The sequence below is a fragment of the Vanacampus margaritifer genome, chromosome 20 (genome assembly GCF_051991255.1).
Source record: "Vanacampus margaritifer isolate UIUO_Vmar chromosome 20, RoL_Vmar_1.0, whole genome shotgun sequence".
NCBI classification, from domain to species: domain Eukaryota; kingdom Metazoa; phylum Chordata; class Actinopteri; order Syngnathiformes; family Syngnathidae; genus Vanacampus; species Vanacampus margaritifer.
The window spans coordinates 7078756-7222934 of record NC_135451.1 but is presented as its reverse complement, the minus strand read 5'-3'; the positions used below and the strand labels follow the sequence as shown (position 1 = coordinate 7222934).

General features: G+C 37.9%; 2 protein-coding genes and 2 long non-coding RNA genes across 7 annotated transcripts in view; 2 read left to right on the top strand and 2 right to left on the bottom strand.

The window, feature by feature from the left end:
• Positions 1-7290, bottom strand: part of LOC144040248 (cyclic nucleotide-gated channel beta-3-like) — a 9826-nt gene extending 2536 nt beyond the window's left edge. Inside the window, exons 1-12 of one of the 2 annotated variants that reach the window (XM_077554296.1) lie at positions 7081-7290; positions 6532-6574; positions 6211-6286; positions 4389-4543; positions 3987-4298; positions 3247-3455; positions 3122-3172; positions 2956-3042; positions 2350-2414; positions 2144-2266; positions 494-635; positions 1-238 (exon numbers count right to left, since the gene is read on the bottom strand). The exon at positions 1-238 is cut by the window's left edge and continues 125 nt beyond it. In XM_077554296.1, the coding sequence (XP_077410422.1) occupies positions 1-238; positions 494-635; positions 2144-2266; positions 2350-2414; positions 2956-3042; positions 3122-3172; positions 3247-3455; positions 3987-4298; positions 4389-4543; positions 6211-6286; positions 6532-6574; positions 7081-7197 (1618 nt within the window). In that variant the 5' untranslated portion in view covers positions 7198-7290. The remainder of the gene's footprint in view (positions 239-493; positions 636-2143; positions 2267-2349; positions 2415-2955; positions 3043-3121; positions 3173-3246; positions 3456-3986; positions 4299-4388; positions 4544-6210; positions 6287-6531; positions 6575-7080) is intronic. The other variant, XM_077554297.1, reaches the window with a different exon arrangement.
• Positions 3597-22274, top strand: LOC144040250 (uncharacterized). Its single transcript, XR_013289679.1, has 3 exons — positions 3597-3739; positions 7092-7272; positions 22187-22274. It is a non-coding gene; the product is annotated as an uncharacterized LOC144040250 (long non-coding RNA).
• Positions 22275-28909: 6635 nt separating this feature from the next.
• Positions 28910-33521, top strand: LOC144040251 (uncharacterized). Of its 2 annotated transcripts, none has more exons than XR_013289681.1 (3): positions 28910-29087; positions 31495-31803; positions 33378-33521. It is a non-coding gene; the product is annotated as an uncharacterized LOC144040251 (long non-coding RNA). The 2 variants fall into 2 exon arrangements; XR_013289680.1 differs by having other exon boundaries at positions 28910-29170.
• A 40783-nt stretch (positions 33522-74304) lies between these two features.
• mmp16a (matrix metallopeptidase 16a (membrane-inserted)) lies at positions 74305-140245 on the bottom strand. 2 transcript variants are annotated; one of them, XM_077554589.1, is made up of 11 exons: positions 139743-140244; positions 123230-123378; positions 121037-121051; positions 119761-119883; positions 111929-112233; positions 98158-98319; positions 93733-93950; positions 87920-88058; positions 83489-83639; positions 82364-82479; positions 74305-76188 (listed from the first exon to the last, which is right to left on the bottom strand). In XM_077554589.1, the coding sequence occupies exons 1-11, from the start codon at positions 139950-139952 to the stop codon at positions 75851-75853; spliced, it is 1926 nt and encodes a 641-aa protein (XP_077410715.1). In that variant the 5' UTR covers positions 139953-140244; the 3' UTR covers positions 74305-75850. The 2 variants fall into 2 exon arrangements, with proteins under 2 accessions (XP_077410715.1, XP_077410716.1); XM_077554590.1 differs by lacking the exon at positions 121037-121051 and having other exon boundaries at positions 139743-140245.
• Positions 140246-144179: the final 3934 nt, after the last annotated feature.

Genomic DNA, 144179 nt, shown 5'->3' with positions numbered 1-144179 from the left:
GCAATATTTGTTTTTTTCTTTGTCTTTTTTTTACATTTGTGAAAAAAAGATTCAATCCTACAAATGAATGGCACTTACCCAGCATGCCCTGAGCATCCCATGTGTACGTATACCAGGTGCGGACTCTGTTCTGGACCAATGAGGGGATGCGATTGCTGACCATGTAGGACACGGTGCTGTCCATGGACGAGCGAAAGTAAGTCTGACCTGCTGTGGCTGCACCGATGACATCTCTCATCTGAAGCAATGACAATAATTAGTGAGAAAAAAAACTAAAATGTTGTCATTTATCAAGCATTTTAAATTGGCAGTCAAGATGCCACAGGGAACCACTGAACAACATTTGAGTTGACGGGAGCTAACCGAGTGTCACTCATAAATGGTTTGTCTTGTCTATCACTACTCTATTAAGGCGATGGCAGGCACATTTGGAGAAGTTCATTCCTACTGGGTAACTGTTCATGCTACAGGGAAAACTTGTTTCTATTTTTACCTGTCCAATCAAACTGGAGAACACAAAGACGCCCGTGAAAAAGTTCGTCATCTGAAACGCTATCTCAAAGACGGTGTGGGGTTCATTAAGACCCCCGATGTTGATCAGACTGCGGACAGCGTAGTAGTAACAACGCAGGTACCTGTAGACAAGGTGAGGGTGGTAAAGGACCTGCCAGTCAAAAAGTGGACTATAATGGGCTGTTATTCCAATGAATGAATGCACGTGCAAATGGCTGTTTTTTCCCCCCATTTCTTGTTGGTATCTTGCTGCCAATTATGAAACATTCCTATCAGGGTTATTAAAGTTTTGCAATTTTCATTTTAGTTAGTTTTTGTTTTGTTTTGAGTTATTGAACATATGTCTATAATAATGTATATTATTTTAATGACTATTTTAATTAGATATATATATATGTGTGTGTGTGTGTGTGTTCATTATTATTTTTTATTTAAATAATATAATATAATAATAAGATGATAATGATTATTTAACTCATTCACTGCCATTGACGGCTATAAATGTAAAAAATTCATGTGAACTATTTCTATTAGTTTAACATTTTTTCCACTTTTGTTAACAAGAGTATGAAAACCTATAATTTTTCTATTGTACATTTAGAACAGATATCAAATTTGTGATTAATCGTGAGTTAACAAGTGAAGTCATGCGATTAATTACAATTTAAAAAAAATTAATCGCCTCTTCCCCCTAATTTTTAACAATCTTTTAAAAATGTTTTTTAAATGAATTTATGGCAGTAAATGAGTTAAATTTAGTTAGATTTAATCAGTTTTAAGGGTGGTTCTGTTAGTTTTTATTAGTTTTAGTTTAAAAAAAATGGTTAGATTTAGTTTTAGTTAGTTTCAGTATTGGCTTTCGTTTTTTATGTATGTATTTTTTTTTTGTTTTAATGTGTATTTTTTGTGCACAATATTTAATAAACACCATGGTAAAATGAAAACATCACATTAGTGTGACGTACTTTCAAACATCTTTATTTCAGTTAATATTGAAATAATTATATTTAAAATCGCATTTAAAATCATCCCCAAAGGCTCATGTATTAAATTAATTACAGTACCAAAGACTAAAACGAAGGACATTTTTGCTATAATTATAGTTAATTTTAGTTAAGCAGTTAAAAAGCACGTTTGTTTTTATTTTATTTTGTTAACGAAATTGCTTTTGGAATTTTTGTTTTTTCGTTAGTTTTCCTTAATTAAAATAACCTTGATTCCATTTGGCCAGGGTGCTTTATGGGGACGACAACAAAACATAACTTTTCTGACACGTCTCAATAGTATAAAGACCAAAAGTTTCAAAGATTCCAATAAATACTACCTGGCCAAGAACGATGGACATAAACAATGCCCCAAAAAGGTAATTAGTCATCTGAAACATCATTCCAAACATGGAGTCAGGAAAAGGCAACTCAGCGATCATCAGCAAGGATTTCTCCGCATAGAAGAAGCAGGCCAGGTAACTGCAGCCATGGCAGCAAACAAAAGATAAAATACGTTTTTACATTTTTATTTTGTACAGATTCTCTGTTACATTGGAAAGAGATTTATTTCACCCGCAAATTAAAATGTCCTCCTTTGCCCTCGAATAGACTGAAAAAAGAAGCAAACAGAAGCTCGTACTTACGCACTCCCCAGACCAGAATAGACCCACTTGGTTTGACCGATGCCCTGGTAGTCCGAAGCAACATAGTACAAGCAGGCGTTGATGTGGAGCATGAAGAGGAGATAGCCGATGGTGCGAATAACTCTAGCAGCACAATAAAGAAGGTCAGTTTTTTCTTTACATCCGGCTACCATTCAATCCAAGATGGAGTTTGTCGTCCGACTTACCTCCAGATGTACGCCTTTGCCATGATGCTTTCCAGGCGGTCGCTGAACTCGAAAAATGTATCTACCTTGGACAGCAAAAAAGTATGAAAAATTTCAATGGGTACTGTTGAGATTCTTCTGCCTAGATTTAGTCATAACTGTTTTAATTTACTTATTTCCTCAGTGGAACTTTTATCTATGGATGTGTCTTTGTAAGTGCTGTCGCAATTTCTGCTCATGTCATCTTGTCGAAAGGACCTCGTCTGTTTCCACATCAATGGGCCAGTGTCTGGGGTTGAACTCAATGTGTATTGGATGATATGCTGTAAAAGTGTAAAAAGTCTTATCTACTCCCGGCTGTCGTCATGTGTATTGAACTCAGGGCTGGGGGCTGTTTTCTGAGGGTTTTTCAAGATAGTATAAGAATGCTGTGAGTCCGCTGTAACTACACACTTGCGAGAGGAACTGCAGCCATTTGTCTGTAAACTTGCTTGTGTCCAGAATATTCTGTAAAATAAATCCTTCGAAGGACCTGTTCACCGATCTCCAGTCTGTATTCAGAAAATCAACATTTTCTCGACCCGAACAACAACGAACACGCGGAAGACAAAGCTAGTCTAACAGTACCTTCAGCAAGCGGTTGGCTCTGAAAATGGATTTGAAACCAAACTGCAAGTAGAGTAAGTCGAAGGGTAAGACCGCCAATATGTCCACCTATGGAGATCATTGAGAAGACAAATCAGGTCAGCTTTATGTGTCCACTCATAAAATAACATACAATATCATACCATACCGTAAATCTCTCTGATTCTCTGTAATTCTTCTTTGCCATATTTCTGTCTTTCTGGGAGAAAATAAAATCATACTTTTCATTTTTACCACGCATGTCTTTCCTCAAGTGGCAAACTGACGACTTACGATGATGTCTCCCGCTTTGACAAACTGTTTGCGGGACTGGAAGATGATGTGGTCTGCGAGGTAGATGAAGTCAGCCAGCAGGTCGGCGGCGAACCAGTAAGGGATGGCCCAGTCGGTGTGGTAGGGGAAGCAGAGACGGGCGGTCACCAACCAGGTGTTGTAGTTGAAGGCGAAAGTCACCAAACTCAACCAGGCAATGTAGCGACGATCTGAATCAAAGGAAAGCGACTGAATAGTAACAGATAGGCTTAGTTTTTGTTTTAACCCTGGAGAACCCACGGGGTCAAATTTGGCCCCTATAAATTCTGCTACTCAAATAACAAAGACCTTTTTTTTTTAGTGCCACTTCTGATCCCTGCATGGGGCCATCTAGTGGATGAATATTGCACTTACATGAGCCAGAGTGGTGGTGACAAGATGGCTGGCAACATGCTGTTTTTTTGAGCAGGAAATCAATCCAAACAAAACCATCTTCTCAGCAAACCATCAGATGGTAAAATTGTGTTTTTTTCGTTAATCTATTTCATATCATGTTGCAGAATGCCTAGGAGTCTGTTTTATTTCTATATTTTGATACATTAGCAACTCTGAGCTAGTTAAAAAAAAAGGGTTAAAATTGAAAAAAACATATATTTTGGTGTTCAGTGAACTTATAGCAGTCAGTTAATGTATAATTCATAATTTTCCAAAGAAGAAAAGGGTTCTTGGGTTCTCCAGGGTTAAACTTGAGCTGTGTTCACCTGTGAAAGGATCAATAGTGTGACCTAGCACGGAGTCCATACTGTCCTCGATGGGCTTTAAAACGAGATCAATAGAAGTCCACATTTTCTCCTTCAAGACAGCCTCAAAGCTTTGTTTTTCTTTCTCCTCTTTTGCTTCCAATTTCTTTTTCTCGTCTTCCTCCTTTTTCTTCTGCTCATTCTCTTTCTTTTTCTTCTCCTGCTCTTCCTTCTTCTTCTTGTCAGCCTCCTCCTTTTTTAGCCGCTCTTCCTCTGCTTGCCTTTTCCTCTCCTCCGCAACTTTAGCAAAGTGGTCTTTGTGCAACAGTGGGGCTGAAAGCACGAAAACGTCAAACCCTTCATTTACATATTTGCTCATCTTCGTCTGACTATCCAGGTTACGAGACGGCTGTTTCTACTCACTGACAGGGGGGGTGATCTCTGGCGATGAAGCATATTGATCAGTCACTTTCTCCTTGTAGATATCAAGTCGCTCTCTCATACGCTTCGCGATGGAGCGAAGTTGCTCATCTGAATACTGGTTGATGATGACTGGTGGGGGCGGGGCTTCCTCGTTTCTGAATAAATAAAATACAATTTCCCTTTCACATATTATATACTTAATATAGTTAAACAACAACAACGGTATATACACGTTTCTTTTCATTGGAAGACGTTGAAAATGATAAGATGAGCCTATGGTGCCCCCAAGTGGAATAAAATGGGACTACAATTGAATTCACACAAAACGAATGAATCCAAGTGCTGTAGAAAATGTTGATGTTTACATTTGATGAAATTTTGACTAAAACAACCAAAAAGCAAGACTTAAATACGGACTCAGAACTTCGCCCTTGGAAACAAGAAAACCTTTAAACTCACCAGTGTATATACAAATATGACCTTTTGATAAATTATGCTTTATCATAAACAGTGCATAAAAATAAGACTTTATTTGTATCGATTTTTGTATTCACTCATTTTAAAACAATATAATGTTTGAATAATTTTATTATCAACATTCAAAGTTCCACAAGTAGATTGTTGATCAGGTACGTTGTAATTATGTAACAGCAATGACATAATTTGGTTTATTCCGACCATGCAAATGATATACACCACATACTGTACATGAACAAGCAAAAAGAATGTCCGGTCAAAACATTGAAAGAAAACCGCAATTTCACCTACAACTTAATTAATATTAATAAGTTATTTATCTGCCTCTCCGTTTAATATTACTAAGAATAATAAAACAAAAAATATTGTTAGCGTCTGCAAATAAAATACATTTGAACACATTTGATACCATACATAAATCATTGATATACTGTAAAGAATAAATCATTTGGGGCCCATCACTTACCCCTGCGGGACCCCACATGATGAGCACAAATCACCAAACTGTCTTCTTCTGTCCGTCAAATAATTCTTCATTAGTACCCTTTCCATACCATATTGCTCCAGTTTCATAAGTATAGTATTTATAATGGTTTATTATATCAAGTGATTTTTTATTAATCTATAATTTTTGGCTCGACTGAGTAATGTTTACAAAAAAAAATTCCTTTCACATATGAGTACTCAAAATTGTACACTATATAAAAATAGGCAACAGGCAATAAATGAATGATTCCGACCACAGCCAGAGAGTTCATTTCAAATAAGATGTACGACATGTATGCTGTCTGTATACTTGTTACTCCAAAACTGGTATCCGATCTATGCCATCTAATTAAAATTGAGCAACGTTGGTCCACTCGTGTATTGGAGTGTTTAAAAGTGCAAGGATCAGCTGTGTGTGGCTTTACCTGTCACCCACTAGTTTATGTTGCTGGGTTCGAAGCGGCCATGGTGAGCTTCTTAAATCACAAAAGCTGAAAAGCTTTTAATCTACTTTAGGTTCATCCCCTCGTTAATATGCGCGCTGCATCAAGATCTCACATTCTCTCTCCCTGTCATCTTGCCCGGGAATCTGATTAATTAACTACACTCTGAGTGATTAATTTGATACTGTTTTTTTTAAATTCTTCTTCCATACAGCAGGAGGGTGTTTTGGTATACTGGTTTCAAATGGTGAGACGAAAATACAGAACTACAAACTATCCAACAAATCCTTACTTGTCATTTCTTGTTTAATCCTACATAATATTCTAATGCTGAACTAAAATATTGGAGAAGAACTCATGCTGAAATTGGATGATGTTGATTACAGTAAAACTCAAAGGCAGATTGTATTTCTTACCCCTCTGGTCCAATTGGATTTGGATTGTCTGATATTGGGGTTGGTGTAGGTGCTGGAGCCGGCGCTGGTTCTGGAGCTAGAATTAAATATTTAATTGATTTAAATATTAACCAGCAAGCTAAGTCACTGCTATTTATAGAAATATGAGTAATTGATAACTACGCATGACCTTATCTTCTAAGTACACGTACAGTATCATGGAAGTATATTTTTAAATTAAAATTAGATTGTGTTAAAACATATACAATTGCATACAATATAAAGAACATAATGCCAATCAAACAGGAAGATTCCTCTTGCGAACACATCACTTTAGCTTACCCTGAGGTTTGTTTTCATTTTCCTTTTCGGGAGATTTGTTGTCCTACAAGACAAAGTCGGATGGTATATTAGATGAGGCTGATCTGTATTTCTACCAAATTTGTGTGGCAACATTATTAAATGACAGATTATTAGAATGACCTTTCAGAAAAAAAAGATAAAAAAGAATGACCTTTCAGAAATAATGACGTGTAGTACGGTAAACTATTGATGGACAAAAGAAGCTACATGAAGCTTCATGAAGCACTTGTGATATTTTTTGTCTCCTCTAGATGGCACTCTTGGTATAAGGATGTACGAGAAATTTCACCAATTCCCATTGCACTGGCCTTCGAATCTAAACCAAAGAGCACCATCTATAGTAGTAAAATATTATCGCAAGTGCTTCATCATTTTCTCATCCTTTGTTATTAACTAATACTGTAATACCATACTCTTATCACAACTGAGGGTAAACATTAGGATAGAGTTCTTGTATTGTATTTAATTTGATGCGCAATTCAAAACAAATGTCAGTTTAGACTTTTTTATTTATTTATTTATTTATACCTTGTTTGCAGCTACAGCTGGAGGAGGAGCAGGAGTTGGTGCTGGGTCTCCTCCGCTAGTCCCAGGAGATGCCGTTGGCTGCGGGCCACCAATAATGCTCTTAAATTTACCAAACATATCAAGACACCAAAAGGAGCCTCTGACTTTCCGTCTGGAAGTGACCCTGAATGGAATGTGTTGATTTCCAAAAAGGTGAAAAATCTCTCCTATGCTGCTTTCTTCTTTTCCTCTCTGAACGAGTTTCTTGCTGTGCTGTCGCTGCTTTTAGCGTCACTAATACTCTTGAATAGTCACCACCACAAGTGACATCTAAGCCCCTCACCATCTCATGCAAGAACCCAAGAGGATTACGGCGGCTGGCCACTAAAGCTCACATAGGCCACTCACAAAAGAATATGCACATGATTTTGCAGTTAACCCCTTGATTTCATGATATACTCTCCTTAAGCTGAATATTTATGGATTTTTGTTTTGCGCTGATTGTGATGCAGTCGCGACGACTTGATCCAAGGGCTTCGTGTGATGTACCTCACGGACCATTAAGTTGTCGCAGGTGTAGTAGTAGGTTGAGGAGTGAGACTTTTTCCAAACCGCTCCGTCTTCCCGCTCTCCATTGATGCAAGGAGATACTGTAGGTCATTAGAACCTCCCTCCTCTTGTTTGATTTAATTAGTCAAGCTTATAGGGCTGTGAAAGTGCTTGATGCATCTTTGAGAGTTGGAATCTATTGATTTACTAATCATGAGCTGAGAAAGCAATAGAAAATTCATTGCTGAATTGTGCTAGTTTGTAGAGGAATTTTAAAAATGATTCCGTTTATAACAGGTTGATGTATTTCGCTTTGCCACCACAAGGGGGCAGAAAAAGCCTTCATAACTCTTCTTCCCTCTTTTCCTGTACCGTCTTTACAACAAATAATCGAACAATTACGCCTACACTTAGCCAGATGTTGAGATTTATTCTCTGCTTCCGGCAAGTGAAAATAAAAAATGTGCTCGTTTGATTTATGCACATTTAAAAGACATCAAAATCTGGTGCCATGACACAACTTGTTCCAAGAGACTAAAATCATTTCCAGTCTCTGATGTGACTGAAGTTGTTACAGCTGCAGATGTGGTGAAGGTGCTATTTAAATAAAGATGAGTTGAGGTGAATTATGTCAAAGGCCTGGGTAGTAACCTGTACCCCCCCCGCCCCCCCACCATTTTCAGACTGATATAGTATGAGTGCTTAACTTTTTATAACGGTACATAATTATAATTTTTTAATTTTAATTTTGTTTTTAAACAATGAAATAATTGAAATAAAGACCTATATAGCCCAATATAGTATTTTTTCTTAAATTGTATTAAATTAATAGCAATTTTCTGTTACCTCTTTTTCCATTTGTTCATAAAATACCAGGAATGTTAGATACCACTTTTTCAGACCGATACCAATACACAAGTACTCAACTCAAGTACTGACACCACAAGTACTTTTGATACATAAAATAAAGAAAACAAACAAACAAGAAAAGACAGAAATAAATAAATAAATAAATGTATTAATATTCCAACACAGCAATTTCCCCCTTAAAATTGTATGAACATTTTATTTTATTAAAATAAATATAATAAATATAAAAAAATTATTCATGGCAATTTTGTGTTCTTCTCATTTCTAGTTCCTGATCGTAAAATGGCGACAAAAGTACTGATACCTTAAAATAAGGCAGGTATCAGCTCGATAACGATACTGTACCAGGTATGGGTACTCACCCATCCCTATAGTGACTTTGTAATGACTTAGCTACAGAACCATGTTCACAGTACCTCACACAAGCTGTTTATTGCTTCAATGGAACTTTAAGGGAAAAGTCAATCAGCACTGCAACGCTTTAGAACAATAGAAAATTGACATTCCTTTTATGTAATATCTTTCGTTACAATTATCTGTCATTGTTTTTGTTTGGGCAGTTTTATGTATCAAAAGTACTAGTGGTATTGGTACTTGGTATTATTGACTACTACTGAAAAAAGTGGTATTGAACATTCCTAGTAATTTCCGTTTTTTTCCATCCATGCCGCTATTTGTATGGCCTGTGATGCTGGTGTGTGCGTGTCTTGTGTGCCTCATGCTGTCTATTTGTGTGAGCCGCATGGAGCTGAGGTGTATCATGTGGATTCATGCTAGGCCGGCTGCTGTATGAACATTAGGCAAATCGGAATGAGTCCTGCCTATTAAAGCTGACAGTCGCATGCTTGCTCCTGTCACAACACTGGCTGCCGGAGCACGCTCACTTAGCTCAGGTCAGCTTGCTGATAGCATTCAACACTTTTTACTAATTTAGCATATTCAAGATAGCAAACATGTAAGCTCTCTTGAGGCAAAAAAAAAAAAAAGTTAGAGTAAGAAAGGGAAAGAAAGAAGTAATATATGAATGAATGAAGTCAAGCATAGAAAGAAAGCGATGACATTTGACACGGTTATCATTTCTCACCAATGTGAACAACGCAATTTCGTCTTGGCCTTTTTCATGTGGCACCAATCAGACGTCACACGTTCAAGCCTGCCAGCCAGCATTAAGCTGCAGATCACCTCATTACGGCACTTTCCATCTGACAAGGATCAAACCCTTGTTGAAAAATATTACGGGCTGGGTCAATATAGTTCCGGAATTAGCTGCACTGGCACAGGCTGCTGTGACGAGATGGAAGTTTAATGATCTTGACTCCGAAGTGGCTATTGCAGCTGAATAGTATGAGACAGACCCGGGTTTTGGCTGTCATTGCTTGGCCTGTCTGTGTCGCTGGGAATTTGGTGCGCTAAGTAGTCGACTGTTGTGATAGTACGTCGTGTGATTTCTTTAGTTAACCTAACCCTAACCCTAACCCTAAAAAAAAAGAAAAAGAAAAGTTGTTGGATGAATATGTGCCATATGAATTGATGTTCCACATGGTTCAATTCTGGGGCTTCTGCTGTTTTCATTGTTCAAGCCCTCGAGCAAAAAAAAGAAAAGAAAAGTGGTTGGATGAATATGTGGCATATGAATTGGTGTTCCACATGGTTTAATTCTGGGGCTTCTGCTGTTTTCATTGTATCTGCTGCAGTGGTTGTTTTAAAGTGCTCTAGGGTTGAGTTGAGTGATGGAGTCAATGTTCTAACTGCCAAGTTGAGCAATTCTAGTCCAGCAGAACTGCCTACCTAGCAAACGTAAAGGAACACTTCCTTAAGTCAATAAATGTACATCAGACAAAGAAAATCTGAGAATACATTTCAAACTCAAATGTGTGTACTTGCCATCAGTCGTCTGTATGCGAACAAGAGGAGGAGGGTGAAGGTCAATGGAAGGTGTGCCCTTCATCTCGTCTTGTGCCGCCCTCAACAGATGGATGCATTGATCATATCTTCCCTGCGTTCTGGCCTCAGGCTGCTTTCACTTCCTCTGAATGAGAACTCGAGGAGTTTCCGTCTTCGTAGCAATCTCTCATGCTGCTGTGTGCATGTCTTTTATTTGTATAGAATATAGAGCACTCTTTAATTATGTCTGTATCATGTGTATGAAGGCGCACAGTAATGGTTTTGTTAAATGTCATAGCAACTCACTTGTCCTAACATTGGTAAACAAATCTACTCAAAGTTTTCGATGGAACAAACAAAAAGGAGCGAAAAAGTATCCTATGGCCACCGAGCAGATTCTCATAAGAATTCAGCAAGAAGTTATTCAAAGAGTAAACAACGGTGAACTTTAATTAGTCGAAGGCAGTTTGGATAAAGATTTTTCATTTATTTTTTATTTAAGATATTCATAAAACTCATCTAATTAATTCATGCGTTTCAAGGAATCATGGTTTACAAAAGCTCAAACCGTGGCTAATGTGCCATTTCAATTCAAAATATACCACTTGAAGTTTTCCAAATTTGACCTCAAAATGTTCCGGTTCACAAAAATAACCTTGGCAAGATAATATTTGAGTTGTCTGCAAAAAGATAATTTGACTAAATACTTCAGACAGCAAACTGTCTTCATTTTTGTTTGGTTGTTAGCCTTGATGATTTATTGCTTAATTTTAAAGTGGAAGTCAACCTTAAACATTTCTTGACCATTACATGATATATGTGACTTCACTTGTCTAAACATGACATTCTGATTAATATTAAATTTTTGAATATGAGTTATGCAGCAAAATCCAGCCGTTTTTATCCATCTCGGGGGCGGCCATTTTGACGCTTCACTTGTTTTCTGAAGCTGACCTGTTATTGGTTGTTACCTGAGACCTGAGCAACTGTGATGTCATTTTCACTTGACAGCAAATGGCAAAATGGCCGCCTTCTGATATTGATAAATGCTGCTGGATTTTGCTGCTTAACTCATATTATACTAACGCAATTTTAACCAAAATACCATATTTAGACATTTTTGGGGGGTTGACTTCCTCTTTAAAAAAAAAGGGAAAAAAAAGCATTTGTTCTTCCCTTTATATTTAAATTTATGAAAACCCAGATTGAACAGAAAATACATGCATTCAGCTATTTGAATGACAAAATAATTTATAATTTTTTGATTGAAAATGAAATTAGATTAAAAAAGAAAATTCATGTAAAGCTTCTTCACATGCAGGGGAAGTATCTGCAGGGGGAGGCACCGCCTCACTTGCCTACTCTGACCACACGTCCCTGCTTCAGTCAACTATAAACTGTATACATTCAAATCACTCAATTACAGAACATCTATCGCATTCATTTTTAATTAACCCTAGTACTGCTATATATAAATTCACATCCATCCATCCATTTTGCCTTGGGGCAATTTCATTAATTACATGACACTGTAAAAGTCATGTAAGTAAAAATACATGTTGCATTTTCTTTGTCAAGTAAGCAAAGAAAAAGAACATAAACACCCTGGAGCCTTTGCTGATTAAATACCGCAAGCCAAGTGGATGTGTTAAAGTTTAAAGCTGCCTCATGGTGAATCATGAATAGTATTTAACGCGCACCAGGCGTTGAAATGACCACTGTGACCTTATTTACCGTCCAAGTACAATGCAGTCTTTTCCACGTACATCTACCAGGTTTTCACTTTCAGAACGGCAGGGAGCAATTGACGTGCTCGCGCACACACAAGCGCACTTCCTGCGCCTTGTTTCCGTGGAAAGCACTGACTACACGCCAAACAGGAATTGCATACTTTGTCCCGCTCCCTATCATCCTGCTGGGACGCGACACCTGCCCTTCCACTTATAGAGCATGTTGGATCTGAGGAAGGAGGCATGGGTGTCCAATTTGATATAAAAAACAAAAACAAAAAAACGCACAGACTAAAGGAGTGAAAACATACGGAACTGTATTGCATTCACTTGAAAAAAAAAAGTCCTGTTTTTCTGACAAATTTTTTGGGGGAGCGTTGTTTTTTTCCCCCTGTTTTTAAAAATATTTTTTTCCCCTGTTTTTTAAATAATTATTTTCCTCTGTTTTTCTGAATCATTTTTTCTCCTGTTTTTCCTGAATATTTTTTTTCAGCCTGTTTTTCTGAGAAAAAAATTTGGACAGAAAAAAAAATCAGTAAAACTGAAAAAAAATATTCAGAAAAACAGAAAAAAAAATAATACTCAAAAAAACAAAGCAACCCCAAAAAATTAGTCAGAAAAACAGGAGTTTTTTTTTTCCCCAAGTGAATGCAATACGCTTCCGTACTTCCGTAAAAACACAATGTATAAATGTGAATGATTTCCTATGGATCTAGGCCAATTGTGATGGGATTGGATTTTTTTTTGGGGGGGGGGGATCCTGAAAGCTGGGAAAAAGTATCTATTCGCAAAGTTGTCTGCAATGTTTAGGACCTGACCAGACATATTTCCAGGAATTGTTGTATTCCGCACACTTTGCCAATAAAGAAAGTCAAGCTATTCTAAAAAAAAAAAAAATGAATATATTTCCACAGACATCATTGTAGCTACGACAGTGAGCACAATATGGAGTAACTTTGTCCCATCTGATGCAGTCTAGATCAAATCCTTCCCAGCAAAAAGATGAGAAGCTGTGGGGGAGTTCTGCATTGACTCCGCAATATTTGTGAGCTACACTCAGAGAATCGTCTCGCTAGCTCACAATAAAAGAACGGCACCTGTGTGCTCTCATACGCCTACTTCAGTGTGGCTGAGAGCCAGCCAGGGGAGGCTGCACAATATGGAGGCCAAATCCTGTCTGCTTCACCTTATTCTTTATCTGCGGTTTTATGCGATCAGCAAAAAAAAAAACATAAAATACATTAGCCTGACTATGGAAAATCAGAATGCTATCACAAGTGTCTGAAAACATATTGGAGACGTGAAGAGAGAGAACAGTCACCAGTAGGCTCCTCTGTTATTGTATGTGCTATTTCTGCTTTTAACCCTGGAGAACCCACAGGGTCAAATTTGGCCCTTATAAATTCTGCTACTCAAATAACAAATACCCTTTTTTTTTTTTTTACAAATTTAACTTCAAAAGTCCAGAGTGACACTTCTGACCCCTGCATGGGGCCATCTAGTGGATGAATATTGCACTTACATGAGCCAGAGTGGTGGTGACAAGATGGCTAAAATGAAACAAATAAAACAAAAAAATTATATTGTTCAATGTAGCTGTGTATTTGATTGATTATTTTCTTAAATTCTAAATAGTTTACTGACAGTTTTTGTTATTCTGATTTTTCGAAATGATACCCCTAAATCCCAAAGGGTCAAATTTCGTTCGCCCTAATCCTAAATTAGGGAATAAATTGAAAAAAACATTGAAAAAACATATATTTTGGTGTTCAGTGAACTTATAGCAGTCATTTAATGTATAATTCCTAATTTTCCAAAGAAGAAAAGGGTTCTTGGGTTCTCCAGGGTTAAATTGTTTTCTCATACCCATTGTCAGATTTGTGTAGTTTCATGAAATTGACTAGTTTATGTATTGACAAAATGTCATTCTCTTGGACTTGCATTACATCAGGAGCTGAATGTATTTATTAGCAGCTGCTACTGGAATGAGCACAATCGATAGGTACCGTCATGTTAAAGTGGATTTGAAAATGTGATACCTCGGCTGCTCTGGTTTCTGTTTTTGTGATCGATAATCTGTGAGTCTCAAAGCATCAGAGATTGTGGCTCAGATTTAAGGCCACACAGATGGACAAACCTGAGTAAATTGGCCTCCTATGAATATTGCTCTCTCTACTTCAATGATTATTTCAAACAAAACACAAAACCACACTATTAGGGAGAGGGTGTGCCAATTAAATAATTCAGTATGACTGTGATTTGGCATTGGGATCAATTTATGTAGTGGATTACTCAAACTGATTGGCTAAAATGGAGTAAAAAGCACAACTCCCTACAGGGTGTCACTTTTCTCAATAAACTTTCCTGGGTTTTCCCAGAAACCGGAGACTTACTTGGCTGAAGCCTACTGAAGTATTTGGTAAATATACGAAGAGGATTGGCCAGAACTCCGGATGGGACTGACACCTTGTGTCATGTGAAAATGATTTAATCATCTGTCTCCCAGATTGATGAAACAAACCAAGGCGCTGCAGCATATTTACATGACCTGAATTCTGTATTGAGTGGAAAAGCGATTACTGAATTCCCCCGAAAACTGGGCGCCGCTCTCATTAACGTGTGTCAAGGTATTACATTTACGGTTTCAGATGACGTCTGTTGTCACTGTGAATAATTTTCTCTCCAGTCACTTATTAATTTGTTTGCTATTTTGCTGTTCAAAGCACATACTGTATTTTGTCACAATCAATTAGCATGGGCTCTTTGTCTCTTTCTACTCTTAATTATTCCGTCCTCCCTTCCTAAAGTAATGAAGTCAAGTTTTAGACAAAACAAAAATGATTTAAACAAATACATACCCAAAAATATTTCACATTTTCCGTTCAATGCGTGATTATGAGAATTAAACACAAATCAAAGAGTGAGTACTAAACTTTCTCTTCCCATCCTCAGGAAGTGAAAATCCTTCACATCTTACTGTCACGCTAGACATAAATGCGTACGATATATTATTTACTGTATAAACTATTTTTGCTTTCTGGGTTAGGGAGTCATTTGAGGACTCTGCAAACGGCCAAAGGAGATTGTAGCTCATTCATTACAAATGCATGAACTCCTCACTCCACAATTGCTTATGGAGTGCCTCCGGTCTGCTCATGAAACACGAATGAGAGTGAGATGTCCCTGGGGCATCAAAATTATAAGAACATCTTAGTTCAGTTTTTGAAACCCAGATTTAAAATAAATAAATAAATGAAACAAGAGCTTGTGGAAATCAAGGAGCCAAGGTGGCAGGATGGGCAGTTCACTTTTCATTTTTAAGCACAGATCCATGTTAGCTCAATGTACGTTCACAGGTATATCAAATTTGTAAACATACTGACGTGCAATATATGCATTTATTTGTAAAAATATAACCTTATTGTTGTAGCTAAAACAAATATGCCAAAGTTGTGATTGTTTACTTTTTATGTACGTGAGTTATTAGATATAAAGAAACATGATAAGTTTCACCTGATGGTTAATCTGGTTTTGCACATCTTGGTCAGTGCACCGCAAGTAAAACAACAGTTACAAGTAATTACATCTTCTAAATGCCATGATATATTGAAGATATCAATATACTAACAACAGTCCAACATTCACCACTAGCAAAAATAATCATTGTGTGAATAATTTTTGATGCACTTCTCCTTCCACATAGTTTATCTGATTGACATCATTCCAATTTTAAGTCTGGTCGGTGCTGGATTTCACTTTCTTTTCTTTTCTTTGATCCTTCCTCGGGTCTCCTGACAACCTCACGACTCTAGCTGGATTCTGAAGTATTCGGTTTAGGTGAACGGTATGGGATTTTTAATAGGTTTTAGGTGAATTAATGAGTACACACTCACACGCACGCACACATGCACACACACACGCACATGCACATACAAAATAAAAATTAAATTTAAAAAAATTAAAAAAGAGAGCAATGATAATGACATGTCGAATCAGTAAAATTACCGAATGAACAATACTGAGCACTCTCAAAAAATAATAACAAAAAATAAAATCATTCCAATTTTAACATATTCCAAAAATTCACGCCATAGGGGCTTACATTTTTTTCATTCCAAAAATAACCAGTTTTCCCATAATTCAACATTTTGCAGAGAAAATTGCTCCATTCATTCTAATTGGGGCTGAATTTCCCTCAATAATTATTTACCATTTATTTCCATTAGCACATACAGATTCAGATGTTTAAAATTTACATCATTCTGCTTACTTAATCCACTTTATGAACAATTTTCAACATGCCGACATTTTACACATACTAAAATTTATTTATTTTTTTTTATCCCACCCATAAATCCCATATTGGGACATCTTCTATATTATCCACTCCTTTCGCAACATTACTTGACTGATTCAAACTATTCCAACTTCAAAATGTTCAGCTCATTTGAGCCATCCCATTTATTACTCCCATTCACAAACGCTTTTTAAGCCCCAAATTCCAAATATTTACTGTACATATTCACCTCCAATTTCAACATGCAGTAGATTGATTGGTTGAAACCATTCCAACGTCAACATTTTCAGTATCATTCCATGTCTTTCAACATCTTTCCAAATTATGTTTTTTCCAGCCTTCTCATTTCTCCAGAAATGGAAAATATCTAGTTATCCCCCCCACACACACATCCTTTACTCCAATGTGTTTTATTTAATAAAAAATAAAATGTTGCCAATGTTACTCTTTAGGGATTTAGGTCATGGATCAATCCCAGTGTTTTAGCTTGGTTTCTGGGATTCATTCCAGGCAACACCTTTAAGGAAAACATTGTGAAGTTGCTCAGGTGTTTGCAATGGATTGTGTCTCTGCCCTTGTTGTGCCTTACAAGTCAAAGCATCAGTAAAAGACAACATCAGACTTAAATCATTTAGGGACCGTGGAGGACATTCGCCCTCCCCTTGAAACGTTTCCTTCCCTTTAGTCCACACAATGCATTATCTGGTGACAGAGACGTCCCGGGCCGTGCTCCGCTGTCCGTGATGGATGGCCCTTCCCACTCCACAGAGGCCTCTGTGATTGGCTTGTGCTGATAAAGCTCTAAATGGCTTCAATAGGACTTTCATTGCAGCGCAATTCCCCAAAGATACAGCCAGGCATCAGCTTCTGACATACACTTGCAGTGGTGGAATTTCAATTCCAGTCACAAGCCATTTTCTCTACTAATGACCTCTGACCTAATGAATGGGGTTGAACCATTTCAGGGAAGCAATACTGGAGCAGGTATACAGGTATACTTTTATTTAGTGTGTTAGATCCATCAATTTCAGCCTCTAATGTCACCCCTTAGGCCACACCCCTTAAAGGCACACATACAACACTACAGTTTTTTTTTTATTATGTTTTTGCACCATTGTATTGTTAGGAAAAACGATCCTTAAGTTTTCCTCGTGTTCGTAATGTTGATTTTCTGAATCAGACTGGAGATCGGTAAAAAGGTCCTTCGAAGGATTTATTTTGCAGAAATTTCTGGACACAGACAAGACAATACACTGAATCAGTGTGGTTCCCCTCGTGTATCTTCATAGTTAGTACATTGTGATGTAGCTCTTATACTCTTCATGGTATTTTTTTGGCCCATTCTTCAGAACGTAAGAATTTTTTTTGAGACCATCATAGTAAAACTCTCCAGGGTTGAAAGGCCTTTCTGTGCTGTTATCACACAATAACTTTTAGTGAAGTTCACCACTTTTTTTTTTCTCCTCCCTAATCCCATTTATTTCCCAAAGCCTACTGAGTGAAACCCTTTGCCCCCAACTTTCAGCCAGATAACTGCTCTCAACAGTGCATCAGTGAGGATAGACATAGGAGGCGGGTGCAGGCAATAAAAGTCTATCTATTCATCCATCGAGAGCAGGATTCTTTCTTATAGCTCCACTTTGAAGACATCATGGTCTCCATTGCGCTTGAGATTAATCAGATGCAACAACTCAATGGCCAGAGTCGCTTGTCAGAGTCTTTAATGTGAGCATGCTTGAGGAGCAGGATGTGCGGAGGTGGAACCAGTATAAGGATGACAGATTGATCATGACTGGCCAACCGATTAACCACACCTACACAGCCGGTGAGGAGATCAAAGTGTTTTCTAACAACCACATGAGATATGTGATTTTTCTTAGAAGATGATGAACTTTGAGCGCACTTTAGCAGAGGTGGTGAATCCAAAAAGTAAAAACCCTGCCACAGTTTGGCTTTAGCGGTAGGTGCTAGCTAGCTAGCTAGCTCCCTAGCAGGTAAACAGGCACCATGGGAGCTAGCTAGCTAGCTCCTAGGGCTAAAGCCAAACTGTGGCAGGGTTTTTACTTTCTGGACCTGGATCTGCACTTTAGGTTATGGGTTAAGGAGATGATTTGCCTTCGTCTCCTCATCTTATCATTTGCCGCCTCTCCACAAATGATGACCCCCACGTGATCAATCATAACAGATTTGAATGCAAGCATCTCTTCATCTATTCTTTTTTCTTTTAGTGTGGTGCATCATCTACAGACACTAGACAGCTCTCTACTGAGCTAGATTTGACCCTGTCAAGCAGAGCATACTGTCTCCCTGTCCTTCGATTATGCTCTCACCCTCATTTCTCTCTCCCTCTCGCAAATGAACACACACTCACGCGCAGATACATACAGTACATGCACACGCTGCTGCCAACACATTAATCTGCCCCACTGCTTACACGATTCTCTTTTCTGTTTGCTCAGCTCCTTAGTGTGTGTGTGTGTGTGTGTGTGTGTGTGTGTGTGTGTGTGTGTGTGTGTGTGTGTGTGTGTGTTTGCGACCATGTGTCCGCCAACCAAAAATCCTTGACACTGCAGAATGATTTAAGTCCTTGCTTTTCACACAGAGATAAACTTTTTCACCAGATAATTACGAATATATGCTCGGATTAGCGGAATTCATTAATAGTATTATCGGGCGAAAAGCAAATGACAAATATTGTATGCTTTCCAAGTGTTTGCTATTACAACCTAATTTTGATGAAAATATTTGCGAACGCATGATGAAGGCTCTGGTGTGGCTTTACAGGGTTAAAACGGGAGTTTTAACAGTTTCCTTGGGCTAGCTGCTGATTGCTCGTTATTGATTATTGCATAAAAATGATAAATTTTTATTTCTCAAGAGGTAACATTAAAGTTAAATCTCTTTATTTTTTTTCACCACTAGCAAAATGATCATTGTGTAAATAATTTTTGATGCACTTCTCATTCATCTGATTGACATCATTCCAATTTTAAGTCTGGTCGGTGCTGGATTTCACTTTCTTTTCTTTTCTTTGATCCTTCCTCGGGTCTCCTGACAACCTCACGACTCTAGCTGGATTCTGAAGTATTCGGTTTAGGTGAACGGTATGGGATTTTTAATAGGTTTTAGGTGAATTAATGAGTACACACTCACACACACGCTAATGCACATACAAAATAAAAATAATAAATAAAACATTTTTTAAAAAAGAGAGCGATGATGACATGTCAAATCGGTAAAATTACCGAATGAACAATACTGAGCTCTCCAGAGAAAAAAAACAAAAAAACAAAAGTTAAGTCTCATGCTTTACGACCCAAAACATGTCTTACTTCATATATTTTGATGAAAGCAACTCAAAAGTAAAGCAGACTGCAAGATGTTGACTGTGATGTGATTTCTGCGTATGCTATTACACAACGTGCCACAAGTACACAATAACGTCATTCTGGCTTTTTGACTTCCATACAAAGAAACGCCAACAGTCTCCCAGCAGGTAGCTTTGTGGAGCTTTTCCGTGATTGATGTATCTGACCTATTCAGCCAGCAGCCGGCCACGATGGCAAACTAATTGGCCTATCATCATCACAGCTCGCGCACTGTGCATATAAATATAAAAACCTCACAATGTTGTTGAAAAATGCGTGCTTGTGCGCTGTTGGTAACATTTTTGACTTTTGATATTTATTTCCTACTGTAGTGAAAAACAGAAATCTTTGACTTTAGCCCCTCAGAAAGCCTGATTTCTAGCTTACACTTGCCGTCATTCACGCAAAAACAAAACACATACACTCTATTATTCATTTGATTCGCCAAAGCCATTTGAATGCATCAAGCAAGTGGGTGGTTGTTTCTCTGTGTCCAGCAGTTTTAGCTGCAGGGATGCAAAGCAAACAGAAAGCCTGGCTGCATGCTCAGGTCTGAACAATGGTTCCATATGCATACAGATTGGCAATACAGTAGAGGATGTACACAATCGAACCTGACGGGATAAGTGGCTTAGTCACAGTTTGTATTGTAGGAATACTTTGCTTCATGCAAATATCGGCAGGCCACAACTTTATGAGCACTTGTAAAATCTAACAAGATCCAAATAGATCTGCATAATAAAATATAATCATGTTAGCACTCAATTTTAATTGACACAATCAGAAAGGTATTCAGTGGACAATGTGTTTATTATTTTGGTTGTATATTTGCACGTCATTCTACATCACTGTAAACCAAAGCAGCCTAATACAAATATTGTTAAATTAGTACTTCTCTGATTGTATCAGTCAAAACATTTTTGTTTTTTATTATTTGTATTGAATTATACAAAAGGTCACTGAGGTCTCATCTGGTGTGCCTCAAGGGTCCATACTTGGTCCTAAGATTTTTCTTACTTTTATTAAAGGTTTAGATTTGGTATTACAATTTGTTTGTGTTTAGATTTTTACAGATGATGCTAAGCTTTATAGTTACTTTAGTCATTATGATGACGTCAGAGACTGCAGTTAATCAGTGGTCCACTAACAAGTAGCTGGAAATAGCATCTGAAAATGCTCTGTTGTGCATTATGGAGACGCTAATCCAAAGCAATTTTAAATCCAATGAAATTCTATAACATATTTGTTAGAACTAGATTAGAATTTGCAACGGAGGTATGGTGAATTAATTGAGAGAGTGCAACCCTTATTCACTGGTAGACTGCCAGGCTTTTTTGGGTAATTTTCTGGGTAATGAACGTTTAGCCAGCCTTAATCAGTCCCTAACTCATCGCCGTGCTATGTTTGATCTGATCATGGTGTACAAGATTATTAACAGTATAGCAGGTATGAACTTTCATTTATATTTTGAGTATGCATTATCGGACTGAAGAGGTAATAATTTAAAACTCCAGGTTAACCACTGGGTGGTATTTCTCAATTTTTTAAACATATTTGACGTGTTATAGCAAAGAAAGCTACAAATTTCAGCAGATTGTCATAATATGTAGAGGTTGAAAATGGCACCATGCGGTAATTTCTAAATTATTGCAAATGAGAGAGGGAGATTTGTACCATGTTTCTTTATCAAACACCCATTTTGGTCACATTGGCTCCTATGTAAAAAAAAAAAACCCAGGCATGCATAAACATTTCTGCAGTTATGATGTATTGACTTTTTCAAGGCAGTAATTATGTCCAATTCGGGGGGAAAATAAATAAATATATATATACATTTTTTATATTTTTATTTTATTTTATTATTATTTTATTTTTTATTTTTTTTTGTCTGCTTCAATTTTTTTGTTTTTGTTTTGGGATTGTATTTAAATGAATATATGTGATTTTGTTTGTTTGTAATATTGATTGGCTAACAATAAATCTATCAAATTAAAAATGTACTGTATAATAATACCACACATTATGTGAGTGTGGCACAGTAGAAATGTAACATTTATAGCATATGTACCGTTTTATTTTAGTTACTTTATTTAATCTATTCAAATACTCATTCAACAATACAAATGCTATTCAGCAGCCTGCCTCTATTTGTTTGTCAAAAGTCATTTCCCGTGAAACAAAAACTATTCTTGGAGTTGTAAATGTTTTTAAATGAGAGAAAATGCTATCAGAGATTATCATTCTTTGACAAACAATAGAGTCATTTTTACAAGAAAAATTGCTAGATTTGCGTGACTGAAGAAAAGAAAAGAGAATACATTTGAAAATGGTTTTATGCATTAGATGAAGGTCGATTAAATCCCCCAGCGATGATGTTTAGTCACAAAGTAGCTGCATTATGACTCACTCCTTGCTCGTCTCCTCTGTAGATGTGACTGGAGGGGTGCAGCCCCAACAGTCTGCAGAAAGCCAGAGAAGTGTCAAAGCCAAAAATGATCTCCAAATCAGATGAAAATACAGGTATGTAAGTGTAATATTTGAATTTATTGAAAATGATTATCTCAATAGAAAAATAATCATATCACCTACGTAGTACCATTGCCATTACAGCGCCCAGCACATGGAGCTCCATTTTCGTGACTGGTGTAAATCTGGCACGAGGCTCGCAGTAAATATACACAAAGGCGGGTTAGACTGGATGTTGGTAATTTTGCTGTGTGTAAAATGGCATGTCAAAGTAAATCGCTCTTGTGGAGGATGCTGTATGCTAAAGGTGGTGGTAATGCACCAAAAGCATTTGCCAACCTCCAAAAGAAAGTAGAAGAAGAAAAAGAACACGTATAGTCATGATGACTAAAGTGTGATATATCGCTAGTTTAGCACATTTAACATAGTTTCAAGTCGCACGTCAGTATACATTACATAACAGTACTAGCCAAACTATGAACAAGTGTGACTTAAAGTCAAAAAAAAAAATACTGTACGCATTGCATAAAGGTCATAAAAGCACAACTAATGCAAGTATACAATAGTAACTAATAATAAACACAAATCTTCTAAAACGTCTATGTCTTTGTAACCTTCCCACGTGCAATTTCTCGTAACTAATTTCTTTTGTACAAGGAAACAGAGGAAGGGATTGAACAAAACTAAATTGGAAAGCTCCAGAGATGGATGAATAGAGGGTGTGATAACAACCGGACAAGGGGGAGGTCGATTTGGGCCTTATCTGCACCTGAGGCTGACAGGTGACTGACACCGCTGCCACACACGCACACACACTCAGTGAATGATGGCACTAACCCCATCTTAATGGTGCTCTCTAATTTGTTTGCAGCAATCCAGGTCCTTCATCCATGAAGGAAAAAGTCCTGTGTGTGTGCTTGTGTTTGTGTTAAATGGCATGTTTCACCTTAGGATGCCCCCTACAGGCAAAAAATGTACTACATGCATGCTTCCTTTTTTTTGAGGGGGAGGGGGGCGGTCTTGGGATTCTGCAGGTGCAGTGTTCACACACATACTCTCTTGTGCGGAAGCCATACTTAGTATTGACTGTCTTGGCTTTGTTCAGATAGTTCAACTTTCACACGATTCTAAACTGGAGAAGAGCCGACGGAAAATTGAAGGTTGGACATGTTATCGGAATACTGTCATGTCCAGACAACTGTCTTTTTTTCCCTCTTGTTGGAGATATTATCTGAATCATACACTCACACACTCTTACGTAAGTCATAATATATATATATATTTTTTTAAACTTGGGCTTCAATGGGTAAAAAAAATCCTTTGGATTTACTTAATTCGAACATGTACATCGTGCAACCAAAATTGAGTCATTTTGTGTGTTTGCAGTTTTTACAAAATCTTTCAAATTCCAGATATACTCCAAATGTATATTTTCCAGATTTTTTTTCCTATTAATATTTTGACTGTATTGTCAAATAATCTTTTTTAATTTTGGAGTGTGACACCTCCATAAGATCTTAACTCATTCACTCCCAGCCATTTTCACTGAAGCAAATCCCTTCGCTCCCAGCTGTTTTATTGGATTTTGACTGATTTTTCAAGGCTGACAGAATATTGTTTTCTATTGCTATAAAAACATGGAACCTACCTAAAGAAAGATAGATTGAAAGATAGTTTTTTTTTATCAGGAGAATATATATATATATATATATATATTAATCTCTTTCCATTTTGCAGCAATTAGCATTATAATGTAGCTAAGTTTCATCATTATTCACAAATCTGTTTTTTTGCAACATGGCTCTGGTTGATCTTTTATACTCTGCTGACACCCGCTGGCCGTTTTTTTGTAATAACTACCATAGCTTTAAGCATCCTCTTTAGGTCAGAAGCTGCATCAAAGCCTTCTGTATGGTCTAGCATTTAAAAAAAAATATATTTTAAAAACGTATAAATGTGTTTATGGGAGCATGGCAATATTTAATATAGAACGTTTTCTATCTCCTTTACAACGGTAACTAAAAATATGTTGATGAATATTATCTTCTGATGTGAGACTTTTTTTTGTGTTTTTGTACAGATGCAATCAATCTCTAAAATACTTTCAGCATGCATACACATTTATTTACATCATTAATTTTCCAAAGGGTTCACATGAAAAACTGGACTGTTGTTGAAAGCCAAGCCAACATGCTAGCTTCAACGGTGTTTCATATGATTTTATAAGCAAAACATTTTTGTGTTTTAATAAGCCGCTACTTGTGTTAACATGGTGTACAGTATATTGTTTTCATTAGGAAAGATATATATATAAACAAAGACCAACAACTTGTTGTGTTTGGAGTGTAAAACATGCTACAGATACCTGAAACGGTTTAGCCTAGCTTCTACTTCTTCTTCTACTTTTACGCTATCTTCTTCTTTGCATTTTCCAGTAGTCTGTCTGCCCTGTGGCGCCATGTTTCCTAAAACAGGTCATCTTGGTACTACGGCAGACATTTGGTGACAAATGTTGGCGACAAGCAACAATGAAATGACGGGTAGATGTGATGGAAACTAGCAAGCGTACACAACTACTACACTATGTCATCCATGTGGCCCGTGAGTGAGGGTGGATCGATTCATATTGTATAGTAACAAAGCTGATCGATTCACCATGTCTCCAAGCTGCCTTAATCCTGTTGATTCCAGGCGTAACTTGCCATTCTTCATCATTCCTTTCAATGAGGTGGGAAGGCTCAGTGCCATGGCAGCAGACCGATGCCTTCAGGGGAACGCAGCTTACAATCCACTACGTATTGTGTGTGGCTGCAGTAGCATTCGGTGTCGTTCCCAGTGAGCTATCAGCGGTCGAACAGCCGTCTGGATACGCTGATGTAACATGATACATCCTCTGGGAATGAATTAATTTCCTCCTCAAGCCTGTGTGTTGTTGGCATCTGGCATCGTCTGAGGATTTTCAGCTGTCGTTTTCTTCTCACGTGCAACAGGACACTTTACAATATGAACCCACTAAAGCACTATTAGTCTCATTCAGCTCAATAAAGGGTCAAATATGGCAAATCTAGTATTATTTGCCCATGTTTAGGCCTCAATTTAGTATATAGTAGCCTATATGTGATGTAATGTGATACCATGCAGGACAATTAAAAAAAAACAGGTTCATAAGTATTTATAAATCATTTATAATTTTCTCTGGACTTTTAACTGCATGTGTTACACATATTTAGCTTGTTTTCAAATGAAGACACTGCAACCGACAACATCAATTAAAAAAAAAAAGCCAAATGAATATCTGCCTATTTGAGCTGGTTCTTAAATAAGAGGGAAATAACAACTATGATTATCATTGTAATATTATTATTATTATTCACAGATGGATGTAGTGGTTTACTTGCCTGACTTCTGGGCACACTCTAAAAATCAGTTGGGTCAAAGATAAACCAAATTGGGTCAAAAATGGACAAACCCAAATTTTAATTCAAAAAGTTGGGTCAAAATAAATCAATAAGTTAGCAACACAATTTGTGGGTTGTTTTGTGTGTCATTAATTGAATTGAATAACCTCATTCGGTCAAAAATGAACTCGAGTTATATAACTAAAAAAGTTGGATTAAATTAATAACCCAAAAAGCAACCTAATTTTTGGTGGTGTTTTTGGGTTATTCATTTGACACGACGTCTTTGGATTATTTTAATAACCCAATTGAATTGGGCCTGAAATTAACCAACCCAACTTTTTGAGCTGTTTAACACCAAATTTGGGGTCAAGTTAAATTAACAACCCACAAGGTACCGGTAACCCAATTTTGGGTTGATATGTGGTTTATTCATTTGGCCCAACTTTTTGTGTTGACCCAATTAAATTGTGTCTAAAAGGAACCAACCATACCTTTAAGCTATTCAACCCAACATGTTGGGCCAAATTAAATTAATAACCCACAAAGCAACCCATTTTGAGGTTGTTTTGTGGGTTACTCATTTGACCCAACTTTTTGGGTTCTTTAAATAACCCAAAAAGTTGGATCAGGCCCTTTTTGACCCAATTTAGGTTAAGGTTGACCCAACTGTTTTCAGAGTGAAGGCAGTGTGGGTTGCATTTACAGTAAAAGACACTGTGAATGTGAACATTTAAATGTCCTGCGATTGATTTGCGAAAAGGTCAAGGTGTAGTCTACCTTGTTATTATTCATCCATTTTCCAAAGCGAATAATACTAAATTATAAACTACAGCTGTCTGCAGAAACCATTCATCTAAAAATATCATTAAACTAAAATTAAATATGAAGTGAGAATAATTTAAACATAGTCCATAAATGTTCATTAGGCCATTCCAGAAACTTAATGGTACCCTGATTTTTTTCCTCCCTTGAAGAAAAACAAAACAGTCTTGTGTGAAAGGCCAAGAATGGGTGCTTTGGGATTGGCAAACTCTGCAAATAATGCATCTTTGTTTAAAATCGTAAAGGTTAAAGCTGGGAAAAAAGTTGACGCTTATAGTCTGAACTCCTTGTGTGTTTCAAAGTACATAGCATAATATGGTAGATGGAGCTGGGGGGAAATTCGGAACTAAGAAGTATAACACTAATGATGAAAGGATGGCAAACACGTAAGTGCTAAAAAGCAGGTGTAAATAACATGTGTGAGGTCATGCTACACTTGGGAAATGTCATCCTAATTAACTAGATGACAGTGTGGCGCCCCCGTGGAAAGATCACTGATTAACTTTGAGGAAAAACAGAATCCCATAATCCATATTTACCTGCCTCAAACATCCATGGAAGAACATTATCCCTAAAAATTAGAAGGCGCGTTGACAAAGAAAATTGATTGATTATATATATGCAATATATATATTTATTTTAATTATCTCTCTCTATTCTGTTGTTTTTCTCACTGTAAACTACTGCTGCACTTCTTATTTAATTTTGATTTTATCTCCTTCTATTCTGTTGTTTTTTCCTTACTGTAAACTGCAGCTGGACGGAGTCCAGGAAAAAGTTCCCCACGGGGAAAATAAAAGTATATCGTATCGTATCGTATCGTATCGTATCGTATCGTATCGTATCGTATCGTATCGTATATATATATAAATATATATATATATATATATATATATATTAGAGCGTTAATTTTGAGTTAATTTTAATTTCCTTTAACGCCACAAATTTTTTTAACACGCGATTAATGACCGCTCCTTACTTAGAAAGCCTGTACTGGGGGGATTCCAGTCGCAACGCAGCAGACACGCCCATGTCAAAATTTAGCAGTAACACATTTAATAATAATGCATATATTTGTGGAGACTGGGGTCAAGATGTATTTTACAATTTTAAAAATGTGCAGAATTTCACAAGTTACTTCATGTTAAAGATTAGATAGTTCTTAATATGAAAAGAAAAATGCACTGAGCTGTCACCAACGTCTTCCAAATGCAATTATGCCATCTAGTGGCAGAAAAAATTACCTCAACACAAATCAATATCACACTCGTTTTTTTCGGTACAGTACATCTTTTTAAGTTTAACTCAAAGTTGTGAATTATTAAATTATTAAATTACTGTATCAATGATTAAAACATACAGCCATTTTTCTATTAGTTAAACATTTTTTCCACTTTTATGTTAACAAGAATATGAAAACTTGAAAATATTTTACTGTACATTTTATGAGAATAAAAATAAACAATAACAATAATAATGAAATTTGCGATTAATCGTGAGTTAGCTGTTGAAGTAATGCGATTAATGACGATTAAAAATGTTAATCGGCTGACATCCTAGTTTTTTGCTTTAAAAGATGAGAGTGCACTCAATCGAACCGAAACAAATCGTTCCACTTGAATATCAAATCGTCCTTTATTAGAGAAATATATATATAAAATAAATGCAAAATTTCCTTTGAATGTATGTAAAATGACAATAAAAAGTCATCACATCATAGCCTGTCGAACTGAGCCGTACCAATCATCTCAAATCGTCTTTTGTGCAGAGCGTGTTAACATAAAAATTGGTGGAGAAAAGAGAATAAATACTCTCTTAAAATCATTGTGGTGCTGAGTAATATGGCCCACACCAACCCTTACATCATCAGCCGCCTCATCCTCAATTGCCTGGGTTTTGTTTTCAGCTGTGGGCGCACCGCTGCTGTCATGGAACAGCTTGTGGGGCCCACGTGTTCATGGGTGTGGATGGATTGGTGGGTGGATAAAATAAAATACGCAGTAAGTACAATAAGTCATCATGAGCTTTGGTGTACACGCAGCCCCGCCTAAGGGCATCATATGACTCAATGGTGGCAACCACCATTTTTCAGGGAGTCATCTACTGGACAGGCTAATAAGAAAGGCCAATTCTGTCCTGGATCGTCCCCAAGGAGGTCAGGGAGAAGAGAATAGGCACAAAGATGTGGGACTTTTCTTTTCTATTCCCACTAATATTACACTCATCCTTACATCAATGCTTTGGATAAGCTTAACTGAAAAGCGAACCTGACAGCATGTATAATGTTGATTTCAATCTAATGAACCCCATCAAAACAGTCCCCAGTCGACTTCCTATTGAATCGTTTATAGAAGTGCCCCCCCTGTCAGTCATTATAGTGATTTGTGCGTATGTGCAAAGCTGCCTACTTATTTGTGCATGAGCATGTAATGAGTGCACAGCATGCATGCTCGGGTTCCAATCAGAAGCCAGCCGCTGCGGCGAGGCCGTTTGTATTCATAAACATAATACACATTGATCCCTTTGTTTATTTCCACAGACGGTCATCGTGGCCCCCGTGGCCTGTCTTCAATTCGCTCGATGATTGGTTATCTGCTTCCTAACGTTCGAATCTAAACGACGTGCCCAAGAGATGGCTGAGGTAACATTACCGTTTCGATTTATGCTTTCTCAAGCTCAGGGCTAGCCAACGTGGCTTGTCTGTTCTCACGTAAAGATGGCAAGGTAAGCATGTCCGTATCAGCAACTGCTTATTTAATAGCGTTGTTTTTGTTTTATATTCGACACATTGTGTTGTAGCTGGTTACAGTCAATAGATTGACTTGGAAAAGTGTTTTCAAGCTTGTGATGTCGAAGCAACCAAACCATGTGTTCTGTCACTCATGAATGGATGGGATGTGACAGACTGTACGTACATGCTCATGAGCACGTTCGCCATTTGTGAAAACGTGTTTAATTAGTGTTCGTACCGGAATGATAACGACGGTATGATGACGCCGTTTTTGATAATACATGCTTTTATGCCCTAATTAAATGGCCAATACACCTGATTAGAGTGCACTTCAGAACAATATTGATGACAATTATGTGTTTCACTCAAAATGGCTGACGATTGGGGTGTTTAGTTGTTCTAAATGTTATCAAACACAAAAATTGATGTGATCATAAATTGTGTACAAAAACAGGACAAATGTTTTGTTCCACAAAATACAGAACATTTGGCAGGTCTTTGTTACCAGAGGTGGCAAATCCAGGTCTAGAAAGTAAAAAGCCTGCTACGGTTTGGCTGTAGCCTCAGGTGCTAGCTAGCGATTTCCCTAGTTAGCTCCCCGGGTACTCGTTTACCTGCTAGCTAGGTAGCTAGCTAGCTAGCACAAGTGGCTAAAGCCAAACTATGGCAGGGTTTTTACTTTCTGGACCTGGATTTGCCACCTATGTTACTGTGACATGTAAAACACATTTTAATTGAACTACTGGTATAATTTCAGTTTCCTGTATTCTACATGAGTGAGATTAGAGATGTTCAATACCACCTTTTTTCAGAACGATGCCAGTATGAATATTCAAATCTTGAGTAGTCATCAATACCAAGACCATGTACAGATACCACTTTTGATACAGACTAAAATTTCCCAAAAATATAATGAGTTCTAATTTGAAAGAAAGCCCAATAGATGAGCCAGATCGATTATCGGTCGGGCTGATATGATTGATATTCAGCCTTTTTGAAGAATCATACAGCCGATAATAAATCAATTTAAAACTGTTTTAACTACAGGGAACTCTTTATTTAAATTTTCAGTTAACTTAATAAGAGCTGATATGACCCTTGGAGCTCTTGGAAACTAACATAAGTAAAAAAAATAAAAAATACATTTCAGATACACTATTTTGAAATTTTGGAAAACTTTATTTACTGTAGAAAACAATTTGGGCTATGCACTTGTTTAAGTTTTTATTGACCTTTGTTTATTTAACTGTCCCAAAACTTTTTCTTACAATTTTAAAATAAAGATGTCTGTTGAGTAAGGTTTAAAACAAAACCCAAAATCCAATATTTTGCAAATCTTAAAATTTGTTCACTTAAATATATAAAACAATCAACAAACAACAAATTTAAGTTGGAGTTTTTATTTTTTTAAATTTTGATGCCAATATTTTCCCTTTTAGTGAAAATGAATATCAACTATTAATAATGGATATCGGTATTTATCGTGGGAAAAAACAAACACATCAGTCTATCTATAATCTACAGCATATATCCCAATGTAGCATTTTTCCTTAAAATTGTATGAAATTAATGGAAAATTTACTTTTTTCAAATTTCTAGTTCCTTAATGTAAAATGGCCACAAGAGGGCGGCGGATACTGGTATCGATCACAGTCACGAGTACCAATGCTTTGAAATAAGACCGCGTATCGGCCCGATGCTTCGGTACTCACTTATCCCTAACTGAGATGCACCTGAGCATGCATTACAGACAGTACACAGCTTGTTCGACATTTGAGGCAATATAGCAACTTTTCATTAAATGGAATAACATGAAAGATGAGATATAACGAGATATGATGTACCTGAAGACATGTAATGAAAAAAATTGAGATAACATTTCTTTATTATTATTCTGAGGCTTGTATTCATTTGGAAGCGGATGCAGCACTCTCAGCATGATACATAGCAATATTATTGAATCAATTAATTTGAAAAAAAAAAAAAACACTTAGCATTATCATCTTCATTATGGCCTAATTTTCAGTTTAGCTAAGTCGCGGACTTAAAGTTGTGATGATGAAAGTCAAATCATTGACATGGCTTAATTTGCGATTTTTAAATGAGCTGTCTTAGCTAGCTTTAAATGATTGCTACAGAGTGTAGCAACATCACACTTGATAATTCTCAGAGGGTTTTCAAAGTCATTTTGTTTGAGTCATCTCTTCTAAATGCAACGCTGCGTACTAATGGTTGCAGGCAAAGAAGTTTTTTTTTTATATATCCTTTTTCTTTCTTTCTTTCTTTCTTTTCTTTTTTTTTTTTGCTTTTCTTGCAGGACTCACACATCTCAAGAAGGAAGCCAGATGTATTGGAACATTCCCGGCCAAACCCTAATTTGCTGTTCAGTGGTGCAAATCCCACGCCTGACAACAACTTAAGCCCTTCCTAAAAATGGACTCAATATGCTTAGATGACACAAAATCCAGTCTACAGAAATGTGGTTCATTGAGTAGAACCAAAACAGCTCTTTTGAGGGCAATTGACCTCTTGACCTATGCCACAATTGGATATTTTTCCTCGAAAGGGTAAATAAATCCAACTTAATTATCATCACTGGAAAGAAAGCCAGAGACTCCCTCATCAGGTTTGCTTGCTTTTTCCTCTCATCTTTCACTTCAAACATCTCGTGACTACAAAATCAACCATAGCCACAATAGATAATATACAGCAAGTCTGTTTTTTCATTTGATTTTAATTACAATTCATAAGCAATGAATAAACAAAAACACCCTTATTTCATCAATAAACTGTAAATGTGAAAATAAAATGTTACAGTCTCATCTTTATATGAGACTATGTCCATTGCGAGGGAACACGGTTCAGTTTTAGCAGCGTTTTTGCCTTCAGATAACATCTAGTAATTACGGCTCCAGTCATCACTTTGATGCAGAGGTGGGAAACGGCGCTATCAGCATAGGCGGTAGATGAAAGGCAGATATTGGTCAAAGGCAAACGTGAGGCAGTTTGCATCTGTACCGCAGCCCCTGCTTCTGCAACTTGTCACATGAAAGCCATTAATCTCAATGAAAATCTTTTTTTTTTCCAGCAGTAATTTGAGGAAAATGTGTTCTTTTGACTTTGGTAAAGAAAACAAAAACACGGACGGAACAATCGTCAAATTGTGAATGAGTAGAATGTCCTTAGAAAATAATGGAAATTGAAATATTCCGTTCCAAACTCAAACTGTTGCCGCCATTTTTAGGTGTTCTAAAGGGGAAGTCAACCCCCCCCCCCCCAAAAAATTCTTGACAATAATATGTTCTATGCATCTAAATATGGTATTCTGTATTAGTGGAATATGAGTTATGCAGCAAAATTTTGTCGTTTTTATCCATCTCAACGGGCGGCCATTTTGTCAGTTGCTGTCAACGACCAATCACAGCTCGGCACAGCAATCTGGGGAAAAGTAACGGATAAGTTACTTTTTAAGTAACGTAGTTACTTTGACAATAAAGTAATTAGTAAAGTAACTAGAATAATTTTGGGGGGAGTAATCAGTAATCACATTACTTTTTCATGTAATCTGTGACAACACTGGTCGCTGCCTGAGCCCTAAGCAACTGTGATGTCATTTTCACGCCACAGCAAGTGGCAAAATGGCCGCCTTCTGATATTGATAAAAACTGCTGGATGTTGCTGCTTAACTCATATTCCACGAACGCAATATTTACCAGAATACCATATTTAGATGCATGGGGATGTATAGAAATAAATTTTTAGGTGGTTGACTCCCCTTTATGACAGCTCATCTTCAGAAAACAGGTGAGCGGTGATTGGTCATTGCCTGAGCCCTGAGCAACGGTGATGTCATCTTCAGTCGACAGCAAGTGGCAAAATGGCCGCCCCTTGAGATGGATAAAAATGGCTGGATTTTGCTGCATAACTCATATTCCACAAATGTAATATTAATCAGAATGTCATGTTTAGACTAATGAGGTCACATATAACATATTATTGTCAAGAAATGTTTATAGGTTGACTTCCCCTTTTATATTAAATATATGCCCAAATGATTTCAATGTCATTTTGGGCAGTTCTCTCCAACAAGATTAAGAACCACTGACCTATGACCTTATACAAGACAACGTAGCATCTAAATGATCTTGTTGTTATTTCAAGGTGAAATAACATCATATCATTGCTTTTATCTTTGACAAGGCGGATTTACTCGAACCTCGCTGGTGGACACGTTGTATCTGTAACCCAGCCTGAGGCCCGTCCGCTGACAGATGAGCGCGCACAGGGTGCAATAATAAACACAGCGTATGGAAGGAAACACGAGAGCGTCTCAATTTCCAGGCCTTTAAGGTAATCCATCATCTGGATGCTGACCGGCCAACTTTCAGGGGCCTGACGAGTCAACACGCAATATAGTAGTGATTGTCTGGCCGGATAAAGGATGTTTCGCGGCCCCTCCCACGACAGACATTGTTTCCCATCGTCCACTCCGTTTAAGACTCGAAAGGATAAATAGAAGCGAGCTTGGCACAAGTTTGTCATCCACCCTAATGAAGTGCAACCTCCTGAGCACCAACGCCCATTCATCACGCGCCTCCTTGTTTTTTTTCCGTTTGTGTTTGCATCTATGGGATGCGTTACCAAATGTTGGATCTGCATTTTTTTTACTTTATGCACACTTAACTCAAACAGACAAAGCAAATAAGACTACATTTTTGTAGCGTTTTCTATTCGCAAGTAATCTTGGTCTGAGCTACTTGTATGCACGGCGGCCATCTTACGTTGCCATTCCCTAAATGAGCCTAACTCGAATACATTGATTTATCTGTGGCATTTTCCCGTTATTTTCTCTCTCTACAGAAAAAATGCCACAGTGTGTATATAGTCATACATATATGCATTTATACCCGGGTCTGTACCAGATGTGATCGGGGTTGTCTAAGGAACACATCACGCTACAGGATTGGCTGGAAATTAGCCAGTTGACGTCAAACATTGGAAAGAAAATATAAAAAAAAAAAAAAAAAAAAAAGAGAGCAATGATGATGACATGTCAAATTGGTAAAATTACAGAATGAGCAATACTGAGCTCCCCAGAAAAAGAAAAGGAAAAAAAAGACAAAAAAAAAGGAAAGAAAATATTAAAGATGTAATTTAAATAACAAAATGTACGGACTAAAATTGTAAAAACGTAAACAAACCTAAGAATATAAAAGCAATATATATTGAATAAATAATCAAATAGATTGAATAAATGATGAATACACAAATTAATTGCCTGAGATGTGACAAATATTGTCAGTTTAGATGGTTAATGTGTTAACAAAAAAAAAAAACAGCCCGACGGCGCTTCAATCTATTTTTTTATTTCCTAAATCTTAAAATATGCTGCTTTTATATTCTTAGTTCTATTTACACTTTGACAATTTCAGTCCATATATTTTGTTATTTAAATGTCATTTTTAATATTTTCTTTCCAATGTTTTAAAATCAACCGGATTTTTTTCTTCAATTACCGGTAACTTTATTGAACAATTGTAAACGGATAGTCTCCAGCCAATCCTGTAGCGTGACGTCATCGTTAGGTAACTCCGACACTGGTATTCATATATCATATCATATCATGTCATATATAGGCTATCGTGTATATACGGTATATTTTGGAACAAAGAGGAATCCGACTACTTTATTAGTGTAATGAATGACATGAATATGTCTCTTTTTCACCGTAGAAAGTTAAAATGACGTCGGCGCGTTGCGGTTTGGATCGAAATATGTATGCAAAATATAAATACATAACACTTCCTTCCCTTAATGTCCCAAGATGGCAAATTAGTACCTCACACACAAGAGTGCAGTGATAATTTCAGCCTGGATGACAAGTGTGTAAGAGACGAAACAAATACTTTTGGTAGAATAATTAATGTTATATTTTGCTGTTGAGTAAACAGAAACCTTAACCCCGAGCCAGAATAAAAAATTAGTACAGTCATGCCACCTTCAACACAAATATGCTTTTTTAGTGGTGTTCATTTCTCCACAAAAGACGATTCGATTCGGTTTTTCAATACGTGGGGTTCAAAAACGATTCAAGGACGGCTCGATTTGAAAGTGGAACTATTTGATTTGGTTCGTCTCGGTGGGATTGCAATTTGATTCAAAATTGTACAGTTCATTTTGAGAGGGAATGATGCAAAAACGATCCAATAAAAGTTGATTTAATACGTATCTTGATATATTTCAAACTGGATCAATTAAATTTGATTCACTTGCACTTGCATCTTTTAAATCAAAAAAGATATTCTGGTTCAAACCAGTTTTTGTTACACCCTTATTGCTTTTGTTAACAATTCAACCTTCTCTTTGAATGGCTGTCTCAAAGTTAATTGAAATTGGATTAAAAAAAATACTCATGATGACCCTAACAAAGATAAGCCACATAGAATATGGATGGTTAGATACCAGTTAAACCTTGGTGGGTGTCTGCATTGAAGTTGTAAATTATTTTCATGTTCTTTTACTTTGCCGACATAAATGTAATTTCCTCTCTCATTAAATGGATATAATGTCATAATTATATCTGATGTTACACAGTATGAACTCCCTTTCTTCATTTATGTTACAACTTCACACATCGATAAACGATCTGCTCCAGCAGTACAATTATTTCGTTTTGAAAAACTGTTATCTTTTGTTTAGTCTCTCTCACTTTTGTGTGTTCTTGTCTGAAGGGTCAATGCTCACTTCATCAAAATATGTTATCACAGTGCAGTCTAAATAGTAAAAATGGGACTGTCTGAGCCAAGTAAATACATTTTCAATGCAAGATTAATTGCCGGGGGAGTATTAAGTTAAATTAAAAAAATGTGTGCGCGTCGAAGCAGGCTGAAGACGCGTGATACCTTCCATATGGATTTAAGACGCTGAGCATAACCAGACGCCACTTGCAGCCTAACATGGATGATTTCACTTCCAGTGCTTGCGAGGCTGTAACACTGCAATGGCCAAAACTGGCTGTAGGTACTGCATTGACATTGGAAAGTATGTTTTATTGTTTGGAAAGTTGAAGGGGGTTTCCGATGCAAAGTACCACGTCTGTATTGAAAGTGCTGAATGATGAATACATTTACAACCTGGGCGTGTGTGATGCTCTCAGCTCAAACAGACTAGAATCATATTATTTATATCACGGCGAGTCATTGTCACCGGCGGCTGCAGGGTGTTTGAAATGGACACTTAAAATACAGCTGTTGTCAACAGCTGCGGCGCAGATCTAAATCCGCGCTCATCCTTTGTGAGCTACGTTTTTGGTATAACTGGAAAGAGAAATTGGAACGGAAATGCCTTGATATGGAAAATCATCATCTCCCTGTTGCTGCTACGGCTCCAAGTCTATTATTTTCACTCATAAATATATAAATAAATACATTTATTGGCATTGTAAAGGTTTATATGGATGTCCCCTGGTAATGAAATCTCATTGCAACTAATTGCATTTGTGAAGATGCGTTTATTTTCAGTTGTTATTGTTTTGCAAATGACTTTGCATTCACAATGATTCTAGTGGGCTACCATGCAAAGCTAATGGGAGAAAGATCGGATTATTGTGTGAAATAGCTTGTCAGAGGGCGGTAACACTTTTGTACTCTTCACTTTTGTAATTTGCTGAAGCAGATGTGTTATGACTGTGTATTAGGTCATGGGGGTCATTGTGCTATGATGTTGATGTTGTCAGTTGCTCATGTAGTCCCTTAAATGTATCATGATAATGTTTTAGCCACTCTTCGTTTGTCTCGTCATATGCGGTTACTATGTCCCCCATGATGATACTGTATGATGATGTTGTTTTAGCCGCTCTTTGTCTAGTCATAAGCGGTTACTATGTGCTTTAGGATGATAATGTACGATGATGATGTTTTAGCCACTCTTCGATTGTCTAGTCTTATGTGGTTACTATGTCCCGTATGATGATACTGAATGATGATGTTGTTTTAGCCACTCCTTGTCTAGTCTTATGCGGTTACTATGTGCCTTAGGATGATAATGTATGATGATGATGATGTTTTAGCCGCTCTTCGTTTGTCTAGTCTTATGTGGTTACTATGTCCCTTATAATGATACTGTATGATGATGTTGTTTTAGCCACTCTTTGTCTAGTCTTATGCAGTGACTATGTCTCTTATGTGGCAATGTATGATAATGATGTTTTCGCCACGGTTTATTTATCTAGTCTTATGCAGTTACTATTTCCCTTCCCTATGATGATAATGTTATTATGTGGTCAGTTGCCATGCAGTTGCTATGCGCCTATATTCGTCACTCTTAGTTTGTCTAGTCACCCTTATGTTATCATATAGGCCTTTTTTCCCCCACTTTTGTTAACAAGAGTATGAAAACCTATAATTTTTTATTGTATATTTAGAACAGATATCAAATTTGTGATTTATTGTGAGTTAATTAGTGTAGTCATCAATTAATAAAAAAAAAAAAACTTTTTTTTTTTAATGAATTTATGGCAGTGAATGAGTTAATGAGCAAATAAAGGATGTTTTTTTCTGATGCCACCACAGAAAGTGTACCAGTGAAGGGGAAAAAAAGTGATGATAAAAAAAGAACCGAAAATTAAACTGTCAATAAAGGAAACTCAGGAAAGCAGCACACATGAATAGTGTTCAATCTTAGTAAAAACTCAGTATGAGAATAGTGAATATTTAGACCCCTGGAACTGAAATGGTTCATTGGTTGAACACTAACATATAATGTTTTTATTGTTATTATTATTGTTGTTATTGTTGCTGTTGTGGTTATAAGTCAAACGTAAACATATCGCTGTCTTTCTGTCCCTTTTTCTCCAACTATTTCAGAAGTACTTGACGGATGTTTACACGTGGCAGCTGCGACAAGACCAAGATGTGAACCAGAAGAAAGGCTAGATGAGCATCTAACAAGTGTACATACTGTGAAACATCTGGATGCACACCATCAGTGTGACCTCAGAGTGAAGTTCCTTCAAGTCTCCTGGAACTATTTGCTCACATAATTGCCTTAATCCCATCCTATCAAAAATAAATGATATCTTTGTTTAATTAATTTAAAAAAAAAAAAAATTCCATTGTTATTATCCAAGCTTACCTGAAAGGAATATAACTTTTATGGCAAACCACAAAAGGTTCAAAAGATGTGTGTCATCCAATTTCACAGATTTCCTTTTCTCATTTCTGGAACATCTGCGTAACATTGTCTGCTGCTTTGTTCTGCTCCTGTTGGTTTGAACTCAAGGTAATCTCCCTCAGCATAGCTGACCTCGCCTTCCTCGCCTTCCTCGCCTTCCTCGCCGCCTCGCGCACTGAAGATAAGAAGCTTTCATAATACCAGGTAACGTAAGGAGAAATAGGTCATGATAAGGATAGGAACTGCTGCTGGCTGTGCGCAAGCGCGTCTCTTCGTATCTTCAGTCATCTCCACAGATAAATGTCCCCGATCCCCGCACTATTTAGTACTGTGCCTTCTCTTAGTCTAGGATCCACCATCCGCCACCTCGGGGGAAATAAGGATCCATCTCTCAGGTTCCCAGCGGGTCCAACATATGGGAGCTGTTTCTCATCCGTCTGAGATGAATTCATCCCAAACTCATCTCTCGACATAGATTAATTCGGCAGACATTCCGAGGCAGGTGAAGAATGTTGAGTAACACCTGCCGGTATGTCTGAGATTGACGTAAATGCTTTAGCTTTTTTTTTTTTTTTCTGGAGAGCTCAGTATTGTTCATTCTGTAATTTTACCGATTTGACATGTCATCATCATTGCGCTCTCTTTTTTTCAAAATTTATTTTATTTTATTAATTTTATTTTGTATATGGGTGAGTATGTGCATGTGCATGTGCGTGTGCGTGTGCATTCATTAGTTTAATGCTTTAGCTTTGTGTGTCTATGGCTGTATCCCAGAACCCTGACAAAAACATGCATGTTTTTTGGAACCCCCGAACCTTAAAACTGTGGAACTAGACTTGACCAAAGGGTAATATGAGTTACTAAAAGACGAGGATAAAAACTGGAATAGAAAATTATTAAAGGTGTCTTTTTCCTGGCTGATGAGACAAATATGGCTAAAGTCACATGAAGTCAACATTCATTCGTTTATTTATAAAAAAAAAAAAAAAAAGGTGAATTACTGTATATGTACAAAAAAAAATATCCATGATGTGTTTTTATGTAACATGATTCGTCATCACGTCATTTGGAATCACTTAGAGTTGATAAATAATATTTAGTGTGATATTTGTAGTTGTTAACTTAATTTTGTACTTTTATTGTTATTTATAAGTAAAACATACCCTGCACAGTTAATGAAGGTTTTACATTTTGTTGATCAACAAGTTGTGTGTAACTTCTCCATAAGAGGGATTCAAAAATGACATTTGACCGGCATCAGGCTTACTGTATGTATATCAACAACAAAATGATATCCAATATTATTGGAATGGATTATTACGCGACAGCATGTGTTATTCATTACAATCAACTGTCGAAAAGTGTTTATCGCTATTAAAAAAAAATCTTTATTGAACATTTACATTTTAAAATATTAATTAATTATCAGCTTGTGAATGTCACATGACCAAAGTCAGAAAACATTTACATTTTAAAACATAAATTAATTATCAGCTTGTGAATGTCACATGACCAAAGTCAGAAAACAGGTGAGCCATGATTGGTCGTTACCTAAACTCTGTGCAACTATGATGTCATTTTCAGTCGACAGGAAGTGACAAAATGGCCGCCCCTTTATTTTTATTCCACAAACGCAGTATTAATCAGAAAACTGTTTGTGGGGGAATAACATATTATTGCAAAGAATTCTTTTGGGTTGACTTCTCCTTTAAATAGTATCGTATCATATAATAATTCAAGTTGTTAATTTAGGTCACACCACAATTGAAGAAGCTTTAATATATTTATAATATAATTGATTACATACATTGTTCACAAAACTATGCAGCACTAGGATTTAATCATATTGAAAGTACGTAAACATTCATGTCGGATGTACAGCCTCCAATGTTTGACTCACTGTTGATCTGCTTCTCAGACAGATGACAACAACATCTCCTCAGTATACGTTAATCTGCTAGAATAAGGCCTGCCTTCTCTCGGTGCATGCCGTCCTTTGTCCGCATATCTCTTTACCCAAGTGTCACTGATGTGCTCCGTTCCACTCATCTCATGGTAGGCACGATATTCCTTCTCATTTCCCACAATGGCCTGCCTGTCCTCCCGAGGGGCTGTCAGATTCTCGCACTACATCGCCATCTCGAACTTCACAGTGTCGTCTACCTCTGCCATTTTCTGCTCGCTTCATCTATCTGTCACTTAGCCAGCAAATCTCACGGACATATAAAGACAATAGATGCTCCAAAGCATGCAAACACACAAGGAACGAGGATACATTTTGGGAATGTCACAGTCCTATGACTGCGTTTGTGCAAAACGTTCCATTCGGCCTCTGAAAATTTTGAATTTAACTCTTAAATTCCTTCCTATTCTCTCACATTCACGTTTGAGTTCTCATTCGCATCTAGCTAGCAGGCATCTTTTCGTCATACCAGAACTAGACCTACCTCCTGCTTTCGTGTCTTAGAATAATGGGAAATGACTATCCTAAAACTGCAGTCGCCGGTCAGACTCAACGCAAAGCTGAGCGTTTCTGGCAGAATATTTCCAATATTATAACGCGGGATTGGCGTGAGGCAAACGGGACAGACAGCTTACAATAGCTGCCGAAACCGAGTAAAAAGGGATAGCATTTATCATTAGCTAAATTAGCCACTCGCTGTTGACAAAGCGTGACTAGCGATCAAACTTGATGAGAATTTATTATATGATATATTTATTGTATATTTCCAGCAAAATTGCAGCGTCCCGGTTTTTAATTTTGAAAATGTGGTCACTAGCGGTGTGCCAAAAAAAATAGATTCTTATAAGAATCTCGATTATAATTTAGTACGATTCAGAATTGATTTTAAATGTCCCAAAACCGATTTTATTTAAATAATTTTATACTGTCTTGCCTTTGTCTGTGTGTGTCTTTATTTGGAGCGCTGTTCATGTTGTACCCAATTTGGCCACTTAGGGGCAGTGTGGTTCCACACGGTCTAATACACTGTTACGTTAAGCCACATTAGAGAGTAGAAGAAAAAAGTCACGATCAAGTTATTCCAATAAAAGTGTTTTTTTGCAGTGTGTAGCCGCTCTTTTGAGTGATAAAAGTGCCGTGCATAGCGCGCTAACTAGCATTAGCGAGTCAGACTGGAGTAGATCATTACAATTCCTTGCACATCTATAGATTGAAGCAAAATTCATTGTCAATCAAATCATTTTGATTCAAAAATCATTCTTAATTGAAAATCTATTTTTTAATAATCGGAATCAAAATCGAATCGTGAAACATTAATAGATTCCCACCCCTAGTGATTACCCTACTGTATGGAAGTAAAACTCAAAACCCTCAGCTACAAGACCAATTTAATGTCACACTGCAACAGTTTAAGAAAGCATTTTTGCAGACACTTTCCATTAATCATAAAAAAAAATAAAATAAAGCCAAGGAAGAAAATACACAAGGATGCAGTGACGCAATTTGATGGATGACAAAATGATAACGGCAAAAAGAGAACAAATTGCACTGTGTCCGCAACCGTGTCAAAAAACACCCAAAGGGACGACGGCAATGTTGAGGCTGTCACAGCTCAGCTTGCCTCCTAAATTATGCCGCTCAGACTAATTAGTCGCCAGACTTGTTTGCAGGCAAAAAAGAAACCAAACAAATGTACTTGTACTGATGATTTTGTAGCCTAGCATAGACAACAACTGATGTGTGATGACATTTGCAAAACAAAAGTAACATCAAATGTTTTTTTAGGCACAAACAAAATATTTGTTTCACTAAGTTGTATTTATTTCTTCTCAACAATGTATTCTGTTCATTTAGTTGTGTTTTTCATTGTGGCACTCAGTGACGTGTGGTGAGGTTCATGACTGCTGAGGCACTGACTTCTCTGCAGTCAGATTTAAAAATATGAACCCAAATAGATTTGTCTATATTTCAATTTTCACCTTCATTGATATATGTTTCAAATAAGGTCAAAATTAAGTAATTGATTAATTAATCAATCACTATAAAACATTTTTAATTAAAATAACTTAAATAATTAAAATGAATTACTGGTAATTACTGTAATTAAATTTTTACTAAAATAAATGCAATAGTTAAATGTAATTAATTAATTACTAATTAATTCAATTTTATTTAATTAATGAACATAATTAATTCAATTTTGACCTTATTTGAAACATATATTCAATGAAGGTGAATATTGAAATATAGACTAATCTCCTATTTTATTTTTATTATATAATTTTTTTTAATAATAATAATAATAAAATATATATATATATATATATATATATATATATACTGTATATATATATATATATATATATATATATATATATATATATATATATATATATATATATATATTAACATGTTTCCAAAGCCTTTTTTCAATTAAAAAGCATTTGGTCTTCTCTTTATATTTAATGTTATGAAAACCCTGATTGAATAAGAAATACTATTTTAATGACAAAATGATTGATAATTATGGATTTGAAAGAGAAAGTAGTTTGAAAAAGGGGGGGGGGGGCACTTTCTCACTTGCCTACCCTTGTGGCACTTTTCTTCCAGTACGTGAATGTTCACATTATACCATCCAAAATGCAAACACAGAATAACTATTTCCAATTTCGACAACTAAAAGCGTGCCCCTTTCAGGTCATTTCAATTGAAGTGACAAACGTAAAGAAGTTCACAGCAAGAGCTCGAACGGCTTCAAACTCATAAAGGTTTCATTTGAAAGCTATGCATTATCTTGTCTTATTACCATCTACAGCCGAGTGAATGGCCCATCTTTTACGGCCCCTTTTAGCCTGCTAGAACATCAGTAACCTTGTCAGCTCTGTCGCAAAGGCTGCTCTTTTTCTTTTTTGTACTTTAACGTCTTCATTTCCCCCTTCCATTATCTTTTCCACCTACACATACAGTGCAGGCACATAGTTGCCAGTGTGGCGCACTACAAATTATTCATGATATAATTAGCAAGCAGGGGAATCATATTAGGCTGTCTTAACTTGGACCTCATGAACATTTTAAGCACTTCAGGAAATAATGGGTCCAAATAATAGCCCTGACCCAGTTTAGTCTCGGATGGCCCAGATGGTCTTATCCTCCAGTACATGGCATGGAAACGTTCACACAAACCAGACCAGATCCAGCCAAATGTATGCACAAAGTATATAAAATCATACTTATTTTGTCATTCTAATTGTATGTTTGAGGTGGTTGATTATAATCGTTTGACAGGGGACGAGGCCTAAACCTCATTCCTCTTACGTCTGAGGTTTTGTTGATCGATCCATCAATCCACCAAATCTCAGCGGACTTTGTGATTGCAAAACAGCCGCTTCCTCTTCAGCTCCATGAAAAAAAACATTCAGACTTGTTGCGATCAGATCAAGCTTAACATTTCTTTACTTTTTTCATCGGAGTTCTTCGGAAGAGGAGCGCTTCAACCTCAGCCAGGCAAAAATCATGCATCTGGCCCTTGAACTTGATCCGCACCACAATTTAATCTGACGATATGTCAGAAAAATGGCATGAAAAATTCCACGCACCTGCTTTGGCCATTCAGTGTTCCAGTTTCGAGTCAAGCCAGTGGGATCAAACTCAGACGGCTTCTCCCTACGTCAGTGCCTTAATCTGCTTTCAACTGAGCCAATGACATGAACTGCGACTGAACTTCACATTGTGTTAAGGAAAACATGATACTTTTTTCCCGAATGAAGCTCTCTTTAGTATTAAAACCGAAAGAGCCCTGAATAGGAAAATAAAATGATTCCGCGGTAACACTGCCTCTTCCGCATCTAAATGCAAATGAATGAATACGATGTGCCAACATCCATTCATGGCTTAATGGAAGTTAAAATAAATAAATAAACAAATAAAAATCTGCCTGATGCAAATGTTTGCTTCGTATGACTTGAGCTTATTTGACAGCGGAGTATTTACTGCTCTCATCCGGAAAAGAGCAGCATATTACATCCACATTAATGACATTGTTTCCTTTCGATTTTATTCTGCCCAAAAAAATACGCTACGTTGTTACATATGTGTATAAACTAAGGATAAAGAACACAACATGCATTATTTGTATTACAGGTTCATGAATAACGTCAGCAAATATTACACAGAAACTACCAAATGAAGATTTAAGGTTTGTTTCCTACCTTATTCCATTTTTTAAATATTAATTATGAATTATTGTGAACCGAAAATGGCAGAAAACAAGGTTTTTGTGAAAAGATCTATTTTAAGGCAACAGTGACTTTTATGCTAATAATTTTGCTGTCCTTCATAAAATACCACCAACAATAAAAAAAAAATGCTTTTGATGACAAAATAATGATTTTTCAAAACAATGACCAGTGTAAGAGAATTTTACATTTGACAAATTTTGCCAACTATTTTCACACTATTTAGTAAGAAGTGCTAATATTTAGTTGTATTTTGCTTCTTTTCTCAATTTAAATAATCTCTGTCATTTTTTGACACTCTTTTAATGTGAGTATAGTATGAGAATAGTCATGACGTGCATGAAAATGTATTTCCAGAAAGAAAAAAAAAAGTATTTCCTAAGGTCCGCCATGTTTAAAAAAAAAAAAGAAGAATTATGAGTCAGCATTGCTGTGATAACAGAGTTATCTCATCCAAATCAGATACAGAGTTGCCATTTGCTGGCCATAGATAGTGGTTTACGTGGTTTGTTTAGTTTTTTTTTCAGATCATTGATGAAATCCAAACTGTCTAAGACGTTTTCTGCCCGTTGCAATAAAAAAAAAAACATAGTTGACGGTAATTGCCGTCGATGGCACTCCTCATTAGTGTTTTTGTTGATGACGGCTCGCAAAAAGTTAAATGCCGCAACGTTGGGGCAGTGGTGAGTCTTATCGATCAATGATGCTAACAGCAGTATTTTGCAGAAACTTTCCTCTGCAGTATTTGCTCTTGGCAATGGTAACGCGTCATTACTTTTAAGAATATCTTGGACTGTAGTGAGATGAATAATGGCTGGTGAGAATAGAGGATAAAGTGTCGGTACTGTCAGGAAATGAAGGTCTCAATGTTTAGTGCAGTCTTCATTCTTTCTCCAAACTGCCATTTCCAATCATGTCTGGTCTCCATTAAGTCCAACTGTGTAACGCACATCCCGGCTGGCCCTTTGTACAATGTCGGCGACCAATCCTTTCACATCTGGTGAACAAATCAAATTGAGGGGGATTGCTCCTGCAGGAGAAATGAATGTTCATTTTTATACGCTGTTCTAACATCCTGAAAGGTGCGCTATCAAAGTGTCCTCTTTTTTCTCTAAACCATATTTAATAGTTCTCCATTCTTTCCCACTTCTTTCTGAACCTCTCAACATTCCCCGTAGGCCAGCTTTTAAAAAAAAAAAAATTATATTTCTGAGCAGGAATTAAAGCGACACTAAGGAACTTTCAGTTTGCGTTGATTATTACGGCACTATATGGACAAAAGTGATGTTATGTCTGAATCCGGGTAGCTTCCCTTTTCCTTTTTTGTCTGACAAAACTTTTCAGTTGTTTTACAGCTTCTGCCAGGAAAGCAGTAATTGTGCGACGACATTCTTTTTTTAAATTTTTTTCCTTTCTGGAGAGCTCAGTATTGTTCATTCGGTAATTTTACCAATTTGACATGTCATCATCATTGCTCTCCTTTTTCTTTTCTTTTTTTTTTTGTAGGCCAGCTTTACCATAAAACCGTATTCAAGTCGATCCCTTATCTTTGACTTCAACGTATCAACTTCCATTGTTTACCCAAAAGCCCGTGGCTGCCTCATCCATCTCGTTGTCAGCATTTGACTGCAAGATTGAGCAGATGAAACGAGTTCTACCTAGACGGAGTTTGTTCCACAACATTACATACATGCCTGCGAGATGCCTCGCATTCCTGCTGGGACGTGAGCAATGGATCCAAACGGGCCTCTCTCGATATGCTTATGTTACATCAATCTTCCTTATGATGCAAAATAATACATTCTAAGTTTCTAAATGCAATTTCAAAGCAAAGCAAAGCAAAGCGTTATACCGTTCAGTTAGTCTTAATGGTGTTGGTGTCTGTTCCCATGTATTCCAAATGATGCTATTTTCTTTTGCTAGCCACCCTGATCGCTGTGGGAATTGAGACGGACCTCAAGAACAAATGGGCTATGAAATGCACACCAGCTGGTGTTTTGGTGGCAAAGCGCTCGACTATGTTCAGCTCAATCCTTTCTTACGTGGTTGCTTGACGGCCAATTCTTCGGAAACGTTTTCTTATGGAACATGTCTGGATCTTCTGATGACCCTCCGGTCTCACACAGATGGCGCAGCTCCACGACGGCAAGGGGGCGCAATGTGGACTTAATCAGAACAAATGAAAATGATGAAGCGGGAGATGAGGAAAACAATATGGGTGGCAGAGAGCGAATAAAGCATATGGTCACCACATTTAGTCAACTATGCGGACTTGTGGGAAAATGAAGAAACTAAATGCTACCGAAAAACAACAGCTAACCGGGTGAGAGCTTCCCCTCCATCCATTTTTCCAACCTATTACATACATTAATGTCAATGTACATAAACGACACTTAATATTGAGGCACTTACTTGCTAATGCGCACACACTGTGAATCAGGTCAATTTGTGTTACGTTCCCCTTCATTTGGCGACCAGCGTGGGTCTTAAACATAGGTGGCCAAAACATGACTAATCAAAATTAAGCTGCACTAATAAACTAACCACCAGAGGGTGCTGGAACGGCACAAATGGAAAACAACCTGGCCTTTTTAACTTAACTATTAACTCATTCACTCTCAGCCACTTTCGCTGAAGCAACCCCCTTCGCTCCTGGCTGTTTTGACTGATTTTGCAAGGCCCACAGAATATTTTGTTCTATTGCTTTAAAAACATGGAAACTACCAAAAGAAAGATTAGAGTCTCTTCTTTTATAAGGAAAAAAAGTACATTTCTATCTGTTTCTGTTTTGCAGCAATTAGCATTAGAATATAGCTAAGGTTCATCATTATTCATAAATCTTTTTTTCAAACTTTGGGGAAAACAGCTTGTTGAAACATGGCCCTGGTTGATCTCTTAAACTCTGTTTTTGTAATAACTACCATTGCTTCAACCATTCTCTTCAGTTCAGAGACTGCATCAAAGCCTTCTGTATGCTCCAGCACAAAAAAAACAACATAAAAATATATAAATACGTCTTTGAGACAACGATGATATTGTGACAATTTTAATATCGCAATATTGCCGTTACATCCCTAATCAGGATAGAATATTTGTCTGCTGTGTCTACTCTGCAAAGGTACATATGACTATGTTACCAAAATCCTCTACAAAATTGGGTCTTTGAGTACTAAACGTTAACAAACAACCAAAACAACACAGGTTTCATCCAGTTTTAGTGTTAAAAAAACCCCATCTTGATTATGCCAAGAACGTATGTGCATCATAGTTGACCCTACATAAACCTTGCTCCTAGCCTGAGCTCAATTGTGGCCATGAATCACCTCATCATTGTTTATTAATGACACCTGATGATTTCCGCCCATTTATACTCTTACAAAAGCTTTTCCTTCAGCTTAAGCCATCTGCAGCGTTCACCTCAGCTCACCCCTTTTTTTTTTTTTTTACTCGAACATTTTTTATGATTTACCGAAGTGAAGATATTCTTTATTTGAACAAGCCTTACCTCTGTAGTGACTGTATCCAAAATAAAGTAAAACAGTCTCAACCTCCCTTTTCGCGCTTCGCAGACGTCTGAGATGTGAAATCCCCGTCCCGTCTCTCTGTTCAAATGTGTGCTTTGATATGGGCTCAGAGCTCAGGGGAGGCCCCTCAGGTAAGCAGATCTGCCGCTTCAGATTGCAGCACCAGGCTTTGCGAGAGAGACGCATGTGTCACTGAAGACAGCCAAGCATGACCCAAAGGCAGGGCAAGCAGCCAGCGAAACAAAGAAACCATCATATCTCAGTATTGTGTTATGATTGTGTGACAATCCTATAAAGATTCTTACATACTGTAGAATCATTTTCTTTTTTTCTTTCGAGGAAATCAGCTAGTTTGGTAATCTAGCGCATGATAGGCAATAAAGATGTGTATTGACATATTTTTTTATAGGGATATTTCTACTTTTATTGACTATTTTGTATATTTATGTGGATGTCGGGTCAAGTTTGGACTATAGTTATACTAAAACTTTGCTACGGACAAAAAAAATCAATCCAACAGAATCATATTTGCTTGTAATTTAGTTGGTTAAGCCAAGAGCACGCCTCAGTAAAGTGCCAAAGAAATGTCTACTGGAAATAAATGTCAATGCAGACAATTTCTGGGTAAACACAGCAGAATTGCAATGTGTGAAAGAGCTGATGACACCAATATACAGTGTAAATAAAACTACTGGAGCATGACAAAAATCAAATGTGTAATGTTAACATTTGTTCTATTTCATCTCATTTATGCCCCTTTCGTTCTGCATTCCATCACGTTTTTCTCCTTGATGGCATTTCCAAAAATAACGAAGCACCTTTTATGCAAACCTTTCCGTTATTTGATTTGCAGTCTTGCGTTACCGGCTTGTGTGTGGAGTTGAAGATTCAATAAGTGGGCCTATGCACATTATAGTTAAATGGGGTCAGTTTGTCAGACCGTGTTTGCACTCCCGCCGTGTATTTCAACAGAGATCAATAGGACTCATTCTATTCCATTGACTTTCACTCACATTTCACAGAGTTCCCTTGTTCCCCTGTCTGCAACCGGCGACTTATTATGGCCTTGTCTTAAAGATGGCCTGGCTTATGCAGTTAATGCATTAGGGGAACACTGTAGAAAATATTTTACACTGTAAAAAAAAAAAAAGAGTAATATTTACTCGAAAAACCTAGTTACGTTTAAGTAGATTTTACGAGTTTTGAGTACATTTTACCAGTTTATTAAAAAAAAAAAGTTACTCAAGTGTTGAGGAAGGAACTCATGAATTTCACCTTGAGAAACAGCCACTCTACCACCTGAGCCATGCCACTCTTGCTGTTTGTCACTATACTGCATTGCTGGTGTGTCCAAAATGACACAAAAAAATGGTCTGGCTTATGCAGTTAATGCATTATTGAAACACTTTAGAAAATATTTTACACTGTAAAAAAAAAAAAATAATAATAATATTTACTTGACAAACCCAGTTACGTTTTTTAAGTAGATTTTACAACAAGTTTTGAGTACAGTTTACCAGTTTATTAAAAAAAAAAAAAAGTTACTCAAGTGTTGAGGAAGGAGCTCATGAATTTCACCTTGAGAAACAGCCACTCTACCACCTGAGCCATGCCACTCTTGCTGTTTGTCACTATACTGCATTGCTGGTGTGTCCAAAATGACACAAAAAAATGGTCTGGCTTATGCAGTTAATACATTATTGGAACACTTTAGAAAATATTTTACACTGTAAAAAAAAATATATATATATATATTTACTTGACAAACCTAGTTACGTTTTTTAAGTAGATTTTACAACAAGTTTTGAGTACAGTTTACCAGTTTATTAAAAAAAAAAAAAAGTTACTCAAGTGTTGAGGAAGGAACTCATGACTTTCACCTTGAGAAACAGCCACTCTACCACCTGAGCCATGCCACTCTTGCTGTTTGTCACTATACTGCATTGCTGGTGTGTCCAAAATGACACAAAAAACTGGTCTGGGAGTTACAAGGATTCCGCCTGACACCATCAATGTACTAACATACAGCAAGAGAGGCATGGCTCGGGTGGTAGAGTGGCTGTCTCCCAACCTGAAGATTGTGGGTTTGTTCTTCAAACCTAGAATAGCTTTTTTGTCTTTTAAAAAAAATAAATAATTATTATTATTTAAAAAAACTGGTATAATATGCTCAAAACTCTCCTTTTGAAATTTACTTGGAATTTCTGAGGTTTTTTTCAAGTAAATATCACATTCTGAAAACAGTTGGGTCAAAAGTAACCCAATTTGGATAAAAAAATGATCCACTTCTATGGGTCAATTTGGCCCAAATTTCTGGTTTGTTTTATACAAAATGACCCCATTTTTTTGGGCTCAATTAAAGAATCTGACCAATATTTATGAGTTGTTTTACACTAAAAGACCCATTTCTTGACTCAAAGTCGGGTCAAATAGACCCAAGTAGAGGATTGGCCCATTTCTGACTCAACAGTTTTTAGAGTGCTCTCTCTTTTTGTGTTTGTTTTACAGTGTATGGCTACTGTAACACAGAACTGCCCCCAACAGCTGTTTTACGAAAATGGCCTAGTCTAGCCACACCCACAAACTTTTTTTTATAGTGCCCTGGACAGCGAGTTAACATTAACATGAAGCTATCACACTGCTCTGTATTAAATAGAAAATAAGAAAGAAAACTTGTGATATATCGCACCCAGCACTAATGCAAGTCAGCACTGATCAATTAAATTTTTTCCCCATCCAGAATCTTTATTACATCTGTCCTCATAATGTACCTCCCCAGATATAGAGACTTTAGAGGTGAACATGATTTGAATATCAATCTGACTGTAAGATTTTAGACAAAATCCACTCTTAGTTTCTGCCTTAGTGTGTCTGGCCTCCACAATATGTGGCTTTAATACGATCATTATCTGTTCACTCATTAATAGCTAATACTTTTGATGCACAACTGGAGACAAATTGAAATTTAATAGCAAGGCTCTTAAGTACATTTTAAGATACATACTGCAAAACAGCGCAAGAGTGTCTCACTATTCACCAACAGCTGGAACACGTTCCTTGTACTTGTATGATAACGTTGCACAGGCCTGCTCTAACTTACACAGCCGCAAATAAACTCTGCTTTATCAAATTACAAGTCTGAATCTCATTTAACGCAATATAAAATCCAAGATGCTACGTTTGCAATTACTGGTAATCATGTTAAACTACAATTAGATGATAATGAATGCCACCGATGTGTACTTAGGTGGCTTAATTTGACAACAGAGACCGGAGCTAGATGAATGCAGTGTCATATAGGCTAGTGGGGAAAAAAATAATATAATATATATAATAAAGAAGGTCAGTTTTTTGGGGCGTCTATTTTAAAATGTGTTCTGTCGATGTCTTTGTTGTTTACATGGAGTTTTATTTTATTTTATGAACTGTCATCCTATTGTGTGCGTTGCGACGGTAGAGGAAACTTATAGCAATGTTTTTGTTTTTTTTTGCTTACAAGATTTGATACATACATGTTTTAGGTTCACTTAGACTGAGAACGATCCGACGCAATTGCGTCTTTCTTAGTTATGACTTGGCCCACTTCTACCACTATAGCATGCCGTTAGCTAGCTAGCCATGCCTACAACCAGATTAAGTACATCTTATCTAGATGCCACGATTAACAGAAGAGCTAGTTGACGTTATTTAAATTCCCAAGTGTCTCCTTGTGTGTCTCTGTTATGTGAACCTCCATTACACGAAGTGAGGAGGTGATGCCAGCTCTGAGGAGCCTCCAGGATGCCCTGTTAGCTCAGAAGCTAGCTAGTGGCTAACACCTCTCAAGAGGTGAAAAGAGAAGACGTTAACGTTGGCCTCGACATCAAAGATGATGTGGAAATAATAAGATGGAGACAGGAGACAACATGGCAATCTGACGCATATTGACAAGCACTCGGCTGGTGTGTTTTAGCACACGCGCACTTGTATATGTGCTTGTGCACATAATGGAGATTGAGCCATTAGAGGTGTTATCACCATTCTACTCTGGGGGGCAGTTGGCACACTCGCACGGAGACAAGGACATCTTCAACCTGCCTCTTAGCCATACGTCATTATTAGGATGACAGTCTCAGTAGTCTCTAATAGCTTTTCCCCCCTCATAATCCCCCAAGTGATAGCATGTTTCCAAAAGCCACCTCTGTTTCATGCTGCATGTACAACAAAAGATGATATTACCGATGATGTCAAGGACAAGTGTGAGGCAAACACTAAGGAAAAGAAAGTGTTATTTTGGCAAAAGACAAGTGAAAGGAGGATGTTGTTACATTCGAGGTGCTTGCTGGAAAATGGACCGTCATGCAGATCCCTGTAGTATAAGTGTCAAAACCCCTCTGGGTTTTGTCCTGGCTGCAGTGTTGAGCTCTGAGCACTGAGTCAGTGCATTAGTGTCATGGCAGATGTGTCCTCCGGCCCATCTCCTGGCTTGCAGTGCGAACCCACAGAGATGCATTCAGCTGCAGCCAGCGGCATTTTGCGTGATGAGCCTGGGCAACGGCCTCAATACGGACTGATGGCAACATTACGGGGGGGGAAGGAGGGGTCGGCAGAGAGGAAGAGATAACTTCCTGGAGATTCAGTTATATGCTGGCGTGCGCCTGCTCTCCTATTGGCTTAATGCTGACTATTATAGTAAAAACTGTAACAAAACAGACTGTTATCACCCTGGCAAATTCATTATAACAGACAAAGAACAACAACAAAAAAAAGGCCAAATTTTACAACGACTAAACAATTGTTGCCTTACTGCAGTGATGGGAAAATGAAGCTTCATGAAGCACTTGCGCTTGGTTTAAATTTAAAGGCAAGTGCGATGGAAAGTGTCTCATCTATATCGCAAGTACTTCATGAAGCTTTCATGAAGCTTCATTGTTCCATCACTACCTTACTGTACAATGGACAAGGCAAAATGTTGAATCAAAAACCAGAAGCTAAAGTAGTAGATCATCTTCAACACTGTGAATTCTTCCCCACTATTCAATCAACAACAAATGTCTAAAGTCTGCTAATGAGATCTTCCGTTGAAGGTCAATTCTGTCAGACAGCCAGGAAGTCAGCAGTTGATTGCTCGCCGACCTGCTACATCAGCCTCCGGCTGATTATTTCCTGGCACTGTGCAGGGTTTGACTGCTAATTAAAATGCAACAGGAGAACTTCAGCAGAGGACCCTTTAGGACCAGTGACAAAGTCAAAATGTTTGTGTTGTACTTTGTCTCTGTATGTGCTTTATAGATTGAATTTTGTCTAATAAAATAATAATTTTGCAATCGTTAAAAATAAAATTAATGTCAATTAGTTAAAATATCAATGACGCCATGATCCACTCAAGTCGACTAGACTACATCGATTGTAATTCCTACATTTCATCGCTGCTATGTAAAAAAAACACTTATATCCCTTTTTTGTCCTTTTTTTTATTACATTTTTGGGATGTCTGCATTCAGTTTCATTAAAAAAAAACATGAAAATGTAAAAAAAAAAAAACATTTTAAAACAGTTTTTCACATAGCAGCGACTATATGGTGTTCCACAGGGTTCAATTCTAAGGCCTCTGCTGTTTTCATTGCATCTGTTGCCCTATCCGATTTTATTTTTCAATAAAGGTTTCAATAAATACGCATAGGAAACTGGTGGGGACTACAGCATAAAGAAGCCTGGTCATTATGATCTGATTAGCTCATCTACTGTACCAAACATTAGCACGCCTGGATGCCGATGTTTATAACGATGGTTATCATTACGCATGCTGGAAACACGCCCACAAAACGTCGGGAAACTCATTCCACATCCTCCCTTGTTGTGAGACAAATCAGAAAGTAGTTCCGCTCACAGCTACAGTGTCTCCACTGCCTCAAACTGACATAATACCAAGTACAGAAGGGAACCAGCAGAAAAACTGTCGACTGGGATCCGCTTGCACGCTGGAGTCAATTAGCGGGGATGACCTTTTCACATGTGCATTTACATTGTCCCTAAAAAGCCTTTAGTGGATGCAGGTCTGCACTAATGGCTTCTCAACTGTGTCACTAAATGGGAAGAAAGACATTAATGGGAGCGCGTTAATGTTGCTGATGTTAATTGCTGGGGATTTCCATCCGACCACACGCAAATACACACACAAATACTGTGAGTTTCTTCTCACAGGTTATCTGTTACAAGACAGGAAATTAAATGTATGCAATTGCATTATATATCTGCCACAGCTTGGATCAGATCAAATCTAGCAAAATCTGTTTAAAAGGCCAGGATGGTTTCCATTTGTGAAGTTCCAACCCCCTATAGTGGTTAGTTTATTAGTGGAGTTTAATTTTAATTAGGCATGTTTTTGCACACCTAAGTTTAAGACCTACACTAATTGGCAGATGAACTACATAGACCATGATACTTTGCGCCGCTGAGCTAATAGAAGCCAAGTCTATTTCTTTGCTGTTGTATTGTTGTGTACAAAAACACAACATTGAGTTTTGATTTGTTGTTACTTATTCATATTTCATTTATTTATTTTTATGTATCTATTTTTATATTCATTATGCCCATGATTTTTTACACAGCATCTTGATGTTTTTGCTTTTTTTTTTTTTTTAAATCGCCAATCTTGAGGTTCATATCTTGATATCATATTGTGACGTTTGGATATCGTTACATTCCTGCTTTCAGACTCTCATTCCCCATCAGTGACATGATCGTTGACAGTTTGACACCAAACATTAACAGTAATACGTTCATCATCATACCCATCCAATCTCTGTCCTATTTATGAACTAAGTGCTTCAATAAAGTTCCCATAATGTGTAACTAGTTTGCAAAAGTTTGAATATTTGAAGCACCAATTCCATGAAAACATTCCCCAGACTATACCTCTCAATATCCCCAATCTTCTTTTCACCTTCAACGTTCGAATAACACTCTTTAAGTTGACATTCATTTTTTTCCCCCCACTTCCGCAGGCCACACGGCTGCTGTCTGGTTTCTTTTTTCTTTTCTTTTTTGAGAGCTCAGTATTGCTCATTCTGTAATTTTACCGATTTGACATGTCATCATCATCGCTCTCTTTTTTATTTTTATTTTTTATTTTGAATGTGCGTGAGTATGTGCATGTGCGTGTGTATGTGTGTACTCATTAGTTCACCTAAAACCTATTAAAAATCTCATACCGTTCACCTAAACCGAATACTTCAGAATCCAGCTAGAGTCGTGAGGTTGTCAGGAGACCCGAGGAAGGATCAAAGAAAAGAAAGGAAAGTGAAATCCAGCACCGAGCAGACATCGCCTACTTCACCGGGTTACCAACCAGAGTCTTTCACCAAACCCAGAAACTAGGGAGACCTCAAGAGTCCAAAGGAGAGACTGAGGAAAGGAAGAAAGGATAGATGAAGCAGAGTGAGATCCACAGACATCAGCCTCCACCGATTCAACGACCAGAGGAAGAAGCAGATTGTGTTTGAATTTCGATAGATGCTGGTGTGGTGGATCTGGCATGCATGAAAACCTCCATCCAAAGAGGGGAGCCGTGTCTGGTTTCTAATTGTTATAATAATTGTGGTTGCAGCTAATCTCAGCCAGAGCAGCGACCCTGGCTCGCAGTCAGAGGATTTGCGATAATTAAATAATTGCCCAAATGCTTTTTTTGCCTCTCTCCATCAGCTGCGGAGACCTGAACCCGCAGACTAAGATGCATCAACATTCATTCGGTCTCCATCAGCCACGGTTTCCATTTTAATTGAAATTTAGATTGTTGCTGACCTCGTGGGCGAGGCTTGCTGGAACGGCAGGAAGGAGGACGCGTATCCTCTAGTGGGACGAATGCCAGCTGCCTGTCACCACATATACTGTATGCGCATTGGACGAAGTGCACATCATCTATCTTCTTGAGCTTTATAGTCAGCTCTGCATTGTTCTAATGATTGAATGTGAGTACACACAAATAGGACATTCATTGCATTTGTCTCGGCTGAAAACGCATCATTTATCACGGAGCAGGTCAAACAAGGCCACCGTGAGAGTAAAGTTTTCTCCGTGTATTTGTTCTATATGACAGCATAGTTCTGTTAAATGGATCATTGACGTCTAAGAATTTTACCAGACCCAGCACAGTTAATTTATAATAAAAACACATAAAATATTTATCTTTATTATCATTTACTATAATGTACAATTTAGGACATACTGTGTACCTCTATCATGGAAAGGTTTCTACAATGGTCACACCACATATTTCCAACTTATATCAAAGTTATGAGGCTAACAATTAGCCATCTCAACAAAACAAGCTAGCTAGCCACACAAGTAGAATTGTAATGTTTTCTACAATTTAGGTCATCTATGATGTAAGACATACAGTACATCTATCATGGAAAGCTTTCTACAATGGCTGCATATTTCAAACTTAAATCAAAGTCATGAGGCCAACCATTAGCCATCTAAACAAAACAAGTTAGCTAGTCACACAAGTAAAATTATAATGAAAATAAACATTTGTTGGACACAATTTTTACTTTTTTTTTTTCAGGTCATACCACATGATGTCCAGATATGACCAGTAACCATAAACCCGTTTCTAAAAGGTTCACTTTTATTTTTTCATAGTTATGAGACAGTACAAAGCCGCAGCTGCTCCGATGAGTTCTTGTCTGTCTTGTGGATGATAGGCTACAAACTCCTACCTTTAAATGTATTTCAAAATGAAAGTCCCAAATAGTTTTTTGGGACGCAATACATGATGATTGTTAAAATGGGCATCATCGGACAAACGTATCCATCAATGACCCTTATACACACTAATGGCCACAACATTCAGTGTAGCGGCACAAACAACAAGGTTCACCACTAGAATAGATCCGCCCCTGCCCTGAGTACCTGAATGATGAATCAAATCTCATTAGATTATGCAAGCGTAGTCAATATTATGTTCGAGTGTTTATGTCTATTTACGGAAAGCGTTTTAGCACAAGATGAATTTCACAGCATTGGATGTGGGTTTTCATTTTTAGGACACGCTGCATCATTTAACAGGAGTGCTCCAAGAACATTAGCAGTGAGACCAAAATAGCTGTTGCTACCCATGTAGGACAGGAGGAGGTGTTCTCAGGACCTTATGTAGCATAGCGAAAAGGTGACAAATATCCATTAACGTTTTCTTTCCTTAAAATCTATTTTGGCTGCACTGCCAAGCTTCCAAAATCAGAAACAAAAACCCATAATAAATACAACATACTGACTTCCAAATGTCAAATGTTAAACAGTATATGACTGCAAGAGGTTAATTAAGGTCATACTAGGCAGCACCACGATTTGAAAATTCCTGCATTATTCCCTCTGGGTGAGCATTAACAGTAGACTGGTACACTACATTCTCTTTTGGGAACATGACTTTTCAAAAAGAACTGCCTGAAGTTCCCATACAATTAGAAAGTTGCCTCAAGGACATAAAGAGGATCCTGGCATCTGTAATGATATGACAGGAAATAAAGTACTTTCAGGTCATGTTCCTAATTTGTTTCCAAGTGGGTCATTTTATTACGTTTGGCAAAAATACATTAGTCACCTTAGCAGGGTTCTTAATTTCTAACCTTTTCTTACTCTGTGCCACACGTCTGGTTGCGAGGTAGCTGGCTTAAAAAAAAAAAAGTTGTTTGCCTTTTAGTGTCATCAGGCATCGCCTACATTTTCTATTTTTCTTTTTTTAAATACTTAGGTCTTAAGCTGTTGCATTTCTTCTCCTACTGTTACTTCAATGAAGAGGTAAATATCAGTCTCATAGCTTATGGCCACCTAGTGGCAGGAAGCTGAATTGTTAGGTTTATGTTTAGGTAATTGGTAAAAAATATGCTGCCCCACAAACTATGTGCAAAATTGAAATGATTAAATTTTTTGTGGTTAAGAATTACTAACATATATTATCTACTCACTCACATTCTTTATTTTGTTTGACATTATTTATCATTTTTCTAAAATTATACATTTTTTGGACCCAGTGAAATTTATTACTATAAGTATAAAAATTTGGGATGTTCGATACCATTTTTTTAAAGACCGATACCAGTATGAGTATTCAATTCACCAATACCACAAGTACTTTTTATACATAAATTTTCCAAAACAAAAACTGATCATTTTAAGAAAGACGTAATTTAGTTCCTGATCATAAGACGGCCACAAGAGGGCAGCCTAATCCACTATTGGCTGCCGTCGCAAGTACCCATTCCTTAAAATAAGGCGAGTATTGGCGCCAATACCGATACCCGGTATCAATACTTGTCTATTCCATCCATCTGGAGCCTATTCCAGCTGACTTTGGGCTGTAGGCGGGGCACCCTGAACTAGTTGCCAGCCAATCGCAGGGCACACAGAGACGAACAACCATCCGCACTCACAATCACACCTAGGGGCAATTTTAGAGTGTTCAATTAACCTGCCATGCATGTTTTTGGAATGTGGGAGGAAACCGGAGTACCTGGAGAAAACCCACACAGGCACGGGGAGAACATGCAAACTCCACCCAGGAAGGCCGAAGCCCGGACTTAGTCTTTTCCTCATAATAATTTTATAAAAATGCACCAAGAAAACATTCACCAATTCCCCAAACTGCAATCAAACAACAACAAAAGCCCAGTTTGAATATCTAACTCAAATGTTGAAAAAAATTACAATTTCTATCCACATTCCTCTCAATTTACACCTTTTGAGAGACAAAAACAAGAAACTGGAACCATATCAGAAATTGTTTGTGAATGCGGTTTCATGGCAATCCCCGATGCTATGCAAATAAGAGCTTCTACTTTTTGGAGCGACAACAATAACAAAAGCAAATCTTATTGTTTGACTCACATCGCTCACAACAACAACACCCATACAAAATGAATCTGGAAAAAGCATTTTAGAGTTTAGAAGTGTGGAATAATCATCCTCATGGACCACTTCTGGCCCACGGTGACCAAAACCAAACACTATAGCAGTGTCTGAATTCTTAAGGCTTTAAAGGAAATGGGAGCATGGAAGTGAACATGCTGTCCACGAATGGGCCAGATGATGCAAATTGGATTGAACATACATGCTACAGAAAATGTATTCATATTATTATGCAATAAAAATTGTATCGGACAGCAGAAAGAAAGCGTCTCTTCGTTGTAAGATTTAACGAGAATAATATTTGACATTTCAGTATGTTGTTGGCAGTCCAATGACGGGAGCAGTACAAAATAATCGCAAAGACACAATTACAGTATCAGGGTTGATATAAAGACAATGGCATCTTCCTGCTATGAGTTGTGCGCTTCCTTTTCCGCCACATTCATTCCGCTAATTAAACGGACTGAGGAACAAAAGGCAACTCAGTAGCCTTAATTGCTTTTGATGCAATGCATAGATTTGTCAGTGATAAGTAAGCGTTAGAATTAGTAACAATTTTAATTAGCCTCTTTTATATGGAGGTGAATTTGATGGAAGCGGCAGTGAGCGAGGGACTTTTTTTTTTTTTTGTAGCTCTGAAAGTGAGCAGCTCAGGGGAGCGTTCAAGAGAAGGAATGGCCTGCTTTAGATGGAGACACTTTCATTGCTGCCACACCGAACAATGCTGCAATTACAGAGAGTGGAACAAAGGAGGATAAAACAAAGCGCGAGAACAAATAATGGTGTAGTGATTCATCAAGAAATATATTTTGAAAAAAAATAAAAAGCTGAAGTGTTGCTTCATGGTGAATGAAGCATGGTGCTGGCACCGATGTGCATTGGGCTGTTTTTCTTCAGCTGGATCGGGGGCCTTGGACAAAGTGGAGGGAATTATGAACAGTGCCATAGAACTTCATTCTGAACACAGCCTCATCCTAGTTATGAGGGTGTGCACACTAGTGCAGCAACATTATTTCACTCATATTTCCCATCTCTAAAACATTTTTTTTTGTGGACATTTTATGGCCACTTTTTAGACATGTTTAAGTAATTTTTAAAACATTTTCATCTACCTTTCATTTTCACCTTTCATGTGGGGAAGGACCCAAATGCAGGGATGCATTGAATACTGAACACAACTTATTTAACAAAAAAAACTAACAGGGGTACTGAGTAAAACTGAAATAAATAAAACTAACAAAGTTCTGAGACGACCAAAAATCAAAATACAAGAGTGGTGACAACAACAATGATCCAACAAAGTCTGAACAAAACCAGGAAACTAAGGCCCCGTCCAGACGGAAGCAAAGCCGGCTTCGTTCCTCAAACAAATCTCGTACACACAGAAGCATTTCAAGACTTGCGTGTGTCCAAAAGAAGACGCTGAGGGCGTTTAACGGCTGTAATGTATATGCCAAGTCTGGAGTGGCGCTGTAGCGCAGCCACAGGGAGTTAACGGAAAGCATAGAAGAAGAATCAGCGAAGAAGACGGACACTTATTTTAAAAAACTTTAATGCAATCTACAGAACAAACATGGCTTTGCATGTATCGAAACAACATGAAAAAGACGAACACAGGTGAAGTGACAATGACGGGTGATTTTAGTTCAACACCGCTAGTTGAACGTGGGAATAAAGAAGCTAAATATTTTGCTGCAAAAGCATAAGCAAGCTAAGGAGGCTGCGCAAAACGACTACGACACGGCTATCCGCCATTGTTGTTGACAGACTGACGGTTCGCGCGAGAATTGGCGCATACGTCATCAATCGATGACAATGACAATACGTCGTCATCGAGCTGCGACCATTACATCATCGCTGGAGGAGTATCTTGGATATGGTGTCCAGATGGACGTGTACGGGCGTGTATTAAAATCTTTCCAGTATGGAGCCCGGTTTAAAAAGTGATTGGTTTCAAGCTCCGAAACCGCACCGTCATGTGGACGAATGGCTTAAACGGTAAGAAACATTGAAACTGGCTTTTGTGTGGATGGGCGGGGCCTAAATAGAAGCCAACTGACAAGACAACGAGAGGCACCTGGACAAGACACAAGTGGCTGGGGGAGATGATTGGATGACACAAGGGAACAGGGTGACGGGCACAGGTGAAAACAAAACCTAACGAGCAAGACAGGACACAAAGCCAAAACAACGAACCTACACAAATCATAATCATGTCTCTTGATCTGACAACTTATTTAACCCTGGAGAACCCAAGAACCCTTTTTTTCTTTGGAAAATTATGAATTATACATTAAATGACTGCTATAAGTTCACTGAACACCAAAATATGTTTTTTCAATTTTAACCCTTGTTTTTTTAACTAGCTCAGAGTTGCTAATTTATCAATATATATATATAAAACATACTCCTAGGCATTCTGCAACATGATATGAAATAAATTAACAAAAAAAACACAATTTTACCATCTGATGGTTTGCTGAGAAGATGGTTTTGTTTGGATTGATTTCCAGCTCAATAAAACAGCATGTTGCCAGCCATCTTGTCACCACCACTCTGGCTCATGTAAGTGCAATATTCATCCACTAGATGGCCCCATGCAGGGGTCAGAAGTGGCACTCTGGACTTTTGAAGTTAAATTAAAAAAAAAAAAAAGGTCTTTGTTATTTGAGTAGCAGAATTTATAGTGGCCAAATTTGACCCCGTGGGTTCTCCAGGGTTAAATTTTTTTGACTGAAATATGTAATTATTCATTTAACAAAAAACTAATCGTAATCATTAATTTATTTAAAAAAAAAAAAAATGTTAAAAATGTCTTTGTATTTTTAACATTTTTTTTTTTCTCCACATGGGAGCCACAGCAGAGGGACTAAAGAGCCACATATGGCTCCAGGGCCGCATGTTGTAGACCCCTAGCTTTATTGATTTCAACTGAGAGCAACAGAAGCACAACATTCTTTAGGAATTATGGCATACATTTATTCACCAAGCCTGTGAATAATAATGTCAACCATTTCAGTAGTGTGTGTAGAAATTATGATGTATCTGTGTTGTTTCAATGTAAAATCATCTTAATGATCCCATAAGCAAGCACGCCAACTGCAGTGTAATATCGCTCAGCAATTTTTATTCACTAGGTAGTCATGTAATGAACGCGGAAGGTAATAATTCTGTCATCTTTGGGATTAGAGGATGATTATTACCACGATTGCAATTAAATTTGAGATGCCGTTGCATATGAAGCTTTAAGTCCACACTTAATGAACGCAGATGAGTCCGTCCACTGGGAACGTGTGGCATTTATTGATAACTGCAAGCCTAAGACGAGCTAAACAAATGCACACACGCAGCATTTTCAAACGAAGCGTAAATGTACATTTCATATTTGAACGGAGCTTTGGCCGTGTGTCTTTAATCCAAATGTTTCTGCCTTCACTTCCTGAGAGGTTAGGGAATGAGATTCTGCTGTCGTGTATAATCCACTTCTATAATGACTCTCCTAGGGGGAAAAAGGCGGGAGCCCGCAGGGACCTCGCTAAGTAACTGTCAGAGAATCACAGCGACTCACCGCTAGCACCGCCACATCTTATAAATATAGACGGCCTGTTAAAGGCCGCACGTTTGCACTCAACTTGTCCCAATTCCCACATTGTAGTATGCAGGGGACTTCAGGTTCAATAAATGGCTGCTTTTGAATATAACATCCAATGCTACCTGCTTTTTATAAGCTCTAAACCTTAATCGGATTCAGTAAAGCTTGTCCAGTAGCAAAGACGTCCATGTTTGCATCCAGATATTTTCATTTGCAAAGAACGTTCATTTTGGATCGACACTGCCATCGAGCAATTCATTGTGTAGAACGGCACCAGATACTACTTTCCATTATATCACAGCAATACTGCAAAAAAGAGCCACGTTCAGGCGATTCAGGCCACTGACCACACATCGTGTGAGAAGACTTGTGGATATACACTCCATTGCTCCATGCAGTCGCTCTCTTTATGATCACACGCAACACGCTCTTTGCTTTACAAGGCCACGGTTTGTAAAAAGCCATTTACATCAAGTTGACGACTTCACTGGGCCTTCACTCGCTCTCACAGTCGATGGTCTCACCCCGCTGTCATTCGTTTTAAATCCATCCAACCCCCACTTCCTGTCGTTTATGTATTCTACTGAGACGCAAACCTGTCAGCATCTGTTTCTGACAGTGACATGTTTTGGTTGGATCGTAGCACTGCAATGAAATTGTACCTAAATGCTAAGAGACGCTATCAAAAGCTCAGTATATGAGCTGAAAATTGCACAGGTATACATCCCTGCATAATAATGTAATAATTCATTTTGGTCAGTCAATTTAACAAGATGAGCCAAAAGTCGACAGACATTTTATTACATCACATGTACTAGCATCATTTAATTTAATCTCGTAAATGTTTAAACTGTCCTCCATTAACATTGCTCCACAACACTGGGAAAGTGCAACATTTTGAAAAAAATTCAATGTATTATTATTATTATCATTATGAGTACTAGTAGTAGTATGTTAATAATAAGGATAATAATAATAAAAATAATTATTTTTATTTAATTATAATTTCAATTTAAACACAAGAGAGTCATAGATTGTCCATGAATTGTCAACACGATAATAATAATGGGGTTACATAAATACAAACAAATCAACGAGACGACAATACGCACCTGGACAAGAAAACGAGTGGCTGGAGGAAGCTGAGTGGTTGGCACAAGAATAAACACAGCGACCTCAACTACTTTTCAAACAAGCAGACAAGACATGAGAAAAAGACACATGAAACTAAACTAAATTAAAACATTTTAAAAAATATCTTTCAAATGTTTAAAGGTGCCTGACGCAATGTTGACGTGTTAAAATAACCATATTTTTCACCCACACGTTTTAAAAACGAGAAAAATTTCAATGTATTATTATTACTATCATTATGAGTAGTAGTAGTAGTAGTAGTAGTAGTATGTTAATAAGGATAATAATAATAAAAATTATTTTTATTTAATTATTTCAATTTAAACACAAGAGAGTCATAGATTGTCCATGAATTGTCAACCCAATAATAATAATGGGGTTACATAAATACAAACAAATCAGAGACGACAATACGCACCTGGACAAGAAAACGAGTGGTTGGAGGAAGCTGATTGTTTGGCACAAGAATAAACACAGCGACCTCAACTACTTTTCAAACAAGCAGACAAGACATGAGAAACAGGAAAAGACACATGAAACTAAACTAAATTAAAAAATTAAAATAAATATCTTTAAAATGTTTAAAGGTGCATGACGCAACGTTGACGTGTTAAAATAACCAAATTTTTCACCCACACACATTTTAAAAACGAGTCCGTGGTAAAAGAGAAGCGTGTGCCACAGCGGCTATAAAAGCGTGTCAAAATAATAATAAAACAATACTGCAGTGCAACCCTCCAACGCCCGGTGGCTCCTTTTGTTCGACCATGGGTTGAAAGTTTTGCGACATGCAACGGGAGTTTTCCACAGAGGTGACTCTGACCGAGGGAAAAATCCCCCCCTCGATCACGGTCAGAATACCGAGCAGGAAAGGATAGCACGGTCGAGTGTGCCAAAAAGGGCAAAACTGGAGTTGCACAAGCGTCGCGGAGGACGTGGGTCAATATTGGAGCAGCGTTAATATTGGAGTAGCTTTCTTTTCTTTGGTCCTTCCTCGGGTCTCCTGACGGCCTCACGACTCTGACTGGAAGTGTTCGGCTTAGGTGAACGGTATGGGATTTTTTAATAGGTTTTAGGTGAACTACTGACTACACACACACTCGCATGCACGCACACACGCACATACACATGCTCTCCCACATACAAAAAAAACAAAAAAGAGAGCAATGATGACGTCAAATCGGTAAAATTACCGAATGAACAATACTGAGCTCTCCAGAAAAAAATAATAAAAAATTAAAAATATTGGAGTAGGTGGAAAAAAGGATGAAACAGGACCCACAGCTTGCTTTTTTCTTGCTAAAAAGGTAAGACCTCGTCACGAAAATGCGATAGTCTATTTATGATAAGCAATGCACAATAAAACTACCACTAACTAACGTCTCGGCACTCTGGGCGTGTGCACGTGGCTGGCTTCCATTCCGCTTTTCACAAAAGGGGGCGCAAATCTGCAAAAATTTGGTAACTTGCGTTCGGTGGCTTTAAAAAGATTTTGTATTCAACATAAATTCATATTTTACCTAAACGTAAATTTGACTGCTTTATGATTTAAAATATATAGTGTGTATATTGTGTTGTTTGAGTTTGAAACTGTTGAGGAATGATGAATTTCAAGTGCTATTTAAAAGCAATGCATATTTGTGGGTGAACATTAGCTTGAGAACTGTGGACATTTTTTTAACGAGAAGTCCTTAAAATGAAGACGTAGCTACAGTAGAAGCTAAAAGCTTAGAAAGTCTATCCGTTTAAAATAACACTCTGACGGGTATCCATCCATACCCCAAGCCTTTATACCACCCAAGTGATTCTGTAGCTGTTATTCTGTGGATGCAGATGTCTTCTCAAAAATAATATTATGATCCTCTAGCTGCTGTTGCCGTGTAAAATTGCTCAAAGCAGAGAATTGTCATCTTGACTATAAAAGCAAACTAAAGTCCATTATAGATAGACGGCAAAGCAGCCATAGCGCTTCTGTGCCCTGCTTGAATTGCACACTTCCTGAATGTGAGCTCCTGCTCAAAGAAAATCATCAGCAATGAAGAAAGAAAAAAAAAGTAGATAGTCTGGGCTGTGTTGATATAGCAGATTTGCTGCTGAGGTCCTTCAAACACACAAAAAAGTCTGGTTCAACATGAAAAAAAAAATGGCGTCCTATGTCTCCTGCTGATAAAGCGTTATCACTGGAACAGGAAGCTGTGAAATAGGCCAAGCAAAAATAAACATTTTTTATTTATTTTTTGCTTCTCTGATGTTTCCACACTGGAAGATGTACATATTGTGAAGGATCAACAGCTTTAGCCTCAGTGCTGAGATTATAGGAAAAAAAACGTACAGTGGAACCTCAAATCACGTATTTAATCCATTCCATGACTACATTCGTAAACTGAGGAAATGCTGAAACAAGTGTTAGAGAGTGTTTGACTCAAAGAGTTGACATATCAGAAACAATACCCCAAAATATAAAAATGTTTGACTAAAACATTGCAATATAGAGCAAATCTATAAACTATCATTCAGTTTCTCTAGTAAAGCAAACGTGCTAAATGGCAAATCAGTTGCATTGTTTTTATCAAGGAGCGACTTCCATTCAATCAGAAAAGGAATTGTGATTTAAAAGCAGAGAGGGATTTAAATGAGAGCGCAGGCACTTACCTTTGTTGGAGAAAGATTCAAATCCAGCCAAGTAAGAGCATTCAAGCAAAAGATCTAAAATGTCCTCAAAAAAAACAGTATCCGACAGCATCTGCTCGTTTGCTGTATTTTTCAAATAATAACAACAAATATTTGGCTAATCATATTTTTTGTAACAAAAAGGAAGGTGTTCTCCACAGTACCAATCAATGATGTGATTAATGGAAATAATTTTACCTGGACACTATGACTCATTACTTCCTTGTCTCCATCTTTTTTTTTTGACTTTATCCTGTCCAAGATGGAAGTGAGCGTGGAGTTAGTGGAAAGTGGACACTGTGTTTGTTTACTTCTCTAATGAGAAGCTCACACAGACGTAGAGGACAGGCGAAGGTAAGAACAGTCGTCCGGGACTGCAGAGATGCTATCTGCGTCACCACAACATCCGCACAGTGACCTTCTGCACTTATGTGAAAGACTTCGCTATAAACTGGTCTACAAAATATGTCAATTTTATAGATCAATACATAGATATTTTAGATAGATAGTTTCATGTTTTTACAAATGTTAAGATCAATTAAAAAATCAACATCATTTGTTTTGCCAAACAGCGCGTCGCCACGGCAACCGCGTTCAGCAAAATCAAAAGCTGCCACAACTTCAAGACAATCGATTTAATGGGGCATCATTATCACCAAGAGTGAAAAACTCCTACGCCAAGACTCCCTGCCAGGAATGTTTAAGTTAATTTAGGAGCTCTCTGAGAGGATTCTTAGAATAATTCGGAATTCACCACCAGCTCACCCGTGACTCTGAGGAGCCCAATGGAAAATGGATGGATGGAGACAGACAGCCATTCACATTCAGTGGGAACCGAACCTGCACAGCCTGCACAAAAGTTAAGCAACACACATTTGAAAACTTATAGTAACAAATTCACACTGACAGAAAACATAATATGAAGTTCAACAGAGGTCAGCATAAGTTCATAATTACCACCCAAGGTCCCAGTTGTCCTTCACCTTGAACTCCAACATGTAACATCACACTAGTTTGTCTCAATGCAACCCTGGCAAAATATGAACTTTTGACCATTTCAAGAAAAAAAAGAGAGAAAAAAAACAGCCCACCGGGGCGCTTAGGATAATTTTGCGGCGGCGGCAGTCGAAGTCAGCTGTGTTTTGTTCTCACCATTAACCGCTGAGCCACCACATTTTTACACTTCCCAAAGAGTGTGGTATTTACCTTTGTGGGGCGCCTCCCAGTATTTAAACCCTGAGCTCACCACAGAAAGCACATTTTGTACAGTGTTAAATACAATCACACATGTGAGAATAGTTCGTCGCAAAAGCCTAAAGAGGACAAGTGAAGATGAATAAATTGTGACAATAAAGTATATCGGCCGTAAATACGGTTGTAATTACTACTCATGGTACTTCTGTTGGGAACGGCAATGCTCACATTATCTTAAAAATGTGCTTCTGCCCAATAAGCACTCCTGACTGCATAGTCACAAAGGATACGTTTGGGAGAAGTTTCACAGTCAACACTTTCGAAGTGTTGGTCGACGGTCATGTTAAAGCCAAAGCTTAAACAGTTGGGTAAAAAAATAACCTAATTTGGGCCAAAATGAGACAGACTCGCTATTTGGGTCAATTTGAACCAACTTTGTTGGGTCATTTTGTACAAAGCAATCCAGAAAGTTGGGACACATTGACACAAGTAGTGAGTTGGTCCCATTTTGAAACCCTCAAAAAATAATTTTGTTGTGCCAAAAAAACAACAACTAAAAGTTGCCAAACTAGTTTTAGAGTGTAGACTCTCCTTGCGTACAACCCCCCGAAAATTGGGTCATTTTGTACAAAGCAATTTCTGGGTCAAATTGGCCCAAGCAGCGGATCAGTCCAGTTTTGATTGATTTTTTTCCATATTTTTGAATGATATGAACACGTGTAAAAGTTGCTATCCAGAACTTAACTTAGGAAAATAAATATCTCTCAAACAGAAACCTTTCCTACTTAACTTAAAGGGATACTTGACTCATTGAGCCATTTTCAGCAGTAAATAGTTAATATTTAGTCCAGAATGAATTTGATAACAAATATTTCCACTTGCTGTTGACTGAAGATGGCATCACCTGTGCTGAGGAAGTAGGTAACGACCAATCATGCCTCACCTGTTTTCTGGGTTTGGTCAGCAAACTGAGCCACTTCCTCGGCACAGGTTATGTCATCTTCAGTAGACAGTAAGTGGAAAAAACGTTATTTATTGTACATGAAAAATTTCCTGCTGAAAATGGTTCAATGAGTCAGGTATCCCTTAAACAGTAAATAATAAGCAGAACATTCAATCTGTAAATTATGAATAGCTCAATGCACTAGACTATTTATATTTATATATATTTGCCTATTTTCCCCATTTATATTTCATCATCGTCATTTAGAGCACTGTCAGCTGAGTTATAGCTCAAACCATGCATAGAATGTGATAAACATGGGCTACGTCTGCAACAGTCACCTGTAAATTAAATAAACTATTTTTACTGCATGTCGTATATGAACTGCATGTACAGGAAAGATTATACAAATCTGTTTGAACTTGTGATAAATGTAAGGCTGTATTGTTATTCATCAGTGGTTACTTTTATGTATTATCTAATTTACGTACTTGTTTTCCATACAACACAGATATTCATTGCACATTCCCATATTAACCTTGATCAGGGGGTTAAAGAATTATTCTTTACATACCATATCAATCGCTGGGGTTGCCTGGTAGACAACAATTCTTTCTGGGGCTCCCCTAGTTAAGTTGTGCGTTATACAGTATTCCGCAATACGCATGTGTTCTGCACGGCTTCACCACTGGAAGCATTACTTGAGGCCAGTCAGTCCACCTTCGGGGCTAAGGTAAAAGTGCGCCAACAAACAGTACAGTACGCTTGATGGATATTTTCTCACACTTTCTCGACCCATGTGTTTTGCATCCTAGTCCTCTCGGTATTTTTACAATTTTTTCTGCCTTTATTCGGAGGAGTACTGCTGCTGCGCTGCCATGTACTTCCGCAAACAACATTACGCCGACCAATAAGATGAGCGGATTCTCGTCATACACGTGAATTAATGTGTTGTCAGCTCATTGGTCACAAAGCCGGAGGTCTTTGGAACTTTACCGTAAGTTTTCACATAAAGGTCACTGTTATTCATTAATTCTATTGACATTTTACGAATTATTTTTGACTCTCACGGTATTACGGGACAAAGTGCGTCCCTTGACCACTCAATACGGGACAAGTACTTATAGGTCTAACGAAACGATTACGTATTTCAAGGGACGGTAGGCAACCCTATTATCCCCAGCACTGCTTTTTGTGGGGGAGCTGCAACATAAAAACGTTAATGATCTATTATGTCTAAAAACTAAACACCTTAGCGTGAAGGTTATGCATTTAAGTTGACAGGCCATTAAATTGCTTCAAGAAGTAGTAAGAGAATTGTGGTGATATTCGCAGAGGCTTTTAGAGCTCAGTATTTCATTTCCATTCATACTAAAATAAATCACGACACCTCCAACTCCGTCATCCTGATTGGAGATTGTCAAAACATGTTTGCCAAGGAGCTCGCACGCTTTGAAGAACTTTTTAATTGAATTCATTTGGGTCTGTTCTGCATTAAACTGCTGTTACTTTCTGTCGGGATTCATCGGTGCCAGACCGCTCATGGTGCGAACAAAGGACACGTAACAGCTCTGCTGGAGACAGCTGGAGAAATGAAACGAGAAAGCTTTCAGTCAAAACATGGCAGGGAAGGCTAAACAAAGTGTCAGCAATTGGAGAAATCGAAAAAGAAAATGTAATACTGTTTGTGCAGAACAAAAGCTAAATGTGTCTGGAATGTACCACACGCGCTTGGTATGTTTTTATATGCACTGACGTGCAGATTTTGAAGGTGCGCCGTTGTTGAAAAACCATTTAGCAATGAATTGGAAACACATTTCCTAGCATGTCCGATTCTCACAGCTCATTGTACAAAACTATTAGAGGGGGGTGGGTGGTGTAGAGCCTTCATTTATTTGTTCACTCAGTCTCACTGGACACGGAAAGTGCAGTGTTTCGTTCTTTGGTCTTTTCAAAGGTGCTTTATGGCTGCACGAATATGGTCTATTATGTGCCATGAGGAGGAAGGCTCTTAGCCATTGGATGTAACTTGGGAAGATAGGAAGATGCCTTTCATTCGCCACACTCCATAAAGTGACAAGAACTATCTCATTTCTTAACACAAAAGAAGAAGAAAAAAATACAGCACAATCTTTTTCAAGCTACGATGGAGGAATGACATGAAACATGACATATAGTCATATGTCATGATTATGTTATGCTACTGAATAGCAAATCTTTTAGAATTACTGTTTTAAATGCAGTGCAAACAACCATTCAACCTAAAACTAAATAAACACAAATTAATGAATGAATGATACTCACATTCATACCTATGGGAAATGTTGACTATTTTATTAGCTGTTAGCATGATTTCGAGATGTGTGAAGAAATCCGAGCACCTGGAGAAAACCAACGCAAGTACTCTGATCCAACATGAACTGAACACGTATCTGATTGTTTAACAATAAACATAAACATAACATTAATACATGAAAAGAACAGATACATTTATTTGTAACACTTAGCATTCCCAGAAGCCTTTGCGACAGAGCGCTTCTAAAAGTGGGCGGAGCTTACTTTGATGAACGCTCTGCAGAGTTGGTTTAACACTAAATAAATCAACTCCAACACTGACCTCCATTGAAATCAGACAGTGTTAAAAATACACTTTCGGAGGGTTGAAATCAACTCTGAAACATTTAACACCAACATTTTAACATTCTAATTCTTGTTGTGAATGTATAGTCTTGGATTCTAAAAACACCAAATGTAGAACTTTGTAGTGAAAATTAACATATATATTTCATTATGTGTCAAGTTTTACATGATCAGTTTTGAGAATAAAAAACCTACCACCCCCATGATTTATTTCATTGGTGAAATTATTACATTATTGGGTTACAATTTGGATCCAGTTAAGTGTGAATGGTATTACAGTTTAAGATGTTATTACATTTTCAGGCAAGGTGCTAAATGTAGAAATAATGCTGCTTTCTTGAGTGCTGGGAAATAGCACATAATATAACATATAAAGTATACTACATCAATATTTAACATGAATGTAATATATACAGTATAAGCACAAAAACAAAACTGATGACTGCGATGAAATTAATGTTTACTTTGTTAGAATTGACACCCTGATAACAAACCGAATCTTTCTTGGGAGCGTTCACTATTGTTTTTAATGCAAAGATCGTAGTATGTCAGCATTTTATTTAAAAAAAGAAAAAGCCAAATCTATTCTATCAGTTAATCCACATATATGGGTGTTGTTGATACACATTTTTGACCAATCTGAAGTGTTGAAAATGGCTTGTGCTTTTTGATGATGTAATGCTCCCGGACGAGCCCCCAAATGCGTTACAGCCAAACATATAAAGGTCGCCAAACAAAAGGAGTGAGGTCAAAAACAGCAAGCTTTATTCAGCCCAGTCAAAAATAAGTGTAAACAAACAAACAGACAGGACTGGAGACCCAGACCAAAAGGAAAATAAGTGGAGCAAACACTGGACCAACCCTAATCGAATGTTTGTCGGATCCAGTGTCCTCCCCTTAAGAAAAGAAAAGACAAAAATGTAGATTAACAAAGAACCAGCGAATGAATGGGGCTACCGGCGGTCACCAGCCCAATTTTAAACAATAAACTAAAACAAGAAGAGCTCCAGCATGCTAATCACATCTAGAGCTGTGCAGCTGTGGGAAAGAAAAAAGACTAGACAATGCAAAAGAATCATGTAAAATAACAAAACAGAAGCATTTGTAGGAAGCAAAGGTGGCAAATCCTGGTCCAGAAAGTAAAAACCCTGCCATAGTTTAGCTTTAGCCCCAGGTGCTAACTAGCTAGCTCCCTAGCTAGCTCCCCGGGTGCTTGTTTACCTGCCAGGGAGCTAGCTAGCTAGCTAGCTAGCACGAGGGGCTTAAGCCAAACTGAGGCAGGGTTTTTACTTACTGGACCTGGATTTGCCATCTCTGGTAGGAAGTGACCTGACTGCGTTATACAGCAAGAACAATGATGCAGTAGTTTCCCAGCAACTGACAGAGCACGTAAACAATCACTCATCTTTCTGTGTTGTTCATTTTCTCCTTTTTTTCATCCAGGCCACGGCGACAACTTGACCTCAGCTCACCTTCAACCAGACTGTCTGAGCGGCGCTAAAAACCACCATCAGGATAAATGGTCCTTAACCTAAGAGGGGGCATTAAGCAGGACGTCGGAAAGGCTTAGGTTAAATGAAAATGTATTCCTTCACTTCCTGCTGTAATCACTCAATTTCTAAGCCAATGGCAGCAGCGGGAGGAAGAGCAAGAGAAGGAGGAGGTCTGACCAAAATAGCACCCTTGAATAACATGCTTGGCGAATGTGAGTCAGCGCAAGCAGCTGCTCTTGTGTTGTGCCTTATATGCAAATGTGAATACAACACAACAGGATGCACAGAATGATGCACAGGAAATGATCTCATAGTGTCTTAGCATGGATCAACAAACTAGCGTGTAACTTTTATTCTAATGTGAAATTCTTAGTCCATAAAATGTCTTGAGTTTAATCTCCTTTTAATGTACATACAGTATCTGCAAAGTGTGATAACACACCAAAAGGTGAAAGGACACATTTTATCTACTGTATATATAAATACCTACGCTGGACTGCTGATTTTTATTAACTACTGATTAAAAAAAAAAAAAATCAGATTAATCACATTTTAGAATTTTGATTATTCATGATTAATCACTAAATTAAAAATGCTCTTTTATCAAAAAAAAATTGTTTCGACATCACATCTAATCAGTTAATTATTTGCATAATTTAAAATGGGAAAAAAAATAGACCCCAATAGTTTGACAAATATTCTGAATGTCATACGCAAACATTTATTAAATGCTTTACTTTTATGCATGTAGCTATGTTTATTGCTCAAACACAATCTGTGCTACCTTTAACATAACCATCCGCTGTCAGCAAAAGGATCATCTGCGGTCAACAGAGGTGGCAAATCCAGGTCCAGAAAGTAAAAACCCTGCCACAGTTTGGTGTTAGCCCCAGGTGCTAGCTAGCTTGCATGGTGCTTGTTCACCTGCTAGGGAGCTAGCATCAATGGCTAGCTAGTTAGCATTAGGGGCTAAAGATAAACTGTGGCAGGGTTTTTACTTTCAGGTGCTAGCTAGCTAGCTCCCTAGCAAGCTCCCATGGTACTCGTTTATCTCAGATGCTAGCTAGCTAGCTCCCTAGCTAGCTCACATAGTGCTCGTTTACCTGCTAGGGAACTAGCTAAATAGCTGGCTAGCATCAGGGCCTAAAGCCAAACGTGGCAGGGTTTTTACTTTCTGGACCTGGATTTGCCACCTCTGGCAGTCAAAATTAATAGTGTGATTAAGCTGCGTTAATACATAATTCTGATCATTTTTTTGTGATTAATTAATTATTTAATGTTTTAACTTTGACAACACTAGCTTGAACGCAAATACCCGAAATTATACTCTCATGTTCAAATGTACTTTATAGGCTAAATGCTACAAACGTAGTATATTTTCCCATAATGCCGAACCGATATCATGCACTGCAGAAATAATAATAAATAATGAGATTTATGAGATTCATTTTCGAACGTATTGGTATGATGCGAGTACGTTCGAATACATTCAAACAAACTGGCAAATGTGTTTGAATGTACTCGCCAGTCAAAAATGTTTACTCCACATTGGCAGTTCCAAGCTTTCGTAATATTGAACATCCCTAGATATAAACATTGATATGAAAATCAGAGCATATCCTCTTCTGCTGCTAGTGATACATTTATAAATACCGTTAAAAAAAGACAAACAACTTCAAGGCAGCTTTTAATCATAGATTGATCAATTTATTCATTCTGTCAGGACATTATTCTTTATCGTCCCAAAGTCTTACACTAAAAAAAAGAAATGTGAGATGTTCCATTTGCTTCAACCAGAAAAGACTGCGATGATGAAAACAGACATTCAGAGAGGACATTAAAAAGACCAACTAGATAGATTGCCCAATGTACCTTTTTGATCCTATTGGATGTTGGTCTGAGATTTACCTGTACCTGTAGGGTGGGATTTGGGCATTATAAACAAAGGTAAAAAAAAGAAAAAAAAAGGCCTCCTAGCTTTTAAGGAAAAGCGTTGAGCAGATGTGTGGTTGTAAAAGCTTGCATGCATGCTGACACAGGCACTGATCTTGACTTTTCAGGTCCTTGGACAGAAAGAAGACAGCATTCTGGGATGTGTGAGATCTCGCAAAAAAACAAAACAAAAGGCAGTAGACTGGATTTCTTAAAAAAAAATAATCACAAAAGACATTTGGATGTACACTCTGTCAAAAAAGACATGGACAATAAAACAAATACATAACCAACAAATCCAAAGATGTTTAAGTTACCAGAAATCTGCCACAGGGAAATGATAAAACTTTAACAGCAACAAATATAAAACACAAAATAGTGGCTTTGCTCCAGGAACCTCCGACATATAACAACATTACTCTGAATACAAGCGGACTCGATGATCCAGAAAAGCTCAGCAAGCCAGTGCTGAGCATTCTGGCTCGTGTAATAAAATCCAGAAATACCAAATCACAGGAAGCTTTAAAAGCTGCTTCTCATACAAATAAAACAAACAAAGAGCAGAATAGAAAAAACAACAACACAACAATACAGTCAAATCAAGCACAAGAAATATTAAGTATAATTAAGGCGAGTTAAAATATTGCAGAATGTTTTGGCCCCTGTGTCTCAAACAGACTGCCACAACAGTCACAGCTCCGACTCTTAACCACTGCATGGATCCAGAGGACGGATCAAATGATGACAGAATGACATTAGAAAAGAAAAAAAAAGATAAGTGATCCTCTTTGGAGAGATTTTATTTGGTTTAGTTTGGTCTCTTCCTCAGGAACATTTTAAAGGGAACCTCTTTAGAAATCCAAACGAAATTGGAAAAGCAAAACATAAACAAGTGTGATTATCTTTTAGAGTGGGGGGCAGAGAATTTGTTTGTTTTTGTTTGTTCTAACACCCGATATGACAGATGACCATGACTTGTAGGCAGAGTGAATCCCGCTTAAAGTCCTCCCCCTGATTCTGATTAAGAGCAGTCCGGCAAAAGAGATACAAAAGAAAAACGGACCTCAAGTTGTTGCACCCCCCCCCCCCAAACTGTCTGAAGGTCATTTTAGGGAAAACATTCCCCGCAAGTGTCCCCTTGTTAGTGAAAAAAGGCTGATTCAGCAATCATCTTGTCCCGAGGTCATGCCTTGAGTGTTAAGGGGCCATTTCGATCGCCCCAACAAAAGAGGGCGTGGCTTCAAACGTCCACGCCGTCCTTCAAGTGATAAGAGTTCCGCCATCCATTTCCTGTTTCAAACCCATTCCTGCATGGAGCGTTTGCAGTAAAGTATGTGGCGCGGCGTACCTTTCCTCTTGAACTGCACCACGGTATAGACCAGCACCAGCAGGCACAGCGCCAGCACGCACGGGATGACGATGGCGACCGCCTTCACCGTGTTGGCCTCGTTGTCCAGCTCGATGACCACGTCCGTGTTGCCACCGCCGCCGCCGGGCGGGCGCCCCGGCTCCGGCGGCTTCAAGTCGCAACCCATAAAGTCCTTGAGGATGGAGCGCGGGTAGCCCGGCTCCACTCGGAGGAATTGGTTGCTGAACTTCCAGTACTCCTTCCCCTTGTAGAAGTAGGTGAAACCTGAGGGGGTGCGAAGACACAATAGCCACAAGTGTTAAATGTGCTTGTTTCTACTTTTTATATAAGAAAACGACAAAGCCGTATCTCACTGAACGGCAAATGCTTGCAAAGCGTAGCGAATTTTGGACCAATACAAATTGTTTGGCTAGTGTTTTGCAAAATAGTGGTAAGAATTTGTAAACATGAGAGATGATAGGACAAACACTACACAAACTGACTAGATAAAATACAAATACATCATAAGGGACATAGCAACTGCGTAGCAACTGAAAACATCATCATAAGGGACATAGTAACTGCATAGCAACAACAAAATAACAGTGAGTAGACAAAATACAGGCGGCACGGTGGGTGACTGGTTAGCACGTCCGCCTCCCAGTGCAGAGGACGTGAGATCGAGTCCGGGCTTCGGCCTTCCTGGGTGGCGTTTGCATGTTCTCCCCGTGCTTGCGTGGGATTCCTCCGGGTACTCCGGTTTCCTCCCACATTCCAAAGACATGCATGGCAGGTTAATTGAACACTCCAAATTGTCCATAGGTGTGATTGTGAGTGTGGATGGTTGTCTCTGTGTGCCCTGCGATTGGCTGGCAACCAGTTCAGGGTGTACCCCGCCTACTGCCCGAAGCCAGCTGGGATAGGCTCCAGTGACCCCCGTGACCCTTGTGAGGACTAAGCGGTTAAAAAAATGGATGGATGGATAGACAAAATACAAATACATCATCGTCATAAGGGACATAGAAACTGCATAGCAACTACAAATATTGCCACAAGGGGCATAGCTACTGACAACATCATCATAAGGAACATAGCAACTACAAAATAAAAGTGACTAGACATAATACAAATACATCATCATCATAAATGACATAGCAAGTGCAAATATCGTCATAAGGGACATATCAACTGCATAGCAACTGACATCCTCTTGAGGGACATAGCAACTACAAAATGAGAGTGACTAGACAAAATACAAATACATCATTATCATAAGGGACATATCATATCATATAGCAACTGACAACATCATCACAAGGTTGCACAGTGACTGCATAGCAACTGACAACATCATCATAAGGGACACAGTGACTACATAAATAATTACACAACAAAATAACAGTGACTAGACAAAATACAAATGCATCATCATCATCATATGGGGCACAGCAACTGCATAGCAACTGACAACATCATCACAAGGGACACAGTAACTACATCAATACATACACAAGAAAATAGTTATTAGACAAAATACAAATACTCATAATCATTATAAGGGACATAGCAACTGCATAGCAAGGACAAATATTGTCACAAGGAGCATAGCAACTGCGTAGTAGCTGACAACATCATCATAAGGAACATAGCAACTGTAAAATAAAAGTAACTAGACAATACAAATACATCATCATCATAAAGGACATAGCAACTGCATAGCAACGACAAATATCATCAAAGGGGACGTATCAACTGCATAGCAACTGGCATCCTTTTAAGGTACATAGCAACTATAAAATAAGAGTGACTAGACAAAATACAAATACATCATTATCATAAGGGACAGATCAACTGCATAGCAACTATAAACATCATCACACGGGGCACAGTGACTACATAAATACATACACAACAAAATAAGAGTTATTAGACAAAATACAAATACATCATTATAAGGGACATAGCAACTGCATAGCAACTACAAATATCATCACAAGGGACACAGAAAATGCATGGCAACTGACAACATTATCATACGTTATATAGTAGCGAGTGTTTGCGAAGATATTGAATGTTGATTTCTCATCACGGTTCGTTCAAAGACGCAAACGTTCGTCAACAGTTTCAATGTAAATCTGCTGGCTTACATCTAGTGAACCTTTGGCGGACGTTTTTGAATGAACCCTGACAAGAAATAACATTTGTTACCTTCACAACAGTCGCCCCTTTAGTGGGATATGGGCTTAAGCATTGTTAAAACTTGCTGAATGTCGCTGAGGTTCGATTGGACCCCAAGACTTTGCGGCAGCATGCTAAGCAATCCATCACCACGTTGCCTCAGATGAAACTCGGTTTATCCATTTTCACTGACCATGCTTTCTTGCGCAATGTGATGACATAATCTCAAACCCTCGTATGTCGGGACCGTCGTAACCCAACAACTCCCTGTACTGTGTTCTCATTTGTTACTGTAGCATTCAACAAAATAAGCGAACATATAAAACCAAAATGTTACTTAACAACTTGCTGCTATTATTGTGTGTTCTAAGTATAAATATCATCTAACACCTACTAGAAGATACAGCTGAGAACCACACAGTAAATAAGCACAGAGCACACAATGTTCCGGCTCAACTAAAGGTTGACTTCTAATATGAAGTTTGAGATTTTTTTTTTTAAAGTAGCTTGAATGAAAGCAATTTCTTCCATATTACATATTTGTTGATGATAATATTACCAAGACCACTAACTGACAAGTATTTACTTTTTTATAACAAGATACATTTCTATATAATAACACCTGATAAATCATTTCACAGTGTGAAATTATAGAATAGATTGACCCAAAAAAAAAAAAACTTTTAAATGTTTTTTTTTTAAAGCCAACGAGCAAATTTGTACTGCAGTATTGACTCTCTAATGCTATTGAAGAAATGCTGTGTGGATATTTCACCTATATTAAGATTATCTGCCATTGTGTTTACACAGGCTTAAATAATTAAACTGTGAACTGTGCTTGACTTTGCAGTTGAGCCACTGTGCACTTGTCAGCAGCGTTGTTAGGCAGCAATGTCCTTGGAGATTAATTAAAAAAAAACTCATAAAAAAAAAAAAAAAGTCAAAGCCCAAAGCTAATATCACACCAAAGCACAATAAATGTCATCCAGAAACAAGCTGCTCTGTGTTTCTCAAACACACTTTTTTTTTCCTTTAGAGAATGAGTGTGCAATTGTCTTGGTGTCACGCAAACAAGAAAGTCACAACGAGTCAGTGTTCATCTTTGATTCCAACCCCCTGGAGGAAGAATTCACTTGGAAACACTTGTCCCTCTGTGGGATTATAGATGAAATGCAAATATTGCATTTCTGCGCACAATGCACAAATATTCACTATGGCTCGCATTTGAATATGAATGAAATTGATTTCATGATACCAAATTTTGGTTTAAACCAGCAATGAGGAGTTTTCAATATTTTCTTTAATATAAATTGATTCCAGAATGTCTCTGAAAATATATGCCATGTAAAAACTGGCCTCTTACCCTCTTGTCGCATGTGACGCGACAGCTTGCTTTGCTATTTATTATTCATGCCTGCTGTTATCTGGGAAAATGAGGACTGAAATACTCTAAATGTAAATAGAGCGAACGAGATTGGATTTCTCAAAAATGGTGGACAGGTGTAACCGTTTGTCACACGGAAGGACAAAAATAATGTGTTCCTAAGTGTAAGTGTGCTTGTTAATAGTGTTAGATCAATTATTTTCCTGAGTTTTTATTGGAGGAAAGAAGAAAAATGAACTTTTGACGTTTTAAAAACTAAAGCACTTTTTCCACAACACAATGAATTCACTACAATTTAAAAGTAGTAAGTAATGGTAGGTCATTTTTTTCCAATACAAAATTAAAAAGGAAATATGTCCTAGTGAACATTCATTTAGATTTTGTTGATTAAGTACTATTTTAGAAACTCTCACCATTATACAAAATAATGGAGTGGTGACTTTACAGAGACCATTTGTTTTTTTTGGGGGGGTTTCTAAAGGGAAAGTCAAGTCAAAAATGTCTTTACAATAATATGTTCTATGTGCACCCACTAGTCTAAACACGGCTAAAATATTGCATTTGTGGAATATGAATTAAGCGGCAATATCCACCTGTTTCTATACATCTTAGTAAGTATCAGAATTTTTTCATGCCGTGTAAACGATACAATTCTGAATTTTTGAGTAGGGATGTTTGATACCACTTTTTTTTTAGACCGATACCGATACTCAAATTTTCAGTACTCACCGATACCAACACCAAGTTTATTATGGCAAATTTCCTTCAAATTGCTTGAAATTAATGGCAACTATATTGCTTCAATTTGATCATAAAAGTCATTTTGCATAGAGCACACAATTAACTGAATTTCAAAAAATAGATAAACAAAATGAAACAAATAATCCAGTGGAAAGGGAAAAAAAAGTCCCAATCAAAATATGTGGTTGTACAACATATTAAGGACCTTAAATTAAGGCCTTTTAAGGAATACGGTAGGGCTGCAACTATTGAGTATTTTAGTATTCAAGTACTTGACTGAAAACAGCAGCCAACCAGGAGCGAGTGTGAGCTCTCACACAGCTGAATTTGTATAATGTATGCAGACAAGACACATGAACTCCTAACACGTCAACGAAACCAGTCCATCAGTCCACCAATCAGTAGCGCGCATTGGCACTGCTAAATTTGCATATAATTTGCATATATACTGTATATATACATATATAAAAGTCGCTTGCCTCAGCAACTTGGCTGGAGGTAAAACGTTGCGAGTCGGGACCATATTTACATCCGTAAACACTGCAGCGTGATGTCGTCGTTTTGGGTGTGCGCTATCACGTGCGCGTTGCGTTCACATTAGAGGTCACATTTGTTTTTGGAATGTGAACGAGTACATCAAAAGATCGGATTTAACGATCGGCGGCCATTTTGCCACTTACTGTCGACTGAAGATGACATCACAGTTGCTCAGAGCTCAGGTAATGACCAGTCATGGCTCACCTGTTTTCTGAGTTTGATCGTGTGACGTCCGCAAAGCTGTCCCGTGATTGGTCGTTACCTGAGCCCTGAGCAACTGTGATGTCATCTTCAGTCGACAGTAAGTTTCTTTTCTTTGGTCCAGACTCGGGTCTCCTGACGGCCTCACGACTCTGGCTGGAAGTGTTCGGTTTAGGTGAACGGTATGGGATTTTTTTAATAGGTTTTAGGTGAACTAATAAATACACGCACACTCGCACGCACACACGCACATACAAATTTTTATTATTTTTTTTTAAATCAAAAAAAAAAAAAGAGAGAGAGCAATGATGATGACATGTCAAATCGGTAAAATTACCGAATGAACAATACTGAGCTCTCCAGAGAGGAAAAAAAAAAGTGGCAAAATGGCCACCTCGATAAAAATGGGTGGATTTTGCTGCTCAATTCATATTCCACAAACGCAAAAATACCATGTTTAGAATAGTGGGACTACATAGAACATATTGTAATGTTTTTTTTTTTCTTTGCTTTAAAGACACAGAAATGTAACATGAATATTAAAAGGGAGTGTGATGAGAGATAAGACAGGAGGTGCTACTGTGAGTTACTGCCAGGACTACATATTGCTCCAGGGTGTCCTGATATGAAACCTGCTCTCACACACGTATGTACACAGACGCATCCTCAATGATGCCACTCTATGTGGGTCGATCTCATACGCAAGTGATTCCGTACCGACCTGTATCTGCTTGAAAAAGTGAACACGCATGTGATGAACGTGGGGACCAATCAGCCGCGCCGCCTACCCTTCACGCTCACGCTCCTCCTGGCCTCAACGGCAGGAATTTTGCGCTATGAATCTGGCTGCCGACCCACAGGACAGATGGCCTGAGCGTTCAGCACCACCTGCCCTGCTTTTTCCGACCAAGGTGCTGCCAAATCTGGGCACGATCCCACCTGGCGGGATAAGCTCAATGAGGAAAGATTTTCCCGTCCGCAAACAATCGAGCGGCTTGACAGGTGAACACTTTGAGAGTTATGCATCGCATCCACGCGCTTGATTTAGGCCATCGGGCTAAAACTGGAAGATCCCAGTGGTGGTCTCGTTCCTAATGCTCCAACTGCGCAAGGTGGTCTAGTTAAACCGTTAACTTGTGAATTAATTTGGACAAAATATTCTCGAGTAGGATGACCTATTTTCATATTTCATTAGCAATTTATCAACTTTTGCTTTGCATGTTATTATTATGCTTGGACATACGCCACCCACTACAACACAATGTAAAAAACAGGAAATAAGTGGGGCAAATTTCAAATCAATGCCACCCTAATTTACCTCCTGCAGGGTCAACCAGTGACCAGCTGAAATCAATACAAGCTGGCACATGAGCAAAACAGCTGTTGCCAAATTACAGTATCAGTAAGGGCAAATCATACCATTGGCTTTATCAACAAAGGCCCCCTGTGGCGATTCAGGCACACCTCTCCACACAGTGATGGGTTTGGGATAGCCGGGGTCCATGGTTCGCATTTCCTCGTTGTAGCGCCAGTACCTGAAAGCGAGCAAATGATGAAAAAAATGAACGAAAGCTCAAAGCTTGAATTAGGGCAGCTCGATTATGAACAAAATATTTATCACGATTATATTGGTAATAATTGAAATCGATCGTTTATTTTTTGGTACAAAACAAGAAAATGTTTTAACTAGGACTGTCAAAATTAGTGCATTAATTTTGAGTTAATTAAAAGTTCCTTTAACGCACTAATTTTTTTAACACACGAATAATGACCGCCTCTTACTTGGAAAGCGCAGCAGACACGTCCACGTCAAATATTAGCAGTAATAAATGTAATAATAATGCAAATATTTGTGGAGACTGGGGTCAAGTTGTTTTACACTTTCAAAAATGTGCAGAATTTCACAAGTTACTTAATGTTAAAGATTAGATCTTAAAATGAAAAGAAAAATGCACTGAGCTGTCACCAACGTCTTACAAATGCAATTATGCCATCTAGTGGCAGAAAAATGACCTCAACACAAATTAATATCACACTCGTTTTTACAGTACAGTACATATTTTTAATTTTAAGGTTTATGAATAATTATGAAATTACTGTATCAATGGCTAAAAGATGCATAATCGTATTTTTTTACGATTATGCTGATTTTGTAATTGTGAAGTGTAATAATTGAAAATCAATTGCACATTCACATAAATCATTCACGTACTCGTAGACCAGTGGTTCTTAACCTTGTTGGAGGTACTGAGCCCCACCAGTTTCCTATGCGAATTCCCTGAACCCTTCGTTATTGAAAAACGAGAAAAAACCAAGATGGAACCCAGAGCTAGCCGATAAAATGAAAACAGCAGAGGCCCTAGAAGGGAACCCTGTGGAACACCATATGTTCCATTATAGGCTACATGTGAATTCATATTGTACAAGACGTATCAAGACGAATCATATAAATCGGGTGTGTGTCTTGACTTCCGCCGAACCCGTTAAGAACCTCTGGACTAAGTTGTGGAGTCACAACTGAACATCTCCTTTATCTTTTGTTACCTGTCCCCTTTAAAGAAGTAGGTCTTCGCCACATCTTCCCACCACACGGCCGTCTCTATGCTCTGAGCTGGCATGCCGTGGCCATACTGGGTGATGTCCTTAGGATATCCGGCCTGCAACACCGTGTCCTTAAACACCCAGAATTGCTTTCCTGCAAAAGAGAAAAAAAAGAGAAACATTTAGTGAGAAGGAAGGACAGGTAACAGTGTGTGTTAACATCCAGGTGCAATTCACAAGAAGGGCAAATTCACAAGGACGGCGAGCACAAGCTTTGGCGTAAATGCCAAGCAGTAAACCTGTTGCTTTGTGTATTCGATGTTTCCTTCATTTTAAATAGGACGCACAAAGTGACAAGTTCGTCCTGTCCTTGCTTTGAGATGCTATGGGAATTGCGGCTAACAACAGCTAGACGAGGAGATAAAAACAAGCAGCCCAGATGTTTAATAACGATAGCATGAATGACATCGATCCGCTGTGAAAAGTTCTATTTGCCGTGGACACTCAAATATATGGCATTGTTAAAACAAATTAATGAGAGAAATCAACCTCATTTCATTAGTTTGGTAAAAAAAAAAAATGTTTTTACTATTTGCTCATGCGCCCTAAAAACATCCACAAACAGCACTATGGTACTTTATATTATGGTCACATTTTCAATAAAAAAAACTTTAGAAAGCAGCATCTGTCCATTTATATTGCACAGTCAACTTTCGGCCAGTTAAATGTGTGCCCATGCACACACAACAGTGAATTTTGTAGTGTAAATTTGACTCTATTTAGAGTGGGACTCAATAGACTCAGTTTAAAGTAGGCTAATATTTACACTAGAAAGAGTAAAATAAAGAATTGAGGAGAAAAAAAACTAGAGCTGTCAAACGATTACATTTTGTAATCAGATTAATCACATCTTAGAATTTTGATTAATTACGATTAATCGCTTGATTAAAAAGGCTTTTTTAATCAACATTTGCCTGCCAAATTTAAAGAGCACATGTTATGTGTTGATTGTTTCGACATTTAATGTTATGAGGACATCTTTTATCCACTGCACATGCTCATCCTACTCTTTTTCTAATCAGTTAATTACTTGCATAATTTAAAATGTGAAAAAAATGACCTCGATAATTTGACATGAACAAATATTCTGACTGTCATACGCAAACATTTGTTAAATGCTTGACTTTAATACATGTAGTTATGTTTATTGCCTGTGCTACCTTTAATGTAGCCATCCGGTGACAGCTGAAGGATCATCTGCGGTCAAAATTAATTAATAAAAGATTCTTCTTCTTTTCTTTCGGCTTTTCCCTTCAGGAATCGCCGCAGTGAATCAGTTGCCTCCATCTAAGACTGTCCTCTTAATCTGTGTTAATTCATGATTAATGTTAACATTTTTTTGTAAATAATTAATCAGTTAACGCTTTAACTTTGACAGCACTACTACTAGTGTTAATTAACCACAAAAAATGATCGCATTAAATCATGAATTAACACAGATTAATCGCACTATTAATTTTGACCATAGATTATCCTTTAGTGTGACAGCGGATGGTTACGTTAAAGGCAGCACAGGTTGTGTTTGTTTTAGCAATATACACAAATACATGCATTAAAGTAAAGCATTTAACAAATGTTTGCACAAGACAGTCAGAATGTTTGTTCATGTAAAAAAATTAGGTCATTTTTTTTCTTCATTTTAACTCATTCATTGCCATAAATTAATGAAAAAAAAACAGATTATTAAAAATTAGGGGCAACATTTTTAACATAACATTTTTAATTGTAATTAATCGCATGACTTCACTAGTTAACGATTAATCACAAGTTCTATATCTGTTCCAAATGAACAATAAAAAAATTCTAGGTCTTCATACTCGTGTTAACAAAAGTGGGAAAAAATGTTAAACTAATAGAAATAGTTAAAAATGAATTTTTGACGTCTATAGCCGTCAATGGCAGTGAATGAGTTAAATTATGCAAGTAATTAACTAATTAGAAAAAGAGGAGGATGAGCGTGTGCAGTGGATAGATTTTTTTTTTAAGGCGTCCTAATAACATTAAATGTCAAAAGAATTCACACATAACCGGTGCTCTTCAAATTTTGCGTGAAAAAAAAGACGATTTTTTATTAAGCGATTAATCGTGATTAATCTAAATTCTAAAATGTAATTAATCTGATTTAAAAAAATAATGGTTTGACAGCTCTAAAAATAAGTCACTCAAGGGTTGAGGAACGAACTCACAACCTTCAGCTTGGGAGACGGCCACACCACCTGAGCTATGCCACTCTTACTTACTTACTACAAAGAGGAAAGCAAAAACAATGTTTTTGCTCTTGGAGTTAGGAAGATTCCACATGACACGAACGATATACTAAAACTAGATCGGCTGTCTTCCAAGCTGAAGGTTGTGAGCTTGTTCCTCAACCCTTGAGTGACTTTTATTCATATATATATTTTTTCAATTCTTTATTTTACTCTCTTCCAAGTGTAAATATTACTCTAAAAAAAACTGAGTCTATTTGGTCCCGCTCTAAATAGAATCAAATTTACTCTACAGAATTTACTGTGTAAGTAACATATATTGTATTTTCTCTTCCACTTCCTCTGACTGTACTCCCCAGGTTTCTCTCTATAGTGAACTCTCCTTCCTGGGGAGTAATTAGGTGAAACTGCACACTTTTAACAGCGTGACCCCAGGAAGTGCTTTTCTGACTCACTTTTGGAGGTGGTGGGTTGAATAGGAGGAAGTGGGGGTGGTTGGAGTGCATCAGGGAAAACTGTAGGGCTGACTTTGGGGTAGAAATTAACATAAAGAGAATAAATATTTTGTCTATTTTGTAGTGTACCTACAGCTCAGTCCTTTTTTTTTTAAACAATTCAATTGCACTCATATATACAGTATATATTTATATATATTATTATGTACAAATTTATATAAACATTTTAGAATAATATGTGCTAATTGAAAGAAATTTGTAGCACACTGCATAACTAATTGCAATAAAAATCATAGCCATAGCGATTGTAATCCCAAAAGAGTAAATGAATGAGTGGTATTTGCTACACACACAGAGATCAGCAGTGGCCTTATTTTGGAGAGGAAATTCGTTTAACCTCTTTCCCTGACAAAGACCCACTCAACCCATGTCACACTTCCTCTGGCCCTGACACACATAAAAAACACACCACACCCTGGAATTAAATGCTCAACCGACCCCCAAACACATAAAGTTGGATTTTTAAGAGACACCCAAGTGTTATTCTGTATACAAAGTCCCATTCAAAAGCGTTATATAGCCACCCACATACAAAATAAAAAATAAAATTAAAAAATGTTTTTTATAAAAAAATAAAAAATAAAAATAAAAAAAAAGAGCAATGATGATGACATGTCAAATCGGTAAAATTACCGAATGAACAATACTGAGCTCTCCAGAAAAGAAAAAAGAAAAAAAAAGCGTTATAAGGTATCAGCAGTTGAAAGCCGAATGTAAACAATGGTTTGGGTTCATCTCAGAATGACAAACCTATTCGCCAATTCCTTTTTTTAAATAGAACATTTGTATAGGAGAACATGACTATAGTGCTTCTATTTCAAATCTATACATCTCGTGAATATGTATTTCGCCAGCGTGAGAAATCACAGTGTTGTACTTTGCTTTCTGGTCAACTTCTGAACGAGGACAGCCAAAATATGGACTTGTGGGAAATCAGTTGCGTATTCCAAGTGAATAGAGACCATAGATGGGTCTAAATGTAGCAATCTTGTTGCTAGCCAGTCTGGGAAGATAGGAGGGTGGAGAAAAGGCTTTTGGCGCACACTTCCCAAGTCGTGTGCGTTTCCAGGAATTGTTGGGTTTTGAAAATAGAAATGGGGTTGAGTGAAGATTTGTAATTTATTTGCCAGCGTGCTTTCATCGCCTACCTAAGCTTCGGCCTCATACATATTGATACACACAAAAACAATATAACTGCCGTGCCGTCATTTCCAAGACTATATTAATTTGAGCTAGAGTTCAAGATTTGAAAAGGGACATTAATACCGCTAGCTAGCACTAAGCTCAATATCAACATTATTAAAAGTCAAAGCTTGAGGATTACGTTGGATTTTTCAACCAAGTGAGCAAAACAGTACTTTAATCTTTTCAGATTTACAGTGAAATAAGATCAAGGGAGTTCCCTCAATGATAACAAAGAGCAAAAGATGAATACGATACTAAAGACAGGAGTCTCTTGTTGTTTTTTTAAGAGACGCATATGGACCGCCATACACTTCTTAAAATAAAACATCTCACATAAATTATCCAAGAATGTTTGTGGTTGTATTAAAACGCAAGTGAGGCAACGTGGGACCAAGATGTAAACAAGACACACATAGTGGTGACAAAAATAATGGTGGGAGTAAAAAAATAAAACAAAACAGCCTTACCTTTGAAGAAAACAAATTTGCCCTCGCTGTTTTCATAGACGGCATCGATTTTAGGTGGCAGACCTCTCCAGAAAACACTGATGAGCATGGGGTATCCAGGCATGACTGCATTATCTCTTACTCGCCAAAACCAGTGGTCCTAAAAGACAAAATGTCATTTTTTACGTACAATTACAATTATGGGCTGATTAAAACAAAATTGGCATGCTGATTCCAAAATTGCGTTTTTTTCCCCGAGCAAGTCAAGTTTTTTTCTCCACAGTTTACGCTCCAGATAAGCAAAATTCTACTGATTGTCTGTAGTCAGACTGAAGTAAGAAGAGCTGACTTTGATAGGGCTCATTTACAGCTGCATGGAAACTTGTTAGTGCAGTCATAATTGAGACGGTGAGAGGCGTGTAACCTCGTAACCATGGGCATACTGTTGTAAGTTCTATTTTGTTTTATGCTCATTTTTCAAAGCCTGCAATTATTTCACCAGTGTTTTATTTACATACATACACATTCATTTATTTACACATTTTTAATTATTATTATTATTATTATTATTTTATTTTTTTGAAAACTGGGAGCCCATAGCTCAAAAACTTGACATGTTGGAGAAAAACAGATTTTGAATTCCGTACCCCAAAAAATAGTTAACTCATTCACTGCCATAAATTCATTTGAACTATTTCTATTAGTTTAACATTTTTTTCCCTACTTTTGTTAACAAAAGTAAGAGAACCTAGAATTGTTTTATTGTACATTTAGAACAGATATAAAAATTGTGATTAATCGTGAGTTAACTAGTGAAGTCATGTGATTAATAATTTTTTTTAAAAAAAGTTAACACCCGACGCCCCTAATTTTTAATAAAAGATAAAAAAATTGTTGTGTCAGGCAATTAATATTAGTAATCGTAATTAATCGCATTACTTCACTAGTTAACTCACGATTAATCACAAATTTTATATCTGTTCGAAATGTACAATAATTTTTTTTCTAGGTTTTCATACTCTTGTTAACAAATAAAGAAATAGTTAAAATGATTTTTTGGACGTCTATAGCCGTCAACGGCAGTGAATGAGTTAAAAACAGCTGTCAGACCTAATTCAACAAAAAAATTGTTTCCCCCAGGTTATGTTAATTTTATTTGTGTGCAACCTAATCCTCTTGTCTAACCCCCCCCCCTCCCCCTTTTTTTAAATAAACAAATGAGATTTTTGGTAAAGGTTCTGTATTTTTAATTTATTTTGCAGTATATGAACCTGCCAAATCTTATAAGATTAGATTAAAATGTGCTAAAACCAAACATTGAGTCATTGATTTTACATGTGAAAAAAGTTATCTCCCCAAGGTCTCTTGTACAGTATTTCCCTCTATCTAACATTTTAACATATTACTCCAAGGAGCCAGCTTGCTATGACCTCACATAAAATCTTGGTAGAAGAACTCACAATATTTCCCTTCTTTAGAATAACAGTTTGAATGAAAAGGTTCCGAATATGTCCCAGGCACAGTACTAGTTGCTGAAACTAATTTACAAAATATGAAATTGTACATATTAGGCCAAATTGTTCCGCTTCTTACATCAAAGTCAACTCTGAATCCATCACGTGCGATATTCTGAGAATCCCCGGTTAACACATCTGTTGCATTGCACACAGAAGTTGAAGAATGCATGTGAATGTCGGGAGCGTTTGGAATCTCACAATCTCAGATTTCCTTTTGGAATGGAAGGTGTGTCTTTTTTTGATGAGGGATGAAATTTGACGCCAAAATGAGAGCCGGGGGAGACCCAGCTGTGAAAGCCATTTGGACTCGCTCTAGAAGTCCCACCCTTTGGCACTAAACAGTCCATCACATCTTCTCAACACATTATACATTCAGGACAAAAAAAGAGATTTGGAGTTAGTGTGGAGCAGGATGCAAACACACACAAACACACACACGCGCGATGAAGGCTACATCAATAGCTGATTAAACAAAGTGTCTCTGCTACTCTTTTTCTCTCGCCATCTAATCCAATTGTTTCCCTGAGACTCGGCACTCTGCTGGACACTTCTCCCCTTTCTTTGCTTTTAACCTTGTTCTCTCTCTCCCTAACCTTCTCAATTCCTTCTCTGATCCTTTGCCTCACTTCACTTTAAACCCACAGCCTCCATAGATGGCAACCGCTTTGCATTTTCTTTGGTATAAGGAACAGAAAAGTAATTGGAAACAGATTTAACTCTGAAATCTGACCTTTCTGAATCCGCTTGACTTAATAAAAGAGAAAAAGTGCTTTTCTCCATCCACCCCAACAATCCTATACTCCTGCTAGGAAAAGAAAGCTCAGTCAAGAAAGCTTACAAACCGTTTCATCAGCAGATTGGTAATTGAAGAAATATCACTTCCCCAAAAGTTGAAGTCAGAGTATACCATATTTGGGCGTGGCTGTCTTATATATAAATACAATACGACTCGAACCTAACACATCTAAGATAGACTACTGTATTTGTTAACAACTTGACATTCCTCCCTTTTAAATTTTAAACCTGTTTGCACGCAAGAACCATTTGTGAACAAAATTGGGCGAAATTCTCATTATCGACTCAACAAGGTAGTTCATGTAAATCTACCATATTTTTCTATCAAGATTGAAATTTAAAATGAGGATAAGACAAAATGAATAACCATTTAGGAACCTACTGTCATTAACTTTTGTAGTAAAAAGTGCCATTTTAGGCCATTTTAACCAAAAATCTGTCTGCAAAACTTTTGAACATTGTGATGAACAAAACGGTGTGTTTATATTAGTCTAATGTACTGAGGACCCAAAAGCTAATTAACGGTGTACCATAACAGAAAAATATGCATGATCCAATACTTAAGAAATTATTTTCTTCTACTTTCTGTCTTCCGCTTTTGGATTTTTTTTTCTCCATTCTTCATTTTTTCATACATTTTTAGACTTTTCTGCTTTTCTGTAAAATTTCTGACATTTTTGGCAATTTTCTGGATTTTTTTTAATTTAGTTTTTAGACATTTTATAGTTACTTTTTGCATGTTTTCTTTGCTTTTTATTTTTAAATCATTTAAATGACTTTTTTTTTTTTTTGGGTGGCAATTCCACAGACATTTTATGGTCATTTTCTGCCTTTCTTCTTTTGTTTTTGGATATTTAATCATTACTTTTTGAGTATTTTTTTCCTGCCTTTAGAAAAAAGAAATTCTCTGACATATTTGTCAATTTCATGGACATTTTATTGTAATTTTATGATTTTCTTCTTTCTTTTTGGATATTATCACTTTTTTTTTGACATTTTTAGGTAATTTTCTAAACTTTTTGATCTTCCTTTTTCTAAAAAATTTGGACTGACATTTTTTGAATGTTTAATTAATCTTTTTTTATTTCATCATGCATTCATTTAAATAATATTTTATCTAAAATAAAATAAATAAATACAAAAAAATATTAATTTCTACTATTTTTTAAGAGCTCCACAGGGAGGCACAGGAGAGGGACTATAAAGAGCCACATGTGGCTCCAAAGCCGCAGGTTGCAGACCCCCGGCCTAGTAACTAGAGCTGCACTGAATGCGTGCACTGTATATTGCAGCTTCAAGTGTACTTACTGGTGACAGTTTCATGGAACAGTCACCATGCAATGATAGTCAGAGAAAATGGTCGCTTTGACATTTTGTAGATGTAGTTCAGCATTAACCGGTGACACTGAACCGCTTGGCGATACGCCGCCATCTGTGAACCTTACATGACCCTCTGCTACCCAAGCAGAAAAATGATCAACTGTAAAACAGCCGCTATAATGACTCCACATCTTGCTCTGTAGTTTAACTAGTTTATAAAACAGGCTGTCGTCAGCATCAATACTGAAAACAAATTATTATACTGTAGAGAAAAATGTTTTTTTTTTGCTTCTTTACGTGCTTAGAAGGTCGATGTGGCTATCGCAAATTCACTTTAATATAATATAAGGTGTAAGTAATTTCCCCCAAGGACTGTCAAGCTTTGTGAGAGGATAACATAATCGCGCAGGGATTTAATGGAATCAGCTGGTATGTTAAGTGAATGTATAAACGGTAATAAATGTTTGGATATTAATTCCTCCCTCAGGTTGTAATCTTGAACTAAGCCTAAAACAATCGTGACAATCAAATCAAGCCACTGCCCTCGGAGTAATAAAGGGTGAGAAAGTACAGACACTCGGCAAAGAGACACAAACTACTGTCGGAAAATGATCATTTGAGAATGCCGAATACAAATACAGTACTGTAGGTCACCATGGGTGCTGACATTGTTATGCAGTTACATCAACAATATTTAAAAACTGATTTATTAATACTATTTATAACCGCCCCCTAAAAACAGTCACACATAAAGCATGAGAGGCACTCTTTATTCTCTGTGTGCGCAACACAAGGCTGCGTTGTGTGTTGCCCCAAGGTTTTTCTGTGTTCCTCGCTGCTCGGCGCTGCGGTCTTGAGCTCACAAGCTTCGACCGAGGATAAAGATGCATTAAGGGACACGTGTGGTTTTCTCTTGTGCTGAGGTAAAAGCCACGCTGCTTTGTGAGAGAAAGCGTTGTAGCATGTATAGTGGTTCTTTTGAGAGTGAAAAGAACCACCATTTTGCCATCCATTTTGTCAAGTGTTTTGTCAGTTGGCCCAGTGTAACCTGGAAATGAGTGATAGACCGATATGTTTTTTTCAAGGCCGATACTGGTACGATTATTAGTAGCCAAGGAGACCGATAACTGATATTTCAAGCCGTTATTCATTTGCAGTAAAAGAGAGAAAAACATTTTTTTCAAACAAACATTTTCTTTTCATTTTAATCGTATAAAAAATTGGCAGCTTTGTTAAATAAAAAATGCAGGGAGCTTCCAATGAGTTAAGCTAAATTAAAAAACTAAGCAAGTAAATAGTTCCCTAAAGTTTCCTACTGTAAATAAAGTTTTCCAAACTTTCAACATAATTTCGTAATTTTTTTTTTAAATAAAAAGTGTAGGGAGTTTCCAGCGTCCGCATATTTTTTTTACAAGGTGGAAATTTAAATAAATCCTAAAATAAAAAGTTCCTTGTTTCTCACTGAGCGACAAATGCATGTGAAATGTGAATGTAGATGATTTGGGGTTTTCGTCAGGGTTTTTAAAAGGTTTCAGAAGATCTTCGCAGACAGTGGAAAAATTGTCCGAATATGTTCGAAATGTCTTTGCGACATGTAAAAACTGTCTGTGAACATATTACAAATACTGATGAAAACCCTAATTTTGCTACATTCGCAAGCATTCACCGCTCAGTGAACTTCATCGGCCTTCAGATTTGTACTAAGGCCGATAATCGGCCCGGCCAATAATCGGTTTATCCCTACTGAAAATATCCTTTTGTTTGACATAGTTGTCAAATAGTTCAGATTTTCTCGTGGCCAAAATCATCAAACAAACAAAATAACACACATAAAAGATTCCACTAAGCGTTTTTCGGACATAAGACATTACACAAAGTGCTGCTTTGGCTCCTCATATCTTTAAACATCTAACTATTTATGGGTTTGAGACAGACATGACATTTTGGATTTCTTAATCTTGTAGGTCATCCTAACCAGACCTGATCAAAGCAGAGTGAGGACTTTTAATACCCTGTAGTTAAGACTAGACATGAAATACGAGACTAAAAGTCTCAAACAAAACTGCTATACAAATAGCTTGTCATGTGTTACTGTGAAATTGTCTCAGGAATGTGAAGGCCATGCTCTTTTTTATGATAGTACTTAGATGGCTCTATTTGTAAAGAAAAGCAGTAATGTATGAGTGACTACTTTTTGGTTACCTTAAAGACAAACATCTCTCTCCTTAGTATTGCCAAGGTGTTGAAACTGCCATCGCAGATGTTGGGTTTAGAATTGGGATGGGATGGTCTGTCACCGGGAGGCAGCCTTGGAGGCCTGGTCTGTCGGTCTGGTTTGCGCGGATCCGACGGAGGATGGGAGCGAGCAAGGGGCACCGTTGGCAAAGGCTTGGTGGGCTGTGGGAGTTTGTCAGGAGGCCCTGGAGAAAATAAAGTCAAATTATCAGGATATGTATTTTGCTTTCAATCACAAAGCTCTGCCTCTCGTCACCTTGAATTCAGAAAGCCTTGTGTTCTTTTCTACCCCATCTCCGTGCAGCTTAAGGAAGTGCTCCTTTAGTTTTGCTCGATAGCTAGCTGTGCTGGACTAGAATTGTTCAACTTGGCATTGCAAATCATGCAGTTAGGACGCTGACTCCCATCACTCAACTCAACTCTGCAATGAAAACAGCAGAGGCCCCAGAATTGAACCCTGTTGAACACCATAACGTACCATTATACACGTGAATTCATTCCGCAGGTATTCGTTGGACCACTTTCTTTTTTTTGCTCGACATAGTTCGTATGAAGGGATTACAAGAATAAAGTAACCACACGACGTACCATCACAACAGCCACAAGTTGCATACTGAGTGCACCAAATTCCGTCCAGCACAGATAGGCCTAGCAGTTACAGTGTGATCACCTGCAGCCAATTATGGCCAAGCGGGGCACATCATCATGAATCATTTGAGTCGGGTGTGTGTCTTGGCAACCACCGAAACCCATGAGACTGACTCACCAAAACCCTGGGGTTCGATTGAACCCAGGTTAAGAAACACTGGCCTAAATTGATATACCAGGAAATAATTGCAAAATGGAAAATAAATACTGTATCTACTACTACTTCTACTTATTTTTCAACCCTAAAAAAAAGATACCGGAAAACTGTAAACTATAAAATAAACAGTGTACGCATTTCTCTCCAAATTTGCCTTGGTCTTGGCATCACTTAATATTCATGAATAACATGAGAGCAGACTGAAGAACATAAATCCGGAGAGTACAAAGAGAGCGGCACAAAGGAGGACCATGAGTGGGTTGCGAGTATAAATAATTGAACATGTGATGCTGGAGAGATAACATTCCCTGTGAATGTGGAAAAGAGGATATGACGTTGACCGGGTTCAAAAGATGTAGGAATATATAATGTTAATATGGAAGATGCAAATATGACGAGAAACATCCCCTTTCAAACCACATAACAAGCAACCATGAGTAGCTGCCTATAAAGTTACTTACTGTAAAACGGATCTAATGATTCAAATGATTATTGGAATGACATGAAAAGAAGATTAAGGAACTGAAAGAGCAATTGTTTAAGGGAAGCTGGCAATCTACAGGGAACAGATGGAAGACAGACTATACATCAAACTAATTGAATGACAGACCGATCAGAGGATTAAGAGGAGCGCAGACATCTTCCGGTCCACAAAACTGATCGTCTGCTTTTTTTTTTACATGAGAGGGATTCCTTTCACTGACTGAATTAAATCCTGTGAAATACATCCCAGATTAGAGGAGGCAAATGCTCTGCAGTTACGTAAAGCATGTGGGGAGATCACAGTCAGCTGGACACTCAAAGGCATCAACTGATGAGCTCAAATCTGCATAAAGCTAAATATTACACAGAAATTTTGGTCTGCTTTATAATTATACAAAGGTGAAATACACCAGAAAGCTAATTCCACCGGTGTGATGATTAACACAGTTATGAGCATTCAGAGGCACCTGAGGCTGTCTGTTTTGTTCAACTTGGCATTGCAAATCGTGCAGTTAGGACGCTGACTCCCATCACTCAACTCAACTCTGCAATGAAAACAAGCAGAGGCCCCAGAATTGAACCCTGTGGAACACCATAACGTACCATTATATATGTGAATTCATTCTGCAGGTATTCGTCGGACCACTTTCTTTTTTTGCTTGACATAGTTCGTATGAAGGGATTACAAGAATAAAGACCCCTCCCCACCCCAACCCCCACGAACCAAAAACGTTATCAGTCCGAGCTTCGTTTTAGGAGCGCATGCCAAAAGGCAAGACTGGAGGTGCATTTGCTTGTGATCAAGATAAGACAGAACTGTTTAGCGAGAATAACAAATGAATATAAGTCGCTCATGGCAGTCAAACAAAAATAAACAGAAACCCGATTAGTGTGGAAGAAGCCTGAAGAACTCATTTTGCAAATTCAATCAGACGTGACTCCAAGACGTGTTACACACAACTTATTTTCCTCGGCTAAAACATAAATATGGTCACAAGCAGGTTAAGGAGAGCGGTGATATTTTTTTCACCAAGGTGTTTGTACTGCTCAATTGGTAAGTAGAAGGGTGAAATGCATGCCGAGCCAGAGACCATAATGTGTCATCTCAATGTAACAAAAGTGCTTAAGCCTTAATTACTCTTGGTATTAACATGTAGTGTAGTCGGCTTCTAGATGTTAGCTGCCTAATGACATCAGCTTCATAGGTCCTCACATGCCAACAGGACAGTAAGCCATTTTAGCTTAGCTGTCGATTGTTGCGTTAGCTTCGGAATAAACCTTTATTAAATGGATGTCTTGGATGTTCCGGGGAAGTTCACGTGCCTCAGCACTCCTTGCCCACATTTGCAAGGGGAAGTGAAGTGACCTTAACATGCTTGGGTGCATTTTTTAGTGCTGAACGTGGTCATGCAGAGCAAAGTGCATTTACATCGGACTGAGAGCCAATCACAAAGCGAGAGTGGCCACAACTGTCTTAATGATAAAATGCCATTTTGTTTTTATGGTGTTCATGAAGTAAGCACAGCATGGCTTGTTGATTAAAGTCACTTTACATTTTTAAAGGGGAAGTCAACCTTAAACATTTCTTGACAATAATATGTTCTATGTGACCTCACGAGTGTAAACATGACATCGACCAATCACAGCTCATGTGTTTCCTGAAGCTGAGCTGTGATTGGATGTTACCTGACACCTGAGCAACTGTGATGTCATTTTCACTCGACAAGAAGTGGCAAAATGGCCGCCTGGTGATATTGCTAAAAACTGCTGGCTTTTGCTGCTTAACTCATAATTCACTAACGCAAGAGGGGCTGCATAGAACATATTATTGTCAAGAATTTTTTGGGGGGGTTGACTTCGCCTTAAGAGTTCAATACAATGCAGTCCAATGCAAGTTGCAACATGGGGCCCGATTAATATACATTTTTTAGATACAGTTATGATATCGTTTTCTGTGTAGTTAATTATGACATCATCTGCGTACAATGTAAATTGTTAGGGTATATGAAGAAACTTGCTGATGATTTTTACCGATGTTAGACGGGCTATAATCGGCCGATTAATCGGTCGTGCCCTAGTTTCAACCATAACCAGGCTCTACAAAAAAGACAGAGACTCTTGCCCCCCTCCATCTTCAAATTTTAAGCCAACTATAACTCCATTCATCCAACCCCCATTTTATATACCGCTTCTCATCATTAGAGTCTGGGTTGAGCCAGAGCCCAACACAGCTAACTTTGGGTGAGGGCAATGTTCGCCAGCCAATTGCAGCCAAATCTGATTCCAGAAACCCCAATTCAATTTCACAAAAGGCAATTTTGCACAATTCTCTGTTTTCCTTCCATCTCACTCACCGATTTTCATATCCGCCCATTCATCTTCTCCCATCTCACCATGCATCACTCCATTTGTTTGACCAATTTTCCTACTCGCGCTCAATTTCCCATTGATTTAAACTCTGAAGGTCCCCGCCAGTGACCTTATTTAGATTCAACATTGAGCATTACCACGTAGGAAAGGAAAGAAAAGGTAAAGAGCTGGGTGAACAGAGACAGATTTTTGTGAGAGGAGCTGCTGCCACTTGTCCTGCCCTTCAACTCTGAGTACAAGAGAGAGGTGGAGGGAGAGGAGTTAAACACAAGAGGGATGAGGAGAGATTTGATCCCTTGCCCAGGTCTGTCACTCCCAAAGGTACGTACCCTAGTCATGTAAACAGATGGCAGGTTTTTGTGTGTGTGGCTGTGCGAGCGAGAGAATGTGTGCAGCCATTCATGTGACAGCCCGCTGTCATCTCGATGGAGTGTAACTGGTTTACAGTCTCAGCAGCTATGAGGGACAATTCTGTTGTGTCACAACTTGGATGCGAAAGTGAGGACATGAGGACAAAAACAGTAAAAATGAAAGAGTTTCTCCAAATATAAATCACCTGTCAATAAACTGAGGGCAAATTAGATCTGCTGAAAATAAAACGTTTTAAAGAGTATCTAACAAATTTATGATCAGCTTTTATGAAGGTTCCTATCAGTTTTATGTCACTATTTGATATGACCATCCTAAGGCTATAAGAGAGGACAAAGTACTGCAATCAAAGAACTAGGCCTCACCATAAATCTTCTGGATGCCATGCAGATCGTCTATAGGCAGTTTGAAGTTCTCAGTGTCCATGTATTGGTAGAAAGGAGCCATGATGGCTGTGGGGTCGTTGGAGTGTTCCAGCCCGAGCGCGTGGCCGAGCTCGTGGACCGCCACCAGGAACAAATCATTCCCTAAAAGTTGGATGGAGAAAAGAGGGAAGGAGAAATCAGTCTTTGTGGGATTCAAATGGTTTAAGGCACTTTTTTTTTTATATAATATGCCAACATTTCCCATTAAAACAAAGAATTTTCTAATAAAAAGAAACAATGAGATCTTAAGATCTTTAAATGGTAAATTGACTGCTTTTTAGATCCATATGATGCCCAAAAGCGCTTTACAATCCAATTCAATTTTTATTTTTAAAAAATATTATTATTTTTAAATTTAATTTATTTTTAAATTTATTTTACATTTACCCATTCCTGCACACATTCACACACCAGTGGTTCGACCGCTGCCAGTGTCCACCGGGAGCAAATCGGGGGTTCAGTGTCTTGCTCAAGGACACTTTGACATGGTCGCCAAGTGTGAGGATCAAACACACGACCTCACAAGTTGGGAGACGATCACTCTACCACTGAGCCATGCCGCCCCTCATGGTTTTTGGATCCCGGTTGGTCGTAGATGAAGTGAATGTGGCTGCACGGCACGGACGATTTACAACGTCTGCACCTAATTGAGGGGATTGCGTTAGCAAGCTACACACACTGACAGAGTGCGCTACACGGAAACAAGAGCCGTCCGAGCATACGTTGTAATTAGTGTGCAGTTGTGGTTAACCAAAGCGGTTCTGAACTTTTGACTCAGGAACACTCTGTGGTCGGCAGCCAACCCCCAGTTGAATTCACTCTGGATTTAACGGCCCCTCTCAACGATGCTAAAATCCCTTTCATTTACGTCACATAGACCAAAACGTTTCGCAGATGTAAGCATGGATTCATTTTTCATCGTCAAGAAACTCATGAGTATTAAATTGGATTTGGACAGTTGTGTAAAGCACTTTCGAAATAACGTAGTACCCAACTTCAAAAGAGAACAGTGCTTTGTAATTATAATTTGCAACCAGGGAGGTCAAATGATTTCCACATGATAGTGGTTGAAAGGTCGTCTTATGAATTATTGTTGTGCATATCAATTGAGGCAATGCAGGTCACTTTTAGCAGGTACAGTAACTGTTAGAAGACTATCTTTGTCTTCCGCGTGTTCGTTGTAGTTCGGGTAGAGCGAAAGTTGATTTTCTGAATACAGACTGGAGATCGGTGAACAGGTCCTTCGAAGGATTTATTTTACAGAATATTCTGGACACAAGCAAGTTTACAGACAAATGGCTGCAGTTCCTCTCGCAAGTGTGTCTTTTCAGCGGACTCCCAGCATTCTTATACTATCTTGAAAAAGTATTACAACTCGTCCTTTTCCCCCAAGCCCCTTTCTCCCCCCAGCCACCAGCCAAGACAGACTTTTACAGCATTCAATACACATTGACAGGTGGCCTTTTGATGTGGAAATATAGTAGGTCTCAGACCCGACGTCACCTAGCATAAGATAAGACTTATAAAGAAATCATATTAACACATTTGCTTCAACCCCAGACAAATAGCCCATTGGTCTGGGAATAGAGGAAGCTCCCCCAAACATCATTTAAACACTCACCCAGCTCTACTGAGGAAATTAAAACAGTTATGACTAAATCTAAACAGTTATAACTAAATCTGGGCAGAAGACTCTCAACATAACGTATCATGTTTAAGAATTTACAAAGCAGACCGGCGCAGACAAATCTTATAGCATGAATTTTATCATCTGAATATCAGCAGCTCTTTATAAGATTAATGTAAAGTCCAACACTGCACACGATTCCCAAATATGATGTTGTATTTCACTAAAAAGGCTTGGCATTGTTTCAAAGAAAGTCAAGGCTTTTAAAAGTTGAGATTTTATAGCGAAATTGAGGGGGAAATTTATGCAAGCTTGTAAGACTGAACAAGTGTCTTGGGATTAGGTTTAAAGCAAATAAATGGAGACGGGGGAGAGAAAAGCAGATAAAGAAAAAAAATAGAAATGGCTCAGTGATTTTAGAATCAGCTGTGTGAGAAACATCACATTTGTTAAGGCCATTTCACAGGATGCTCAATGTGACACGACAGAAATGCATTTAGAATACTTGAAGTCACTACTGTACTGTAACTGATCCAATATTTTTAGCTGTAAACTTAAAAAGAAACACATCGAAGCTAGTAACTGTCATGGGAAATTTGCGATTTCTTATAACGTTTTTCAGCGTGTTGCTAGACAATCGATGATAGTGTGACAGATGACAGGAGAGCAAGTCCGCATTTCCACAAGGAGGAGGAAGGACAACATGCAACTGTTTATTCGTCCTACATTGATAACTGCAAGATGAATTGTAAAATGGCATATTTCCATTACCTCATTCTCCACCCTCAACTCTTTCGGCCTCATGGGGCATTTCAGGTTAGTGGTGTCACTTTATTTTAGTTGCTAACATAAGTCATGCTGTGCGAGACAGGGATGTCCCGCTGGCTGTGGGGGTCCATAAACAAAGCCAAGGCGACTTGGTTACAGCCTCGCGAATGGTAAGGATACGAGACAGGTGTGAGATGGACAAAGGGAAAGAAGCAAAGGTGAAAGAAACAAGATGACGAGGGAAAAAAAAGTCAATGGACAAAAGCAGCGAATAGGAAAAATAAGTGTGAAGTGAATCCCGTCTATTCATGGTTTGTTATTTATAAATTCACCAAACAAAGCTAAATGGCTATTAAAAAGCTCAAGCATCTGTGAAGCTGTTTATTTTGAATTTTTTTTTTTTTGGTGTGTTTTTATTATCACAGTTTAAACTGTAAATGTAGACAAATACTATCTATTCATTTTCAAAGTGGTGTGAGATGTCAGTGACTTGTGATTTTGATATTAGGTTTAACTGTTGTAGATTTGTAAAAAAAAAAAAAACATAAATCTGCATTTTTCAGCCGATTATCGATCAAAACAATAATCAATTACTGATTCGATCAGAAGATGGAGCAATATACCTATTTAAAAAACGTTTACATTTACTCTATAGTGGACTGCCGCCATTCGCCCAGCATCCAAATAGTGAGACATTAAAGCAACACTAATGAACTTTCAGTTTTTGTTTTTTATTTGTTCATTTTTCTAGAAAAAGGGCAGACGGGATGAAGCCGAAGCTTATTAATTCCCGTCCCCAGTTTCCGTTGATTATGGCGGCGCCATATGGACAAAATCGGTAATGTTGTGCCTGAAGGAAGACCACATTTCCCATGAGGACAAGCACATTGCGTCGTTTTTGAGCTCACGCCAGCGAGTGAAAGCCGGACCAATGTTGACCTTTGACTGTCCTTTTATCCGAGTAGCTTCCCTTTTTCTTTTTTGTCTCCTCAGACAAAACTTTTCAGTTGTTTTGCAGCTTCTGCCATGAAAGCAGTAATCCTGCGTGGACATTCAAACTGACTTCCGTCTTTGTAACAAATTGGTTGAACGGGGGAAGTAACGTATGCCATTAAGCAGTCAGCACATTTGTAGTTTTTTATGTGACAGTGTTCCTACCATCCTCCTCAAAGTTGTTTAGTGCCAGTAAAAATGATACAAGACCCCCTCAGGCCATGGCAAAGGTAACATTCAACTAGTTTTAAGTCGATGTTTCATCAGAAGAGATATGAAAATATTTTATTAAGGTTGAAAAGTTCCTTAGTACTAGTTTAAGACATTACAGTCGATCACTGATTCTGCATAAAATGCTAAATATTGTCCGATCTCGATCAAGCCAATCAGATACATGTAAAGTCTAATATAAATGAAAATTCAAGTAAAGCTGGATAGGAGAAGTAGGGGGGGGTGGTTGTAGCCTATCCCAGCTGGTTCCGGGCAGTAGGCGGGGTACACCTTGAACTGGTTGCCAGCCAATCCCAGGGCAATGGATAATATTACATAAACTTTTGACCTACCCCTCTCTCTTTTTAACCCTACCCATAACACTCCTGTAATTGACCACAAATGCAACAAGAAAAGAAAAAAATAGGAAAATAGGATTAGTAGCAAATAATGCCCAATCTCAGTGGAACAGCTTATGAATAATAATGACATATCGTTGTTGAAATAAAAAATATATTTTTAGGTAAAAAAACAACAAAAAAAGTCTAACTAGACCACACAACACAAAGGGTGAGCTAATGGGTAAATTGATGACTAGGCGAGTAAAGTAAACGGGTTGTGATTAGAAACCATAGTCCTGGCTGGGGGCACATGTGACGTGGGAATACAAGCTTCTGACATAAACACTCACAGGCCCACAAATCAGATACGCGGGGCCCCTGACGATGCGGTCTGCCCAAGTGTAATAGTTTAGATCGTCAGCCTGTAATCCTCTGTTAACTAAGCACCAGCCGCACACTCAATGGACGACTTTTGATGTGGGCTACAACCATGTAACAAGATCTCGTTGGACCTCGTAGATTATATATAAGATTGGCTTTCATGTTGTCACGTAACTAAAAGTGTTTGAGGGAATCATATTTTCCCCCAATGTGAACAAAAAGTTAGTCTAGTGAACACAAAGCCCAAAGTCATTACAATACTTTTCCGTGTGGCCTAAATTGCTTCCCAGTGTTACGCTTCAACAATTCCCCTAAGAGATTTCACCCCTGACAATTTGCTTCTAGAACTGGCCTTGGAAACTTGTGCCACACAACACCAAAGGGGGGGAATTGCATTCCCGTGTTGTTTTCTGTCTCCAAGTGTGCTGAAAGCATTTTTTAAACGTTGTTCCTCTCACAACAGTACTGTAAAACTATACAATGCTTATTGGCAGAAATAAATACTTACTAGGATCACATATAGAGTGTGCTAAATTTCTCTCACTCCAACAGATTGTGTGCATTGTTGGCAACAGTTGTAAAAGCAAAGGGGAAAATAGTAACACACAAAAAGGCTTTTATAAAATGTTATACAGGCGAGTTATTAACTCTTTGACTGCCAAAAACGTTAAATAACGTTTAGTAAAATCCTATGGAGGAGTGCCAAAGACGTTAAAAGACGTTTGTTTCAAAACAGAGGTGAAACTAACCATTTTCTATTGTTGATTACTGAAAAACGGAATAAGGTAGAAACAAACTTTTTCTGATGAAAGATGAGAGTCCAATCTTGCATTTGGTAGTATGTGTGTTTCCATAGTCCAAACACATAATTTACTATGGACCTTGAAAGATCAGTCAAAATGCTTAAAATCGGCTGGCACCCACGGCATCCCTTTTCTGAAAACGTCTGGCAGTCAAAGAGTTAATAGATATCCTCGGTCAAGGAGGACTTCCACAAAAAATGGATAGGGCTTTCTTGAGTTAGTTATCAGTATATCAAAATAATCTTAAAAAACAAAAAATAATAATAATAATCTTAAGGAAGCTGGAGATATGTGAAGCAGCTTTAGGAGAGGACTATTAAGCTTTGTTTACAAGCTTGCTGTAAAGTGAAAAATATGCATTGCTTACTAATGTTTGAGTCTTTATAGTGCCACAAAAAAACAGGAGTGATTATCTGAGGTGGAGGCTTTTTTCAGTGTGCTCTTTTATCATGTAGAAACAAGTTATCTCTACACTTTACTTGAATGGTATTTGTATCAGCAAATGGTATTTTTCAGCTGTCAACCTGCATTTTCACTAAAATGATGTATTAGCCAGAAAATACAACGATATTTTTGGACTGGGGGATGCCATCGAATCGACTCGGCACTTGTTAATGAACTTTGAAGAACCTAACGCCAACATAGCAACAAACCACGTGAACTCTTCTGTGGAGTAATTATCTATTTACACAAACTGCAACTGAGTACAATTCAGACTTTGGAATATTGCCAAGGATTGGAATATCAGCAGCTCCTGTGGACTTGAGGTAAATAAACCGGCACCGAGAATATAATTAATGCTGCCACGGAAAGGACATCCTTTATTCTTGTTATGTTTATCTCAGCGCAGCACCTGTGAGCAAGACAGGGGATTGGTGTACATTTTTACTGTGATCATTTATCATTAATAATGCATTTCCAAGCAAGGGTGTTTGCACGTGGGCTTTCACAAATACACACAAAACAAGTGTCCTTGGAAACCCCGAACCATAATATTGCTCTTGAAAACTCCGTTGACGCCCGAGGAGGGGAATGAAAAGACAGATGCTCTGCACATAATTTTCAATTAAGATGCTGGTGTCGTAAACTGAAAAATGATCGCGCCGCTAAAGGCATAAAGAAAATAATTTTTGAATGCTTAACAATAAAATATAATTGAAATAAACAAATGAATAATACATAATGATGTGCTTGAGCCTTAATTGTTGATGTTGGTAAACTACTGTTAATATGGAAGGAAGCTCAGGAAGAATCAAAGTATTTTTAACAATTAGTTACAGTATATACCCAAACAATGTCCTTCGAAAAATTAGTCGTGTTGATGATTTCATGGCAACCGCCAACATAGCATAAAGTATATGTTCACTAAGAATTGAAACTGAGTAGTGGGAGGGAACACCTCCTCAGGTGCGCTATTCGTCCGTGTGAGTGTGTGCGCATGTGCGTGGGCGGAAAGCGAGCCCCACCACCCATGTGGAAGTTACTGCTGTCAGTAGGTGGCTGTCTATTTCTAGTGGCAGCCTGGTGGGCAGAAACACGTGGTAACGGCTTCCTTTCGTGACACATTATTTTCCTTCTAAGTGTGTGAATGCAAAGCTCAAGCTTGTGCTCTCCTTCAAAGTGACATAATTGGATAAGACTATATAACCTGCAGAGATCATTTCACACACAATAAAAAAACACAATAAAATCTTTATCTACTGTGGTATTTTCTGGTTCCAACTGCATAATAAATTAACATCATGATAAAGACTTTAAGAAGCCTATTTTTCACAATTGCTAATGTCACCCCCCAAAAATTAAACAAGTCAAGAAAACCTTTCTCAATCTAATAAAGTACTGAACCCCAACAGTTTCCTATACATATTCACTGAACCCTTCTTTATTAAAAAATAAAATTATTTATAAAATAATAAAAATTATTTATAGGAGCAATGATGATGACATGTCAAATTACCGAATGAACAATACTGAGCTCTTCAGAAAAAAATAAAATAAATAAAATAAAAAAATGAAATAAAAAAATAAAAAATTAATAATTTTTTTTTTTTTCCAATTCAATACATACATTTAGGGTTTACTGGTGAACCTTTAGTGCTGGACTAGAATGGTTCGACTTAGCATTAAAAAATCACGCAGTTTGGACTCTGAGTCCCATCATTCAAATCAACTACATTTATAGAGCACTTTAAAACAAACACCGCTGTTTTCTTAAGATGGAAACCAGGGGCAGCAGATAAAATGAAAACAGCAAAGGCCCCAAAACGGAACCCTGTGGAACACCGTACATTCTGTTATACAAGTTAATTCATATTTCACATATAGTATTTGCCCAATAACTTTTTTTTGGGGACATACGAAGGGATTCAAATAAGAAAGAAGTCACATGACGTGTCATCACAACAGTCACAAGTCGACTACTGAGCACACCAAATTCCCTGTAGTCAATGATGGCCAAGCGGGTCTTGTCATCACGAATCATATGACTCGGGTGTGCGTCTTGACCTCCGGCAAACCCTTGAGACTGACTCACGAGCAAAGTTGGTGATGGTTCGATCGAACCCAGGTTAAGATAAAATACTAAATAAATACTGATGCTGTTTTGGGAATTTTGGAATAACCAGACATTGGTGACCATGAAATTACTCTATTTTTTCATTTTACACTCCTTAACTACGTCAGCAAATTTGGCAGTGGACATACTCATGATTCAAAGATTAAGCTAAATAGCCGCTTCTGCTGAAATAGAAATCCTTGAAATTCTCCCATTATTATTTTCCTAAGAGATAGGAAGAAGCATCTGGCTAGTGGAGATAAAGGGGACAAAGATAAAGACAAGAACATTGCATGAGGAAGAAGTGAGAGCAGGGCAGTGCATGCTCATACACCGTCCTCTTGTTACGCATCAAGACAACACAGGAAATGGGGTTGTTGTAAAATATCTGGTAAAAAAGAAGAAGGTTTTTTTTCACTTTTTAACCAACATTTTTAACAAACAATTTTAAGGCCTGTATTTTTCTTTTTCTTTTAACTGTGGCTTGTACCAGCGTCAATCTGATAATCAATGCTAAGCATCTCAATACAGCCATTCCTTTTCCAATCATAAAATTACTGAACTTTATCAAAATCAACATATACGTATGTATGCTATTTTCTCCCTGTTTTTTCAATCATGTTTTTCTAACCTCAAAATTCATACTTAGGGCAAGTTGATGGAAATACTTTACTGAAGTGCAAGAATGTCTTATTTCCTGTGTTCACTTAAGTAATATAAGGTTCAGTTTTATGGTACATGTTTTTTTCTTCCTGATATTGCTGGAGGTCTTTGAGCACATACTGGGAGTTATGAGTCACTCTTGAGTGAGTCTGATTATCTGTGCATTAACTGTATGAGCTGTCATCATATTTAGTGGTTGATTTTCTCCATTGGTGATGAGGTGTTAACATTTATAAAAAAATAAAAAAATCTGTATGACTGAAAGTCAAAATAGGATTTCTCTGATCTCCTTCTGCTAATTTCATTTTAGTTTTCACGTTTTTCCCAGAAACCCTAGCATCCTCCGCACAAAAATTTGACAAAAAAAAGTGAATACGGTCCAAAAACGAGTCAGACATGGATGAAGTATGGCCCTGAGCCACATCTGGCTTATCCGCAGTTTTATTTTGAAAGTGTTGCTTACATTTGGATGTGCATATGCTTGCGATAATAGCTAGCCAGCCTCTAGCTATTCTTTTCCCAATAAGTGACTGGTGGCAATTCCAAAAGATGTCCTCATGTTAGCAACATTCTCATTTTGCAAAGTGGAGGGGACAGAATGATCTGGGAGTATCAACCAGGAATGGCAAATATGAGTGAACAGTTGATATCAGCGCACATTAAAAATATTGAAAAATTGAAAAGTAAATCGAACACAATTGAGGTTAGCATGGAGCAGCAAGATCCAGTATTCCAAATCATAAATATGTCATACGGTTGTAACTTGTTCTACTGCCATGCTCCATCCAATCGTATTTCACAATCTTAGCAACTGCTACAATACTGTTAGCTTCCCTTTATGATATGTTTTCCATCATAAAGATGAATCACAGCTTTTCACCCATCATCTTTAAAGCCAGATTATTTAGAGAAAGTAGCACAGCTGTAGGTGTTCCATAATCACTACTCTGTGTTTTGGCCCACAGGGATGTCCTACTCTCTTTTTTTTATTTTATTTAATTTTATTTTTTCCGGAGAGCTCAGTATTGTTCATTCGGTAATTTTACCGATTTGACATGTCATCATCATAGCGCTCTCTTTTTTTTCTTCTTTTTTTTATTTTTTATTTTTTTTTGTATGTGGGTGAGTATGTGTACGTGCGTGTGAGTGTGTATTCATTAGTTCACCTAAAACCTATTAAAAAATCCCATACCGATCACCTAAACCGAGCACTTCCAGCCAGAGTCGTGAGGCCGTCAGGAGACCCGAGGAAGGACCAAAGAAAAGAAAGAAAAAGGATGTCCTACTCTCAATGTTGATGCTGTCTCATCATCATACATCCCCTTACTCTCTCTGGTGCTAACATTTTCTCTCAACGTGTTAGCCAGGATAAATAAAGCCAGTGTCTGTTACTGTGAAATATAAACAGCAAACGACACCCCCACTCTAAAACTTCTAAAATGCCATTGACTGATCTTAATAGGAAGCATCGTTCGTCTCTTGTGCGTTATGCAAAAACATCCTCACTGGATGTTACGTTTGAGTAATCCGTTTGCAGTGTCTGTCTGTGTTGCTGGGTAAAGGTTAGGACAAAACATCACGTGTGAACGTAGAAGATGGAAAAGCTATGTGTGTGTGTGTGTGTGTGTGTACTTAAGTCGCATGCACGCATGCGTTTATCTCTCAGAAGACCAAGGATTAATTCTCCAGTGTTCACTGGTGGCCTCATCATCCAAAACAATAACAACAGTAACATCCACAGACTGCTGGTGCCAACGACCACAGTGCCAATTGGTCCGTCTCCTCAACAGTGCGAGGGGTTTTCGTAGAAAAAATAAGTCAGAAAATGAAAGGAATGATCTTTGTATAATCCAAAGATAAATCCATATTTTCAGCGTGCATATACAGTATGCATGTTTTTAAAGAAATAATCTCTTATTAAAATGACTAAAAGAACGTACATTTGAAAATAAAAGATTTAAAGACATTTAAAATGCAAAGGAAAGAAATAAAGTAAAAGACAGTATAATGAAATTGATTTTAAAAATGCTTCAAAGATCTTGATCAAGGACTTGGGAAAACACATTTTTAACCTGAGTTTAAAAGCATTTATTTTTATTTATTATTTATGGTATTTATTTATTTGCAGCAAAACAGCTAATAGCCGCTCCACCATGTTTGCTTTGAAACCGGGCACCCACTAACTGAGCTGAGCCTGCAGATCTCAAAACCCTACTGGGTTAGGACCCGAATCATTCAATGATTTATGGACCAATAGCATTTTTTTAAATCTATTCTACAGCTGACTGTGAGCCAGTGTTTGTAAAGCCTTTAGGAAAGGAACAATATGTTATGGTCTCTTTGTTCTAGTCACAACTCGAGCTGCAGAATTGTGAATAAGATGCAGCTGTTTGATGCTCTTTTGAGGGAGTCAAGTCAAAAGACCACTACAATAAACAAGTCCACTGGGGATAAAAGCATGGATAAGCTTCTCCTGGTCTTGTTGTTTTTCAGCTGTTTTTATTCATTCTAGTAGGGATTATGGTCAAATATATTTTCATCCACTATTTTAAGTTCCCAATCAGAGCCGCCTTTAAATTGTGAAACTTCCTGGCTTGTTCCCGTTTGTTCCAGTACATTCCTGTTGATTCCTATAAATGCTTGTTAATCCCCTTACAATGCTACTAGTGGTATACTGCGAACTCTAACTGATGTCTAAAGTGTCCAACTGCCTAGAAATCTATCAATATGCTGCCAAAGAAACAAAAAAATGTGCACGCGTAATACGAAATCCTCAATATTGTTAGCATTTTTGGTTAAAAGCTCTAAATATTTTTAATAGGTTTTAGGTGAACTAATGAATACGCACACACACACAAAAAAAAAAAAGAGAGCAATGATAATGACATGTCAAATCGGTAAAATTACCGAATGAACAATACTGAGCTCTCCGGAAAAAAAGAGAGAGAGAAAAAAAAGCTCTAAATATGTGGAATGATGCGAATCTCGACACTAAATATAAACTAGAAACATCTGATAAAAATATGAGCAGCCCCTACATGGCAAAAAGTGAAGAAAAGCCCGCGCGCATGTTCATATTTGACAAGGAAGCTAGAAGCAAAGTGTGTAATCAGTCAGCGTGCATTACGTGAAGTCTTTCGAAGTGCGAGTGCGGACTGCAGAAGGGCTGTGTTAAAATTGCACTGAAGTAGAGAGGGAGAGTGGACTGTATGTGCATCTCTGCATGTTTAGTGAATCACAGCCTTCAATGACAGATGCTTCCCCTTCCCCCAAAGGCGGCACACGATGGTTTTAGCAACACTTGCGGAGAGAGTAGAGTGTGAGTGCGTGTGTGTTTTTTTTAACCAGCACATGTGTGTTCAATGTATGTTTTCATTGAATGAGTGGACCATGAGGGCAAACAGTAGAATTACTCAAGGTTGTTGTTGTCTCCCATTATGAGGAAGGGATTTCAGCCAATTCTATCAAACTGTAAACTCGGTTTCTTGAAATATAGCCATTGAACAGGTTATCTAAGCCTGGAAGGTCACTCCAGTCCTGTTTCATCCTTTTTCACATTCTGCTCAACCATTTCCTCTAATATTTTCTTTACTTACTGCGGCGGAGCCTCCTCAGCCTCTCCCTCACAGCATATCTCTTTTGTGAGCTCGCTAATATTTGTCTTGAGAAACTGTGGCATTTTCCTGTTGTCCTTCCTTCCTTTTTCCTCGCTTACCTCTGATGCTTTTTCTTCAAGTCACTGGCACTTTCTTGCCTATTTTTTTTTTTAATCTAATTTGTCTTCCGCACTCTATGGCTCAGTAGTCTGTGTCATTGTTTTGACTCATGACTCAGTAACCAGAATGATGATTCCGCCTTGAGTTCTCTCTGTGGACCACAGGGAAGACTTGCTCCTTTTGATTTAATGAGAAATTCAGTGCTGCAAACACCTTTCTGTTACAGAGAGTTTCTAAATTAATTTAGCTTGATCTTACAATGCCATTTCATCTATACTTGACATAAATTAAGAAAGTAGGGCTGTTAAAAACTAATCTTTTTAGAATCAATTATTTCAATCGACTACTTACGTACAGTAATTTCTGGACTAGAAGGAGCACCTGACTGTAAGACACGCTAGCTAAATTTGGGGAATACTCGAGTTTGTTACACATATAAGCCGCACCCAACTATAAACCGCAGGTGTTTTAGTGATACCGCACCGGGTTTGCGCTACTTTTTTTTCCATAACGATGGCGCAAATTGTCTCGCTCTTGTTCTCTCTCCTACTGTGTTCGGGCTCACTTGGTTTGTTTTGCTCTGCCTGATGCTCTTGCGCTTCCTTAATAGTGCGCCCCCTTGTGATGTGATGAATAAGCCGCACCTTTGTATTAGCCACAGGGTCGAATGTGAAAAAAGTAGCGCCTTATAATCCAGGAATTCCTGTAATTTAATTTTACCTGGGAATTAAATTGTGAAAAAAAAACAGATGTGTTAACTATGGAGATTAATTACAATTCTTTAAAGCGTTAAAAAACATTAAATCAGTTAACTCAGTTTTATTTACTTCCTGTCACGGTCTTTAACCTGCAGCCAAACACGGACAATAGGCAGTTTTATTTTCAGTTTTACTTGACGCTTGTTGGAGAAATCTTGATCTACTTTCTATTTGACAATTTTACATTCATTTCAAGATTTTACTCAAGTAAATATCTGTTATGAGCTTTGAAGAAAGAAGTGGAAGCAGAACTAGAAAAATTTGATTAATCGCAATTAATCGCAACTAATTATGGAAAATTGTGCGATTAATTAGTTGTTTTTTTAACTAATTTGCCCCCAAAAACTATATTTTAAATATTGCCATGGTCCAAAAAATGTATTCATACATTTTTTTAAATGTTTTTTTATTTTATGCTAGAGCATACCAAAGGCTTTGATGAAGCCTCTGACCTGAAGAGGTCGCTTAAAGCAATGGTAGTTATTACAAAAAAACGTCTAGCAGGTAGCATCAGAGTATAAGAGACCCACCAGGGCCATGTTGAAAAAAAGCTATTTTCCCCACTGTTTTAAACAAGTTTGTGAGTAATGATAAAACTTAGCTGTATCCTAATGCTAATTGCTGCAAAACAGAAACAGATACAAATATACTTTTTTTTCTGATAAAAGAAGAGAGTCTAATCTTTCTTTTGGTAGTTTTCATGTTTGTATAGCAATAGAACACAATATTCTGTGGGAATTGCAAAATCAGTCAAATTCCAGTAAAACTGCTGGGAGCGAAGGGGGTTGCTTCAGTGAAAATGACTGGGAGTGAATGAGTTAATTATCGTTTGACAGCACTCAAATAAATGCATAACACAGTGGTTTGTAACCTTGTTGGAGGTACTGAACCCCTTACCATCATGGTTGGGGTTGCCCAGTGTCCATGGCTCATCCGAGTCAAAGTGTGTATCTCCTCCAATTCCTGGCCCTGGGAAGTAGGCGTGGGCTAGGAAGCCACCTTCACCGTCGAAAGGTGAGCTGTCCCCATGGAAACCTGAGGCAAAGATGATTGTGATGTCCACATCTTTCTTGGTTCGCTCCAGTTCACTGTATGGCACAGCTTCAAAGCGCAGCGGTGTCACGTTTTGCCAAACGTCAAAGGCTCGCCGTATGGCATCGTGGGTCTCCTCAGCACCAACTTTGGGTGTCACGTTCTTTATGCTGTACAGATACAACATACAAAGTGGAAGAGTTACATTCGGTTTTTAAAACAGGTATACTAGCCCACCAAGCATCTTCTTTACCGCTTAGCTCTTTTAGGGTCATGGGTGTGCTGGAGCCTTTCCCACCTAACTTTGGGCTAGACACCCTCGATGGGTCACCAGCCAATCACAGGATACATAAAGACAAACAACTATTCACGTTTAACAGAGTCTGCGATGAACTTTGCATTATTGTTATTTTATAGGCTTTCTTTGGCTAGTTTTCATAATCTCACTTTTGCTGCATCTACACCATAGAATGTGACAATAAACGGGGTTCTATTCTATTTCCTTCACTCTTTCTGTACAGCACTAGGTTACATTTGTGGTTGTTTTTGCGCTCTCTACTCAAAGATGATTTGAGAATCTAAAAAAAAAAAAGCGTTCGAGTATGCACACACGGAGCTGCATGTACTGTGAAATAGTGAATGGCTCATTAAATGAGATCCGGTGCTTTGATTGCTTTGCAGACACTTTGATAACTGGAGCAGTTATAAATAGGGATAGACCGATCATCAGACGGGCTGATTATTGGTGCTGATATTTGGCTTTTCGACAAATATCGGCATTGGCCTTTTTACGAATCTGAAGGCCGATAAAGCTGGTATCTCCTTGAGCATTAAAACACGCTGACACTGGGAACTCTACACTTTTTATTTTAAAAAATAATAAAATAAAAGATTTAATTAATAACATGTTGATATTTTGGACAACTTTATTTACAGTAGAAAACTTGAGGGAGCTATTTTCTTTGTTTTTAATTGAATTTAACACATGCTGATGACCCTGGAAGCGACCTGTAATTTATTTTAAGTTATAATTTTTAAACAAAACTGTCAATTATCTTTATATGTTTAGAATTAAAACAATTTTTTTATTATGACGCTAATATTTTCTCTTCTACTGCAAATGAATATCGGCTTAAAATATCAGTTATCGGTCTCCTTGATCTCTAATAATCGGCATCTGCATCAGCCTTGAAAAAACATATTGGCCTATCACTAGTTATAAAGCTAATACGCCATTTACGGGAACTTAATATAATTGCAGGAGACGGACAGTAGGCTATATTTTGAAAAGTGTGATGATGTCAATGTTATCACTATGTGTTAGCCTAGCAACCGGAAGTTAGCATGCCATCGTACTACAAACACGGAAATGGCGCGTTCAACCGAACATGCATGTTTTGTTTCACATTCCACAGAAAAGACAAGCAAGTACGGAGAGAACATGCTAACTCCACACAGGAAGGATAGAGCCTGGATTCAAACCCCCAACCTCAGAACTGTGAACCGTATGTGCTAACCACTCTTATGTCATTGAGGTAAAAAGTAGAAAACCTAGCCTCAGTGAGGTTATTCGGCTGTTTTTTTATATAACGTATCGTTGCTCTGAATTGGCAAATGTTTTAGTAAAACTGGCAAAGACCCTCAGCTGACAATTTCATAATAATAACATTACAATAATTTCATGTAAAATAATAGACTGATGTAGACAGAGTGGGACTGCTGACTCTTGCCAGGTGGAAAGACGCATGTAGTACTTGTAGCAATAGTAGTAGTAGTAGGACTTTTAGTAGTAGCAAGTACTTGTAGTAGTAGTATTAGTATTAGTAGGACTTGTCGTTTGTAGTAATTTTAGTAGTAGTCAAATGGCCAAGATGGCCGCCGACCCGGGTGGGCGAGGGTGAGAGTGTCCTTGGCGTACCTAATCAATTGGCCAAGATGGCCGCCGCCCTGGGCGAGTGGAGTGGCGAGAATCCCGGGCGTACCTAATCAATTGGCCAAGATGGTGTAAAACAGTAGACAGAATGGGACTGCTGACTCTTGCAAGGTGGAAAGACGCATGTAGTACTTGTAGCAATAGTAGTAGTAGGAGGACTTTTAGTAGTAGCAAGTACTTGTACTTGTAGTAGTAGTATTAGTATTAGTAGGACTTGTCGTTTGTAGTAATTTTAGTAGTAGTCAAATGGCCAAGATGGCCGCCGACCCGGGTGGGCGAGGGTGAGAGTGTCCTTGGCGTACCTAATCAATTGGCCAAGATGGCCGCCGCCCTGGGCGAGTGGAGTGGCGAGAATCCCGGGCGTACCTAATCAATTGGCCAAGATGGTGTAAAACAGTAGACAGAATGGGACTGCTGACTCTTGCAAGGTGGAAAGACGCATGTAGTACTTGTAGCAATAGTAGTAGTAGGAGGACTTTTAGTAGTAGCAAGTACTTGTACTTGTAGTAGTAGTATTAGTATTAGTAGGACTTGTCGTTTGTAGTAATTTTAGTAGTAGTCAAATGGCCAAGATGGCCGCCGACCCGGGTGGGCGAGGGTGAGAGTGTCCTTGGCGTACCTAATCAATTGGCCAAGATGGCCGCCGCCCTGGGCGAGTGGAGTGGCGAGAATCCCGGGCGTACCTAATCAATTGGCCAAGATGGTGTAAAACAGTAGACAGAATGGGACTGCTGACTCTTGCAAGGTGGAAAGACGCATGTAGTACTTGTAGCAATAGTAGTAGTAGGAGGACTTTTAGTAGTAGCAAGTACTTGTACTTGTAGTAGTAGTATTAGTATTAGTAGGACTTGTCGTTTGTAGTAATTTTAGTAGTAGTCAAATGGCCAAGATGGCCGCCGACCCGGGTGGGCGAGGGTGAGAGTGTCCTTGGCGTACCTAATCAATTGGCCAAGATGGCCGCCGCCCTGGGCGAGTGGAGTGGCGAGAATCCCGGGCGTACCTAATCAATTGGCCAAGATGGTGTAAAACAGTAGACAGAATGGGACTGCTGACTCTTGCAAGGTGGAAAGACGCATGTAGTACTTGTAGCAATAGTAGTAGTAGGAGGACTTTTAGTAGTAGCAAGTACTTGTACTTGTAGTAGTAGTATTAGCATTAGTAGGACTTGTCGTTTGTAGTAATTTTAGTAGTAGTCAAATGGCTAAGATGGCCGCTGACCTGGGTGGGCGAGGGTGAGAGAGTCCTTGGCGTATCTAATCAATTGGCCAAGATGGCCGCCGCCCTGGGCGAACGGAGTGGCGAGAATCCTGGGCGTACCTAATCAATTGGCCAACATGGCCGCCGCCCTGGGCGAGCGGAGTGGCGAGAATCCCGGGCGTACCTAATCAATTAGCCAAGATGGTGTAAAACAGTAGACAGAATGGGACTGCTGACTCTTGCAAGGTGGAAAGACGCATGTAGTACTTGTAGCAATAGTAGTAGTAGGAGGACCCACACTGCAGAAATACAAAGTTAAAAACAAGTTCCTACCATTTATGCTCATTGAGACTTGCTTCCACAGAAGTATATACACGGTGCGATTTGCGAGCGAGGGCAGTTGAGTCCACCTTGCCAGCACTGATATGTCGCAGGTGTGGAGAGGATTGGACAATTTTCTACCTCGCAAATCTACTTTCTAATTAAGGCTTATCAACAGCCCGCTGCCTTCTGAAAGCCCGAAGTCTGGTTAGTCACGGAAGGAAAACCTCTCTCTGATTTCTACGCTCTGAAAAATATTTGTCATGGTCTTAAAATTTGGTTTCCCTCTGGTTTAGTTGCCAACAGCTTATAAGAAGATATGTCTCGCTGCTGTTGTAGCTGAACAGGACTCAAATATCAATTTTTATTTTTAAATGAGATATTAAAAGCAATGATATAGGCGGAGATTACCACAAATGTTTTGATTGTGAAATCAGCTAGGCTTACTACAAACATTACCAATGATTAGAACATAGCGATATTAAATGAGAGTTAATACTAATATGAATCTTTAAAAAAAGGGACTATTAGTATGAATGACAATGTAAGCAGGCAAAAAACTGTGTTCTGCTACTTCCATTCAATGTATTCCATTAAGGTTGCATCGTGTGTTTATTCCGTCATCATCTTGATGTTGTGATGACATTCCAAATTGTCCTTAGCATAACACACAAACAAAACCGCATATCAAGATATGCTTGATAAGAATACAATTATGCTAAATGCTGGTTATTTGTGTGACAGTGAGATGGCTGAGAAAACAATTTCTGCTTCATTGGCACCATTTCAGGAAGCATCACAGTGGTGCTGATTAAAGAATCCTGACATGATAAATAGCAGGATTTTTTTTTTGTCAATAATGGAACAAGGTAATTTGGTCCACTTAAAGGCGAAGTCAACCTTAAACATTTCTTGACAATAATATAATATATGTGACCTCACTGGTGTAAACATGACATTCTGATTAATATTACATTTGTGGAATATGAGTTATGAAGCAAAATCCAGCCATTTTTATCCATCTCAGGGGGCGGCCATTTTGCCACTTGCTGTCGACTGAAGACGACATCACAGTTGCTCAGGGTTCAGGCAACCAATCACAGCTCACCGGTTTTCTGAAGCTGAGCTGTGATTGGTTGCGACCTGAGCAACTGTGATGTCATTTTCACTCAGCAAGTGGCAAAATGGCCGCCTTCTGATATTGATAAACCCTGCTGGATTTTGCTGCTTATCTCATATTTCGCTAATACAATATTAACCAGAATACAGTATTTAGACTAGTGTGCCTGCATAGAACATATATTGTCAATATTTTTATTTTTATTTTTTTTTAATTTCATTTATTTATTTATTTATTTATTTTTTTGGACTTCCCCTTTAAATTAAAATTGAAAGAAAAGGCTCCACAAGTATTCGAAAGAATATATGTAGTATATTCAAACAGCATGACCGAAAACCGTTAATAAAAAGTTGAAAGTAAATAAAAGTTGACTCGGAAAAATGGAAAAAATATCTGCCTCAAATAAAAAGATATCAAAATTTATAGAAACATGGTCTACGTATATAGAATTTTTTAACCTAATTCTGGTTACTTAATTCTGTCTGTCTACATCGTGATAACTTACATTGATGTTTCTGCATTTGGAAATTTATTATTATATTATATTATTAGTATGGGATTTTTTTTAAAGGGCTTTAGGTGAACTGATGAATACACGCACGCACGCACACGCACGCACGCACGCACGCACATGCACATGCTCACCCACATACAAAAAAAATTATATATACTGTATATATATATATATATATGTGTGTATATGTATATATATGTATATATATTTAAAAAAAAGAGAGAAAGAAAAAAAAACATTTATTATTATTATTTTATTTTTATTTTTTTAAAAAAGGAGAGCAATGATGATGTCAAATCGAATGAACAATACTGAGCTCAAAAAAAAAAAAAAGTTGGCTCGGATGATTACAAAACCACGTGCATCCCATTTCAAGGACAAAAAAAAAAGAAGAAAAAAGAAAAAGAGTTAAGCCATTTCTAAAACACAAGCAGCTGCAAATTGGCAAATGACAGGATTGCACCCCTTCCAAAGCAATATCAAATATTTAACTCCATGTTGTGAGGTAATAATTACTCTGGATGCATCTCATGCGCTATAATAACACTTGCATGCAGGGAGAACAGTCGGGATGCCAAAGCTAATTAGGGCCTCCCAACAGCACATACTTTATGTAGAAACGAGCACACACTGGGCGGCCATGCATTAATTATGCCTTTTCAAATTCCAGCTTTGTTTTTTAATGATTATTTAACGAGTTTGAATGCGAAAGATGGATATTTTAAAGTGGGTGACATGATCGTGACCAAAGCTGGAATCAAACCCACAGCGCAGCAGATTGAGATAGCTGGAGAGACATTAAAGATTCAGCTGCAGAAACGTGTCTTTCCATTTTGGGGTGTCATTTAACTAAATGAGTACGGTAAAAAAAAAAATATTGATCAACTGTGTTTATTTAGTGTTTTTGCATATAAATTGGGTCTTTTATGGTTAGAACTCTGTATGTTACCTATTAAGATTTTTTTCTGCTCCCATAAAACAATTAAAAAGAATGGCTCTCAATTTTTAGATCCCCCTTAAGTGTTTGTTTTAGCATTTCACCATTAAAAGTACAGCAAAATTGATCTAAAATATATATACATACAACGCATATATATATACGGCATCTTTCCACAAAAGGCGATTCGATACGGTTTTCAATATGTGGGGTGCGAAACGATTCAAAGATGGCTCAAGTTGAAAGCGGAACGATTCGATTCAGTTCGACTCACTGGGTTTACGATTCGATTCAATATGGTACGGCTCGATCTTTTTTGCTGTCATTTTACATATATTTGAATGAATTTGTCAGTACTATAAAAGTGCCATTTTCTTCTAAGCTATTCATCTTCAATAAAAGTCTATTTGAGTGGAGACTGATTGGTGGAACGATTTGATTCGGTTTGGTTTGATGCACTCACATCTTTTAAATAAATAAAAACGATTTTCTGGTTAAAGTCCATTTGACGAAGAAAGAGAAGAACACAAATGCTCTTTTTCACAAACAAAGCTTGTCTTGCGATAAGCAGCCAAACATCAAGATGCAGTTGTCATGCGTTTATACCGGACTGTACCGCTCGCTGGAAAAGCTTTTCCCGCTGTCAAAGGTAGAAATTCACCGCATCCTCTACTTCCATTGCAGCAGTTTTGACAGCTCGAGGCAAAGCTGACTAAGCCAAGCACACGGCCATATAGAGCTCTTACGAATATGTGCACAAGAGCAAATACACTCTCAAAATCCTTCGATCCCATTACATAACCATAATCTATCCCCAACTTTCAACTGGGGATTCCTCCTCTCCTTGCAGCTCATCTCTTTCTGCTGCTGATTACCTTGACTCCCTCCTCCCCTTTTATTTCCGCATATCTACTCTTGTACAGTTGACTGCGCCTGACCGTTTGCCTGATCTGTGATGCCGTGGCGCGGCCTCAAGAAAGCTATTCACACCACCACACATCCCGGCAATCTTGCTGAAATGCGGCAGTTTTGTACAGAGGGACGGTCCCAAATGTATCCCGATCGTAATGTACATCTGATCTGCAATGACGGGAAACGTTTTGGTTGAGGGTTTTGCAGCCAAATGATGCATACATTTAAGAAATTGCACCCACATACAAAATAATAAAAATTAAAAAAATAATAATAATAATAAATAAAAAAATTAAAGAGAGCAATGATGATGACATGTCAAATCGGTAAAATTACCGAATGAACAATACTGAGCTCTTCAGAATTAAAAAAAAATAAAAATAAAAATATTGCAAAGGGTTCACACACTTTTCTCTCCCATCGTGGCAGGAGCATGAGCAGTTCTGCCCTGAATGACATACGGTCTCAAAACAGCTGCATGTCTAATTTAATATTCGCCACACATTTATCCTCAAAGTAGACCAGGAAAAAAAAAACTACTAAGGATTGTCCCATAAAACATAAAGTCAGACAGCAAGCCAGATTGCAGATAAAAGGGAGTTTACAAATTGTGGGCTAGTAGCACCAAACTAAATCTCAGCTTAAAACAACATTGAACTTATGATGACCCTTCATGTTGTTCAGCTTCCTTATTGTTATTGTTTTATCTAAAGGCAAGAATGTGGAAGGGAATTTTTTTATGGACATAAGTCAGAGCACTTACCTGTATGTGATATGTTTGTGTTGCCACTTTTGTCCCGTTAGGGCGTACCGCCGTTTCCTGACGCTTAATTTTGATACACCCGCTATCTGGTCAGGAACCCCACATCTGGGCTTCTTCATCCATCTGCAGGAGACAGTAGAGGAGCGCTGTGACCAATGAAATGTGTTCACATCCAATTAAATTTTTGACTCCCCCCCAAAAAAAATGTAGATGAGCATTTGGGCCGTTCTCCCGTCGCATTTGGGGCATCCTTTAATTCATGAGCTTAGGCAATAATTGAGACATTATAAATGATAGGATATCATATTACAAACATATGTGATTTAACTCAGTATCTCTGAAGGCAAGTGAAAAAAAGCTACATTTGACTACGATTCACCATAGCAGACGGTTGCTCAATGTCCCATAGATGATACTCGTTTTATTAAAACAAGCTAGCTACTAGGGGTGGGAATCTTTCAATGTCTCACGATTCGATTCAATTCCGATTTTTGGGTCTGCGGTTCGATTCAGAATCTATTTTCGATTATGAACGATTTTTGATTGACAATTATTTTTGCTTAAAGCTATAGATCTGCAAGGAATTGTAATGATCTACTCCAGTCGGACTCGCTAATGCTAATTAGCGCGCTACTCGCGGCACTTTTATCACTCAAAAGAACTGCTTCACGCTGATAAAAAAAAAACTTTTATTGGAATAACTTGATCGTGACTTTTTCCTTCTACTCTCTAATGTGGCTACAACTTAAACCGCGTGGAACCACACTGCCCCTCAGTGGCCAAACCGGGTACAACATCAACAGCGCTCCAAATAAAGGCACACACAGACAAAGGCAAGACAGTATCAAATCATTTAAATAAAATTGATTTTGGGACATTTAAAATCGATTCTGAATCGTACTAAATGAGAATCGCGATTCTTACGAGAATCGATTTTTTGGCCACACCCCTACTAGCTACAGTATCTACAATGTGAATAGAACTCTCAATTTCGTCTCTTCAAGTTGAATTAATCTACAATCAGTAAAAGAAAAAAAAAAAAAGATGGCAGAATTCTAAATGATTCACTGACAGATTATTATACAAGTAAAATGGAATTGTGTTATTCATGTGTAAACAAGTTGAGAATACTCAGACATTATGCAGAGAATGTGTGAATACAAACACAAAAAGCTTTTGAGAGCTAAACACAACATGCACGTGTCTCTCAACGCACACACTTCCCCACTATGCATTATCTAATCGATACACATATTACAGTCAAAGAGCACCTCACCTTAGTGTGTTACTGCTGCATAGAGTGAAGCAATGGGAAAATAGAAAAACAGGCACACCGTTAGCTGATCACATTTCACCCTGTTTCAGTCCATTGGTTAGATAGCAGTCGCTCGGCTGGCGGACACATTACCACGTTACAGTTCAGTGGCCAAATTGAGCTCATTGCCATTTGTAGCACGGATGGCATTTCAGCGTTGCTGGGGACAAATGTCAGCCAGCACTGTTTTGGCTACGTGCAGGTAAAAAGTCATCTTACAAAGTGTCAAGGGTCGATGACAACTTTCAAAAGAAAGATTTATTCACTGTACAACTATCACTTTGATTTCTTCCTTCTTTTTTTCCTGGAGAGCTCAGTATTGTTCATTTGGTAATTTTACCGATTTGACATGTCATCATCATTGCTCTCCCTTTTTTTAATTTTATTATTATTTATTTTTTTTTTTTGTATGCTTTGATTTCTTCCAATACACATGACAGTGTTTATGTACGTTTTTTGTTGCAAGGATTTTTTTTTTTTTGGGTAGACTTTGTAAAAAGCAAAGTCCTTCATTGTCAATTAGATGAGTTCATCCAATTAAACAAGTGCCTCTTCACCTGCGTAAGCTCCTTAAACAAACTCTTAAATAAATGAATGTCACGTCCAGTCATAGCACCCGAAACAAACAAACAAACAACCCACAAATATGGTATATTTTTAAATAATTGTAGGTACATTTAAGGGGTCGGCATCAAAAGCTATGTTGCTGTTCTTGACTTGATGTCATTCTTTTCAAAATATTTATGAATGCAGTGCCATTTTAATTTGATTTGATTTGAAAAGTGTCTTTTCAATACTGAAAGGTCCCCTTTGATCATATGAAAAGGACCCACTTAAGCCAAGTCGGAGTTTCTTGTGTCTCGTAAAGTAATTGCACTTGCCAACTGAATGCAAAACAGGGGATTAGACGATAACTCGTCTCCCGCTGGTCCCCCAATCAGCAACATGTCTTACCTACTTACTGTACAGAGAGAATCTTGTGAAATAATAAGTGACTTTTACACCTGCGGTATTTTGGGGGGATTTTCTACCTCATCTTCATGTTATTTTTCTTTGTGCCTTACGTAGCTATTCATTCAAAAGGACCACATAGCGGGACATTTCAGAGAATTATTACTCGATTTAATTAATAAATTAAACCCTGGAGAACCCACGGGGTCAAATTTGGCCCCTATAAATTCTGCTACTCAAATAACAATTATTATTTTATTTTTTTTACAAATTTAACTTGAAAAGTTCAGAGTGCCACTTCTGACCCCTGCATGGGGCCATCTAGTGGATGAATATTGCACTTACATGAGCCAGAGTGGTGGTGACAAGATAGTTGGCAACATGCTGTTTTTTTGAGCAGGAAATCAATCCAAACAAAACCATCTTCTCAGCAAACCATCAGATGGTAAAAAATATATATTTTTTTTTTGTTAATTTATTTCATATCATGTTGCAGAATGCCTAGGAGTATGTTTTATATATATATTTTGATAAATTAGCAACTCTGAGCTAGTTTTAAAAAAAAAGGGTTAAAATTGAAAAAACATATATTTTGGTGTTCAGTGAATTTATAGCAGTCATTTAATGTATAATTCATAATTTTCCAAAGAAGAAAAGGGTTCTTGGGTTCTCCAGGGTTAATTAAGTGTCCAAAATAAAATGTCATTTTTCTCAATTAAAGTGGCAAAATTATGGGAATTTTCAAAATATTTAAACTTTCCATGGGAATTTGTGTAAACAAAATGGCATTAAACCAGGAATTTATTTGAAGATTTGAAGACTGTCTCTTAATAGACAACGTATTTATACATTTTGGAACAGTATATTTTTACTTACTAGTGACCCTGACAATGAATTTTAGTTACAATCCATCGCTTAGTTGATTTATTACTTTGCATTTCAAGATGCAAACTTCAGCTACATCGCAGTTCGAGTGAAATGATAAAAAACAAAAATTACGGTATCGTAATGCCCTCACAAAATCCCCCAGGTTCACCTTCACATTGAAATTGATCGGAAATTTTGCAGAAATTCTCCACCCTTTGTAACCCTGAACACAACACATCATCTAAAAAGACTTTCAAAAACAGTCGGCCATGTTGTCTGTGTTTTTGGAGGTGATGCAGCTAATTGTGAGGTATTTTCTGAACATGTGGAACTCACTCTATGGTGGTGCTGTCCAGAGTTCCCGTGACGTTGAGGCCGTAGCGGCGCTGCATGGCAGCGATAGCGGACTGCATGACTCGGGCAGAACGTAGCACTGACATTCTGGGGTCTGCAGGGGGGAGGTAGCCATACCTTTGGAGCCATGTCTGTGAAAAAGATAAAACACACAAATTAGAGTGGGTAGAGAGAGGGACGCGTTACACATCATAGTCTAGTTAAGGGTTTTTAAACTCAGAGGCTAATTGAGGTTAATAGCTTGTAGCTTATTGAGGAAAAAGGCTTATTCACTCCTGTGCAGAGGGTAAAATTAAATAATTGTTATCATGCTTGCGCAGCAACAACAGAATGCCTTGAACAAGCAAATGATTATCTTTGCTTTATGTCAACCTGGCAGAAATGTGTGCATTTGAAATCAATGATTTGAAGAAGTTTGTTTGCTTTCTTTCTTCTTTTTTTTCTGGAGAGCTCAGTATTGTTCATTCGGTAATTTTACCGATTTGACATGTCATCATTGCTCTCCTTTTTATTATTATTATTATTATTTTTTTTTTTATTTTTTATTTTTTTATTATTATTATTTAAAAAAAAAAATTGTATGTGGGTGAGAATGTGTATGTGCGTGTGTGCGTGTCATCATTGCTCTCCTTTTTTTTCTTCTTATTATTATTTTTTATTATTATTTTTTTTTTATTATTATTATTTAAAAAAAAAAAAAAATTGTATGTGGGTGAGAATGTGTATGTGCGTGTGTGCGTGCGTGCGTGCGTGCGAGTGTGTGTCACGATCATGCCACCCACTTAAAATATCCATCTTTCGCATTCAAACTCGTTAAATAATCATTAAAAAACAAAGCTGGAAATTTGAAAAGGCATGAATTTCTAATAAACGACGGCTTGAGTCCGGTAACTGTTTACCGTCGCCTTGCATCATTTACTGTGGACTTGTGCCATAGCTTTGTAACAGTTCTAATAAACAGACCAGTTGTCTCTTTTACATAACATGTTCATAATAAAAGGGAAGGCGGCAGAAGAAAAAAAAAATCAAATCTATGTCAGGTTTACAGAGCAGAATGCAATCTTTTATCGTGTTGTTTGGCTTGTCAGGAAAAGAAATTGCCATAATAGAGCTCCCAGTTTCCCTATAAAATCCTGCCAAAGGGAATCACTGCTCAGATCTTGGGAGGAAGGGGGTCGGTTGGGCTTTCCCACGAAAGAGCTTTAGGGATTTGGCCAGTCCCAGACACTCTGTATCCCTCGTCATCGAAACAGTAAACAGAACGGCCGACGTCTGCATTTTGTGACACAAATGAAACCCACCAATAAAAAAAAAGCAATATACTGTACGTATTTAAAGTGTGTAGACATGGAAACATAAACACGTCGGCTGAGATTGGGGGGAAGAAAGCCTAATAAACTGTCTGGCAGCAAATTTCCCTCAATTAGCCTTCATGCTCCGGAGCTCTTTAGCAAAACATCAGTACTATTCTACAATAAAATAGGATATCGTGTTTAGTTATTTAGCATGTACTACATACGATTGAATGTTCTAAACAGGAATGAAAGTGTGGTCGACAGTGTGGAAGTAGTATTTGGTGAAGGTTAAATTATCACATTTTCAAATTACATTTTTTATTTATTTATTTTTTCCTGGAGAGCTTAGTATTGTTTTAATTAATTAATCGGTTAATTTTACCGATTTGACATGTCATCATCATTGGTCTCTTTTTTTTATATATATATATATTTTTTATTATTTTTTTTTTTTTAATATAAATTTTTCTTTTGTATGTGGGTGAGTACGTGTATATGCATGTGCGTGTGTGCGTGCGTGTGAGTGTGTATTCATTAGTTCACCTAAAACCTCTTAAAAATTCCCAAACCGTTCACCTAAACCGAACACTTCAGAACCCAGCCAGAGCCGTGAGGCCGTCAGGAGACCCGAGGAAGGACCAAATAAAAGAAAGGAAAGTGAAATCCAGCACCGACCAGACACCACCCACCAAGAGGAGCGACCAGCGCACCCCCCAACCGGGCGGGGGCAGGAGGCGCACCCGCCCACCAAACCAGGACCAGCCCGGAAATTACATTTTTGTAAGAGAGCAATTATTATAATAAAATAAATCAGTACATTACATGAATTCATTTAAATCAAGGATTCAATCCCCCCAAATTCTTTCCATATTAGACGTTGAAATCTCAATTACGACAAAAGGAGTTCAGTCATCGTGGATTGAAAAGAAAAGGGTCACATTAAGATCCATATGTCCCCATTTTCTTCACATGGTCCAAAAAGCATTGAGAGCTAATACTTTCCATAAAGCTTGACAGCATCTCTTGCGTTCCATCAAAGAATATACGTAATTGGTTCCATTGCTCTCAGATCTCGTTTTGTAAAATCACTCTCGTCTCCACTGCTATTCATTTTACTTCTAATGCATACGTTCCCTTCTCTTGTCCTGTAATCATCCATCTTGTCCTCTTTCTAAAAAAAAAAAAATCACAGCCACATTTGGCTTTTCCCTTACCACTGCCTTGGTGAAATCTCAAGAAGCAGAAGAAAAAAAACATGGCACATCCAATCAAACATAAAAGAAACACAAAAGGCTGTATTTTCATTGCCATCTCTAAATAATAAATTCATTCATCTATTCGACCTCTCTCATCCTGTTCAGGGTTTGCGAGAAATAGGAGTTTATCGCAGGTACATTTGGGCAAAAGGTGGTCAATATGCTAGTCACACACAAACCTTCATTAATTGCAGTAAAGACAGTATGTGTATTACTCCATAGTCAGTTGAATAATATGAACTGTCCTTAAAATTCTGTTGTGTACTGTAAAGCACTTGACATATACGTCTTCCCATGCTAGTAAAACACTGCAGTCTTGAGAATTTGATAAACCAATGCTTTCATTTTGTTATAATTTTAAGTAAACAGTTTAAACCCAAAAAGCCTACTCGAAAATAAATTTACTGACAAAATGTAATTATTGTTAACTTCAACCCAATATTGACTAAAAACAAAACACGACTGCTTTGGTTGTCTGCCAGCGTTTTAATAGTAGCCCAACTTTCGTTAATAATCGAGCGCGGCTTCATCGGGTCCAAATTATAAGTTAAATAATAAATAATAAATAATAAATAATAAATAATAAATAATAAATAATAAATAATAAATAATAAATAATAAATAATAAATAATAAATAATAAATAATAAATAATAAATAATAAATAATTGATCTAACTTGTATGCTTCTATGCTATATACTCCAACACCACTTTTAATATGAGTGTCAATCAAAACTTGTTTTAAAGTCAAACTAACTTCAACTTATTTTTGTTAAAAAATAATAATAATAAAAGACGACAGCAAGGCTACATTTGTCTGATTGCATAATATCTTAACAAGTAATTTCTATTTTGGGAGTTGTTGCATTTGCAAAGTATAATAATATAGATATACATTTGAAAGATCTTGTTTGCGAGCCGAGCCTTGTAATGATTCCGTCATGGCTGAAGACTTGCCCCCAAAATTCATACTGGCACTGGGAAAAGTAGTTTTAATACTAGAATTTATTTATTGATTTATTTTTCAAATATGAATTATTTACCAAGTTATCGCACTGTTTTTAACGAAAATTTAATTCAAGTTCCAAATTCTGGTAAAGCTGTGATACGGACTTCATGATGGTGTCATCAGCACAAGAATAAAAAAGTACACTTATTTTTACAATTGAGAACAAAAACATTGCATGTTCTCCCCGTGCTCGCGTTGGTTTTCTCCGGGTGCTCCGGTTTCCTCCCACATTCCAAAGACATGCATGGCAGGTTAATCGAACACTCTAAATTGTCCCTAGATGCGATTGTGAGAATGGATGGTTGTTTGTCTTTGTGTGCCCTGCGATTGGCTGGCAACCAGTTCAGGGTGTACCCTACTTACTGCCCTAAATCAGCTGGGATAGGCTCCAGCGCCCCCTGCGACCCTTGTAAGGACTAAGCGGTTAAGAAAATGGATGGATGGAGAACAAAAACATTTAGTTGTTCTATGCTGAGAGCAAGGTTTTTCCTGTGTACAAAATTCAGAGGCAGCCACCTCCACCTTATTTGCTTGCTACCTCCAGCCTGAGTGACTGATAATGAATGAATGCTTTAACATGATAATAGTCAAATTCTTATTGGAACTATTATTCTTATTATTTAAACATGAAATTATTATATGTTGCCTGTAAAAAATTAAATTTACAGAATACATGCACGTCATGGCGCATGGTCAGGATTGGGGATGCTCGATATAATACCACTTTTTTCCCGAACAATACGCAACTCTTGAGTAGTCACCGCTACTGATACCAAATACCGATAACACTAGTAAATAAAATTCCCCACCCATAAATAACCGATGATTTGAAAGAAAGACATACTGTATATACATTCCAATATATTATTTGTGCTTAAAATTGCATGAAGTTAATGGCAACTTTGTATTCAGATAATTTCTCATTTCTTGTCCCTGATCGTAAAACGTCAGCAGGAGGGCGGCCGATAATGGTATCGGTCACCGCCGTGAGTACCGATACCTTAAAATAAGACTGGTATTGGCACTGGTACCGATACCTGGTATCGGTAGTCACCCATCATAGTCAGGATGCTACCACCTCTGCCTCAATTTGAGCCAGGAAAAAACCCTGTGAGAGTTATGTGGGAAGGTTGCTAACATTGACTTCATGTCTGCCCATAAAATATGAATGAGAAACTTATCAGTCAAGCTAAATTTAGCTAACGCAGTAGGCTAGCAGCACAGCAAGCAGCGAAAGTATGACTCATTTGTTCTGAGTTCATAATAAAGCCTAATGAGTGACAGGTTGGGGATAATTTTGTTTCATCTATCATGACACAATGTGAAGTCGCCACTTTGAATAAAGAGCAAATGTGACAATTACACATTAGCCAATGTGCTCTAAAGAGCGAAAGCAGCATTGCAAGGGTTCAAGAAATGTCAGTCCAACACAAAACATTTTGTTAAATTGGCAATTAGGAACATAAACATTGAGCTGTTGAGCCAGAGCAAAGGTCATCATGAATGGAGCAACCTTACAATGCAAGCCCATTTTTTTGCAAATTATTCAAATTCTGACTGACCAATTACCCATAACGAACCAAAACTCTTTAAATTTTGCCAAAGACCATGTTTTAATCACAGCAAATTAATATTAGCAATATAAAAATAATCTTCTTAATTCCAGCAAATCCTCATGACTCGAATACTTCTCCTTTGCAGTCATGAGGTTCGAATTTGCCTTCTAGTCTTAAAAAGAGAGCGATAAAGCATAGCTGGCTAAGCCTAAAATGTCTGAATTGCATCAGTGCCTATTTCTGGGTTCTGCACACTTGCTTCCACTGTACCGAGAAGCAGAATTGAGTCTGGATTTAAGAAGAGTTCAGCCTCGCCTCCACCCTCTGTATTTTCGGACTGTTTTTCATTCTTAGTTGTTACACAATGAGGGTGGAAAAAAGGTTGTGGTTTTCAAAAGAACAATATATTGCATTTATACAGAAAACACTACAATCATTATCTTAGCACTAACATCAAACAGAGTATTAAAAAAAAAATCTGGCTTTATACTGTCATCTTGCTTACTGCTGCAAAAACACCAAGAAACAATCAAGTTGAAAAGAAGGGCAGAGTATTGTACTGAGGGACGATCAGATCGTATGTCCCTTCCAGGAGCTTGACAAAGGGACTGAGGTGATGCGAACCCCAGAGCAAACTCTCCCTTCTCAAACTCAGACCACACCTGACAAGCAGCGGGTGGCCTAATTAGGACGATGGGTGCCATCAAAAGGCCAGCGTGTAAGGCGATGGAATTACTCCATTATGGATGAGGTGTATGTCAGGGAGCCCAGCTGGCGTAGCAACACATTCAGAGCATGTGGCGACTGTTGATGTTGCCACTTCCGACAGATCAGCTGACATGAGTCTGGTCCCTCAGGTCACAGGGACAGCAAGTGATGGTTCGCTTCAGCTCACATGTGTGCGTGTGAGTTAAGGACATGACAGCTGAATTTAACTGAAGAGATGACGGGATTAAAGTGACTTTGAAATTATAAAAAAATAAAAAAAAAGAAGAATGACAAGCCTCCTCAGAAGGTTAAGAATTCACTTGTTGTGTTGGGTGGGAAAAGTAGTCCCTTTGCATGTAAAATGTAGATCAGGCGTTATATTAGCTGACCACTTTTAGCTGTTTTTTTGTTGCTAGGTAAAACAGATAATTACAAAACTGCCCTTGCAAACTGCAATATTTAGAGGCCCGCCATTTGTGTCGATCGTCACGCATTTCTATGAACAGCTGTGCAAGTCAAAATCGTCAAACCAAAAATTTGTGAAGTCAAATTAAAGTCATTTCAAGTACCTATTTGTTATCTCACTAATTTATAGAATTTCGGATGTGATATTGATACATATGATAGTAAATGGCTGAATAGTCCAATAGATGACTGAAGAAGGTGTCGCGTGACTTCTGTGCAGTACATATACAGCAGTACCTCACAATTTGAATACCTAACAACTGAGAATTCGATTTCAGGGCAAAGGAGGAAGAAAACAATGTATATAATGTAGAGCTAAGCAAGTATCAAACCTTTTTTTTCCCAGCTCGCATTGTTCAAAGAGTGTGTTAGCTGATGTTCCATACATCTCACTTTAAAGTCAGAATTCTCACTTTAAAGTCAGGATTCTCGCTTTATTAGTGCTACTATTATCCTCACTTTAAAGTCAGAATTCTGAGAATAAAGTGAGAATTCTGACTTTAAAGTGAGAATTCTGACTTTAATCTCAGAATTCTGAGAATAAAAATGAGAATCCAGTCATACTTTATTTCTCTCATTACTGGCCCTAATTCTCTTCCGTAGTCTAGGTCCTGATCACCCATTTAAGACGTCTGATCTAAAGCAGTGGTCCCCAACCACCGGGCCGCACAGTTGAAAGAATAAAAAAACATACTGTATTTCCGGTTAAATGAATAGCCGAGGCTTAAAAATATTTTATTTTGAAAAGTGACCGGATTCTCTCTGTTTACGATGGACTTTTGACGCTGTCAAGATGCTAATTACCTCAGTTGCTGATGCTAATTGACAAGTTAGCAAAATGAGTAAAAAACAGACATATTTGGAAAGTTGGTTTGCAACGGAGAAAAGGCAAAGTGATGAGACAAAAAAAGAAAAAGAACGGTGCATGTACTTACAGCTACATGTGATTCCCACGCATGATGGCCCGCTCTGCGGCGGGCGGCTCTTAATTTAGCGTTATGGTGAGTGAGTTACTCATGGACTTTAGATTTGTTTCGTTGTGCCTTCCTTGTAATGTTGGCGCATTTAAGGAGGCCACTGTTATTATAGTTACATAAAAATGTGGCTTCACATTTATTGTTATATCTACAAAACACCCCACTTTTTGTATTGCTCCTATCATTCATATGGAGTTTACCATAGTGACGTCACCATATTAAAGCGTTGTTACCTTTGTTATAGTGCTTGTGCTGCTAGCACAGGTACATAAAAATACAAAGTGAATTTGTGTTTGTAGTTGTAGCCTTTTATTAATCAGCCGCCAAACAGCCAATTCGTCCCCAAACCTCCCCACCCCCCTACCCCAACCCACTGGGTTGCCGGTCCGCGAAAGTTGTGGACTTGCATGAACCGGTCCGTGGTGGCAAAAAGGTTGAGGACCACTGATCTAAAGGATTACCTCCACAAACTCAACCTTCACAAAAATGGGCTCTTAGTCCAGGTGAGCCATTGGAACATAACCCATGCCCACTAGCAAAGCCTGCCGGATCTGACCACTCTAATCTAAATTATTCATCATACCAACAACCACTGGTGAGTGTGCCAGGGTTGTCAAGGAAACCACAGTCTTCCTGCCCTCACCAGTGACCACAAACCCACACGTAAACACACAATCTAACTTCTCTATTCCACTTGAAATCCTTTTTAAAGAGTGAACAGGACTTTAAACAAAACAAGCTGAAACTTGGTATGTGATACATTGCAGGTATTGCAAAATTTAAAAGAGCACATATTCACCTTGCACTGAACCAAGGCTGAAAATAAGTTGCTACGCATCGTAGTTTTCCAGACAAAATTTGCCTTTTGTGCCTCATCAAAATGCCTTGATTAGCAAATCTGAGTATCAACTGCCGAAAAAAAATGCAAACAAATAACAACAAGCTTTGCTGGGCTCACGTCATCTACTGCGGTTAGTTAGAGGTCGATTGAAGCTCTGTGCTACTTACCCCGAAGCAGCTAGTTAGCAACTAGCTTGGGCTGGCTGCTATTGTGTCTAACCACGTTGCGGAGTTGCTCCCAAGTCGGTGGCAATGATACCGGATAAGCTATATTTGTTGACAAGTATCATTCTAAAAAAGGGATGATGAGAAAAGACTAATAAGTTATGCTAATTGCTAAGCTAACCTAAGATTGACACAACTAGCGTATTTAACACCAAAGTTTTAGTGCCCGAGTGATTGAGTACACTTTTCACAGATGTCTGGTTGGAACCACATTCAAATAGAGACGATCCGACTCTGAACAACAAAATAGCAGACAAATTATGAAGTGTTTGACTAGAAAATCCATACTCACTAAACATAACTGGAACCGGAAATGAATTAATAGAACCCTTGCTTAAAGTCTCTGGCATTAACCTGCAGAAAAATGGCTCCACTAATTACTAAGTTGCTACTCAAATGAAGTCAAAACTGAAAAAAAAAAAAAAAATGTTTAGCCTTGTGACCCAATACACATGCACACAAGGACATACGCACACACAGTACGTAATGCATGCCATGCTTACCTCAGTGGCCCCATTAGGACAAAATGTCACAAAAATGTCACCCACAAATGTCACAGTCTGATCCGACATACTGATCAGTGGTTGGTGCCTTTAGGGAGGGAGCAAATTCTTTTGCGGCTTTCTTCAGGATTTGAAACAAAACAAGTTAGAACTATGACGGCTATTTTTCGAGACCCCTGCAAAAAGCAAGTCTTGGGTACGCTTTTTTCATACGCCCCAAAATTATGGCACTCAAAAATTCTGGGCATTGAAGACATTTAATATTTTCAATTTGATGTTTTACTGTTTATTAATTTACTTATAGGCATATCAATGTGATATAATCATGAGTGTTTAATAGAATACAGTGGAATAATGATTTTGTGAACTTTATTTTATCCTCTCACCCTCAAAGCTATTGAAGATAGGAATGTGCATGATGTTATTTAGAGCCTTTTGGCATTAGAGACTAAAAGTCTGGGGTTAGATCCTAATTGCATTTCTCCCCCAGTCAAGAAGGGGAACTGAATGTAAATGTCTGTTTACTAATAAGATTACACCTTTGTTCAACCTGGAATCAACATGTCTGTATGTAAACGTCTGCTTACTAACAACATTACACATTTGGTCACTAGGAGATGACATGTCTGCCCTTTGTTCAATCAAGAGCCGGGAGGAGGAACCTTTTATCTTTTTTGTATAAATGAGTCGATGTTCTGTAAATTGTCACACACTTGGGGGGATCCACGTTGCATTCTGATGTGGTTGTCTTGACTGTGTCTTTAGAGGCCTCTAAATAAATTCTTGCAAGAAAACTTCTTCATCAGATCCTGAATACAATTATTTTGGACACGCAAAGATTACACTTAATATAGTAATTTAATATTCCTTCAGCATGCAAGCAAACAATACAAATTATCAACAGTGTAATTGGCATCTTTGCATGCGAAACACCCTGAAAGCATCGTCGCATGTTTCGGGTGTGTGACATGCTAAATATTTAGCTGCTCGGTAAACTGTGACCAAAGGATGAGTGTCAAACTCTATTCAGTCGTAGATAAAACAGAAACACAACATTAACAACTACTGCAGGAGAGCGAGCGGCTCCGTGTGCCAGACTGATGCTATGAATCATTAAGGTCAACACAGGTGTTGTATGTGTCTCTAGGTGAGACATATGTGGCCAACAGACTGACGGAGACACCCTGGTGGCTACCAAATCTGCTTTCTTACACAAGCCAAATGACGTACAGCTCTGACAAAAAACATGTAGGTCAGAAATGCCTTAAATTTCTGACATCAAAAAAGAAACAAAACACAATTGCTACGGCTATTTTATAACAGTTTAGGAGTGTCTTTGATTACAGTCCATTTAAGATGAAAGAAAGCCCAGCTACAAATAGAAAGTTGTATGGCCTAGCTTAAGGGAGGGAATGAAACCACAAAAACAAGTTGAGATCCATTATTCACATGCCAGAGTAAGAGCAAGCCTACCACCTGATAACATGAACTGAAACAAGAACTAGACTTTAACATTACCCAATTTGTGACAAGGGCTTGAAATAATGATAGAAGCCTGTTTTCAGGCAAAGCCAGAAGGATGTCCTACAAAAAGCAATAGAAAAATGCCATTATAGTATAAAACTGATGTATTATTATATTGGGTACATAAAACAAAGATTTTTATTGATTTGTTGAAATAATGCCTTTATGGACTGTTTCACTAGTCATGTTGGATCATCTCCATTCTGATTTTCAAAACACATTTTAGAAGCCATTTGTGACATCTCAGGAGGCAAAAGTATAAAAATATATATATATATATATATATATATATATATTAAGTGACAGTAAAACAAACCGACAGCACATTATATTTTTATTGTTGTATGTATGTTTTCTCTTCTTTTTTTCCCCTTCTGGAGAGCTCAGTATTGTTCATTCGGTAATTTTACAGATTTGACATGTAATCATCATTGCTCTACTTTTTTTTCTTCTTTTTTTTTTGTATGTGGGTGAGTATGTGTATGTGCGTGCGTGCGTGTGAGTGTGTGTGTATTCATTAGTTCACCTAAAACCTATTAAAAAATCCCATACCGTTCACCTAAACCGAACACTTCCAGCCAGAGTCGTGAGGCCGTCAGGAGACCCAAGGAAGGACCAAAGAAAAGAAAGGAAAGTGAAATCCAGCACCGAGCAGACACCACCCACCAGGCCACCAACCAGAGTCCTTCACCAACCCCAGAAACATCTAAATTCCAACAATTCAAACCCAATGTTTTCTAGATGTTCAGCCACTTTTCAAACAGGTTCTCATTGGGTGGTGTGTCTTCTTCCATCCATTTTAAAATGCTGTCAAATAAACATTGCCTCTCGACATCAAACCTGGTTTAATGAAGTCATTTCATCAATCTGAGAACGGTTAACATATGGTAGTGCAGGGAGCACGATTTGCTAGATGGCGCATTTTCTCAAACTGTGCAACTTTGCTGTGTCTCTCGTGGATACGCTGGTTCGGATCTAAACGTGGACTGTGATACAGCGTAAGACTGCACCTGGTGCCTCTCTGGAAAACACTTGCAGTGAAATGCAAAGTGACATTTACAAATCATTCTGTAACATAATTAATGTTGTGTGGAATTAAATCGGACATTGTCTTGTCAATGTTTACATATTCGCTTATCCAATCAACTAAATTTGATAAAAAATAATAATAATAATAAACAGGTAATAAAGGCCATTATGCTTCTATTTATAAGCAACATTAAACATGATATAATCATTAAGGAGTCAAGTCTAGTGTATCACTAACACAATAACAAAAACAACTATTGCTTAAAAAATAATTGGGCTACTTGACATTTTGGAACATAAACACAAAATAGTTTATAAATATGGAGAAAAGATAGGAGAAATTTGCCATCAAATTCATGTCATTTTTTTGTATATATATTTTTTTAAACAACATATTGTAGTCGACAGCACTATTGCAACGTATTTACCATTCACCTGCCTGGTGTATTCAAAGAGACATTTTATTTTATTGTCACAGTGCAATGAAAATGGCACTCCTGAAAAGTGTGCACAAAGCTGCTTCCTGACATTTTGAAGGATGCCGAATGTTTAAATGGTCAATATTCATGAAGAGATGTTACTTGGCATGTTGTTTGATTTAGCAAACGGGTGCGGGTTGTCAAACTCGCGTTAAAATCTAACTATCTGAGTATGAATTTAGTGCAGCAATGCCAAGACTAATGTATTTCACGCATTTCATGTCAACGCATTGAGTATTAATTAACTGTGAGTTTGTAGATGTGTTGTACTAAACGTCAGTGAAAGTTTTTGCAACAACGTTGTCAGTTAAACCCTGCCTTTAAAAAATAATAATAATAATCGTCAAATGTCTACCCTTTGTATCAACCTCTAGGAAGACTTAATCCATCTTTGTGAAGATATTCTACACTGAGATTATCTTTGTTCCTTAAAAATCTATTTGGATTCAAACATAAATTATAATTCACAAGGAGATAAAAGAAAGGAATATGTGTGACCGAGCCAATTCAATAACTTTTTCTTTTTGAAGAAACGCCGGGAAGCTTTCAGATGTGTTGAGGAGTGAGCATGGAAGAGCAGATCTATCGTGCAGGGGTGATATTAATTACTATTTTATCAAGCAGCAACAGGCTGTACCTTCTGCCCAAATCCAAATTAAAAGGAGGAAAGAAAGGAGGAATATTGCTGGAGAACAAAAGCAAGGCAGACAATTTTACCATGACATAAAATCCAGGAAGTTGGCCAAGCGGAACAGTAACTCTTTTTCGAACGGACCAGCAATTATTGAGCAAGTTCAGCTCAAAGCTTCCACATCAAACCATATTTGTTATTTTGCGAGAATACCCTTTTACCCTCCCGTGAACACCTGCCTGGACATAGAGCATGATTAGTAAAGCAGCCAAACTTCACAGTGAGCACTTTCCAGAAGCATCACAGTCAGTCATCCTTATTGTGGCTGTAAAAAGACTTCTGATTGCATTCGTCAATGGGGCTTTTTGGTTTAGACAAATGAGGGGCAAAGCCCTTCCTGAACATTGGCAGGTTTGGCCGACGTGTCCCAAAATCAAATCCAATATTTGTCACATTCTATTGAGCCAAAATGTCATTTTTAACACAAGGGTTCTGATTTTCTAAAGGCTTGTGCACAATAAACAGGCACAAAGTTGATTGCGCACACGATCAGATGTGGAAGCTGATCTGCTAACCGGGTGCAATTTATGTTGCGTGTTTCTGCTCTCACACAGACAATATTGGAAGTAGTAGATGAAAAAGATGAATTTAATGCACACAATGTGATTTATCAAAACCGAGATGGATTGGCATCTGAAAGCCAGGTGTAAAATTACAAATTATGGAAACCTAGTCAATTCATTCGGAATGAGCTAAACACTGATTTGAGGACAATCACAAGAAGGAGTCATGCCGTATCAACTACAACAAAACTCCATTTAAACTCTGCATTTCAGGGCACTTGGTGCTGGCCTTTCCCAGAGCACTTTTTCCAGGTGTGCTGTCCCATGGTTTAGACCAGGGATGTCAAACATATGGCCCGCGGGCTGGATCAGGCCCACAAAGGGGTTTAATCCGGCCCGCGAGACAATTTTGTAAAGTTTTTTTTTTTTTTAATGTCGGACCAATTACTGGCCACAATCAAAACATACAAATTTGTAATTTCACAAGCAGTCCTCAGATGAGCAATGCAAATTATACACTGAATCGTCCTGGATGTCATTATTTTACACACAACCTAAAGTTATGGTTTGTTTAAAGCATTTTAAAAATCATAGACCGCCATAAACATGTTAAATACGACACAAACAAATTACTGGTAACACATATACATATGACAAGCTTTAACCTCCTTATAACTTCATTAACTGCACCACACAATGCATTCTGGGAACAATATATATGCAAAATAGGTCGCTTTAACACGGCTGGTACTAATACAGGCAAAGTGTTCCATTTGCATTGGTGTTATTTTTTGGAACTATTTGATTACAGTTGAGCTCCATAATTTAGGGCTGGCCCACACCGGCAAATGTTTTTAAGTTATATACCATTATTATACCAATCCGGCCCACTTGGTAATATATTTTTTTCGCCGTTGTTTAAATGCCGGGTTTTTGTGATCCCAGGGCCAAGTTACAGCTTAAGAAAACCTGCTCCAAAGAAAGATTTTGCCATCACAGTGCTCCACTGTAGGTATGACGTTGTTTTGATGATGAGCAGTGTTGTGTGTGGTAAACATAAGTTTCGGAAGTCTCGTCTTTGTAAGTAAGGGTGCACAAATTGATCAGATGGGATCGTCATCAGCCCCTTAATTTGGGGGATCTATGATCAGCCGATCCCTTTAAATAAAACCGATCTTGTCCATCAATCTCATCTCGCTCCCCAGAGGTCTGAAAAAGTGAGATGACTAATAGACTTTTCATTTTTATTTGAGATAACTTTTTCAGGTGCAGTTAAAAAATATATATATATATATTTATTTCAGAGAAAAAATACGGGATGGGCAAAAATCGGGATCAGCAGGTGAGACTTTTAAAGATCGATGATCTTTGATCGGCCAGAAAATTGTGATCAGTGCACTCACTAAAAACTTCAAATCAAACAAAACATCACTTTTAAGCGGTTGCTGTTTTTCCCCAAATTATCGGCGCAATAGAATTATTTTCTGTACCGAGTAATGCTCTTTTGCCTCTTCCACTAAAAACCTCTTCCCATTCCATCATCTCAAACTTCATGTTGCGCTTGCGATACGTTCCTATATTTTCATCAGAGCCACTAAAAGCACAAAATCCTATAAATATGGCCACCACATTTCACCTCCTAAAAAATCTGCCAAAATCTTAGTAGGTCACTTGAAAGGCGTCAACTAACAGTGCAGCAATCTTGTTCCACTATGGGGGAAATAGACAACCAAAATTTAAAATGATCAAAACCTTATTTCCTACTCTATCAATGCCAGTATCATACTAGCAGAAGAATGCTGCCTGCAGCATGTGGATGTCATTCAAATTCCTATGGCCAAAATCATGTTATTCTTTTCGACTACAATGGGTTGAAAATAGCTGAAGCAACAGCATCTCTTCTGGCTGCATCCAAGTAGTAAACTCCATTTTGCCTCAACCAACTAGAAAACCAATCAATGAATACAAAAACCAAGTGTCTGGGCACAAAGAGAATCAGAAATCAACAGTCATTTTACGTTGTTTAGATCTTAGAAGAGAGAACATCTTTGTTTAAAATAATTATCGTTGACTCCGAGAAGAAACCTTGCTTCCTTATTTTGTATCGTTAGCATTTAACTTGATAACATGCAGCATCTGGAGTAAATGTAAAACGTCTGCCTCTCAGCAGAGGAGACGGTGGCATGCCAACACTCGCAAATCACGCGGATGTGTTGATGAGCGTCAGTGGACACGCCAAAATGTCCACGTGAAAGCACGTCCGTGAAACCAAGGCTGATTTGTAAATGGACTCATGGATCTATTTAAGCTACTCCAAGGAGGTAATGAGTATTGGCTCCAAATCTCTAGTATAGGTGAACTATTGAAAAATAAAGTTGATTTAAAATGCTGATTCAGTATTAATGTTTATAGGCACATGGAGCAGGGAAGCGTTTTACAACCCATTAAAATCGCACATTGAATTAACAGTTTGGCAGGAGACTAAGCCAAGTGTTTTTTCTCTTGTGTGGTTATGGACTTCACAGTCCAAGTGCACCAAAAACACTCACAAATGAGCTCTCTAAGACTTTGTGTTGACACTTATTAATAATAGTATTGTGCATCAAAAATATTATTATTCTTCCATTCATGTTAGGTTATTTACAGTTATGTACTCACATTGCACTTTCCATTCATCCATTTTCCATCTGCCCACTGCTTGTCCTTATGAACATTTTCCCAGCTGACATTGGGTGTTTTCTATTGACAATTTCGAATCTCCAGTTAACCTGACATGCATGCGTTGGGATTATCTGGAGTACCCAAGAAAATCCATGCAAGATCTGAACCCAGAACTGAGAAGCAGACATATAAATCACGAGTACACAACGTGCTCCCAACACTTGTCAAATTGCAAATATTGGATTTTTCCCCCTTCCATATTTGAAATAGTGGACAGGGAGGCAACAGCCTTGAGACATCAATGGAAGATGATAGCACTTAGTAAGCATACAATTATGTTGCTCTGATGTCATCACTGCTGCTCAAAATCCCAAGTGAGAATTATTTGCTCGGTATGACAATTGTATTAATACTTAAGAAAACATTTCTTACTCTTCACATGGATTTTTTACTTTCATGTTAATTTCTAGTATGAATAATCATATTGTAAACACTGCATTTTCTTATTCTCAGAACTGACTGGATAACACTAAAATCATTTTTCGGTCGAGAATAAATGTCAATTATTCAACTTAGAAGTGGAAAACAGGATGATCTTATACACAAAGAGTCCATTGTTGAAACAAATAGAATGAAGCGTGTGTTGAAATACACGTGAAAGCAAACAAAAGTTGCAGATTTGGACCATGCGGGGAATCAAGACGATGCTGTTGTCATTATTCATACAGAGCGGCTTTCTTTATTGACATCAGGTGATGTCCCGCTGCTTCTTACCTCCACGCTGAACGACTGCTCCTCTCCGTTCACGGCACATAAAATCCACAGCAACAACTGAAGGCATATCGTCCCCATACAGCAGCTACCGAGACATCTCCTGCTGCGCACCGCCGATAAAACCATAGTGAGCGCCGCTGCTTGTCGCTTATTGTCTCGGCTCAAGTTTGACTCACAGTCGGTACAAACAACCCGGAGGCGGGGGGTCATAAATCCTCAGACGGCTAGCAGCAACATTGTTGATGTATCGGGGAGGGAAGCTGGCGATGTCGGGTGGAGGTTCCCTTAAATTAACCTGGGGTCGGTGACGATAAGCTGTTAACGACTGCCAGCCGCCTCCCGGTGCCGCCGTGCCCGGGTCAGTCCTCCGGCGTCTCGGCTGTTGTTCCGAGCCTCCAGACCCTTTTCTGCCTGGCGCGGCATAGCTGCTCGTTTTCAATTGCGCTTCCCACCCGGTGCGCATGCGCGTCTCCAGCAGACACGATGAGCGCCCCCCATCCAAATTGTGTTAAACGTCCATAAAAACAAAACACTCCTGACAGCGAGCGCGTCACGCGCAACGTGCTGTGTTCGCTGTAACAACAGGAGGATTTGACCTTACTTACCCAACACTTTAACACACAACCGCACACATACTAGCCTTTGTTGATTAGTTTTTGGTGCATGTTCTATTTGAGCTATTTCCCCCCAAATCACATAATATAACATCAATAGGCTGTTTAAAACAAGCAATTACACAAAAAGTGAGTTACTCGTGATTTACAATGCATATATTTATATTTAGCAATAAAAAAAATCGCATTTTCAAAAGCGTGTGTCCATTTGTGTGGGTTATGCACTATTTTGATTATTGCCATTTTCATTTAGATCCTCTTAATGGCCACTAGAGGGCATTGAGTGACTCCATTTAATTCAAGCAACTCACATGACTTTCATCACCTCATATAACAAACAGGATGGGATTATCAGTGGCGGTTCTAGACCAGTTTTACGGAGGGAGCCCAGCTTCTCGCTAACATCTTATCACGCCCACAACAATTGATTGTTACAATAAATGTTTTTTATATACTAAATTGCTGGAATGTTGTATATTTAATTATTACATATATATATATATATATATATATATATATATATATATATATATATATATATATATATATATATATATATATATATATATAATTATATAATAATTAATTATATTTAAACAATACTTTTTTTTCTACATGATGAATGTACTGTTTTTTGTTTTGTTTTTGGGGGGGGGGTGAGAGAGGGGGCACAATGCAGGAAAGGGAGACAGATGAAGATCTTGAGAGTGAGGGGGCTGAGAGTGAGATACAAGCAGAGTACAGAATGCTGAGTCAAGTGTTAAGTTCTGTCTTGCGTTGGTGCTAAAATTGTAATAATTTTAATACCGTATAATCTTTGTTTAGAGCAGGATGCACAGACGGCAAACTGACTCCTGTTGTCTTCCAAGATGGATATTAGATGTATTAATCCACATAAACTGATATTTTATTGACTTGCCTTTTAAAGGCAAAGCAATATTCACATCAAGGATCTTTTCACAAAATAAACAGTGTATTCTGTATTCAGTTCACTTGCAAGTAAAAGTAGAAACCATGACCTCTGGCCTGGTAAAAAAAAAAAAGTACAGACTATTACGCTAAACAGTGAAGCAATGGTGTTAATGTTTTATCCTTTAAATGTTAGTTGGCTGACTTGCATTTTCTCTTTCTAACTTCCTCTCAGTCCCAAACTGCCTCACATCCACTCCTCCTTCTCCTTAATGATTTCCTCTCACACTCAACAATCCTCAATACCCTTTTGGAAAGGTTCTGGCCCGTTCCAACTGGTCCACCCACCAGTACGGAGTCTTGCCAAGATTCTCAAAGCCTCTCCAAACACGACTCTGTCTCATAACTGCTGCATCTGCTCCTGGTCAGACCTTCTGGATCTCCTGGCAGCATAAAAAACAAAGTCTTCCGTCTGTCTTCCGTTTGGTTCTTCACACAGAGGAATAAATTAAAAAAAAAAAAAAAAGTCGGAGGGGAACAGGAAGAGAGGCTAATGATCCATATTGGAGCTGTTAATAAACAACTCTTCCAACTGGTGTGTATTTTTCAATATCAGCCCTAATCAAGATTTAGTTCCTAATGTTTCTATAAATTATGTTAGGATTGGAATATCATCAGGCCATGTTCTTGTTACAAAACCATAACATTGAAAATAACAGTTTAATTCAGGCAATGATTTTCTGTACTTGCGTTAGTGTTTTCCTACCTTGCATTATTATCCACATTGTCTTTTTTCCGTGAAACCATAAAGGCCACATAAATATAACTCACTTTTAATATTTCATGCATCCTATCATCAAAACAAAACAAATTCAACAATACAGGATCCGAATATTCTCTCAGAAGCGAATGATACAGGAAGTCAACACATCTGGCTCGCTACTCATCACTGAAGTAATTGCAATCCCTCCCAAGACCTATTTTACCTATTCACAAGGCGGACTGCTTCTGGAGCCATGACGCCAGCGTCCCTGTCATGCGACTGCGGTGGCGTTTGTTTAAACAAATGAGCAATTTAGGTGTAAAAATAACTTTACGACCATCACCATCACTGCCAACAGACACCGCTCTGCCAGTAAAATTATGTTTTCATTTGCCTAATTTGTCTGATCACAGCAACTCACTCAACAGCGCCCGGTTTAAACGTTTTAACAGCTTCCACTCTTCTTCTACTTTCCACATTATTTTACAGCGTGTTTGTGAGAATGGTTGTGAGAAGGCCTTTTCTGTAGTTTTGCCCGAAGGTGTTTTGATGGGGGGTCAGCGCCTTCAGATTTCTCCAAATCAAACTCATCTAAGAATGCCTTTATGGACCTTGGGGTGCAATCATGCTGGACCAGGAAAGGCTTTTCTCAAAGAAATATTATAGTTAATCCTTAAAGTTTTGTCAAGAAGCTGAATCATTATCGCGCTAACGGCTGAAGAGAGAATCCTAGGACGTCTGTGTCGCCATTAAAGTCAAGTTTACCGAAACAAGAGTGCACTTCTCTGTATGTGTATCCCGGCATCACAGCCGAGCTCAATGACTTTAAATCTCATCATGATGGCTTTAAATCTCATGACATCTTTAAATATCATTGTGATGGCTTGAAATCTCGTTGTGACGGCTTTAAATCTCATCATGATGGCTTTGCATCTCGTCGTGGTCGCTTTAAATCTCATAGTGATGTCTTCAAATCTCGATGTGACAACTTCAAATCTTGTTGTAGCGTCTAAATCTTGTCGTGATAGCTGTAAATTTCATTGTGAAAGCTTTAAATCTCCTCATGGTGGCTTTAAATCTTGTGACGGCTTGAAATCTCGTAATGGCTTGAAATCTTATGACGGCTAGAAATCTCATCATGATGTCTTTAAGTCTTGTCATGGCGGCTTTAAATCTCATCATGATGGCTTTGCATCTCGTCACGATCTCTTTAAATCTCGTCTTGGTGGCTTTAAATCTTGTGACGGCTTTAAATCTCGTTGTGATGGCTTGAAATCTATTGAAGGCTGGACATCTCATCATGATGTTTTTAAATCTTGTTGTGGCTGCTTTAAATCTTGTCGTGACATCTTTAAATCTCAATGGCTTTGAACCTCATTGTGAAAGCTTTCAATCTCGCCATGGTGGCTTTAAATCTTGTTGTGATGGCTCTAAATATCATTATGATGTCTTTGTCTCATTGTGCGTCGTGATGTCTTCAAATCTCGTCGTGACAATTTAAAATCTCGTCGTAGAATCTTAAAACCTCGCCGTGATGGCTTTAAATCTTGTGATGTATTTGCATTTTGTCATGATGTCTTCAAATCTCTTTGTGATGTCTTCATCATGACAACTTCCAATTTTGTAGGAACGTCTTTAAATCTTGTCATGGCTTTAAATTTTATCATGATGGCTTTAAATCTCATCGTGACAGTTTTAAATCTCACCGTGGTGGCTTTGGATCTTGTTGTAAAAGCTATAAATCTCATCATGGTGGCTTTAAATCTTGTGACGCTTTAAATATCATCATGATATCTGCATCTCGTGATGTCTTTAAATTTCGTGTCAACTTCAAATCTCGTCGTAGCATCTTAAAATCTCATAGTGATGGCTTTAAATCTTGGCATCTTGTCATGATGTCTTCAAGTCTCTGTGAAGTTTTCCTCTCGTGACAACTTAAAATCTTGTAACGTCTTTAAATCTTGGCACGGCTTTAAATCTCATCGTGATGGCTTTAAATCTCGTCGTGACCGTTTTAAATCTTATTGTGGTGGCTTTAAATATTTTTGTGACGGCTTTAAATATCATCATGACGTCTTTAAATGGCGCCTTTTTTTGTTGGGTGACCCTAATATCTGGACATTTTCAGTGATCTTTCAGGTTGGCTATGAG

What these genes read in the sequence shown, in the direction of transcription:
- mmp16a (XM_077554589.1), bottom strand. Translation starts at nt 139,952, where the DNA reads ATGACCCCCCGCCTCCGGGTTGTTTGTACCGACTGTGAGTCAAACTTG. An exon ending in AGCAGTCGTTCAGCGTGGAG is followed by an intron (nt 123,379 to 139,742) that starts GTAAGAAGCAGC and finishes TCTTTTTCACAG; the next exon opens with ACATGGCTCCAAAGGTATGG. An exon ending in TGGCATCCAGAAGATTTATG is followed by an intron (nt 93,951 to 98,157) that starts GTGAGGCCTAGT and finishes TATTTTCTCCAG; the next exon opens with GGCCTCCTGACAAACTCCCA.